The 137,500-nt window shown below is 40.6% G+C and overlaps 5 protein-coding genes across 7 annotated transcripts; 4 read left to right on the top strand and 1 right to left on the bottom strand.

The window, feature by feature from the left end:
• The first annotated feature begins 11,590 nt into the window (after positions 1-11,590).
• top3b (DNA topoisomerase III beta) lies at positions 11,591-28,330 on the top strand. Its single transcript, XM_072664527.1, has 17 exons — positions 11,591-11,825; positions 17,076-17,207; positions 17,446-17,552; positions 17,702-17,776; positions 18,733-18,929; positions 19,330-19,486; positions 19,898-20,011; positions 20,317-20,407; positions 20,586-20,740; positions 21,002-21,107; positions 22,213-22,359; positions 22,769-22,942; positions 23,551-23,679; positions 23,809-23,958; positions 24,364-24,464; positions 26,111-26,312; positions 27,729-28,330. Exons 1-17 carry the CDS (start codon positions 11,756-11,758, stop codon positions 28,205-28,207), a joined length of 2,586 nt encoding a protein of 861 aa, XP_072520628.1. The 5' UTR covers positions 11,591-11,755; the 3' UTR covers positions 28,208-28,330.
• On the bottom strand, positions 14,028-16,072 carry LOC140542213 (interleukin-25). Its single transcript, XM_072665099.1, has 3 exons — positions 16,058-16,072; positions 15,731-15,927; positions 14,028-14,250 (listed from the first exon to the last, which is right to left on the bottom strand). The coding sequence occupies exons 1-3, from the start codon at positions 16,070-16,072 to the stop codon at positions 14,028-14,030; spliced, it is 435 nt and encodes a 144-aa protein (XP_072521200.1).
• A 6,777-nt stretch (positions 28,331-35,107) lies between the features above and the next one.
• On the top strand, positions 35,108-55,978 carry ppm1f (protein phosphatase, Mg2+/Mn2+ dependent, 1F). Its single transcript, XM_072664675.1, has 8 exons — positions 35,108-35,225; positions 37,282-37,504; positions 40,980-41,110; positions 41,842-42,044; positions 42,795-42,983; positions 45,122-45,265; positions 46,521-46,614; positions 48,829-55,978. The coding sequence occupies exons 2-8, from the start codon at positions 37,329-37,331 to the stop codon at positions 49,146-49,148; spliced, it is 1,257 nt and encodes a 418-aa protein (XP_072520776.1). The 5' UTR covers positions 35,108-35,225; positions 37,282-37,328; the 3' UTR covers positions 49,149-55,978.
• Positions 55,979-59,831: 3,853 nt separating this feature from the next.
• On the top strand, positions 59,832-92,036 carry mapk1 (mitogen-activated protein kinase 1). Its single transcript, XM_072665276.1, has 9 exons — positions 59,832-60,219; positions 78,296-78,478; positions 80,850-81,039; positions 82,167-82,283; positions 82,751-82,865; positions 85,815-85,946; positions 86,219-86,328; positions 86,794-86,920; positions 88,845-92,036. Exons 1-8 carry the CDS (start codon positions 60,068-60,070, stop codon positions 86,908-86,910), a joined length of 1,116 nt encoding a protein of 371 aa, XP_072521377.1. The 5' UTR covers positions 59,832-60,067; the 3' UTR covers positions 86,911-86,920; positions 88,845-92,036.
• A 4,086-nt stretch (positions 92,037-96,122) lies between these two features.
• ypel1 (yippee-like 1) lies at positions 96,123-120,532 on the top strand. Of its 3 annotated transcripts, none has more exons than XM_072664672.1 (5): positions 96,123-96,821; positions 102,288-102,491; positions 114,036-114,079; positions 115,877-115,985; positions 119,571-120,532. In XM_072664672.1, the coding sequence occupies exons 1-5, from the start codon at positions 96,768-96,770 to the stop codon at positions 119,658-119,660; spliced, it is 501 nt and encodes a 166-aa protein (XP_072520773.1). In that variant the 5' UTR covers positions 96,123-96,767; the 3' UTR covers positions 119,661-120,532. The 3 variants fall into 3 exon arrangements, with proteins under 3 accessions (XP_072520773.1, XP_072520772.1, XP_072520774.1); XM_072664671.1 differs by having other exon boundaries at positions 102,204-102,491; XM_072664673.1 differs by lacking the exon at positions 96,123-96,821 and adding an exon at positions 98,279-98,957.
• The last annotated feature ends 16,968 nt before the right edge of the window (positions 120,533-137,500 follow it).

The following is a 137,500-nucleotide window of genomic DNA, read 5'->3' as shown; positions in this document are numbered from 1 at the left end:
TATCACTAATAAATGTGGAGTAAGTGTTGATTTTCATTTGTTTATTAGGTAGCCTAGTGTCTGATGACCATGTGGCTTTTTTCCACACAGAGCATCATCATCATAATAATAATGAAAGTAAAGTAAACTATTGGTTCATCAAAATCTCTTTGAACCAAGAGTAAACTGAACAGTCTGAACTGATCACTGATCATGTTTGTTTATTACCACTGAATGGTCAAATGTACAAACTGGAGGGGCTTTTCTCTGGTAATAGAACTTTGTAACTACACTTTTGACTCGCTGGCGGTCCATAGGCTGTTTAAGGGGTTCATTTTTTTTTACCATCTTTAAAAAATAATAAATTATCAATAAATATATTCTATTTTAATTATATTAAGACAATGGTTACATTATTTAAAGTGGTGGCCAAGACTGAGCTGAAATAGAATTTAAATATTTGATATTTATTAGTACAGAAATCCAGGTAATTCCAAAGAGAGCACTCACTTTTCCATCCTATTGTTTTCTTCCGTATTGTCTAGAGCTCTCGACTCGTCTTACATTATTACTGGTCTAAAAAACTAAGTTTGCATTTTGCTTTCATTTCTAAACAGCTACAAATATACTGAGGGTCATGAAAATCTGAAAATCTGCCATTACTATAACCAGGTGTCATTAACCAGTTACTGTAATGACATTTATCACTGACGTTGCATAGAAAAAAAGATTGGAGGTCAACAGCTAGTATAAGATGCACCTTGAATACATATAAGTAATGTGAACATTATTTTTTTGTGTTTAAAATATTGCCATAATGGTATACACCATATAACAACACAAAATAAATCTACTCCATTATCCAATCCCTCACTTCTCCAGACAACAAAGTGTCAGTCTTGCTTTAAAAAGTCCTTAAAGAAATCACAGGCTGTTGCGGTAATGACAGTAATGTTGGGGGTGATCGTTTATTGTTAAAAATTGCAACATTTGTACAGATATTAATGTAAATAATACATTTTGTGTTTGAATGAATTTTTTAATGAATTGATCTTTTTGTTGGAGCAGAGATGTTTCAAAGTCAGGGTTGGGAAAATCGGCAAAGTAGCAAAGTATTGATGTTTAAACCATTTAAAGAAATTGAAGTATGCTGGTTTTGGTGCAGATTTATTTTGATTTTATTTGTAATAAACTAAACATAGCACAAATTTATAACCTGAGAACATAAAAGTTACCATATACACTCTAAAATAATGATCTGAGTGATGCCATAGAAGAACCACTTTTGTTTTTTTTAGTAAAAGAGATTAAAGTGATAAAGAACCTTTTGCACCAAGAGAACATTTTTAGGGTCTTTTAAAGGTTCTTCACACTTACAGATCTCTGTAATAAAGTTTCTTAAGAATCTTTTCCTTTTAACACTACACTCTAGAAACGGTTCTTTGGTGCCATAGGAGAACCACTTTAGGTTCTAAGAGTGCAGTGTTAAAAGGACACGATTCTTGAGAAACCTTTGAAAATTATTCAATTTGAAACTGTGGAGGAACCTCTTAAGATGCTTAAGGAACCTTCAAGAAACCTTCTTCTAAAAACCTTTTTATAAAGGTTACTTTAAGCCCCTTAAGAGGTTTCCCCACAGTTTCAAATTGAAGAACCTACAAACGTTCCTCATAGATCTTATCATTTTAACAATTATCTTATAAATCTGATCATTTCCTTTACATCAAATGTTCCTTGGAAGGTAAATTCCAAGTAGTCTGCATGAACAATAACCCAGGTATGAGAGGAATATGTGAAACAACCTCCAAAAGTCTATTTTTAGCTCCTAATTCATGACTAATAGGCAGCTCACATCCTCTCTGTCACAGATGTGAGCTGTGGTGTTCTTTGAACCTATCCATTTCTTACAGTGTCAGAACGAAAGTGGCTTAGATAGCCATTGTCTTTACCATCATTTCATCCTCTCCGCACTCTCAAGCATGCAGATGTGAACTCAATGGAGGGCTTCTGCTCTTATCTCCCAACATCGGCTCCCTCAGGCCGCGAGGATGAGGATGACGAAGAGCCTTGCTGACAGCAGAATGGAAGAAATGACGGGGAGGCCTGAGTGATTGATCACTTCTGTTATTGATCATCTGTGTGATTGATTGGTTTCCACTGGGGGTGGACTGGGCATGTGGTGTGGTCCTGGACAGACTGTTCAGAACAAGCAGGTTGAGATTTGGGCGCACACTCTGATGGACAAGTGTTTGAAGGATTTGTTCACTGGATAATGTGCATATATATATATATATATATATATATATATATATATATATATATATAATATAATGTAATAATATAATGGTGTTACTTAAATGACCATTAGCACATCATCCAGTGACCAAACCTTCCTACAAATCACTTCTCCATCAGAGTGTGCGCCCAAACCCATTCAGCTCACAGATCTCAACCTGCTCAAAGTCTATAATGGCTCATTCAAGTATGACCCAAGTACCCAAGAGAGACGAGCTCGATATCACAATAACAAATCTGACTAATGATGAATATACTGTTGGTGTATCCTCAACATTTTATACAAATCAATGAGGTTAGAAGTTTGACACACCTCACTGCCTTACACAAGTGTCCCATCAGAGGACGTGACATCACTGGGAGTAGGTCACATGTTTCTTATTAGAACTGTTTGCTAATTATATGCAGTTTTTTTTTTAGAGGTAACAGAGTTGACCAGAATATTTTGGGACAGACATTCTCTTAATTGCTACGTTTTATTTCCTACAAATGGAAAATAGATATTCAACTGGTTTTATAACTGTTAATAGAGTATGCAAAAAATTGGGAATATTAGCCTTAACTATTGAATCTAAAATGTAGTGTTGTTAAGAGTCATGGATTCATTTAGTGTATAAATTTTGCCTAAAATATATCATATATTATTATATTCACAATAGTGAAAAACTGCAAGACATGTGATGCACCCTCATGTCTAGATTGTATAAATCCCAGATTTCATTAGATCAGATGCAGGTAAGCATCAATACACTTAAAAAGAACAAGGATTTCTCATGTTGAAGAAAGTAGCTGAGATCTTGTGAGCTAGTCTGAAGAGCAGAGCTTGGTTCCAGATTTCTTCTAGACGCCCCCATCAGCCAGCACAGCATCTCACCTCATTTCATCAGCAGCTCACCTGATTTACCATCATTAAGCACTGATTCATTACTTTGCCAAACCAAGTGTTGAATGATGACCTATATCATGTACCTAGTCACCATGTCATATTCATATAAGCGTTTACATATATACTGTATATTTTCACAGTCATGCAAAAACCTTGTATCTCCAGCATTTGAATCTGGTAGTTGTTCCTTATATTGCATCACAAATTCATGATAACTGGACCAATAGGAATGCCCCACCATGATGTGATCATTTATTAGCATTGCATGCTTATATGTATGTACACATATAATACAAGCGGGACATAGTATAAACCCTGTGTTTCTGTGAGTGTGTAAGTGTGAGTGAGAAAGAGAGAGAGACTGAGTGAGTCTGAGGGAAAGAGAGATTCTGAACATGTTGTTTTCTCAGCCTCTCTCCCGGCCCCACAGTAGTCCTCCATGTTGTGTGTGTGTGTGTGTATACCTTGCTGCCTCTTTAGTGTGTGTGTGTTAATACCCAGGTTCGACTTCAGACGAATTCCAGGCCTTTGAGGTCTCAGCGCGCATACCTAATGCATCAGGGGTCAAAGGGCAATAGCCCCCAGCTAAAGGCACGGCCATGACGAGAGGACCCTGTTCAAACAACCCTGAAATTCCAGGTTCCCAGCTCAGGAAGGCCGAGAGGAGGGGAGGGGGGGAGAGGAGGGAAGAGAGGAGTAAAGAGGAGAAATAAAGAGAGGGGTATCTGAGGAGGAGAGCAGGCCAGGATGGAGGTTTCTCCAGCTTTCTGTGAGGCGTAAAGAAGTAGTTGAAGTGTCAGGAAGATGGAAACCATCCTCAATCTTCTGCAGAGCATGAGAAAGACAAATAAACAGAATGAAAGAGAGGGGGGGGGTGAGAGTCACTGAGTTAAGATTGTGAGTAGGCTATATTTAACTATTAGTTACTAGGGGTTTCCTACTAATACTCTATCTATCTAGCTAGCTAGCTCTAGACATTATCTGACTGAACCACAGAATAGTGCCTCCTATTAATGATTCTAATGAAATGGGCATAATATGATAAAATAGCACCTATACACTCAACAATTATGGTTATACAAAGGGTCCTTTGAGAGATGTCATGGCAGAACCAATCGTGGTTCTAAGAACCATGTTTGTGAAAGAGAGCACATGGTGTCTATATCTGAATTATTTGTATTTCCTTTGGGGTGTATTGTTCTCTGAGCTTTCTGAACACAAATATTTTAGTTCTTATTGTTTATTTATCACGTTATATGACATTCTATAGGCTCTAGGATTTTTTTTTTTTTTGCAAAACCAAACTCAAATTTGAGTCATTATGAACTTGTTATACTTTGCATATAGTTAATGCAAACTATTTACATCTAACACAATCAGTTAAAGGTTCTGTTGGATGCTCAGTTCATTTAAATGAAGTTGGAAATATTGACATTTTTGTTACTAATTTTGTTGAGATGAAAAGTCAGTAATTAACAATAAATTATTTAAATTTATGGTTAAAACCATAATAATCCCTAAAGGTTCTACACTTTAAAACTTATTAACAAATAACTGCTGTTATTATTCAATGACTCCAATTAAAGTCAGATGTGCAAGACAGGTAAGGTATTTGGTTGTGACAGAGGAAGGGGGGGTGGTGGTTAAAGAGACTTTAAAGAGGTTAAAATGTAAAATATATAAAAGAACTCTGTCTAATAGTAGCTGGAGTTTGTCAGAAACTATTAAAAGTCCAAAAACATTGCATTTGTGAACGAATTTATAGATAAGTAAATATGCACACAGGTATGAGCTCAGCTGTTCAAAGAGAGATTGTGAGACAGATTTGACCCAATATAAACACAGCAGAGAGGAGCGGACTGAAAAAGACATGGCAAGAGATACTGCAGTACTGAGGCCAGAGAACGACAAGCATATTTACACAGAGGAACCAGACAGACAAGTTTTACCCTCCTCTTTCCCTCTCTGTCTTTCTCTCTCTCTCCCTTTTTTTAATCTCCCTCCTTACTCCTGTCTCTCTACTCTCTCTTTCTCTGCCTTTCTCTGATGTGCACATCCATTACATCTATCTATTCGTCTTTTAATTTTTCTGTTTCTCCAATCTCTCTCAGGCTCTCTCTTCTCCCTGCTCTCTTTCTCTATCACTGTTTTTCTGCTCTACCTTTCCCTCAATGACACTCTGCACTCTGATTCACCCTGCATTTCACAGAGCAGTGGGAGAATGTGAAGAAGCTCCAGAAGACCAGAGCAACTCACAGCTCCTTGTGAAGGAGGAGAAGACAAGAGAAGAGAGGAGAAGAGAAGAGAGGAGAGGAGAAGAGAAGAGAAGAGAAGAGAAGAGAGGAGAAGAGAGGAGAAGAGAAGAGAAGAAAAGAGGAGAGAAGAGAGGAGAAGAGAAGAGAAGAGGAGAGAAGAGAGGAGAGGAGAAGAGAAGAGAAGAGAAGAGAAGAGAAGAGAGGAGAAGAGAGGAGAAGGGAGGAGAAGAGAAGAGAGGAGAAGAAAAGAGGAGAGAAGAAAAGAGAAGAGATGAGAAGAGAGGAGAGGAGAAGAGAAGAGAAGAGGAGAGAAGAGAGGAGAGGAGAAGAGAAGAGAAGAGAGGAGAAGAGAGGAGAAGGGAGGAGAAGAGAAGAGAGGAGAAGAAAAGAGGAGAGAAGAAAAGAGAAGAGAAGAGAAGAGAAGAGAAGAGAAGAGAGGAGAAGGAGCGGGGAGGGGAGAATATAATGAAAAGAGTAAATAAGAAAAGAAAAAAGAGAGAAGAAGAGATAAAAGAAGAGAATGAGAGAGATGAGAAGACAACAGAAGCAAAACAAAGACAGAAAAGAGAAGAGAAGTGAACTGAAGAGAAGAAAGGAAAAGAGAAGAGGAGAAAAAACAGAGAGAAGAGGAGAAGAGGAACAGAGAAGTGAACTGAAGAGAAGAGAAAAAACTGAGAAAAGAGGAAAAGAGATCATTTAAGGAAGGGGAAGGAGAACGGGACAGAGGGAGGGAGAGAACACAGAGAAAGAGAGTGAGTGAGCGAGAAAAAGAGATTGAAGGAGAGATAGAAAGAGAGAGAGAAATAGAGACAGACAGAAAAAGATAGAGACAGAGAGACAGCAAGTGATAAAGAGATATATAAAAAGAGAGAAATAGAGAGAGAGATGAACACAGAGAGAAATAAATGGAAAGAGGGATACGAAGAGGGGATACAAAGAGAGAAACTTAGAGAGAGATAGAGGTAAAAAAAAAAGGGGTATGAGGAGAGAAAGAGATATAAAGAGAGATAAACATATATATAGTGAGGGAGAGAGTGAGATATACACAGAAAGAAATGGAAAGAAATATAGAGAGAGATAAAGAAAAGATATAGGGAGAGAGAGAGAGAGAGAGAGAGAGAGAGAGAGAGAGAGAGAGATAGGGGGCACAGCAAATCCTTCTTACATCATTTCTTTTGCCACCGTTTGTAGCCTATTTTATTTAGATATCTCTGACCAAGCATCTTTTCCACGCCACAGGTCCTGTTATTCACACACACACACACACACACACACACACACACACACACACACACACACACACACACACACACATACACACACACACACACACACAGTCATGTGATCGCTGGGTAAAACTCTCTTGCTTTGATAGATACAGGTTTGTGTGAAAGGTGAAATAATGTAATCTGTTATTTATCTATTCTTCAGATTATACCTCTCTCTCTCTCTCTCTCTCTCTCTCTCTCTCTCTCCCTTACACACCACCCCCTCCTTTCCAGAGCAGCTAAACCCACCTGTGATTATGATTCTCTCACACTGTCTCTGTGGTGTGAGGTGTGTATGCGTTGTGTATCAGCATGGAATACTGATGAACCACAGGCTATAGATCAGTCCGTTACACCAACCATGACTCACCACCATATTCTCTCTCTCTCTCTCTCTCTCTCTCTCTCTCTCTCTCTCTCTCTCTCTGTTTAAAATGGGTACATATCCTCTACACCTAAACATCAAGTAAAGGTTCTAGAAGAACCTGTAAAAGGTTCTTCACACTTACACATCTGTGCATTATTGAACCGAGTGTGGTTCTTCGATGGCACTGCTCAAGGAACCCTTTGAGATCTTTGTTTATAAGATTGTGTTTGAGTCCAGCAGTTTGCCGGTTCTGCAGGGAGATCTGTTCTTGCTTCCAGTGTAATCAAGCTGAAGACGAGAAGATGCCAGTGGTGACACAACAACAACAACTTCACCAACAGCTTCACGTTAACCATCTAACAAAACTTATAGGTGCAAATAACCAAACATGCTAATACTCATCTCCTCAGATTCACAGCTTTGTAGGATCCCTAGTTGGACACACTCTTTAAGAAGAGGGTTCTTCTATAAAGAACCAAAGAAACTCAATCTACTTGATTTTGAGTTAATTGAAATTAAATGGTTCTAGAAATTCCTGAAAACTCGAATCAGTCATGGGAGCCTTTACGGGTTCTTTTAGAACCCGAATTAAAAGGTTCTTGAAATAACTAGATAGCCTACACTAGGTTTTGCATGCTGGATGGTTTATTTAGGCAAAGAATCGTTTAATTCAAAGGGTTCAAATGATTCTTTTGAATCATTTGAAGGTGTGTGCAACAAATTTAACAAGTAAACCAAACTCCAAATCCACAAATGTCCATTAAGCCTTCATTACGTGCATACTTAAGACAAAACAAGCTGTAGGCTGAATATATATATTTTATACAAAATATTAAAAATTTCTGCTAATTTTATTAATTACTAACTGTGTCAGTAAAGGTGGGGAGTAAATATATTTATATATATTTAGATACTTGTTTACTTAAGTAAAATCATGATGGATTAGTATTTTTCTGGCGGTTTTTGAGTAATACTTTTACTACTTTTTACTCAGTTACATTTAAACCATTAATATCAATCATTCTTAAGCTTTATTTTATTAAGAATTAAATTATTAGTTGTAAAAAAACACCTGTACTGCTTTGGTGCTGCTCATACCTCTGACTTTCCTTCAATAAACCAACAGAGCCAGTCCTCAGTTTGTGTGTTGACAGATATCGAATGTTTTAAGAAGTTAATCACTTTAAGTAGGTTGAGCTACTAATTTTACCTCTGTGCTCAAATAGTTTCTAAAAATCTGTATTTCTTCTACTTGATTCATTTGTTTCTGAGACTTGTATGAGTTTAGGCCTCATCCGGGACATTTCAGGAGGCCTATTAGGGAAAATTGATGTAAACAACAACAACACAAAAATATTTAATTATAGAAAATCTGTAAATAACTGTAAATAAAAGAGCATTTACTGAATTACACTTAAAATCTTTACTGAAAGTGTTTTTATAAGCAGGCCTAAATCAGTGACTGTGCAGGGTTAGCAGGCCTACTCTCGTTGGTCCCTCATTAGCCATTCAAGCTAAATCAGGGGACAACTCGGTGAACAGCGGGTTGACCCATTGCACTATAATACTAATATAACACAAATAATAATGAAAACATAAAAAAGATAATATATCAAACATATGTAATTTACTCGTGTTTATCCCATCAAAGGTTTTTTGTTGATTATTGATCTCAGATTAGCATTTGATCAATGTCTTCTTTTTTTCGGCTGCTAAAACCCACTCATAGTCACAATCAGAGCCACACAGGCTGACAGGAAAAGTTAATGTTAGATTTTAGATAAACTTTGTTTATTTATTGGACAGAGAAAGGTCGTTTCTGTGGGATTGTGCTAGGCTGAGCTGTGGTGTGTTGCCGACACTCTGGGGTTTGGGGTTCAGACGTGGTGCTCCAGTGTTAAGCGCAGGGTCGTGCAGCCACCTAGCGGCCACATGCGGGCATTGTCACTTTTTTAAGATTTAAAAATATCACTATGATTCAGTGTCTACTAAAATAACTCCAAATATACTAGAAAATATTCCTTATGTGCATTAACTGTTACAGTAACTAGTATGATTTATTCAGTGTCTACCACAAATGATGCAGATTATTCACTAAATGATTCAGTATTTCAATAAATGATTCAATGTCGATTACAAAATGATTCAGTATCTACTTTAAATAATTGAGTCCCTAAAATTACCTTTATTACCTCTATTTATAGTACCTATAAATGATTTAGTTGCTGCTGTTAATTTGGGGGTGAAGAATTGAAGTATAGGCCACCTAAAGGCTCCCATACCTACAGTAAATGATCCAGTGTCTACTACAAATGACTCCATGCCTAATTAAAATGATTCAGTATCTACTTTAAATAATTGAATCCCTAAAAATACCTTTATTACCTCTATTTATAGTACCTATAAAGGATTTAGTTGCTGCTGTTAATTTGGGGGTGAAGAATTGAAGTATAGGCCACCTATAGGCTCCCATACCTACAGTAAATGATCCAGTGTCTACTACAAATGACTCCATGCCTAATTAAAATGATTCAGTATCTACTTTAAATAATTGAGTCCCTAAAAATACCTTTATTACCTCTATTTATAGTACCTATAAATGATTTAGTTGCTGCTGTTAATTTGAGGGTGAAGAATTGAAGTATGGGCCACCTATAGGCTCCCATACCTACAGTAAATGATCCAGTGTCTACTACAAATGACTCCATGCCTAATTAAAATGATTCAGTATCTTTAAATGTTTTAGGAGCTATTATAAACTATTCAGTGTCCACTAGAAATGACTCCATATATAATGACAATATTAGAAATATTTCAGTGTCTACTAGAAATGATCCAGTTTCTACTAGAAATGACTCAATATCTACTACAACTGATCCAGTATCTACTAGAAATGATCCGGTTTCTACTAGAAATGACTCAATATATACTATGATAAAGTGATTCAGTATCTACAATAAATTTCTCAGTAACTATTATAAATAATTCAGTATCTACACTAAATTATGCAGAGTATTCAGTAAATGATTCAATACTTTCGATTAAATGATACTGTGAATGATTCAGTATATATGATTCAGTAACTGCAATTAAATAATATGTGACTTTATGTTCTATGTAGATTTTACGCTGAGCAAGTGTGGCTCTCAGGGTTAAAAGGGGGTCCTTTAACATATCTCTCTCTTACTCTTGCTCTCTCTCTCTCTCTCTCTCTCTCTCTCTTTCTCTCTCTCTCTCTCTCTCTCTCTCTCTCTCTTTCTCTCTCTCTCTCTCTCTCTCTCTCTCTCTCTCTCTCTCTCTCTCTCTCTCTCTCTTTCATTCTTTAAACTATCCTTTAGAATAAGCATTTTCACTGAAATGGTTTCCAGTTTTTCTCGTTGGCACCGGCCTTTTCTGTCAGAACACCAGAACAGAGCAACATGCGTGGGCTCAACACTGATGGAAATGTATCTAATACTGATCTACATTCATGGCCAAGTACCTCAATCCATTCATTCAGTTCATTCCTTCAGTTTTTTCAGTTCCTCTGCACAGAGATGATTAAGGTCAGTTTATGCAGAAAGGCTTAATATCATATAACGTCTGATTTCTGAAAGGGCTGAAATGACTGACCATAGAAATCTGCCTCTGATACATCATAAATTACACTATTTATGGATAAAGTATTGAGACACCAGCTCATTCATTGATTCTTCTGAAATCAAGGGCATTTAAAAAGAGTTTATCCTGCTTTTGTAACTATCTCTCCTGTCCTGCACTAGACCTTTAAGCATTGTTGTGAGGATTTGATTGCAATTAGCGACGAGAGCATTAATAAGGTCAGGACATTGGATTATTGCTACCCCACCTCATCATCCCCAACTCCCCAACTCGTCCCAAAAGTATTGGATGGAGCACCATCTATCATTCCAGAGAACACAGCTCTTCCACTGCTCCACAGCTCAATGCTGGGGGGCTTTATACCCCTCTATAGGGGTGCCTGGCATTAGGCAGCATGCCAGTAGATTCATGTTCATCTGCTACTGAGAGTCCTATTCTATTGGCAGTACTTCTCTAGACTAGACAAGCTGTGTGTGCATTTGTGCATCTGTGTCAGCAATGGGTGCAACTTAAAGTAGCTTGACCGCCCTTGATTTTGGAAGAAACAATGAATGAGCAGGTGTCCCAATACCTTTGTACATTTAGTGTACATTCCCACCCCTACCCTTCAGTCCCTGGCAGTAGTCCACATGTGTTTATTCTGACAATAAAGTAGCCATAAAATAATAAAAATAAAAATAATAATAAGAAGAAGAAGAAGAGGAAAAAAAGAAATGTAAAGATTAATTTTAATTTAATATGTATTTATGTATTTATTATGATTTATAATTCATACATGCCTTCCTGCAATGCAATTATTAAGTGTAATAAAAATAAGAGACAAATAAACAAACAAAACGCCTCTTAAAATATCTAAAATATCTAAAACATCTAAAATATCTAAAACCTTTATTTTGTAAAGTCGTAACCCGGATGTTGAAAGTCACGCTCGAGACTTACTAGATTGCTTTCACTCACTCTCGCACTTCTGTAGCAAAATGTTTTTTCTGCTAAATTAGTTAATTTTATTATTTTGGGGGAAAATATAGTTATAATACTTTATATTTGTTTTTCGTTGCATGTTTTTGTGAGAAAAATCGAGCAGGAACAACAGCCGCACACAGAGATGAGGACTGTGCTGATGGTGGCTGAGAAGCCGTCCTTGGCTCAGTCAATTGCTAAGATCCTTTCCAAAGGTGGGTGAACAAAGAAGACACATACATTATACACTAGTTCAGCATTTAGTTTACAAAACGTGAGGCTTGAGCTTAAAGATGCTGGAAAAGGAAGCGGCGGCTCGCTCTGCAGTCTCACTACCAGGTGTATAACTTGCCTAGATAGGCTCCCTTCACAGTTTCTGTTAGGTTTGCCTTAAAAGTAGCCAGCTAGCCAAAATGTTGGATCTACTATATGATAATCTTCTGTTAATAACATTTACATGAACGTCTTGATCTGTTAGTAGTGCTAGAGTTGTAGTTCTCGAGTGTGGACTTGGTCCTGACTTGGGCTGCGTCCCAATCCGCAAATTGGCACAGTGATCAAATATATAGCTAGTATAACAAAGGTATCCCACTATTATTAAATATGCCTTTATTAGAGTGCAGTGTAAGTATGTGGTTTTGGACCCCAAAACTTTAGATTTATTAGATTTCAACATTAAATTTAAACAGAATAAAGCAGGACTTTCTTTCTTTTTTTAAAAAAAAACTGTTATCAGACTTAGACCAGACCAGAATAAGTCTAGTGTCGGATTAAACACTAAAAATAAAGTCGCTACTCTTTTTTGGTTTACACACTCATCAGACATGACATCAAAACTCCTGACTGGTGACATGACTGACAATCTGATCTGGTTCTGATGGCACCTGTCAATGGGTGGAGATATTTTCTAGTAATATGTAGGTAGTCTAGATAATATTTAATGGTAGAAAAGTAAAAAAAAAAGAACATTTTGTAGCATTTTGTAATAAACATTTTCACAAAACATTTTTTCAACATTTTATTTTCAGGCTTTCAGCAGGATATCACTAAAATGACAAAAGCAGTCTGCATGATGATGATTGTAAAATAAATAGGAAGATCTGAACCAGCTAGTTGTTGGTGCAGTGGACATGAACAGCAACAAAAATACCTAATAGTAATTAAGTAATAATAATTACATGTAGTGTTATTAGGTCCTTCGGGATGTTGCTACTCTTTTTTGGTTTACACACTCATCAGCCATGACATCAAAACTCCTGACTGGTGACTACTGACATGACTGACAATCTGATCTGGTTCTGATGGCACCTGTCAATGGGTGGAGATATTAGACAGCGAGGAAACAGTCAGTTCTTGAAGGTGATGTGGTGTTAAAAGCAGGACAGATGGACAAGCATAAGAATCTGAGGCATTTTGACAAGGATTAAAGGATTGCTGGACGACTGGGTGAGAATATCAGGTAGTTATTGTGAGGTGTTCCTGGTATGCAGTGGTCAGTACCTAGCAAAAGTACTCCAAGAAAGCACAACCGGTGAACTGACAACATGGGTCACGGGCACTTATTGTTATCACAAAATTTATCAAGGCTCGTTGATGCTCATGGAGTCCCTACTTCACAACTTACAGGAATAAAAGTATCAGCAGATACCACAGGACACCTTCAGAGGTGTTGTGGAGTCAAATTCCTCAATGGGTCAGAGCTGCTTTGGCAGCATGAGGAGGACTGACACAATATTAGGCATTTTAATGTTATGGCTGATTGGTATATAAATAAAACAGTTATTGCAGAGGGTACCATGTAACGCTGGATTACGGGAGGGATCAATAAATCCCTCTAATCCCTATCATATGTACGTGTGTATGTATGTGTATATATATATATATATATATATATATATATATATATATATATATATATATATATACCCAGGGTTGTATTAGGGGTCGGGTTAGGCTTAGGAGCTCCTCAGCTGTGCCAGTTTTGGCACAGAAAAAGGTTCATTTAGCCTCATTTAGGATAAGTGGCCATGAATCAGATGAATCAGACATGGAACCATGTAAGTGACAAAGATCTGATATTTGCGATAAACTCATTCACATTATGGGTAAGAAGGACATTTTTGCCACTGTATTCTAGTAATATGTAGGTAGTCTAGATAATATTTAATGGTAGAAAAGTAAAAAAAAAAAAAAACATTTTGTAGCATTTTGTAATAAACATTTTTATTAAACATTTTTTCAACATTTTATTTTGAGGCTTTCAGCAGGATATCACTAATATGACAAAAGCAGTCTGCATGATGATGATTGTAAAATAAATAGGAAGATCTGAACCAGCTAGTTGTTGGTGCAGTGGAGATGAACAGCAACAAAAATACCTAATAGTAATTAAGTAATAATAATTACATGCAGTGTTATTAGGTCCTTCGGGATGTTGCACATATACAGGCCATGGTAACGGACTCGAATTCAATGGAGTAGAACGGGCATCCTGGGTGCTTCCGAAGCACGGGCATTTTGAATGTGAGGGGGACGCTTTCAACGCTGTAAGCGCTGTTCACTCCGTTACAGGAGTGAGTTGTAAGGCATCTGGCTTCATAGATGACCTGTGGCACCCGGGTCACGTCTTTATTCACTTCCCTGTAATTCGAAAAGGAATGAAAACAAAGAAGAAACAGTCAGATATTTATACTCTTGTTCTAAAACCTTTAGTTTCTTACTGCCATAATGATTAAATAACATTAATTATGCTATCTATAATATATTAAGCTTTTTTACCCATATTCTTCCCAATTACCCGACATATCCTCCCCTCACATGCAATGCTCCCAACGCAGGGAGGGTGAAGACCGACACACGTCTCTTCAGACAGCTAGCACTGCACTGGGAATGAAAGTGGCATCTACCCACTCAAGAGAAAGTAAGGTCAAATCTCTCAGGGCCTTGACTGCCAATGGCTAGCATTATGATAGCCATGCTTTACCATACTGCCAAAACAGACAACTGTAATAACAAATATAGGCTAGGTTACTGTTAGCTGGCTTGTTCAGTGCATTTTATGGTGCACTGTGAGCATCCTGACCATCACAATTCCAGATAAGAGTTTCTATATGAGTTTAATGATTTTTTGTTTGGATGAATCTAGGTGACCCAACCAAAGTGATCAAACTAAGACATAAAGTGCGTAAAACCATCCAACCCCCTAAAAACTACAAAAGACTGCTGTGGAGAATCCAAGGTTGCCCCAGCAAGAACATAATCAGCTTCTCCATGTGAATTATTTTCTGGATTAAAACAAAAATAAAAAAATATAGGCACCATTGATAAGACTGTGCGTCTTAAGGAAGACTGAACCAAAAGAGGATCAAACAGCAATCAGAGGAATTTAGAGGTACAATCACATGCCCCTTCTCTTACGTTTGCCTCTTCCCTAAAGAAGAGGACTTGTGAGGGAAGTCACAAAAAGGCCAGCAGTCACTTTGCAGGAGCTGCAGAGTTCAGTAGCTGAGGCTGATGTTACTGGTGCACCAGTCCGTGATCTCAAAAGCCCTGAACATCTGGCGTCTATGGAGAACAGCTAGAAAGAAGCCATAACTAAAGGAAAATCGCAGGTGAATGTGCTATGGTTTGGGTTTCTGTTTAATCCTTACTGCTGCCAGCTGGCAATAATGTCCTTTAATGGAGTCATGAGGACACCAGATTTAAATAAAGAGCTGGAGCTGGATTGTAATAAATATAGCCGATACTGATCCATTAAAATATGCCTGTCTTAAACAATGAGTATAAGTGTAAATTATAAACCAGCCAAATCAAATTACTTTTAAAGGGGGTTGAATACTCGTCATTTTCAGAAATATAGTAATTGCAATAGGAAGCAATATACCAGTATTATCACAACACCAGATATTAATTATTTCTTCTAGTTACTGACTATTAATTGATGCTCCTAGGCATTGGATATAAGATAAGATATACTAAAAGACAAATAAGATTAATTAGTAAAAGAAAAGTATCAAAAAAGTTGGTTGTGTGTGAACACTGAGTCCCTACTATATTTCAAAACAGATACATCCAAACGATATTACAGCTGATAAAGTCAGATTCTGATTGTGGTACTCACACGTATTCCCATGCAGCCAGGCTGCGCTCGTTGAGTCGGTTGGGCTGGTTGGTAACTTCAACATCATATTTCTCCAGGCTGTCCAGATTGACAATACTGATTGAAGAAAAGCCTGGCTCCAGTGCGCACTGTTCCCCGATGGGATTGCACTGGCTTGGGTTTACCACCAGAAGAGTCAGGGTGAGAAGACCCAGGAGCTGAGAGAGAAAAATATTATAGAATTTTGTATTATTGTAGTGTTATTAATACGACAATATTTAACTTTACCTTAACTTACATTTTTACATTATTTATCTGCCAAAACTAAGCTAAATTTAATACTTTTACCTGTAGCTGTTGCATGCTGTTTGGTAGTGTAGCAGAAGATAGTGGTGGAACCGGTGATGTGCAGACAGCGGGATGAGGAAGCTGGTGAGATGTCGTTCTCCTGGGAGCGTATTTATTTACCCAGGCTGAGTAGTGGCAGCCTATGGGGTTACACGGTTACCCCATGGCCATCGAAGGGGGGGCAAGGAAGTTCACATCACGTCACAGTCAGTCCTATACTCATTATTCAGGCTCCCACTCAATTGTCCCTCATGTGCAAATGAAAGCACGACCTTGAGTGACACATGGCAATCACCGGACAACCAGTAGCCACCGGTCATCCTCATTCACCTCTTGAGTTTAGAGTTAGAGTAGAGTGAGTGAGCAAAGTGGGGGTAGATGAAATGTGAATGGAAGGGGAGGGTGCTTAATGAGTTTCCTCCTGGTCCTCCTGCTGCACTTTCATTCATTCACCCAGTCATTCACTTCTTTACTGTCTGTCTGCTGCATGGTGGGCTGCTCTGTGGTGTTCTGTGGTCATTTGCAGGATTTTATTGCAGCCGTTAAGGTGATAGAGACACCAGTTCCATCCTTTTTTAAATAGTATTTTAATTTAACTGAAATGATGGTTAAAGTATTGCGAGATATTTCATTGTTTATGAGTAATAAAGCAAAAGTGCAGAGCAAAATACATTTTCTCAAATAATAATAATAATTTAAAAAATGCTGTTTACTACAGCCCATGTCTGGTGGCATAGCGCCAATAGGTTTATGTTTATCTGCTCCAGAGAGTCCTATTCTATTGTCAGTACTTCTCCACAGGGACTTAACAAGCTAGTTGTGTGCTTTTGCACATTTATATCAGCCATGGGTGCTACTTAAAGTAGCTGAGTGCATTCATTTAGACATACAGTGTGTATGTAATTTTTATTATTTTCATACATAAGAAAGTGGCCAATTTAAGTAAATAAGTTCATGCTTTGGCAGTTAAATTGTATTTGAACTCATGACCTCCTCTGAACCTTCTCTTTGCTGACAGGTAGCTGTTCCAGCCGCAAAGGTCTGAATGGAGCGTGCTCTGTCCATGAGTATACAGGAAGCTTCATGGGCCAAAGTGTACGCTTTAAGATGACGTCCGTGTGTGGTCATGTCATGAGTCTGGATTTCACTGGCAAGTCTTTCATCTCCAGCACTCCGCATCTTACATCTGCACACATATAGTACCCATCCTTTTAAATCAACTAAAATACAGAATTTGCATCCTGAGGCTTTACAACCGTTTAAAGAGTTTATGGTAGAGTATTGAAGTTTTTTTTGTATAGACCTCAGGTTTACAGTCAATAAATACAGTATACAGACTAATCTCACAATGTGTGCATGGCTATGATTTGCTCCCTGTACTTTAACAGGAAAATACAATAACTGGGACAAAGTGGATCCAGCCGAACTGTTCAGCAAAGCACCAACTGAGAAGAAAGAGGCCAACCCTAAACTCAGCATGGTCAAATTCCTACAGGTATCACCACTGTGCCTTGGTAGAATCCTTATGTAGAAGCATGCCATAAAAGCAACCTCTTTTGAGATGTTCTTTTAAAAAATCCCGTTTGTTAACATATAAAAAAATGCCTGCTATTCATCCTAATATCAATATTACCGCTATTACAGGTTGAAGCCAAAGGTTGTGACTATGTCGTATTGTGGCTGGATTGTGACAAAGAAGGGGAGAACATTTGTTTTGAGGTAAACCTGAGATCATAATAAAGCACACATTTGAACAAAACATTACATCACATGTACATCATTTTCACCTAAATTCTAATGTAGTTTATCAACCAAGACAAGTTTAGTGTCCAAAGCTTGTTTATTACGTCTGTACTGGCACTATTAGGGGAGCTAACGCAGAATGGAAGCTTGTTACCATTTGCATCATGTTAGTTAAAATGTACAGGCTTATAAGAGGACAGGGCTACAAAGGTGACACAGGTGGGAGCGCTAATGACTAGGCGAGGCTAAGGTGGAGACAGGAACACAAAACGGAGCCATGTGCTGAAGATCACATGAGGAAAACAAAACACAGACACAGAGACCAGGAAAAGAAAACACAAGGGCATGACAGAGACATGTCACACTGTTATGTTGAATGGGGCTCTGTAGAGGCTGTAAACCTATTTATAATAATAAAAAAAACTAAATAAAAAATTGACCATCGTTGCCCAACATTTGACATAAGACTGTATGTCTAACTCATCACACGGTCCTGGAGAGCTACCTTCCTGCAGACTTTAGATCCAACCCTAATTCACCCCTCCTGACCCAACTAATTAATGTCTTCAGAAGTCCTTAATTGGCTGAATGGGGTATGTTTGATTTGGATTGGAGTTCTCCAGGAGATGGTAGCGCTCTAGGGTTGGAGATGACTGTAAACAATGAAACATGCTTTTGTTCTTCTCCTTTTTTCTGATGATCATATTATTTGTTTATTCACTGTCAATCACATAAGCAAATATATTTGAGATTATCTTTTATAATTTTATGTATATTTATGTAATGGTTCAACACAGTTTGAGAAATGTTCTGGCTGGTACAGTACGGAACTAAAGAAGCAAACTTTGAACACAAAATGTGTCTTGGGTGATCGACTATATTGGTATAAATTATATTTTTAATATAACTTGTCTTTGTTCAATTTGATTTAGGTCTTGGATGCCATTCAGCCGGTGATGAATAAGTTGTACGGTAATGAGCGAACTGTTTACCGGGCCAAGTTCAGCTCCATCACAGACACGGACATTTGGAATGCAATGAACCGACTTGGAGAGCCCAATAAGAACGAAGCCCTGTCTGTGGATGCTCGGCAGGAGCTGGATCTCCGGATTGGCTGTGCTTTTACAAGGTATGTAACGCTTCAGACTGTCAGTGTTAGTTAAATTTAGAACTATTATTATGTTGGTCGTTCCACTGATGAGCTTAGAAAAGCTGACACTGGGGCTCTGAGTGGCTCAGCAGTCTAATGCTCCACCACTATGGCCCAGGTGTCACAAGTTCACACCCCAGCCATGCTGCTTTGCCATCAGCGGATGGAATCAGAGAGAGCACAAGCATGTTGCATCAAAAAGAGGTGGTAGCTCTCTTTGCATGTATTGGAGAAGACATCACCCAAGTCCTTACCCTCCTAGTGTTGGGAGCATTGGTAGTGCTAGGGGGAGGGTTAATTGGCAGCTGATATTAAGTTTTGCTGTTTTGTCAAATATGTGGTTTCTATATGCACATTTTAAATGAGCTGTGTTCTTCAGATTCCAGACAAAGTACTTCCAGGGAAAATACGGAAATCTGGACTCTTCTCTCATCTCATTTGGCCCATGCCAGACACCAACTCTGGGTTTTTGCGTGGAGCGCCATGACAAGATCCAGTCTTTCAAACCTGAGACCTACTGGGTAATCCAGGCCAAGGTCAGCTTCCAGATGTTTTAGCACCTAGAAAAAGTATTTGAGCTACTGCAGTCACATTCCATATAAATTCCATATAAATTCCACAGTCATTCAGCCCAATTACTACCTTAACCCCTTAATGGAGAAAGGCTTATTACACACTTAGGTGTGTTATTCAGTAACTACAGGGACTTCTGTACGAACTAGTGGGGCTATTTTCTTGGTAATAAAGTTTCTATAGGCTGTTTAAGGGGTTAAGCATGGAGTGTAATTTCACAGTTTTTGGATTTTACAGTTTACAGATTTTACAATTTTACAGTTCCTTTGTTTAATCTAGTTATTGTGGTTCTAAAATTACAGTTACTAATGCGACTTAAAGTCTTAATTTGAGTCATCCATTCATTCTGTCCATTTTTTGTGTTTGAAATGCAGGTGTTCAAAGGGAAAGAGAGTCCGATCACTTTGGACTGGGACCGTGTGCGGGTGTTTGATCGAGAAATTGTTCAGATGTTTGTCAACATGACCAAGACAGCCAGAGAAGCCCTGGTGTGTCCTGAAGGCCCTTCTTATCTCTCGTGTGTTATGAATAATTTTTAAGTTATTAAACATACACTATATGGACAGTATGAGACTGAATTATATACCTGAATTCAATGATTAAGAGATGTGTCCCAATACTTTTGTCCATATAATGTATCATGGGCGCATTTATCCAGACTAAATTAACAATTTTCAAATGTCAGGGAACATTAATCTGAAACAATATATTTAACCCCTTACATATATTAAGTCTATCAGTTGAAGTATTTGCACGATTGCACTGAGACCACTGTTCACTGTCTATCCCGCAGGTTGAGTCAGTCAGTAAGAAGGAGAAAGCCAAGCAGAGACCTCTTGCCTTGAATACGGTGGAGATGTTACGAGTGGCCAGTTCTGCTTTGGGTAGGTCATGGTCAAAGTACTGTTTATTCACATAGCTATTGAGGAATTAGAACTGAATAACTTCCAGTTGTTCCCAAAATATTTGACATATTAAAAACATATAAAACAGCTTTTGGTGTCTTTAATAATTAAATCTACATTGTCAAAGATATAATATAACAAATGCATTTGCCTTTAGGAATGGGACCTCAGCATACCATGCAGATAGCAGAGCGCTTGTACACCCAGGGGTATATCAGCTACCCTCGCACAGAGACCACACACTACCCAGAGAACTTTGACCTCAAGGGGACGCTTAGGCAGCAGGCCAACAACTCCCACTGGGCTGAGACGGTGAGCCTCATCATCCTTGCCGTATTATATATTATCTTTACTGTAGTTATATATTTACTATAACTATAACCGTAGTTAAAGTTATAATTAGTTATAATTATAACTTTAATAAGTTTTTAATAAGGATTTAAATGTAACATTATTTTCAAATTGATTTTATTTAATTTGAATTAATGTTTATTTACCTTGTGAATTAAGTTAAAGTTTGGTAGTTGTGGCCTTATTTATTTATGTGTTTGCACTTGTGTGTGTTAAAAACAGGTAAAGACTCTGTTGGCTGAAGGGATTAACCGACCAAGGAAAGGAGCAGATGCAGGAGACCACCCGCCAATCACCCCCATGAGGTCGGCCTCAGAGAGCGAGCTGGGTAAGACCTAGGATTACTGTAGTTTTTAAACCTGAATTACTTTTTTAGTTTTATTCTCTTTTGAATTTTTTTTTTTTTTTTAATTTAAGATTTAAAGTTTGTTAGTTTTAAGTACAAGTGCATTGATTGCATTACTCTTCGCCAATTACGATTTCTGATTTTCTTAACATATGACTGGACTATTCCAGTTTTCATTCTTTCTGAAAATGATAAATGGCAGCATACTGTTCAGCTTTTCACTATTAAATATATATAACAGTGTGTTTGAACAGTTTTAGCTATTGTAGATTAAATGGAAGCGTAAATGGTAGCTTTAAACACCTTCCGGTAGTGTCAATGGCTAAAGCTACTGCCCTTTCCACTCCATCCAGTTTAAGAATGTTTAACTCCAGCTGAAAAACTCTGCTCATCATCTGTCATTTGTAACAAGGCAACCAATAAAAAAAAGAAATAGTTGAACTGGAGTACATGCAGATTTTGATTAAAAATGTCACTAATGTTGTTAATGTTTACCAGAACGCAGAGTAATAATTAAACCTGGAGCATGGCGATATTTTTGGTGTTGTTTTTGATGTTTTTGCTTAGTTTAATAATGTAAGCTTTGAAAGTTGTTTAAAAACATTTTTATACACTGTAGATTAATTATAATGGTACACACATCTTCATGCTTGTAATTTTAAGTTTCTGTTTGCCACAACAAAAATCTATCCACCTTAGTGGTTTATTGGTAATTCTTTGTTTTTTGTTAATGTTTTGATTTAGTTTGCATCTTTAGTTTAGTTTTTTGAAAGTTGTGCTTTTCGTTAATGATAGTAACCCTAATAAGCCAGGTTTTGTAATTTTCTGGATTTTAAAAAAGCTTTTGTTTGCATAGTCATTTATTATTCCTTTAGGCATTTTCACTTTTGTAGTTTCAGCATAACTGAAGAAGCTATAAACAACAATATTAAGGAAAACACTTTGATAAACTCCAATTTGCCATTTATCTTATTTAATTAAAAAGTAACCATAAAAAATGTGATGGACTTCCAAATTTCTGGTTTACTGAAATCTTTTAAGATTGTTAAACTAAGTTTGACTGTAGTTTCTCTTCCTCTGTGTGCAGGCAGTGAGGGTTGGCGTCTGTATGAGTACATCACACGTCACTTTATTGCCACGGTCAGCCATGACTGCAAGTACTTGCAGACTACCATCTCATTTAGAATTGGCACGGAGGGCTTCTCCTGCACTGGCAAGACTCTAATCTCAGCTGGTATGTACGCCTTCAGGATGTGCAGTTAAGACCTGATGGCCTTGGTCATCTAATGCCATCTTTACAGTTTATATATAATTTGAATAAGCATTTCAGCATTATGTTAGCACAGCAGCACATATAGTGTAGTGGCCAGTGATACATTGGTCAGTTAGAATGATCCTCTTTGTAATTTACCCCTTTACAATGCATGATTGTTAATAAGTAATTGCACACTTGCATAATTAATTACATAGAGATCTACATAGTGATTTCTGTCAGTTTTTCTATAATGTAATTAAAATATATATTAAACATATATATCTATATATTAAGGTCTATAGACCAGGATGGACTCAAAGGAGTGTTCGGGAAAGGCTGACCTCTGTACATTTGCCTCTTTCTAATGTTTAATGTGATCTCCCTCTAGGTTTTACTGATGTCATGCCGTGGCAGGGTATCCCGCTGGAGGAGGCTTTGCCGACCTGTGAGAAAGGAGATGCATTTACTGTTGATGAGGTCAAACTGCTGGAGAAACAGACTAGCCCTCCTGATTACCTCACTGAGGCTGAGCTCATCACACTTATGGAGAAACATGGCATTGGTAAGAGACATTTGTTGTGAAACAAATGTGAGCCATTGTCAAGACATGCACCGATCTGCCATATCATTAGTACTACTGACAGATGAAGTTAAAACTTTTAATTAGTTGATTATATTCATCTACAGGGGCATCTGTCAAGGGGTGAATTTATTAGGTAGCAAGTTAATAGTCAGTTCCTGAAGGTGATGTGTTAAAAGCAGGAAAAAATGGGCAAGCATAAGGACGACTGGGTCAGGACATCTTCAACAGTAAACGTCAGGCCGGTTTTATGGGGGTTTTAATGGTATGCAGTGGTCAGATAGGCCAACCGGTAAACCAGCTGCAGAGGCATGGGCACCTAAGGCGCATTGATGCAATACATGAAGGCCCAACCTCACAACCGGAGTAACATTGATAAAGACACTGTTCTCCCTCAGTGGAGCATCACAATGATTTTAAATGCTGTTTTAAAGTAAAAAAAAACCAATATATTGTTGTTTTGAAGGAAAATGATAAACAAATTATATTTTTTTTATTATCTTTATATGTCTAACGTGATGTTTTAATACATATGTAGGGTGCAGGGTATTTTAATGTACTATGACAATTATTAAATTTTTCCCCCTAAGGTACTGATGCTAGCATCCCTGTCCACATCAATAACATCTGTCAAAGAAATTATGTAACGGTGGAAAATGGGCGCAAATTGAAGCCCACCAATCTGGGTATTGTCCTGGTTCACGGCTACTACAAGATAGGTGAGCGGGAAGAAATTGTCAGGGTTATTCTCTTGTTTCTTTTGTTCGTTCAGTCTAAATTAAGCAAAATTAAGTCTTCCTTTGTTTGTGTGTGTGTGTGTGTGTGTTTTTGTTGCTCCTGTACATTAGATGTGGAGTTGGTGTTGCCCACCATTCGTAGTGCAGTGGAGAAGCAGCTGAATCTTATTGCTCTGGGAAAAGCAAACTTCAACCAGGTTCTCCAGCACACACTAGATATTTTTAAGAGGAAGTTTCACTACTTCGTAGACTCCATTGCTGGTAAGTGTCTAAAACTGCACTTAGGTCTCAAAATGGATAGATAGAATACATTACTTTAGGCTTCAATGCAGTTTGCACTGATTTGATTTACACACACTCTATGTCCAAATGTTTGCGGTCACCCCTTCTAATAAATACATTCAGCTGTTTTAAGTTGCACCCATTACTACGCAGATTTAAAAATGCTCACGAACATTTAGTCCCTGTAGTCCCTGTAGAGAAGTACCAATAGAATAGGACTTTCTAGAGCAGATAAACATGAACCACTTGGCACGAATAAGCAAATAAGCAGGGGTCCCAATATTTTTGTCCATATAGTGTAATTAAAGGTGTAATGTTAATGGCTAATATAGAATAGTTAATAATTATATAACAATCCATAACAATCCTTAATGTGTTGTTCAGGTATGGATGAACTGATGGAGGTGTCCTTCTCACCAATCGCTGCTACTGGGAAGCCTCACTCACGCTGTGGAAAGTGCCATCGGTTCATGAAGTATATTCAGGTGTGTACAGAGTAGGACTCTGTTTGTTGGTAACAAAAGTGATCTTGTTAATTATGAACAACAACTCCCAGTGTCATTGATGTGAAGCACCATACAGATCTGTTTGATTACAAATGGCACCCTATTGCCAATATATTCGGCCTGCTTAACGGGAGCAAGTGTGTTGAGTGAGTTATGAATCGGGTAAGTGAGCTGCTTTGCATTGAAAAATGCTGATGTGGATCATTATTGTGATGCACAAATTATATATAATGTTTATAAAAAGCACATAACCATTACACCACAGAAAGCACCAGGGCGAGATGACCCATTGTACTTTCTTTCAAATACTGAATTCAAAATGATGGCAGTGACAAAGGAAGTATAATGTTAAAGTATGCAAAAATGAAATTCAAAATGCAAAAACCTCCTATCTCCAAAATGACAACTTTACAGGAGAGGAACAAATATTTTGAATGGAAGTCAAGGTTAAAATATTTGATCACCATGACATTTTGACAATGTAAAGAATAACATGCAAATTATGTCAAAAAGAAAAAAATGCCAAAAATGAAGAATAACAGTAGAACAGAATACTCAGAATAACAGTTGAGGAAATGAAATGCTTAAAATCTCAATATTTTGTATTAGGCCATAAATTGGCTGTGCTCTCTCATCACTGATAAGTGATATTGGCCGACACGTGCGTCTGTTAATAGATGCCCGCAGATGCCGCATCGGTGGCCATTTGAAAGGAGGTGGTGGCTGGCTTCACATGTGTCCACGGAGACATGTTAAGTCCGTACCCTTCTAGTGTTGGGAGCATTGCTGGTGCAAAGGGGAGCTACAAATGGGTGGGTTAATTTAATTAGTCAGATTTCTTTACTAACTTCGGAATTCAACTAAGCATTATGGTTTGAACTGAAGTTTGTGAACTATCTGTAAAAATATATCTATGTAATTCAGACATAGTTTTTTTTTTTGCAGTTAAAGTCAAGGCAGTTCATGTGAGACCTAAAAGTTTGCATGAATTATACCGTTTATATAATAATGCAATGATGTCATTCTAATGGTTAAAGTTGCAGAAACTCATAGATATAGACATGCTGATGACGCTCTTTGCGGCAGGTTGTGGCCTTCAGCATCGGAAAGTAAAGTTATGCTTATGTGGGCGAGTCTCGTAAAGTCCCCAGATACAGTGCCACTCTAATCAGAAAAAAGACACAGACAGTAATTTAGCAATTGTATTTTTGAATATCATGAATTAATCAAAAGTATTCATTTTGCAGCAGTGCTTTCACTCCCTCTTTCCGTGTATTAAAGCAGAGCTTGGAGATTTAATTTGACCGTTAAGTGGCATTAAGTCATGGTACGCTGGCTGATGGACGTTAGACATAGGTCATATTTAACCTCAGTGGAACACAATGGACCTCGTTGACCCTGATTTTGTCTGTTCATGAATCATGCAGACTCTGGAGATGATTTTTTATTTCTCCAGCCTGTGGTTTCATTTATTTCATGTGTTTTAATCATCTATAAAGATTAAAAGCAAAAGCTCTAAGAGCTGAAAGTACCTTACACACATGAGTGAGATAAGAACTGAAAAGAAATATATATAAAGTATATATAAATATATTTTAATAAAGATCCTTACATGTTTCTCTCAGGCTAAGCCGAGCCGCCTGCACTGTTCACACTGTGATGAAACGTACAGTCTGCCCCAGAACGGAGCCATTAAATTATACAAGGAGCTGAAGTGTCCTCTGGACGAGTTTGAGCTGGTGCTGTGGACCTCTGGCTCTCGTGGCAAGAGTTACCCGCTCTGCCCCTACTGCTTCAGCAACCCCCCCTTCAGAGACATGAAGAAAGGTATGTGTTGAAAGTAGTGCCTCAGGTTTATACAAAAGGAGTAGAAACCTTTTAGAATCTCCTTTTAATATTTTGTATTATTTTATTTTTTCAAAGATACAAAGTCCACGAGTCCACAATGATAATGAAACTTATAAACTAGCAAAATACCAAAAAACAGGACAAAGAAATAATAAGTAAGAGTGATATATTTATAGTGATCATTTGTCAACTCATCTCAGTTGCAAGAAACCAAGTACCTGGACTTCTACATTTATTACTAATGAAATGTGTTCCGATCGTTATTCAAGTCACAATTATGCACAAATACAGTCAAATTAAACTAATAACACACTAACAGTTGTACTGTTCGTGTCTTATATTGAGCATGTTGAGTTACCATCCACAGTGCAGGCTAGAACAAAGTAAGCGAACCTCTGTGTTAATGTCTTCTCCAGGAGCTAACTGGCAAAACGGTGCTTCAGTTAACATTTTCTTTTAGCCACCCTTCTAGCACCTCCACTAACATTTCCTGTGACTGCAGGAAGTCTGTAGCTGTGGCTAAGGTAACAGGTAGACCACATTTCTTTAGTAATCAGTGCTTCTAAAATCTTAATGAAATCAAAATTAATTCCAAAAGCTCACTTACTTTTTCTTGCAACTGTATGTGATTGTTAATTTTCAAATAAAAAGTATTAAAAGTGTAATTTTTAGTATGCAAACATGTACTTGTTGTGTTTTTTACAAAATAGGGCACACCTGTTGTGAAATTGCGTGTGTACCTCAGGTAGAAAAAAATAAATATAAGAAAATATGACCTCTTAAAATAATACAATGTTTGTAGCACTGGGGTCCGAGCAAATTTGAAAAAGATGTATTTAATGTTTTAAAAAATATTTTTGTCATAATTTCAGAATTACCAGCTATATTTTCAGAGATACCACTAAAACAGAGTCATCAAGATCAGCCACTATTATTGGCCTCTTGATACATATGAGTCCATATTTGTGAAAACCCCTATTAATGCGTGCATTCAGATACTTGAAGTTGCACCCATTGGGGACAGATTTGCAAATGTGCACACACACACAGCTTGTCTAGTCCCTGTAGAGACGTACTGCCTATAGAATCAAAGTCTTTGGGGCAGATAAACATGAACCTATTGGCACCATGGCTAATGCCAGTCATGAACTAGATGTGTATGAAGCCCTTACAAAGCAGGATAAACTTTAAATACCCTTGATTTCAGAAGATATAATGAATGAATGGGTGTCCCAATACTTTTGTACATACATTACAAGGTGCCATTATGACCAGATAATCAATATTACTCACTTAATGTGGTTTTAATGTTATGGCTGATAAATTGGATGAATTTGAAAGTCTGACTCTCCTTTTTCCCCCACCCAAATCACCTCTCTGTCTCCGTTGTGCAAGGTATGGGCTGTAACGAGTGCACCCACCCGTCTTGCCCACACTCCCTTAACTCTCTCGGGATCGGTCAGTGTGTGGAATGTGAGACTGGCGTACTCGTCTTCGACCCAAACTCTGGTCCAAAGTGGCGCATGGCCTGCAACAAGTGCAACGTTGTGGTGCATTTCTTTGAGCATGCCTATAAGGTGCAGGTGGCCCAGGACAGCTGTGAGGCATGCGAGGCGTCGCTGGTGATGGTGGACTTCCACAAGGCCCGCACGCCGCTGGCTGATGGAGAGACGCAACACACTGGCTGTGTTTTCTGCGACACACTCTTCCAGGACCTGGTGGAGCTCAAACATGCCACCATGCGGCATCCTATGCACAGAGGAGGTGGGGCTCGCAGAGGCAGAGGGAGGGGCAGAGGGAGGCGCCCTGGTGGACGGGGGAATCCTAAAAAACCAAAAGACAAAATGGCAGCCCTGGCAGCGTATTTTGTTTAGGATTATGTACGTGTGTATAAAATATCCTTCCGCATGGAAAAAACAAAAAAACTAAGTTAACAGCTGGACCTTGAATGTTACCTGTAAAATAGGTATGACATCAATAAAATTTTAGTTAATGTACTTTCTGTGTGATGTTATGGTTTGATATACCATACTCTGATCTGTGTACTGTTATTTGTTCTGTGTTGTGACACATATCCTGTTAATAGTAACCAACCCTCCTTCTCGCTGAGCTACTCAGGATATTACAAAACAGTGACATTTCAGTCGTCCACAGACGCTGTGAAATATTAAACTAAATCAATTCGTATTAGCTGGTGCGAAGAGGTCAGAAGGTCTGCCCCTTCACCAAGATTGCTACTTTCATTGAACTTTGTTATTGGTAAATTATAACATTTGTCTATTGATCTGATCTCGCCTCGTGGGGGACTTCTGTCAGAAGTGGCGGCTAAGTCAGCTTTCTTCCTTATAGTAGCCGAAAGCCCATCGGCTAACTGGTAGGGAGGGGAAGAGCTTTCTACTGGGGTACCTGTGATTAAAGGGGTACCGATTTAAGGTTAAAAAGGAAAATATTGCTTAGTTTAGAAGTGTGAAAAGGTAGAGGCAAAAAAAAAACAAAACACCAATATAGGCTTATGTACAGCCTCCACCCAAAATTTGGGAGAGCCCAAAGGAGAAACACAGTCTAGCATAACTGAAACAGCCCTGAAGGTGTGTGTGTGTGTGTGTGTATATATATATATATATATATATATATATATATATATATATATATATATATATATATATATATATATATAAATAAAATAGGTGGAGGTTTTATAGGGCTGCGCCTGCAACGTGGGATGGAATGCAACCAGGTGCTCTCCTTAGGAGGTGCCAGCCGTACGTCCTTGAGCGGCCCTGCCCCTTAGCCATGTGGCCATGTTTACCCCTCACAGTGAGGCTGCTGAACCAGCAGCTTGATGTTAGGTGGGCTTTGCTTCGGTCCTGGGGTGGTCCGGCCGGGTCCCACTACAAATTCCACAATAATCCACAATACCAAATTTAAAAAACGATTTCATGAAAAGGAAAACAAATAGACTCAAATAATAACACAAAAAACAAAAACCTGTAAGTGTGTATACATACAGTACATATATAGTGTATGTGTGCGAACACATCTTCATGCAAATGCATGCAAGACTAATAAATATGTTCATCTGTAAAGTACTAGTACTCTAGTACTCTTAAGTCTAATTGTAAATTGACCTTGAGAAGTGGGGAAATTTAGATCTGAAAATTGCCGACTTGAACCTCAACAAAACTCTGCTTTGCTGTAATGTAATTCATGAACTGCTCTGGAATATTTTTCCATTATCTTATACATAAAAACAAGGACCAAAGTTTTATGAAGAGTAGTAGAAAAAGTACTTGCCCACACTCTATTACAGTATGAAAGATAGGGATTAATTAGGCTATAGTAAATAGTAAGAAGACAATTTATGTTGACCAAATGACCAACTCTCCTTATTATACCAATTTACCTATTTGTTCTCAAACTCTCACCAACAGTGATTCCCAAGAACTTTGTATTTGACTTTTTTTATACCTATATTTGTTTTTGCAGTTTGAAGAATGAATGTATTTATTTCTGTATGATTTATAAATATCATGTGTTAAAGGAGGATTTATATTTTTAGCCACTTTTTTATCAGCCTTTTTAGTAAATATACTGTAAACTGTCTTTATTTCTGTCTTTATTTCTTAGTGAAGGTGCCAATTAGAAAAGAAAGCTGATAAACATTTGCACTCAACATTTTTTCCTCATATAAATCATCCAATGAAATACTTGCATTCATGTCTTTAAATTTGAAAATAATTGTCTTAGGGATTAATTATTATGTTAGATTTTCTTAGCATCCTTTATTTTATTAAACTAGATTACGCAGTACTGAAATATGAGGGGGGGGGGTGTTCTCCTCTCTAAGGCCTTCAGGAAGGAGGCTGTAGATGCAACAGAATTATTAGAACCCCCTACCTTGTGCATGCACTCACTGGCCACTATATTAGAAACCCCTACATTTTGTATCCGTTCACTGGACACTTTATTAGTATCCAGTTATAGTTATAGTTATATATCGTTTATTAGTATTTTTAACATACTGGACTAAATGACAGTTATAGGGAACATTTGTGTTTTGTAATAATAAGAATTTTTATTTTTACAGATCCCTTAAAAATCTGGGCTGTGATCTCAGATTCAGCATATCTCAGTTATCATCAATGTGAAAACTAGTCTCACAATGCTCATAGCCTTAAAGTAGCCCAGTGTGGAGAAGTGTGTTCTCATTTTTCTTTCAAATAAAGATTTCTGATCTTAATGGCTCTGTTATTAAACACAGGAACTCCACACATCTCTAATGTAGTGTGGATGGGGCTTTACACACACAACTGTGCCAAGTGTGTTGTGCTATAGCTAGCTATAATTAAAACACATGACAGAGCAAGACTGAAAGGTTTAGCAAAGCAGAAAATAATGACTACCCCACAGTGACAAACAGTCTTAGCCTGATGCTCTAGACTTCGCTTTGATGGTAAGTCTAGAGCATAATTAGCATATTACCGCATTACCCAATCAGGAGCTGAGCAAAAGTAACCATCAGTGTGAAACCCTGCTTTAAAATACCACATCTATAGTTACTATATCATCAGTGCTCTGAATCTTATATGCAGTATGAGTTTAGGTTGCCTCAATTTGCTTTGCTCACCACTCAATGCTTCTGAGACCAGTGAAAAGATTACCTGTGTTGCATGCCTTCTACTTCTCATCCCATGTAGAGGAGTGGAGCAGTTTGACCCAAATAAAGCATGAAGATGAAGCTGTGAGAGACTGGATGTGCTGAAGATCCTGTCCTTGTTCTGATCTTTATATTTTGCGTTGTTCATAATGTTGGGGCAGCCTATCTGACCGTGGAGCAGTTCTTCCTGTCCTTCACAGCCACTCTCCCTCCAACACCTCACCTGATTGGCTGATTGGCCAATTACTGATATGAGTTGAATGGGAGTCTAAAGTGGAGAAACACTGCAGATAGAAGAGCTTTAGTGTTCTAGTGTTTTAGTGATGAATCAGATCTGAAGAGATCGGGGTCTGACTGCAGTCAGCTCTGATACACTGACTTCTATACTGATGGAGGTTCAGCAGCTACGCTTTTCTGCACTAACAGAGATAAACTCTTGTTGTCAGTGAAAACAACATTAAGTCGGAGCTTCTGTCTGATAACAATAAGTACCTTAAAAAGGGCATTGGGCTCAAAACACACCTGAATGAACCCACACTGAGGAGAAGGGTGTGCAATTTAAACCTTTTTGTCCAAAGGTTTGTGGACACCTTCTTCAAAGTGAATCCAGTCCAGGAGCTTTGGGATCAGTTGATGCTCTCACTTGAGGTTGAATGCAATTATATTTTCTCACAGCAATGTTCCAATATCTAGTGCAAACCCTTCCCACAAGAGTAGAGGTTGTTACTGCAGTAAATGAGGACAAACTCCTTGCTACTGCTCTTGCTTATGGACGTTGCATGAGCATGTGTCCACATACTTTTGGCAACACAGTGTATGTAAATTGATCATTGTTTGTGCACAAGCTGATAATACATACAGGTTACATTCATTTAAACTTGCTACTGTTTTAGTATGCAAGTACATGCCAATATATTCATATATAGATTATAATATATGGAAATATCTGCACAAATATGTGGCTTAAATGGGTTAAATAGGATATGTTATTGCAGTGTTTGGATCTAACAGTCAGAGGAGCACTGGAGCTGCAACTGTAGATCAGAAGGCCTAAACAGTCTCCAATCACAGCCTGGGGGTGGCGATGAATGAAGGCTGTATATTGAATGCTCCTAATGCTTTAGGGTCCCTTACAGATCAGGTAAGCTGGGATAGGATGATAAGAAAGGTTACCATGAAGGTGAAGCCTAGTTCTGAAATACCTGCCAGTGGATGTTTTTCAGTACCATCACTGAGGCCAGATGGCACTACAGAATCAGGCCATCAGTGAGAAAAACGCTGGACCTGAACACCAGGACTGAACTGTCTAGAACTTCATGGAAAAGAAGAACAGCTGCAGATGTGGGTCGGCCCATAATAACACATGGGTGCAGTGTGGGAGGAGCTTATCACACCTACTGCAGTTTTTAATTAAAGCTGGTCTAAACTGAGCTCGACAGCAGAAAGTAAACCCTCCAGAATCTGTCCCCTTATGGTCAAACAGAGGCCAACGCTTCTCTCTTAGCTTGATGCTCCAGGCTTCACGTTGATGGTAACTCAGTTAATTAGCATATTACCTCATTATCAGGAACTGCCCAACGCTCACCATTAGTGTGAACCCTAGTTGTAAATGTCTTATCTATCATGTCACATACAGACTCTTATAAATCTGGGCTGGGCCGTTTTCCCTCATTCTCCACTCAGTGTTGGTGGGTTTGAGGTGAACCCAGTACTGGCATGCTGCAAGCCCTGCCTTCTGTGGGTGGGGCTAGAGATGTCATGCCTCTACTGGCATGCCTTGTTCCCCACTCTCTGTAGGAGGTGGGGCATGTCGGGTAGCCCAGATTTACCTCTTCTCATTCTCTGCCCTGGGTAGGTGGGGCCAGAGGGCATCACTGATCCCCTGTGGGTTAGAGAAAGCCCCAGGCCTGAGAGAGAATGAGATATTACCCAGGGCTATAGATGCTACAGTGCCTCTGGTGAGGGAAAGCAGTACAGCAACACATGAACAGAATGAAATGAAGAAATAAAAAAAACACACATTTATTTTAGAACGTGTTAAAATGGAGGTTCTGCTTCAGATGCTGCTACTTAGTCTACAGTACCAGTACAGTACCTGATTTTCCTCACTATCATCGAGAACACCGCTCACATAACAAGCCTTTAAACACTCGCCTTAATCAGCACCTCTCATTGGCTACTCGCTCATTATATATACAAATGTATTCAGAAGGGTGCGTGGAGAAATAGTGGCTAACGCTGTGTAAGCTTTGCATTGTGGGAAGCAATCACAGAAGCAGGAGCTCAGATAAACGAGGGCTCAGGCTGATCTTCTAGACTGGACTCTTCAGCACAGATGAGGAACCAGACAGTTTTCAGGTCCAGAAACCAGGTTCCTTAAACAGAACTGCAGCTTTAGGATCATCACAACATCTGGAAAGAGTGAAGAAATTAAGAACCATACCCCCTCTGGAATGCATTTATCTAGAACCTATCTAGGTCAGTTTGTACACAGTTCCCCCTTCATTACTGAGAACTGAGGTGCTCCAGACAGAACCTCCAATAAATGAGCCCTGAGCCTGATCTTCTAGACTGGACTCTTTGAAGCAGATGAGGATCCAGCTGAGAACCAGGTTCCTGGAACAGAACTGCAGTGTTAAAAACAACTGCTGAAAAAAAAAAGTGAAGATCTCTATTATCACACCCTCTTGTCGTGACCTTTGTGTTGTGCCATATTTACGTATCTAGACCATTTCAGTTCCAGACAATTCCCACTTCATTATTAAGAACTGAGACGCTGCTGTTCACTCACTGTCACTCATCAGCTGAAGCCATTTTCAGTTATGTTGACATTCCAGCATCAACGAATAGGAAGGAAATCTACAGAAAAGAACATTAACAGGTTCTATAGAGAACCCCTCAGCGTATGGTCTAATAATGTACCCTTTCAGAGTTGCAGAGGTGAGGTAAAGCAGGAGGTTGTTTGTTCATCTCACAGAGAGTTAAGAGCTTAGTTACTTCAAATGGTCATGAACACCCCTTTTCAACCCCTACCATACGCTTCCCCTCACTAGCCACTTCTTTAAAAACCCTTTTGCAGCCACTTACTGGACACTTTAGTAGAAACGCCCATGTTGTGTATCCACTTAAAGGTCACTTTATTAGAAAACCCTGCCTTGTGCCTCCACCTACTCAGTTAGAGGGTGTCTCAGTAACTTTGCTAACTTTGTTATGAGCAAAACACAAAGAGATTGGAGTGCTCTGTAATGCCATATAACTATCCTATGTCTTCTAGAGAAGAGGACCTGCCTCTGTGGTTAAAGGAACTACATATAAAACATCCACCCAAACGTCCGAACGTCTGCTCTTACCATTATGTGCAGGACGAACCAACAGCAGAACGTCTTTTCCCAGAATTAACAAAAAATATAGATAAAGGTTACTATGATATCCCTGAAGGGGGCTTGGAATTTGCATAGGGTCACTATGGTATACCAGATGGTTGCTAGGGTGGGGTGCTGGTGATGGTTAAAAAGGTAAAGGTGCACGTATTTCTCACTGTACAGTGTACAGCAAAATGTGTCCTCCGCATTTAACCCATCTGGTAGTGAACACACACACACCCAGAGCAGTGGGCAGCCAAGAGAGGGTAAAGGGCCTTGCTCAAGGGCCCAACAGTGGCAGCTTGTCGAGCCTGGGAATCGAACCCACAACCCTGTTATTGATATCCCGGCGCTCTAACCACTGAGCCACCATTGTTTTTGGTGTCTGTGCTGGAGGTTGCAGATCATGCAGTCACTAATAAAGCAGGTAAGAAGGTTTAATAAGAAGATCAGATCAGAGAGTTACACCCTATCATCCCTGCTTTATGACCTTTTTGTCAGAGGTCTGTACAAGAAGTGCTGTTTCAACATTACTGTACTGTAATTCCCAAGAGCCGCCACTAGGGGTCACCACTCCCGACTGAGTCCCTTTACAGTTGCTCGCTTCTTCTTGTCACGGAGCAACAAAACAGATCTGACAAGCATGTGGATGATCTCCACACAGCGCTGCGCTCGTGCACTGGTCCATCCGTCTTGCACTGAAAGTGTTTTCAGTCTGTATCACTCACTGACACACACACACACGCGCGCACGCACGCACGCACGCACGCAGGCAGACAGAGACACACCGACTTCCTCGTGAGCCGCTTTTGTTGTGCAGCGCGCGCAGGGCGTGCAGGCGAGAAGCGTTGAAAAAAAAAAGGGGCTGGCAAGGTACGTATCACCGTTGTGCGCGCGTGCGTGCGTGCGCGTGCGTATGTGTGGTCGGTAACGGGCGGGTCCCGTTAGAGGAAAGTTTGGTGGGCTTGGAAAGGCCTATCTCCCCGCAGGAGCACCTACGAGCCCGCATGCATCCTGTATGTGTGTGTGACTTCAGAATCAAGGGCAGCTGTAGACGTGCGCGCGGTCAGGTGCGGGAGCGTGCAGGCTTTGAACTGTACTCAATTAGGTAGGGGTTCATTTCTGCCGAGGCTGCAGAGAAGTCACGGTTACTTATGAACTGCCTGCAGGAAATGCACTCTCAGCCAGGGCTGGGGATGGGTACACACACACACACACACACACACACACACACACATACATACGCAGTGGTACAGTATGACACACTTTAAAGGACAGCGCGAGCTCACTCATATACACGCATCACCACTGTCCCTCAAAAACCTTCTTAACTTTCAATTGAAGTCAGGGGAAGTGTTGCTATGGTATTTCTAGTGGTACGCCAGATGGTTGCTAAGGCGTTGCTATGTTGGACATGGTTATAATATCATATCTGGCTGTTGCTAGAAGTTTGCTATGGTCGCTGAGGAATCCCAGGTGTTTGCTACACCTTTGCTGAAGGGTCGTTATGGTATATGTGTTGGTTGCTATGGTATCTGCTTTTCTCTCCTGTTCAGACTTTGAAATATTGCGATGGTATGTCTGGTGTTTTTGTGTTTAACATGCTAATTAGCTTTTTGGACCCATTAGATAATCATGTTATTAAGCATCGATGCATTAATACAAATAAAACCCTGGTTTGCAGTTTGTTAAGGAGTTGCAATAGTATACAAACTGGTTGCTATGGTATGTCTGGTTTAAAGTTTACCAGGTGGTTGCTATGGCAATTCGACTTTTCTCTCATTTTCCAAAGCATTAAGGAGGATTTTGAAGAAAAAATCAAAATTTGTAAGGTTGCTATGGTATCTGGTGGTTGCTAGGAGTTTGCTATTAAATACCAGATGTTTGGAATACAAGAGTGTTGCTATGTTGAAGCTGGTTGCTATGGTATGTGTGGTGGTAGCTAGAGGTTTGCTATGGAGTTGCAATAGTATACCAGGTTGTTGCTATGAGATCTCTGACTTTCTCTCATTTTCTCAACATAATTCTTTTGTCTTTGTGATGAAAAAACAGATTTTGAAAGGTTGCTATGATGTCTCTGGTGGTTGCTATGGTAACTGCCATTTCCTATGGTGCCTGTTTTTCTCTTACTTTTTGAGCATTGTTGAGAACTTTTTGTTCTCATGAGGAAAAGGTTGATATGGTATCTGGTGCTTGCTAAGACTATGCTAAGGGGTCACAATGGAATACCGAATGGTTGCCAGGGTGTTGCGATGGTGGAGGTGGTTGCTATTGTACGTCTGGTGTTGCCAGCAGTTTATTAAGGTGTCGCTGTGGTATACCAGGACAGTATACTAAGTATGTCATACAATACTACACTATATGGACAAAAGTATTGGGACACCTACTTATTCATTGGTTCATCAGGTTTTCTAATATATTTTGGAGGAGGATTGCTGTGAGGATTGGATTGCAGTCAGCAACAAGAGCATTAGTGAGATCAGGGTGTTGGAGGAACTCCTCAACAGACAACTGACTCTGTGTGTTCATTTGCACATCTGTGTCAGCATCTGTGTAATTTAAAGTAGCAAAATGCATTCATTAGAAGGGGTGTCCGCAAACATTTGGACATGTAGTGTACATTGAAATCTTTGGACCTTTTATTAGGTACAGCCTAAAATGATATGTCTCAACACATCTCAACACAAAGACAAAGTGTTTTAACCTGTTTCAAAACAAGGTGCTTCATGACCGTGTCTGTTATTGGCCAACACTGCAATCAGGGAGCATTAGTGGGGAAGGTGGGGCAGGGTTTTGTGTGTTAGCTGTCCCGCGGCTGCTTGTTTGCAGTGAAGTTTCGTTTTCTTCACTCATTGTTTTTAACAGTAAACACAGAAGTGTGTAGGTGAGGCAGACATGACCGTTATCTTCACCATTCTTCATTTTTCAGACGCTTTAATCCGGAGTGACTGAGTGCGACGCACGCTGTGAGCCGTGATGGGGACGAAGGAGCAGGACGAGGCTCGGGAGTTTCTGAAGGGTTTTGTGGAGGAATTCAGGAACCCGCTGGGCCCGGAGGACCCGCTGCCTCTCGCCCCGCTCAGCCGCAAGGTCACGCAAGAGGAGGTGAAGGGAGAGAGCCTGGAGCTTGGCCTTCGGCTGCTTTCTGCCAGGTGGGGGAACTGTTATGCATGGGGGGGGGGGGGTGTTTTCCATTTTGAATGCAAATATGTACAGTACTATAAGTTTTAGTGCATTTAGGCACCAAAGCATATCTTTTAGGACCATTTATTTTGGTAATAAGAGTCTTTACTGTAAAAGCTCCAGCTCGCATTGGAACAGATGCAGGTGAACAGAAATACTGTAAAAAGGAACAAGAACTTCATGCGTATTGAGTATCAGGATTATATCATTTAAACCAGACATGATCACTAACAACACTTCAGCAGGTGATCTGAGATGCATTTGAGCCACATGTTAGCAGTATGAATGCGTTCGTCTCTCCAAGATGCATTCAACAACCAAAACCCCTCCCTGTACACCCCAAACATTAGTATTAATTGCAGCACAGCGAGACCAAATTTGCATGTTCCGTCTCACACAGCAATTGGATTTGACAGAACCAGAGACTCATTTGACAGAGTGTAAATGCATGTAGCTAAAATCTTGTCAGGATACAATCCAGATACTAGTCACTAGTCAGTAGATTGATATGACCAGGTGTGAACAGGGTGTGAACAAGTATGTATTCTAATATCAGTGTTTTACTGAGTAAATAAACACTTACTGTCCAGATAAGGAGCTTTTCATTATAGTGTTTATAAATGCATAGTACTGTATATATGTGTGTGTGTGTGGGGGGGGTGTCCTCTGAGTCTAAAATAGCCATTTGGTGCAGTGAATGTGGCACCTTTGCATTTGTGTATGTGTGCACACATTGACACCTGTCCCACCTTCCTGTCTTAAATAAGGGGAGTGTTCTTGCATTCCTGTAATTCCTGTCCTCTCTTATCTTGCTTTCTCTCTCTCTCTCTCTCTCTCTCTCTCTCTCTCACACACACACACACACACTCATACACTCATACACATAGAGAACAATTATCACTAGTTCAGACTTGGCTCTCTCAGGACTACTCCTGCATGTTTCTTATTTCTAATTCTCATGCACTACAATACTTTGCAGTATTGTAAAAAAGATGCATTAAAACAACATTAAGTAGCATTTTTACCTTAAAATATTTTAACATGATGTTGATACTCCACTGACTGTAACAGGGAGAACAACAGCTCGGACATTGCCAGTTCGGGCTTGAATGCTGCTACTGCATTACGAAACTTTGGACCTAGACCTCTTGTGGGAACTCTTAAGGCTGCAAAACTAGAGTCATATTTGTGTAAAATCCGGTAGCATTACTCTACCCCCTCAGTTCACATGCTTCTTTTACTTTAGATGCAGCTTCTGTATCTTTCAGCTTGTCAACAAATGCATGTGTACAGCTGTCCTAAAAGGGGAGCTTATAGTACGATTTGCATTTACAGCAGTGGAGTAAAAGTGAATTATACTTCTCGCCTGTAGGGGGCGCACAGGAGCAAACAATACCAATTTTCACATTAAGCTGCTTAAATCAACACCAGGCCGTCTATTTAAAGACATTTTGCTTTGTATTTGATTAAAGGTAACACAGGTATCATGGGTGAAAGACCCTGGGTGTTGTCTTTAAAGCATCTGTTTATTGAGGTTATTTATATCCTTATATCCAATGATAATATATTTACTTCTGCTCAGATCCATCTGATAGGGAAAAAAGTCTACCTAAAAGCATCTATATTGGTTCATAATTAATGACACCATTATTTAATTAACATTTAATTTGAGACCAAAAAGCTGGTAAATGCTGCCTGTATTAAAAAGCTCCATGTGGGTCTATAACGTTCTCAGTATTTGAGCTGCTACTTTTGTATTTATCTCAGATTTTGCTTAGGAAATATACACTAAGTGGACAAAAGTATTGGGACGAGAGTTTAACCTGCTTTTGTTGAAATATCTGTCTCTAGGCAAGGCTTTCTATTAGATTTTAGAGGAGCATTGCTGTGAGGATTTGATTACATTTAGCAACAAGCATTAGTGAGGTCAGAATGTTGGATGATCACCACCCCACCTTATCCATAACTCCCCAATTCATCCCAGAAATATTGGACGTAATATTGGAGTACCTTCCATCGTTCCAGAGAACACAGTTCCACTGCTCCACAGCTCAATGCTGTTGGGGGGGGGGGGGGGGGGGGGGGGATATACCTTTCTGTCCCATGGCTGGAGTTAGACATGGTGCCAATAGTTTCAGGGACTAGATAAGCTGTGTTTGGGCATTTGCACATCTTTGCACACCAATGGGTGCAACTTAAAGTAACTGAAAGCAGTCATTAGAAGGGGTGTCCACAAACATTTGGACGAATCGTTAGTATTTAATTTAGCTTAAGGTTTTTGTAAGATTAAAGTAACAGTGGGTTGAGGCTGATCTACAGGCCTCTGCATGACCGACAGTCTTATTCTCTCAGTATCTCTCTGTCTCTCTGTCTCTCTCTCTCTCTGGTGCATTCCTCAGGGTAGACTTCCTGTCTACGGAAAAAAAACAGCAAAAAACGGAGTAACCATTGTTCTGCCCACTTCCTTTTGATCAGAGTTCGTTTCCTCTTCATGCAGAGCTGTGTCGTAGTCAGAGCGTTGCACAGACCTGCTTTATCAGCTGTAGTTTATATTTCTCCAGATAGATCATGTTGCTCATGATGCTGTTGATTACACAGCGCTGCCAGAGGAGATGTAGCTTATACAGGTTCAGTCTTATTAGGTGACCCTACGTAATTTGAAGTTGTAGAATTACCCCTATCCTTTATCTCTGTCAGCTCATTGGTCATCATGAGCACCATTTGAATGCTTATTTGCCTGCTTAAATGTGTTTAAACTTTAAATTAAAAAATATTTTTCTCTTGGAAGAATATTTCTAATGGTTGTCTTTAATGATTTCATACACTGTAAAAAAAAAAAAGAGGAGTTTCTTGAAGACTCACAGATCCCTCAATGTACTTAGAGATGCCTGTGAGAACTTTTGGGATTACACAGTAATAATATTGAATTAAGATTCCTAAAGGATCTTCAGGCTACTGTATTTAGTTCCAACTAAATGGACATGATATTTGAGGAACCTTTGGAGCATCTCCAGTTTGAAACTGTAGAAAACTTTTTAAGGCTTTAAGGAACCTTCTAATTAGAACCCATTCCTAAGGATGCAAAAAGCTAAGGTTTAGTTCAGTGAGAGAAATTCAAGAGGTTCCCTCATGGATCTGAATATAGCAGCCCAAAGATCCTCTAGAACCGTAATTCAGATGAGTTATTTGAGAAACCAGATTTCATAATGACGAATTCCATAAGTTCTTAAAGGCACCTCTAAGAGCATTGAGAAATGTTTGAGTTCTTGGAGGAACCTAAAGGTTTTTCAAGGAGCTACTCTTTTTTTTCTACAGTGTACCTAAGGAATACATCTGGTGCACCCAGTACATCTTACCCTGTTTAGAGATCTGATCGGCACCTCGGCATTGTATTTGTTGTATGAATAATAAGCTGTGTAACTTTTTGTTTGTTTAATTGTATAGACACGCCCCCAGCTGGTTAAGTGCATCAATGTGCCATGCAGCAGTCAGTGAGCTTCTGAAAGATGACCTTTCACCATTGCACTGCCCCAAAGACCCTGAGCAGCAGTCAGATGATGAACCGGAGGTTGTTTGTAAGTGACACACGTAAATTTACTTGTTTTGAGGTGTGCAGTTTAATACACACCACTGTCAGTGATCAAGATTTCACAGTGGGTGGCGCTGGGGGAATGGCTTATGTTATATAGGGCAGTGGTGGCTGAGTGGTTAGAGCTCTTAGTTATTGTTTAAAAGGTTGTGGGTTACATACACAGGTCCGCTAAGCTGCGTTTTATATTTTATTTATTTTATTATACATATAAAATGAATGAAATCAAAGAATATTGACCCCAGAATATGATATTATATTAAACCATATTATATGTAAATATGTGTTTGTACCATGTGTATCCGTCATGAGTAGATTTTTGTATGCATATTCATATTTATTTACTTTCTATATTTGTATAAACTCACATGAATAGTGTTTCAAATGTTACTTTGCCGCCCTCTGGTGTTCATACAGGATATTACAACTTCATAGGTTAAAGTGAATGTTATTAGAAAAACCCTTTAGTGAACAGAGCTGGGTTTCCCAAGAGCCTCTTAGCACTAAGATTATCTTTATATGTTTATACCAGTTTCTTTATATAATCTTTATATCTCTCTACCAGTTGAGTTGACCTTAACGCTAAAATTGATTTTAACACTTTTGGGAAACTGGGCCCTGAGCAGAGATGAATTTGCATTGTGTTGTGTTTGTTTACTTTTTTTATATCCTGTATGCATTCATTTTAATTAATGAATTTTATTTTTCTCTCTGCAGTGCTTCAGTCCGAACCTGTTCAACGCCTCTTTATCAACAAGCTGAGAGAAGTGGGTATGGCCTGGCAGAAACAGCTGCCCAGCCCAGCACCTTGCTCCTCTCAGTCTCGCCTCTGCTCTGTTCATGCCATCCGCAACACTCGCAGAAAAATGGAGGATCGGCATGTGATACTGACTGATTTTAATCAGCTCTTTGGGTTACAGGTGAGGACTTTAGGCTCAGCAATTACTGGTTCTAAATCTCTTGACCCTGGCTAGGTTAGCTGTTTGTCTGCCGCCCTAAGATGCCAAATGAACATTCCTAGAGGCCTCAGAAGAAAAGAAAAGTGAAATACTGGAGATTCAGTACCAGATGTAGCTAATGTGATGGATTGGAGTGTAATGATCAATATTATATGTAATTTGCTAATTTCTGACTAAAATAAATGCTTTGGGCAACCTCCAAATATAATAATTGCACTATTTATGAGTACACACACACCCAGAGCAGTGGGCCTTGTCCAACAGTGGCAGCTTGCCGAGTCCGGGAATCAAACCCACAACCCTGTTATCGATAGCCCGGCGCGATAGCTAACCGCTGAGCCACCACTGCCCTAAATTGCACCCATTGCTGACACACTCATGCAATTGTCAATTTCCTATAGAGAAGTACTGTGAATAGAATAGGACTCTCTGGATTAGATAAACCTGAACCTATTGGCACCATGTCTAATGCCAACAGACATTGAGCTGTGGATCAGTGGCACTGTGTTCTCTAGAATGATGGTGCTCCATCCAATTTCCTGACCTCACTAATGCTGTTGTGGCTGAATGCAATCAAATCCTCACAGCAATGCTCCAGCAACATCTAGTAGAAAGCCTTCCTAGTATTTGAACTGAACCAACAAGCGTTTAACTGTTTTCTAAATGATCTGAATCAGAAACTAATTTGAATTGTTGTTTCTATTCTTATAGGACGGTGTGGAGCGAGAGTACTATGCTGTTTTTGATGGACATGGAGGAGTGGATGCTGCCACATACGCTGCGACTCACCTGCATGTCATTCTCAGTCAGCAGGAGGAGCTCAAGAGTGACGCAGCCACAGCCTTCAAAAACACATTCATACAAACGGACGACATGTTCAAGACCAAAGCCAAGAGAGAGGTAGGACTGAAAGCGTGACGTTTAACGTGGAAGCTGACCTGTCCCGAGGTGTGACTTCGGTGCTGGTGTAGGTCTCTGAGTGGTGTACAGCTTGAGGCTCACAACAATGTCTGGTCATTTAAATTCAGCCCTCGGTTTGACAACTTTCTGTCCACTATGTTAAGACATGACAACCATATTTGTGCAAATAGTCTCGTCTCAGAAAGTGTAAACTCTGCAGATCCAGGGCAATTAAACTTTTGCACGTAGCTGTTTTTAGAGACACCGCTTCATAGTAATGTGAATTAAAACCTCACAATTTGGCAAAAATTCTTCTGGTGTGAATAGTTTGACGTGAAAAAAAAAATCATGGCCCTGGGATGGCGAGTTCCTGTCTTAAACCATGCTGCTTTGCCATCAGTGGTCGACGTTTGAGAGAGCACAATTGGCTGTGCTCTCTTCGGGTGGGTAGATAGTGTAGACTCCCCTCATCTCTCTTTTGAAGCCATATTGCCCGGGACAGGTGCCTGTTAGCTGGTGTGGTGGAGCTGGGGACTCGGCGCGTACCTACTGTAATTTGCTTTGGATAAAATAACAAATGTCCCTCCAGGAAGAAGGCTAAATTACAGAATACCCACTGCTGTGAGTAGGATGTTATCGCGCTTCAAGACAGAATCTGAAGCCTTCAGCAGGTTTCCACTTCATGTAATCACAGCCTCATGCCATAAATGGAAAGTTCTTATTGAGGCTTGTTTCAGTTCTCAGAAGAAAAACATCTAAACCTGTAAATATGTACACACACACACACACACTGCGGATAAATGTATGGTAAGTAGCTTTCTGCATGGCTGCTGAAGTGTCTGTGCAGGTAGGGATATTAGTCAGCGTGATGGTACTGTTTTAATGTGGGCAATGTAGGAGTCCAGTGGCTGCTGAGAGGATCTTTCTCACATAGGAGAGAAAGTTGCGTGAGTGGGTTCACTTTTAGTCACTCGGTGGAGGAAGATGTGTTGATGTTTTTGATTTATACCATCTACCCTTGTTTCTTTCTGAGAACAGATGACTGTGATGATGCAGAGAGCAAGATAGCAAGAGTTGAGCTAGGTTCTTAAAGCACAGGGAAACTGACCCGCCAGTTGGTTAATGTTGGGTATAGGAGTCCACGTGTGGTTTGGAGATATTTTTGCATGGCAAGGGATAAGGCCAGTGCCTACTGTGATTCATATGTACTTTTTCAGACATACATTTTTATGACCAATTCTCTTAGTTTACTCAGTTTATTAATAGGTACTTCCTCTCACTAGCTAAATCTTCCCCTATCACACACTGTGCTACCAAGCCAAGAGGGTGAAGACTTCCTTTGATGATGCAGCATCATTGGACAGCTTGAGATGCTTGGAGGCGAACACTAATTAACAGTAGCATTGTGCTGCATGGTACAGAAGAGGAAGGAACAGCCTACCCACCCAGTATGCTACCCACTCATTATGCTTACTTTATGCCCTATATGGGCATTTTAACATCAGTTTTTGTTTATTCAGTCTTCCCTTATCATATAATGTGCTACCAAGCTAAGAGGGTGAAGAATAGTACATGCTTCTGCAACTTCCCTCCAGGGATCAGTAAAGTATTTCTGATTCTGATTCCTCTGATACACATTAAGGCAGCCACCAAACTGCCACTAATGCAGCGTTGTTGGGCAGCTCAACATGCTTGGAGGAGAACACTAAAATCAACAGTAATAGGCACACACTGCTACTAATGCAACAATGTTGGGCAGCTCAACATGCTTGGAGGAGAACAATAGAGACGAGTAAGGAACATCCTGCCCACCCAGTATGCTTTCTTTATTCCCTTATATGGGCATCTCTTTTAGATCTTTTTAAAAGCTGTGAGTCACCAAAAACTGAAATTGACTGGAGGTATTCTGATTTTATTTTCATTATTTTATAAAAAAAACTAAAATTGTAATCTTTTTTTTTTTTTCATTGTAAGAGGTCTCGGTCAGTTCCTTGAGTCTTGAGGTCGAACTGGCTTGGCCAAAAACCTGCAAAATAAGTAGGGTAGGGTTTCCCCAGGACAAGGCATTGGGATACGTTTTTCTGTGTCTACAGTTGTTCTACATGTTCTAATGTGTCTGCGTTTGTTTCCGTCTGCAGCGCATGCGCAGTGGCAGCACAGGCGTGGCTGTGTTGCTGGCTTCTGATAGGCTGACGGTAGCCTGGCTGGGCGACTCGCAGGTCATGCTGGTGAGGCAAGGTGAACCAGTCATCCTGATGGACCCCCACAAACCAGAGAGAGAGGTACAACACATGCTAACCTACCACGTCACACCAGGCCAGGCTAATAAGTAATCTCAGATAGACTTGCTTATGTGGTTTCTGAGATTGTATGAGTCACTGTAAGCTATAAAAATGCACTAAAGTGAAGAACAGTGGTTGCAATCATTCATCCAGTGTCAGAAGCCGCATAAGCAAGTCTGTTAATCACTTAACAACCTGACATATTTAGAGACACGTGTGATGATTTAAGCATAATATTTGCCTGATGCTAGCTATATTAGCCTTGTAGCTGCAGTGCAATGACTGTAGAAAACATAGACAGCATAGGCACCTAGCAACCACAGATCTAGTGCCTCAGTACAGCTTTGTACACTTACGGGATGTAGCTCCGCCCATTCCCATATGTTTCAATGGCAAAACTGCCCATCTTCCATCTCCTTCCATCTCTAAACTGTCTTTGCATCTCCAGTGTCTTAATGCCAACCGTTTCCTGTGGTAATATTGGTTCATTTTTATTTGTCCCCCAGAAATCAGTTTTAAACTCTGGCTATGCTATATATAAAGAAGGAAGGGTTGCACTTATGAGTGAAGTGATTGATTGACAGCCTTGGCTGGAAGATACCGTCTGCAGGTCCTGCATTGCCACCCTTTTATTAATTAAGTGGAGTAGCAAAGTTGTAACGGGAACTGCACTATTGGACAAACTGGGTATCCTGGGGAAGCGGAGAGAAGGAGAGAAGGGGTTCGATCTACCAAATTTGTAGGCAAGCCTGTCTCCACCTCTGGTCTCTACTGCACAGACTCTGTTTGCAAATTTGACGACATGGCGGACAATTTTGGCTTGATTTCTATAATATGGACGGGAACGGATCCCCGACGTCCATGTTTTCTACAGTCATTGCTGCAGTGCAAAGCTAAAGAAGTGAACTTCAAACAACAAACCTGTGAGTTTAGGGGAAAACATGGCAGTAAAACTGAGTTTCATTCTTGCCTAACTGTTCCTTTAGGAGCCACTATTCTGAGTAATTACTGGGGTCGTATAATGATTTCGATTATTACTTGTTATTAATTATTAAGAATGACTGGTAAATTTCAGAGCACATTCTGAATACATAGCTAGGAGATATGATTAAATATGATTCATTATCCCTTTTTACATCAGCTCAGTACAAATCTTAAAAGAGACTCTGCAGACACTACATTACGCACTTATTACTGCCTTCTAAGTAGTGATTAATGTGTCCTTGGTGGTCTCCTCCTTCCCCATTCTGTGCAGGATGAGAAGCAGAGAATAGAGGACCTGGGAGGTTGCATTGCGTTCATGGGCTGCTGGCGTGTTAATGGAACATATGCTGTTTCCAGGGCAATAGGTGAGTAACTTTCCTGTTCGGAAGAGACGAATGACGTTGTTTTTCGAAGTCATCCGCACTGCCAGGACTTTCTCAGTAATTATTTATGGTTTACTGAATACAGTATTGAACTCGATACCTGAATTACTCATGACTCTGTCATTTTTGTATTAGTGCTGACTCATTTCTTTTTTCAAGTCCCTGTTTTCAACAACCTTTGAGTCAATCATATCTTCTTATGTTATTCCAATGATACTGTGATTGTGCTTTTTTTAACTTCTGCAGAGCACAGTAGAGCTTTTTGTACAATGTGTTCTTGTGAAGCATGTGACTTTTCAGCTACTTTCCAATTTACTACATTATTATTATTATTATTATTATTATAGTATACAGTATTTGGAAAGGGTGCACTGATACCACTATTTGCTTTCTGGAATCCTGATTTTCAAGTATCTGCCCATACTGAGTACCGATAATGATACCACCTCTGACTTAAATACTCAATAGATGGGTATAAATCCTAATATTTACAGTGTTCCACTTTTTATAGGTTGTACCTTCCCAAAAAAAGAACTAATAAGTGTAGCTTAGGTTAGCGCTTAAGTAACGGCACATTTGAAAGGTTTCAGAGATATAAAAAATAGAAATTGCCACAATTTAGAAACACATGCAGGTAGGAAGCAGAATCTTGCCAATCTTCACCAAACAGCTTTTAACTGGTGCCTAAAATTCACATTTCAGAGTAGTGAAAAAAAGCCAGTTTAGAAACAAAAAAGTGCTTCTGCAACAATTTCACATTTAGGTACACGACTCTGTGTGAAAAGGTACTTTCCTTTAAACAAGCTACTGAAACTCAACTTCTGGTTGAGAACACCACATGGAAAGAAAAAGTGCTACAAGTTCCATTAATTTTTTGTTTAATGGTAAAAACTATTGTTCTAACATTTGCTTTCATAACAAAGTCTGCAAAAAAATAGTTCTATTTAAAAAAAATAGAGGGCGTCCATAGGCTTCATGGTTACTGTGTAAGTGCCAGTATCGGTGCTGATACAGTATCGGTATCGGTGCAACACTAGTATTTAGCTTAATTGCTAATGTGATGGCTCACTTCAAGTTAAAGAGCACATTTTACATGAATAAGGATTTGACAGTCTTCCTCTCTACTGTCACACATATTGAAACTCTCTTGGCTTAAAGGTGGCTTTAATTAACAACACCTGAAGGAGTCCGTTAGAATAATTTGCTGCAGTTGAAGAGATTACAGCACAGTCGGTTAAATTGCTTTTCTCCAGGCAGCAACACAAATCGGTAAGTAAAATTCCATTAAATATAAGTACAAGACAAGTATTTTAAGTAAAACAGTATTATAAACTGTATGTATGAGCTTACAAACATAGTTACTTAGCTGAGCTAGCAAGTTACCAACGTGTGTTAGACTCTGCTTAATGTCTGGTTGATGTTGTTTCTGACTTTTCATGACTATTCATTTTCTCTTTACAGAATGGAGCAAACCAGAATATTTAAGGAAAGCTGGGAGGAACATAAATACTAATAAAGATTTGATTGTAATTGAGCAGTGTGTCATTACTGAGCAGAATTTCTGCTAGACGTCCGGTTTAAATATTATATTATATAAACAAAATATAAAAATATTACAATATATTTGATCCTATTAGATCCTATTTGATTTGGTCCCATGACGCAACATGCTTATTATACAAACATAAGTGCTAGATTGTGGGAATTCCCCAATTTGGGTTGTTTATCACCCAATATTTTGTTGTGTAGTTGTGTAGGTTGTGTTTAATTCCTTATTTTTTTTTATATATTAATACCCCTGTTATAAATGTACATGGTAGTGGTAATATTTTGTGGTGAAATCCCTGTTTTTCACTTTTTGGCATAATTTGAATTTTGTTATTGTCCTTTTATATTGTGTCAGAAGTTCATGTTGAATGGACCAATAGAAATGCTACAAAATTACTTGGAATAAAATCTTTTTACATTGACTTCCATTGAAAGTTTGGAAGGTTTTTCCTCCGCCTATAAAGTTGCGATTTTGAGGTTTTTGCTTATCAGTGATATGTATACTTGGTATCAGATGTGCATATCATTTATATATATATATATATATATATATATATATATATATATATATATATATATATATATATATATATATAATGTGTGTGTGTGTGTGTATTTGTTATGATCCCCCATCTCTGTTTGTCCTAGGCGATTTTGATCAGAAGCCATATGTCTCCAATGCAGCAGACTGCTCCTCTGTTCTGCTGAAGGGGGATGAGGACTACATCCTCCTCGCCTGCGATGGCTTTTTCGACGTGGTGCGGCCGGTGGAAGTCCCTGGGCTGGTGCAGGAGGCCCTGAGAGAGACCGACGGCTCAGGGGAGAAGGCTGCTCATAGCCTGGTGAATCAGGCCAAAGCTGCAGGCTCCAGCGACAACATCACTGTCTTGCTGGTGTTTCTGCGGGAACCGCGGAAACTGTTGCACTCGGAAACGGGCTCTGAAACAGGGAGCAAGGCAGGAAACTGAGAGAAAGAGAGAGCAAGACTGGGGTGCAGGAGCAGACCACCGGAGGGCCCTCTCAGCTTCCTTACTGCCATGATGCTTCAAGCTAGCCGGAATGAATGAGTTTTAAGGGACTGACATGTTTCATCTCGCTGTAATGCTTCATCATTGCGGTCATCCAAATGATATGACATGAATATGGTTTTTCATCCACTGGGGGAAAGAAAATGTCAGAGTACAATGGTGAGCAGTGTTTTTTACATGTCATGGCGATGCCTTTGCTTTTACTGAAGTTTCTAGAACTGAAACCTCTTTTTTTTTTTTTATTACACCTGTTCTTAAAAGCAGCGCTCTGTAAGATTGTCCTACTACTACTTTTGGAATGAGAGCAGGATAGTAATGGCTAAGTGTGCTGATGTTGAAAATCTTACAGGCGGCTTCTTAAAATCAGGCATTTCCAAAGATCTCTTTAGTATGCTTGCCTTGTTTTTATTGAATTTTCCATATTTACTGGTGCTGAGTGTCTCAAATAGGTTGTAATCGACGAGTCATGTTCTTATAGGTCTTTTGAGGATCACCGTTCATTGTATTAAAGGGATTCCTTAGGCTGATGTCACTAATATTGTGTTAAGAGGAGCAAGGACCAGTCAGTTGACCTACCTTGCTGTTTTGCAAAAACCTTGTATCTCTGGCAGTTGTTCAGCAGTCGGCCAATAGAAATTCTCCAAAATGATGTGGAATTAGATATTTTTAAATTGGCTTCCATTGAAAGTAAAGAATGGCTTTTCCTTCTCCTGTAAACTTGCCATTGTGGAGATTTGCAGGTATTTGCATGACAGAGACTCAATGCTCTGCCTACAAACATATTTATTCATAGTAGCTGTTTTAAAGAAGTTTTTAAAAGCATTGACAAAATCCCATTTCACCTAATGAGAAATTATGATGGTTATTAATACCAGATATTATTTATTTTGTGTGAAATGTGTCCGTAGTTAGATTGGATTGTAGATTGTACAATTCTATGTGTATAGTCTTTTGTCACTGTAGTGGTTGAGTAATTGAGCTAGCTTATTTAATTCCAACCTGCCCCGTTTTGATGAGATAAAAGCAGATATTGCTTATTATTAAAGGGATGATTCACCAGTTTAGTAGTTGATTAGCAAAGACATGTTTGTCAACCAAGAGACGTGTTTGGAACCAAAACAGATTTAAGGTGACCTAGACTCCCATTATAGTACACGTTCACACTGATATAACATGGTTTTAGACCACCCCCAGTGATTGGATTTGTAACTCTTTTAAATGCATCTTGGGTTTGTTTACACTTGCATTTCATGTGGCTTGCCCTCATCCAGATATCATCCTGATACTCATGATGCATGAAGTGACCAGGTGCATATGGGGGTCATACAGTCATTATAATTATACTCTACAGCCAGCATCAGGTTGCATGGTGAGCCATGCAATGTCACTTTTAAGGCAGAGAGGATTAAGTGGATTGCTCAAGGGCCCAACAGTGAAGCAGAAGTGGGTATCAAACCCACAACGTTGTGAACAGTAACCCAGCGCGCTGACTTTCTAGCCAACACTGCCAGATTGGTTAGCATCAGAGCAAAGTTGAGAAAACAACTTGTAGATACAAAACCAGTCACCTCAAGGCCAGTCAAGTACGTTTAGGCTATAATAATAAAATACACAGAAGTGATAAAGCTGATCTGACCTCAGTTAATCAGAATGGGAATGGGATTTTAGCCAGCATTCTGTAAAACCTCTGTAGCAACAGCGGCTATGAAAGAACAGGTTACTGGGCAGAGCATGGACGGGTCAATTGCATATCGCTAATAATGGCACTTACTGGATTTTAGGTTTATTAGCAACATTTAAAGCCATTTAAAGTGAACTTCTCCTTTATGGTGTAGATGTTACGGTGGCGAGCCTCTGTTTGACCGTTTTTCAGCAGGACATTTCCTGTTATTTGTGACTGTTACAAAGCTGTGTGAACTTAAGGGCACACCCATCTTACGACCACATATGGCTGTTAGTCTGTGCTTTGGAGGTGAAATACACTTAAAGCAGTGGCGGTCAGCTTTTTTTTTTTTTGGAACCATATCTGTGCCAAAACAAAGTATGCATGTGTCTTACTTAGCCAAGAACTGTCTTCTTTAATACTTTAAAAACGATGAACCGTGTGCTTTTTGATATGCCGTGTTTTCTGGAGCCTGACTTAACACATTCATTCTTTATCTCATCCTTAAACTCCAGATTTTGGTGACTTTCTTTAAAGCAGTGTTAAGTGTGGTTGCTGTGCAGTATAGGCCAGTTTTCTGAATGACAGTTAAGCCTAATTCTTGCCTAAGAAAGGGTTTTGGCATTGATTGTCCTCAAGGCTTTGTTCAGATAAGCAATTCAGATTGTTTTCTTTTGCTGTTACTGATCTGACTGGTCAGAACAATAGAATTGTGGGAATCCTTGGCTGATGCCAATAACCAAACGTTTATATGAAATGTAGGAACTGGGACTAAATCTACCTGGATTGTCAGTGTGACACTCTTAAAACATAAGGCTGCCACAAGTATTTCTTTGAGCAAAGCCTTAGAAGAATCACTATTTGTTCCATAAGAACTGTACATTATGTCCAAAAGTTTCTGGACACGTCTTCTAATGAATGCATTTTGCTACTTCAAGAGCACCCATTGCTGACACAGATGTGGAACTGCACACACAGCTTGTCTAGTCCCTGTAGAGAAGTACTGCCAATAAAAAGAACTCTCTGGAGCAGATAAACATGAACTTATTGACACCATGCCTAGAGCCAGGTGTGAGCTAAAGGGGTATACAGCCCCCCATCAGTGAGCTGCGGAGCAGTGGAACTGTGCCCAATACTTTTGGGATGAGATGAGTGGTGGCCTTTTGAAAACAGTAGAGACAGTTACTTCAACAAAAGCATGGTGAACTATATATTTTTTGAATACCCTTGATTTTGAAGAAACAATAAACAACCAGGTGTCCCAATACTTTTGCCATATAGTGTATATATTTCTATAGGCCTACAATGCAGTAGAATTGTGGTTCAAATCCTGTTCAGATGTTTTGGACATATGACAGATAGCAGATGAACAGGTATATCACATTTCATGCTCCCCTCCCCCCTGCTCTGGCCATCATAAGCCCACGTACATCATTACTACAACAATGAATGTGGATATGCAACTATAGTCTGATCTTATAAAACCTAGTTGTGTCACCTGCAGTTTGAACACTCATTAAAAAATCTGATTTCACCCTGCTGTGTGAACAAAGCCTCACTACGCCACTTAGTCCAAAACCGGGCTTCTACTGTGTTTGGAAAACTGTTCATACATACATATTTCTAAAGGACAGATGAGGTGTGTGTGTGTGTGTGTGTGTGTGTGTGTGTGTGTGTGTGTGTGTGTGTGTGCAAGCAATGACTGGGTGTTAGATTAACTCGCAGCCAGGCTTGCTGCTGGGCCTCAGGTCCTGCATGCGGTGGGCTGTCTCACATTACTGCCTGCTCAAATGTCATGAATATTTGAGAGCCTTGTGACATGTAGCTAATATGACTGGACTGTGGCTTTAGCGCGAGCGGACTAAGAATAGAGCTAACTTAATGTGTGTTGGATCTGAGGGAGAGGAAGAAGAAGAGACAGAGCAATGAAGTGTTGATTTAGTGATTTGGGGAAAGAAAATGTTATAGATATGAGGGATGCTTATCTGAGGTTTTAAACAGTAGCATTTTTAGATTTCCTCAAGTTTAAATCTGTCATAGGAACACAAGTTTGTATTTGAATAATTGCTTTTATACTGTATATTGTTTCTGCCTTGGGCTTTCCATGCTGCTCCCACAAATGCTTTCTTTTGCAGCAGCTGACGCTAGGCTGGCAAAAGTTGCATGAGTGTAGGTTGGACTTTAGATTCTCTACCAGCGATGGCATGATATCACTTTTCCAGTACCAATACTGACAGCAGTCTGGTAGATTTTCTTTAAAACTACTTCCTCTTTAAATGGGCCTGTTATAATTGCAGTACTTCACATAAGACGAGCATCTGAAAGAATCCCATCATGCTCAGACAACTCAAACGCTCAAAATTCCATAGAAAGAAACACACAGCTAACAACATCACCCATACTGAGGTCCTGTTTCAGGCCACGCTGTCATGACAAAAGTATTGGGACACCCGCTCAGTCAGACTCCTTATATCAAGGGTATTAAAACTTATTTGATTGCATTCAAAGCAATAAGCACATTCGTGAGGTCAGGATGTTGGATGATCACCACCCCACCTAATCCCCCAACTCCCCACCTCATCCCGATTAGAGTATTTGATGGAGCACCAACCATCATTCCAGAGAACACAGCTTGCAGCTCCAGTGCTCCACAGCTCAAAGCTTTATACACCTCTAGCCCACGCCTGGCATGAGGCACGGTGCCAGTAAATTTATGTCTATCTGCTTCAGAGAGTCCTATTCTATTGGCAGTACTTCTGTACACATCTGTATCAGCCATGGGTGCAACCTAATGTAGCTGATCGCATTCATTGAAAGGGGTGACCACAAATATTTGGACATATATAGTGTATAGCGTGTTTCTCGTTAGGTTGAATCAGACTTTTGCCAGCAGTCTCTAAAGCTTGTCCAACCTAGCAATGGTTGCTATGAAAGAACACATTTATGGGAAGAACATCAAAGGTTATGCCTGTTAAATCTTGATTGTCTTGATCTGTCTTTACAGCTTTCTTGCTCTCGCACACTCTTGCAGCAATTACATTACGGGGGCTCTCAATCTACTGTCTGATCTCACATTTCCCATCATACAGTGCAGTTTACCGGTTACAGTGTGACATCACTGATGATCTAGTCTGACATCAGTTGATTCATTTGTACCCCAAACAGACCCCCCGACTGTGCTGAAGATGCCTGTCTCAAGTGCCCTCTGAAGCCACTCGTCTGTGCGTTTTGTGTGCGTTATGAGTAGAGGTTTTGATATGGACTATATTGACTATATTTGTGTCTTCTTAATCTTTCTAATATATTGTTAAGTGCATGCATGTGAACGTTGGGGCATTTAAAGGGGAATTCCACCAAATTCTCAAAGTTTTCCTGCTTAATTTAATGATTGAGATGTAAGGCCACTGTAGAGAAACATACAGTGGTGCTGAATAGAACCATGGGTTACAATGTCTACAGTGCCAATATAGCTGTATTTTATGTACTATCCAAAATGACCAGTGACCCTACATGAGTTTTATACACTATATGTCCAAATGTATGTGGACGCCCCTTCTTAATTAATGTGTTCTGTTACTTTAATTTGCCCCCATTGCTGACACAAGATGTACAAGTACACACACACAGCTTGTCCAGTTCCTGTAGAGAAATATTACCAATAGAACAGGACTATCTGGAGCAGATAAACATGAACCTGTTTGCATCATGCCTAAGCCCCCAGCATTGAGGATCCAACATCCTGACCTCACTAACGGTCTCGTCACCGAATGCAGTCAAATCCTCACAGCAATGCTCCTCCAAAATGTAGTAAAAAGATGTCTTCTCAGGACAGTAGAGACAGCTACTCCAACAAAATAATGAATGCCCTTGATTTTAGAAGGAACAATGAATTGAGTAGGTGTCCCAATACCTTTGTCCATATAGTGTATATAGCCACTCATTTAGGAGTGTAATGTGTCACAGTATGCTGATATGATGAGTGAATCATTGACTTTATCTGTACATCTACAGTGGCTCTTATACTGGTGTTCAAAGACCACACAACTGTCCAGAACCGTGCTTCAGTCCAGTTTGAAAGCCATACCCTGGACAGTAGAGACAGTTACTCCAACATAAGCAGGATAACCTTTGGATTTGGAAGAAACAGTGAATGAGCAGGTGTCCCAATACTTTTGTCCATATAATGTATGTAATGTTATTAACCACCACTGTGAATAATTGTGAACGGAGCACTCTAAAGGACTTTGCTTAACTCTCTTAACCATTTAATGTTGTTGCAGATGCTGCAAAAATTCCCTTTAAGGAAAATCTATAGATCGGTTTTAAGACTGAAGACAGATTAGGTCTAGTTTAAGTCTAAATTGGAAAGTCAGTGAGGATTTACCATTGAATAGCCCAATTAGTGTAGGATTAAGCTTAATCTGGGTCAGAGAAATCAACCTTTAGCCCTTAAGAGCTTAGTAATATATCTTACTCACTCAACTGGCCTGCAGCGCGTAAGCCTGCCAACGTGAAAGCTGAAGTGAGAGATGCTGAAATGTGGAAGGGTGTTTTTCTCTGTGCATAATTGACTGAACTTCAAAGGATTTCCTGAGGACATGCATCCATATGTACTGTGTACAAACTGTACCTATCCAACATGGGGCCTTATTGGTGCCTTATTTTGTGTGTGCGCACGCTCAGCTCTGAGCTTTCAGAATGAATACTGCCGATTCAGAACACGCAGCATTTCTGTTTCTCTTTTACTAACATGAACAATTTGGGGGGAACTGACATTTCTCTTTATTCCATGACTTTCTATGTGCAGTATTGTGCCTGTCAAAGTGTTTGTAACTTTTATACTGGCAGGAGTTACCCTGTTACGCTCCACAGTGTTTGTAGTGTATGCACTCATAATAGATCCTTGGATTTAATTGTATTATTAATTTAATGGTAATTTCAGTGATTTGAACTGATTTGACTGAATTCCTGTGTGGATCCATTGGTTAAGGGCATATTTTGGTGACCTTTTCATGGAAAGTATTAAATGTTCATTTCATTTCTTAACAGCTTTGCATTCAGTGAGAGTTGAAGTCTAATCAGTTGTGATATTAAACAATAAACAATAACCACACTAACATGTTGCCTTTGTGGGTGTTAGGATTATTTATTGTAATAATCTTTTCAAAGATTTAATCCAGACTCTTGGTTATGTAACAGCCTTTGCTCTACCTGGTTTAAGGCTCTTTTGAGCTGATTGGTGGGGGGAAACGATCAATGCAAACCCACTGAACCTCATGTTTCTGCCCTCACTTTCTGTTTCAACTTTGTTAGTTAGTTAAGTCCATAAGTATTTGGACAGGAACATATTTATGTAATAAAGTAATCAAGATGGGGCAGAAATGTAGACTTTTAGGAATTACAGCCATGTCTTTATTTATTCCCTCTATTTTACACACAGCCAGCCATTGTCGCCTTCATTTGCAGTGGGGTTGTGAACGAGAAACCTGGACTGCTTTGGACTGGAACCGCATCGTCTTTTGCTGTAAATCCAGGTTCTGTTCGAGATCCGACAACAGTTGTGTTTGAACACAGAAGCCTTGTGGTGAGCTCTTCAATCTTGCCCCAACTGCTGGTGTGATGATCTAGGGAGCTATCACATATGATGGCCGGTCATCCCTAGTAGTGATATGAGGGACACTCACAGCTTAGCAATATGTGCAGGACATTCTGCAGACACGTGTTGCCCCTCATTGCAGGGATTGCGACTGTCATTTTTCAGCAGGATAATGCTTGCTCACACAGCAAGGGCTTCCCAGGAATGGCTCTGTCAGATTGCAACACTTCCTTGGCGTTCCTGGTCACCAGATTAATCACCAATGTGCAGCTTTTGCAATCTAGGTAGTGTGCAGGATCTCCTGCATCTGTGAGCCTGTATGCCGCCATGCTAAATCGCATCTTATCTTGTATCCAGGCTAGAGGCGACCCAACAGGGTACCAGAGCCTCTTTTTAATTGTACAGTTTCCCTTAATAAATCCTTTATCCTTAATATCCTCTAATATTGTAATCACTTACATCTATCTACCTTATATTTACACACAAAAAGCTTCCATTCTATTACAACAGCTACTTCTTGGTGCTTTATTTTTTTGTCAATGAGGGTAATTGGGCAATCTAACATCATTTCAAATAGAGGGATTATTTTTAATACTTGACTGACTGTCAATGACTGTCTGAGTCTGAAACCCCATGGACTTGACTATATGTCGTGAATAGATTTTACTGCACCCCCAAATAATTCAGTTATCTATCCTTTAGTTATCCACCCTTCAGGCCATGAAACTGCTTATCCGTTAAGTGTCCAATTAGTTTTGAAGAAGATATTAAAAATTGCCTGTAATTACAAAATGGTTAATGCAACATTTTCGTTAGACCCCTTGTCACTGTGTCACTGTCCAAATACTTATGGACCTCACTGTACCTTAGTGACCCATTTAGGTAGGTCCTCCGTCCAGTGATCAAACTGTAAGATGTTAGATAAGGCAGGTACTCAATTTGAATGATTGGCAGGGGGCTGCCCTCATTCTCACACTCTGTTACGTAGTGACTTGACGTAGTGACACTGTGTGGGCCCGCAATCTACTTTCTGATCTCACATTTCCCATCATGCAGTGTGGTTTGCTGGTTACCTTCTGACATCACTGATGATCTAATCTGACATCGGTTGATTCATTTGCATCCCCAAACAGACCCCCAGACTGTGCTGATGATACTATTCTGAAATTAACCGTGAACTTACTGGAGGTACTGGGACGCTGGATTTATTTCAGTGATCAGTAGGGGGTGGTGGACGGGGGGAGTGCTCCTATATGCTCTGAACGGACCAGCAACATCAAACACGTCTGCTAAAATCTCCTTACATTAAAGGTTTAGCTTTTTTTAATGAACAGGTTTTTTTTTAAATAACATTTTCCCCTCTCTTAGACAATTTTGTTGTGACCTTTGGGTCAAATGACACATTCTGTCGATTTTCTAAGTGTAAATAAGTTCAAATAAATCCTCTAAAATAAACAAACCTAAACCTAAACATTTAATGTACATATTACAGCACAGTTCCTCTACTACTGGTCAATCTGTATTTAATATATTGACCAAAAAAAAATTATTTAATGTACCTTTACTTCTGCACACACCATAATACATTATGGCATTTACCATGCCAAGCAAATAAACAGGAATTCTGTGTAAGAATGTGTAGAAGTGTGTGTCTGTAGAGGACACGAACCAAATACACACATGTAATTTGATCAGGGGTGCCCAAACCTTTAGAAAAGAGCCTAAGTTCAGTGAAGAATGGGTTGTGGCTCTTTGTGCTGGGCTGTTTGCTGTGTAAGGCCAGACTGAGTGACAAGACAAGAAGATCATCCATCACAATGATAGAAAGCAGGTTCAGTCATTGGTCTGGTAAATGGACCTGGTAGAGGTGGAGAAAATCAGTGGAGAAAAGGTTACTAAAAGTCTGTACACAGTATACCTGAGTAGAGGAAAGGAGCAGGTGGCGGTATGCTGTGTGACACTGTGCTGTGTGTATTATTTAGACAGTTTATCTGGATTATAACCCACAGTAACTAACTACTGGGTGGCAGAAATTTGGACCAGTATTAATAATCAAACAGTGAAGCTCCGAGGGTGAACTCTAGCTGTCCACAGTCCACACATCAGCAGCAGTAACTGCCCCAGCACTCATAAAGTGGTGCAGTAAGGAAATCTGATTAGCCAGGCTGCTTCCTTTCACCAAGGTTTGACACTTTTCCAGGAGATGGATGTTAAAGTGGGTGGGGTTGGGATTAAAATCCAGTCTGGAATCTGGATTTGTTATAATTTCAGTCTTTATTGAGCTCATTTCTGTGTGTTTAGTGTTGAAAGCGTGCAGTTAAACGCTAAACAAACTGTTAGCAGTAAGTGTGAATTACGTGTGGATCTGAATACACGTTTATTTGACTCCCCTGTGTGGTCACGTGGCCTCCGCCGTTATTTCCTGCGGGGAGCAGCGTTTGCTCATAGCGATGGTCCAGTTCGAGTCAGTTAATCGAACCGATTCTTTCTTTCCTTTTTAATGAATCGAACGTGCAACTTAAAGGCTTATTGATTCACAAATGACATCAACTTTGGTGATAACGTAAAAATACACAAGTTTGCAGAGCCTTTCACTCTGAAACACACTGAAACTTATCATTTCTAGGGGCAGAATCGATTCATTCGTTATAATTAAGCAAATCAATTTAGTTCAAGGCTGGGGATCTCCTTTATTCTTATCCCCTGCATACACAATAGCTTTAAATTAGTTAATTAGTCTGATTAGGGCTTTAATAATTCCTATTTTCTAATGCAATGCTAGTCCATTAACCCAAGCTCCACTATAAAGTGATTGTTTGTGTTAAAATGTGATTTTATGATGTAAACAATAAACAATATGCTTGATTTTTCATAAACATATATATTCGACCTGTAACACAAATATAAGCATTGCTTTAGATGCTTCAAAGAATATTAATGTAACAAATCAAGCATCTAATTCAAGAAAAATGTTGTTCTGAACATGCTGTGAAATTGTTAAATACTATTAATCCTTTTCATTTCAGCCTTGAAGCGTAGATGCATGATGATATTGTAAATAATATTGTCTGTAAATAATATTGTTATTGCTTTTTTAATTCTTATTTATATTGTGTATATAGTGTAAATTATTTATCTAAATTTTTGTAACTGAGTGTCTTGCTATCCCTTTCTGCTGTTACACTGTGAATTTCCCCACTGCGGGACTAATAAAGGACTATCTTATCTTAAAATATCTAATCGATTCAGATGGGACTTGTGTATCGGTTCGCACAGTGCATTGAAAAGAGCCGGTTCAAAAGAACCGAGTGGTGCACGATTCGGACCTCGCTATTTGCTCGCTCTGGCTTCGCCGTCCGCCTGCAGTCTCCAACCACACAGCGGGCGTTACGGAGCGCTACTGTACCGAGTGTTTCTCCTTGCAACTTTTGTTTGTTTTTACTCACTTTCTCGTATCAGAAGAGCTTTCTCAAGCCTTAACGCTTCGGGTTAGGTCCTGCGAGATACCGAGAATCGTCGCATCTGTTGTTTGAAGAGTCGTCGTTGTGCTGCGAGTGTATGTGTATGTGCGAGTGCGTGTAAAGGCAGCTCGGTTCAACAATGGCGACGGCGGCTGCGGTGTCTGGTCCTGCCGGCGGTGGCGTCGTTAACCTCGGCTTAGGGGCCGAGCTTGTCCGCGGTCAGGCCTTCGACGTGGGGCCCCGATACACCAACCTCTCCTACATCGGGGAGGGCGCTTATGGGATGGTTTGGTAAGTTTTTCCAAACACTTATTTTTTTCACATTACACTTTCCCCTCACACACACACACACACACACACACACTCTCTTTTTTTTTTATTTTAATTTTTTTTTAATTGAAAAAAAAAATTTAAAAATCAAACACTGCCTCCATTCAATCAGTGCAGTGAAACAGTGGGTGTTTAAGATTGGGTCAAGATAGCTGGACATTGTAGCTGGACACTTATTGCACACTAGCCCAGTGCACATTTCCTACTTCCAAGTTGGCAGAGTGTGTAAAATGAGGAAAAGGAGGATAGAAACCTGTTTATCTTGATAATTCACCTTCTTCCCACATTTACGGTTTGTAATTCAACCTCTCTGAACATTCAATCATCTCAACAGAAGTTGTCCCTCAACCCTCCAGCACTACCAGATTACCTGCTCTACCCAGTCACCCAGCGCTACACTTCTGTAGATCTCCAATATTTGGTCAAACTCCTTGCCTATGCACCCTGTTCACGTACATAGCTTCAGTTCCTCCAGCTTCTACACATGTACTGAGCCATAGTCAGTGCTGTTGTGTTCCTTGGTTCCCTTGTGAGCTGATGAATGACATAACAGGCCTCTAATCTTGAATCTCTGGTTAAAACTGGGACATGGCAGGGTGGCTTATTCTCACCTAACCAAATAGGTCAGAAGGACGTGGTTGGTCTGACCTAACCGAGTCTGAAAGCCTGCGGTTACTAAGACGGAGATGGTGGAGACACGGCAGTATGTGTCCTAATGGTTATGGGCACCCCTTCATCTATGGGTACAGCTTGTCTAGTAGAGTAGGGCTCTCTGGAGCAGATACACATGAACCTATTGGCACCATGCTGCCTAATGCCAGATCAGGGTTTGAGAGTATAACCCCCGCCCCTCCAGCATTGAGCTGTGAAGCAGTGGAACTAACTATGTTCCCTGGAATGATGATGGTTGCTCCATCCAATACTTTTGGGATGAGGTAGGGTGGTGATCGTCCAACAGCCTGACCTCACTAATGTTCTTGTCACTGAATGCAGTCAAAGCCTTGCTGCAGTGCTCCTCCAAAATCTAGTAGAAAGCCTTCTTCCCTGGACAGTAGAGACACAGGGTGAACTCTTGTTTTAACACCCCTAATTTCAGAAGAAAATGCAGCATCTTAATGACTCTGATTTTATTCAGCTAGCTAGTTTCAGAATGACTCGTTGAGTGTTTGGGTATCTGAACTTCTTCTGAAATGTTCCACTTAATCCAGCTAAATCCATTTCCTGGCCACCTTCAGTTCTCTCCAGAAAACCATTGCTGTTTTTGAACACATTGAGAATGAAGATACTGCTTCTCGCCTTCCTCGCTGTCCTATGTTTTCCCATTTTTGTCATTGGTGTGGGTACAGGCTCTCTGCTGTAAAAAGATGTGGTTGTTTTGCAATCTTGGGCGGTTTGTTTCTTCATGATTGCTGGCTGTCGTCTAAGCCACCATTGCGTGTAAAGATCAGCCTTTTCTCTGTGCGGCCTATCGCTGTACTGGAGGAGTGCATTTGCTAGGCTGGAAACGTTCTCCGCTGATCTGTGCAGCACTTGGCCAAGGATGTCAAGGTAGCAGCGGGTTAGCGCATGCATGTCCTCTCCACAAATGCGTGGGTGCTGATGGCCTGAGGTTGAACACGACGGGTGGAAACGAGATGCACTCATCCGCGGTTTCGCTTTTACTTAAAGGGCTTGAATGCAAACACACACACACTGAAATGTTGTAGACTGGGAAGCTGAGCTTAGCTGATGCCTAGTGGGGAGCTGAGCCGAGTTTTACTAATTATAAATGTGGACATGATTGTTACTTCTGTCAGTTTTTAAGTTGGAGAAACTAGCTTTTGTAGAGCAATTTAGGGTTAATAGATTGGATTCAGGGGTTGAGTGCAGAAGCCATGTGTTTGCACCAATGGTCGATGGCATGGTGATAATGTATCAATATTTATTAGAATTACAAATCATATATAGGTTTTTCTAATCCTGGCAGGCGCGGCGAATCGGACAGAACGCGGTATCATATGGCATGTTTATCTTTTCAGGAAAGAAAGGACAACTGGTGAACTGTTGACAGGTTCATGGGCACCCTAAGGCTCATTAATGCAGTCCATGGAGGCCCCACCTCACAAATTACAGGACTTAAAGGCTCTGCTGCTCACATCTCGGTGGAGGTCAGAGGTCTTGTGAAGCCCAGGTGGGTTCGGGGGGGGGGCATACTCGGTATATTAAGGAGATGGTGCTAATGTTCTGGCTGATCAGTGTATATATTATAATTGCAATTAGGAGTTTTCATCACCAGTACCAGTAATGTGTTCTCGGAAAAGCCTATTTTGTAGTAATTTGTCACAATAAAGATTGCCTACCATAATGCCCACCCTTAATTCATTGATTTCAAAACGTTTAATCCACTCAGAGGTTATGGCACTACATTGAGTGAGAGAGATTGAGCATGAGCATGGACAGCTAGGTGCTGATTAATTATGCAACCACAGCATACATATGTGAGCATGTCCCTGAGATCATGAGTACTTTTAAGAACACTTAAAGAGCCAACTGGGAAACACTTGGCAAATTAATGTTCTATTGCAAAGAACATGATATGGGTATGTTTGGGCAGTATGGCGATATTTTATTAAAGTTGTGGTCATTGTTATCGTGATACAAGCGAGTGCTTGAAAGAACACTGTAAAGAACGGCTGTTGTGGGCAGTGTTGGCTCATCAGGATATTGATGACGACCGGGTTGTGGGTTTGAGACCCAGGCTCAGCAAGCTGCCACTGTTGGGCCCTTGAGCAAGGCCCTTCACCCTCTCTGCTCCCTGGGCGATGTGTGTTTGATCAGTAGTGTCTTCTGTGTGTGTGGGATGGGTTTAACGGATGGGTGTCCAGCACAAATGGTGAATATGGTCGTCTTGTCTTAACACTGACCAATGTTTCATTAGAGAGAGTAATTAGGGCTGGTTCATTAGATTAAGTACTGTACTTTACTCAGTATAGGAGAGTATTTGCACAGCAGTTTTTAGTAATCTGATGCTGCATCTTGTCTGCATGTCAGAATATCGTGCCAAATATGTGCATGTCTTAAATATTATGATATAATTATTATTATTATTATTATTATTATTATTTTATATAAACAAATCATCCAGTCTTGCAGTGGGATCTGTAAATAATTGTAAATCATGTGTATGCTGTAAATCACTACTGGTCCTTGCCGGCTTTCAGCACATCAGACGTCTAGAAAAGTTCACATTAGCGGTCTGAATCGTGTGCAGCAAAAATGTCTTTTGAGCGCTCATGACGTTGTGTTTTTGCCACATTGCCCACCCCTACTAGATGCTGTCCATCTGCTCCCAGTGAAAAAGTGGTTGCGCTTTGACAGTGATCTCATTATTGGCCTGAGCTGTGGCTTCTCATGCAGAGGGGAATGAATGAGCCCAGCCTTTACACCCACTACACCACAGAATCAGCCGAGCCGTTTGCAGCAGGCTGACTGTAAACTGGTCGTCTGATGGTATTTGCCTACACGCTGCAGTATACTGTGCTCTCTGTTTAGGCCTGAATGGGGATGAAACGGACTCCAATGTTGACTTGGCCCCGTTTCAAAGCGATTTGAGCTCAACCTCTGTCACAGCCATGGAAAAGAATGCTCTCTTGCTTTTGGCTCATTATAGCGACCAGATATAGCAGCGTAAGCGCACTGTGCTTGTACCTTCGTGCAGCATTTCGGCTTTCATACAGCATTACATAATGTTAATATTACATCGTATGACAGTTGTTCGAGCTGTGTTTGCAATATTGCTCAGTGGATTTTGGATATACAATTTAAGAAAAGGAGGAGTTCATGGGTCTAATGCACATTTTATGCACACATTTGTTTGGGATGTTCGACCACTGCTTGTCTTGCTTGTACAAGTGTGTTCAGCTGCATGAGCAAAGTATAAACCACAAAGCACACTTCACATCAGTTGCACCTTGAAATAATAGTCTCAGAATCATTTTGATGCTCCAGTGACCGTAACTGAGATAATGATGCCTCTGTTGTTCCAACTCTAGGCCGTAACGCTCCTACGGCACTATAAAACTTTGGTGGAGCTGCACAAGACCTCTCTCCAGAACTGTAAAAACCTGTAATATTACTCCACAGCCTCACTTCACATGTTTCTGGACTTTCAGCTGCAGCTTGTCAACAAATGCATGTGTACAGCTGTCCATAAGTAGGAGCTCAAAGCAAGTTTGTATTTCCAGCAGTGGTGTAAAAGTGATTTACACTCCACAACTGTAGGGGGAGCCCAAGAGCACAAATCGGTTCTTGCATAATGCTGCTTTAAGCGATAGTTTCTCTGTTTAGGTAGATGTGTGGGCAAGACTTTTACCAGGGCATTTGTCCATCATATTGACCTGTTCTAGGTAAGTGTGTCAGTTTAAAATCGTGGATATTCGAGGGGGTAAAGATAGAACCTTAAAGGTAATCATTTGCACTACAAAAGCAATGGTAATCATTGAGTAAAGAACGGATAACATTGAGTCTACAGTTTGTTTAGTAAAAGACTGTCCCTGCCATGTCCCTAAAAATAGCGATGCTTCCAACTGATGGCTGGTAATGTCTGCTGTCTTTTAGAAACACAAAGGATGTAAACAGTCGTATGCAAAAGATTGGGCAGCCCTGGTCATGCTAGATGCTTTCTTTATTTTTAGAATGTGTATTTGTTCACGTCCTCCTTGCACAGTACTCTTCTGCTCATTTTAATGCACTGTTACTGTTTATTTCCTTAATCTTAAATATTAAGAGGAACAATGAATAAACATCATAATAAATGTGGCAGATGTAAAAGTTATGGCAATTTTGGGAATTCTTTTCCCTTTGCTTTTTGCCAAAAAGCTGGAAGATATCAAAATATTAATCTCAAATAATAGTCCACTCAAACATATGTTCACTATTGATGAGTGATCAATAACATTCATAGCAGCAGCATCAGCAGCTGTAGTCCTTATAACAGTCAGATGTTAAAGGTGGTCTAAAAATAGGTTTCTATTGTAGAATAATCTGATAACTATTCGATTAATCAAGTTTGATCAATTAAACAATTCCTTGTCCCTTACTGCGCTGTGCTGTGCTGCCCCCTACACTTCCTTTAGTGAACTACAATCTGTCGGACTGCTTGGATTTTTTAATTTAATTAATGTTTTTAATTTAATTTTTTTTTTTTCAGTAATTGAAATCACTGCTGAGTGATGGACTTGAGGCCTAAGGCCTTGATTTGCTTAAGTTAAGGCTTGAGTGATTGAAAAAAATGAACACCCATATTTTACCATCTTTCATTTAAAAGGGCAACCCTATGTTTTGTTTTTTTATAATTGGAGTCTGCCTAATTTGTTTTGCGTTGTGTTGTTGCATTTAAAAACAGGCCGACCAATCATTGTCAAGTTTGCTGCTCAAACAAATGAGCTTCAGGATGCAGCAGAACAGCTTATCTTGCTTTAGCAGAGCACAAAAGCTTATACACGCAGTGCTGTGTCTCCTTATTCCCAGATAAATACCTTGTATCTCCAAAATAATTTTGATAGTTTTTTTTTCCTTCTACTAAAAAAAACGAACTTTCAATGGAAGTCAGTGTATTGGAGCATTTCTGTTTGTACACAGATCATGAAATTCAGACACGTTAGGAAGAATTCACTTCAAGTTGAAAATAACAGAGCATAGCTGAAAGGCTAAAGAACGACAGAATTTTTAAAATTATTATTAAATTATTACTATGTAGGTGCTATCTAGCCTGTTAATGCCCACAACACAGCAACAACTATAGCCTTCCTTTCGAATGAATAATAATTAATTAATTAATTATTTATTTATTTATTAATTCTGTCGTTTCAATATGTGAATTTATCAGACAGATTGGAAAGCTGGGGGAAAAATAAAGAATGGGAATTAATCTGAGCTATTGAGTTTCCAGCCCCAGCAAAGAAGTAAATTTCTGACAAAAAAGATCAGACTGATCAGACTTTGATTCAAACCCATTTTCCTTCATCCTAAAAACAACAAAAAAACATTCATTTGCATGAATATAAGGGTCTTGCAACGTGACGGACCCTCTCAGAGTTCAGCAAAGATAAGGGTTGAGCTTTCATGAATACTGATTGCCTTCTGATGATGATGATGATTTGGAGTGCCACTAAAGTCAGTATGGACCTGGACATAGGCCTGCCTGGCATCAGATGGACAGAGCGCAGCCGTTTATGGTCACACTTCAGCTGACGCCAGAGCGGCGTGTCTGTCGGGTCTCTAGCCGAACAACTATTCGAGTGCGCTGAATTGGTCTTAACGGCAATCGGAATCTATTTTTACAAGCATGTGGGCTGCGTGAGCCGTCAAGCTTTAATTATGGAGCGTTACAGCCTCGGAGAGTCCTCCCCCTTTCCCTTGAGTCCTGCCGACGTTTGACAGCTCCTGGCATTCTGCTCGAGTTTCCATCCTGCCTTCAGCGCTCGTCTCCAACTCCCCCAGCGAATATGAAACCTTAGTTTCCTCCTCTTCGGCCCCTCGATGCGTCCGCCTTTCCTCGCTGATCGTTCAGAAAATTCTGAGGCTGCGTCTTCCGCAGCTGTTGCGGCTGAGGGGGTGGGGGGTTGCGGCGTTCAGAGCGGTCAGTATTGATTTTGTACTGGGAATCAAGGAGTGTATTGATTATTTAAGGCCAAACTCTTAAAAATGGACTTCATAAACCAGTCATTTTGAAAATATTTGATTGAATCAAGATAAATTGGCAATTAAAAATGTAATAATTTCAATCATTAAAAAATATATAGAGAACATTAAAAAACACAAATTTCTTAATATAACTTTTAAACCTAGTTAAAGGTCCTAAATAATACATTTACTTAGTGTTTTAGGTCCATGGGCAATAGTGGCTCAGTGCTTAGAGCTCTGGGCTGTTGATGACAGGCTTGTGGGTTCGAAATCTGGGCTCGGCAAGCTGCTACTGTTGGGTCCGTGAGCAAGGCCCTCCACCCTCTCTGCGTGTGTTTGTGCACTACCACAGATTGGTCAAATGCGGAGGACACACATACTGGGGGTGAAAAAATGCATTTTACCAGCTTATTTACCACCCTGATATTTCATAATATTATTCATAATAATGATTTATTATTATTATGTTGTGCCTCCTTTTGTACTGCTTTTTTGGCTGTTTTAGATCACTGAGATGGCCCCTAGCTTAAGATAGCTGAAGAGGTTGTATCTGATCAGCCTTCTGTGCCTTTCCAAAAGCCACTGATCATAATCACCACAGTGCTCACTCCTGCGCACCTAGTGTTAGATTTTATGTTCCGGGCCGGCCGTTCTCCCATCTCAAGGGCTGCCTAGCCTTTACTTTTAGCCTGTGGTCAGCTATTCACCCTTCCAGGGTTTACTCAGCATTAGCTTGTGTGATTTTTGGCCTCTCTCCTATTTTTTTTATGAAGTAGCCATTGCACTTAGAATTCAAGGTCTTTCGCTTGTCGGCTGGGTGTATGTAAAATTTGAGGGTCAATTCGAGACTCTTGTGTGACCGTTTTGAGGTTTTGGGATTGGCCTGTTTTACCTCTGTGGTTTTTCCTTTCAAAAGAGGAACGCCTGTATTTATCATGTCTTCTCAGTTCCATGCGCAGAGCTCGCATTTTCCATTCTAGGCTCACGTCAATATAATGTAAAGACGTCCGATAGGAGCATGTTGTTAATAGTGTCAGCCCTATCAGTGATGGAGCTCTGTGTGTGTGTGGGCACGCCGATAAGGTTGATCAGTCCCAAAACAATGACCTAAGACCAGATTTCTCATATTCCTGTAATATAGCTGCTTGTTGTAAGAGTAAACACGGCCCTGGTGTCTCCTAAAAAGGTGACGTTTACTACCACCTAGATGGGGCCTGGTTTTCTCATGCTGTACTTCTGTACAGTCCTAAAAAATAAAAGTAGTCAGTGGTGCTTGGATAGGGTTTGTGGTTCCAGGGGAAGGACCTTTTAATTGGTGTAGAACTTAAATATCTTTAAGTTTTAAGTAGGGGTTGGCAAAATGCAGATTGTTTTTTGGGGATAAATTTTATTGTGATACACTGTTTTTCTAAGCACATTAGTTCTAACAAACTGTACTTCCTTATAAACTAATTACGCTGTTAATTAGATGCAGTGTAGCAGATTTTCAAAAATTAGTGCTGCAGATTTTGAATAGAAATGTCTGTTCAGTGTAGTAGTTTTTTTTTTTTCTCTAAATCTGTTGTAACTAATGCAATTTTTGGAGTCTTAATATATTTTTTGTTCCATATATTCCACACTGTGTGTGTGTTTGGGGGGGGGGGGGGGGGGTCCTTCTATGCCTTCAGGGATTATTCCCAATATTGGTGCTGTAGGATATTGTGGGATATTCTGCTGGAACACATTTTAAGAGCGTTATAAACATCTTTACACAAGATTTCTAGCTTGGGGCACAGTCAGAATGTGTGCAAATGACTTCCAATTTGTGCTCCACAATTTTCTCCAGCAACTAGTGTGTGTTGGGCCCATCTTCAACACAATTTCTGGGGTTCAAGGGATCTCTGCTGTACAGTCCTAAAAAGAAAAGTAGTCAGTGGTTCTTGGATTGGGTTTGTGGTTCTTGATATGGGAGGTGGGGCACTTTAATTAGTATAATATTTTTTTTATTATTTATTATGTGGAGAACTGTAAGGGGGTTCATAACAGTCCTGTTTACAAAAGTAAGTCTTTAAAGCTACGTCAATTTTGACAGCGCAGGGGTGTTTCTGCCTATTGAGCTTTACATAAGACGCACAAAACCAAAGGAGAGCATATGTAAGAGGAAAGAGAGGCGTTTTTGTGTGAGGATGAATGAGAGAGAGAGGGTAAGGAAGGAAGAATGTGAACAGGAAAAAGAAGGAAAATCAGCTTCTGGGTGAAAGAGTTAAAAGGAAGAGGGGTGGAGTTGGGCATAAAGAGAGAGTGAGCGTTCACAGGGAGAGCACAATCACTGAGGCGGTTGGTTCCCGTAACTGTGTGTGTGTGTTTGTGTGTGTGTGTGTGAGAGAGTGTGTGAGAGCGCCTGTGTGCCTCTGCTTGTCTCCATTGTGTTCCGTTTGAACTAGGGGCCTACAGTAGGTGATGTCATGTCTAGGTCCACAGATTTGACTGCTGGGTGAGAGTTTATCTCCATCTCCGGCTCCTGTTTGCTTTAGAGGGGTGGTAAAAGTTCAGCCTTCCTCCGGGCCGTGCAGTTCGTTCATTCCTTCTTTATTCATCTAAAGCAATTAGGCTTGACGTGCTGCAGCGCGCAACTGTGTTTATGACTTACTCTACTGATTCACCATGCTATACAGCCCTGTGAGAAAGTGAGGACACCCTTCATGTTTTCAAACATATTCAAACAGATGGACGTCTGATCTTCATATGAACGTTGAGTTTTCTTGTAAGGAAAGAGTCAGGACCCCCTGGAAACACTTTTTGCCTAAATTCTAGTGCTTTTCCAATGACAACAAGAAACATGCGCTTGGTCAAAGCATGTTCTGTTGTGGAATGTGGTTCTGGAAGTAATTCCAAACTTAACCTAACATAGAAATATTGTTGCCCCAAAAAAGTGAGTGTGTGATTGATTTATTTATTTATTTATTTTACAAGAAATACATTTTTCATGTGCATGTCCTGTGTTATTCCTTTTCCTGTTATTTTGGATATTATAGGTTTCTTATTGGGACAGGGGTCATGATGCTGTACTGTAAGCAAGATGATTATATTGCTTTTAAATGATGATGACAATTATTATTGTTATTTTTATTATTAATAATAAAATGGTATTTATTTCAATGTAATGATGTCCTATGTGTTCCTTAATATTTTATTTTATATATTAATATTTTATTTATTATTTGAATTATAAGGTTGTTGACAGACGAAGAATATTCTTAAGCTACACACAAGCCAACACTCCTATGCACTGAATTTAGGCTTATCTGAAATAATTTATATTAGTCATTTTAATAACTGCAAAATATCATAATTCAATTACATCATTTTAAAGAGCTGTGTTTTTGTTTTTAATTATTATTATTATTATTATTATTATTATTATTACGAAGAAGAAGAAGAAGAAGAATCAAAATTGAGGTTCGCAAAAATGGTTGCGGTCCTGCTGATGTATTGTACAATAAGTATAATATAATTATTGTGAAAGGCCTAACCGCTGAGTGTTGAATGAATAACAGTACGGTCAGAAGAGTTCTCCTGTATCCAGTGTTTATTTTGTTTCTATTTCTGCACGTTCTCTAAAGGCTTGCGGATACGGACCAAAGCAGGACTGCTGGAAATCTTAAGGTCAGAGTAGCCAGTGAAACATGATCACCGCCATATAGACACAAGGAGGAAGAAACTTGGGCAGAAACTAAATGTAAGACAGAGGGTGATTTGTTAAGGTGCCAAAATAACAATACACATAGATCCACTGACCAGTGGCTGCAGATCGGGGCCAATCAGTGCATATTTTAGTGCATTGGATATTGAAAAGGCTGCCTGGGGAGGGGGGGGTGGTGGTGGTGGTATTGTGTTCATGTGCACATTGTGATGCTGATCTGATGTATTGCGCAGCCCTATACTAGGATGTGTGTCATGCTGACCTGGGTCTGTAGGTTCGATCCTCGCGTCCTTCACTGCATGTGAGGAGTTTGGTATGTTGGTATGTCCATGCAAAGTAGGCTATTGCATGTACATATAGAATATATTGAATACATATAGTGTTCTCAATGTTCAAAATACAGATGTTTTTACATTGACTGTAGGCAGGTGTAGATTGACAAGGTGAGTGGGGTTAAGTTTTCATAAGGTTACTTTTACCCCCTCATTCCTGCACTTGCACTGAGCTATTTGCAATCTACGCCATTGTATGTAAAAGCTGGTTTGAACATTCCTATAGTGTGGTGTAAAAGGAGAAATGCAAATGTGAACGGAGCATTAGATCCTGCCCTCTAAATGCAGTGTCTGTCCTCTCATCCCCTCAGCTTAGCCCACTAAATATATCCTCTCCCTCTCTCTCTCTCTCTCTTTCACTCTGTATGTGTCTCTCTCTGATTGTGTTGTCCAAGTCAGTGACCATGACTGCAGCTCTTTCACAGATGGTTATCGTTGTCAGCAGTAAAATGAGGTACAGAAGTTTGTGTGGACCCATTGTAAACATACAAAACCATAGAGAGACCAGTCCTTTTATGTAAAGTAGTGTTGTACGTAACCAAATAGATCACGTACATTGTTGCACGCTCGCTATTTCAGGCTAGATTTGTTGCCAGATTCTTGCTGCCAAGTAGATTTCCATCGTGCATAACCAAGTACAGCATACGCAATATGGGCAAAAGTTTTGGGACACCTGCTCATCCTGTTTCTTCTGAAGTCAAGGGTGTTAAAGAGCTTATCTTACCTTTCTTTACTGTCCAGGGAAGAAGGCTTTCTACTACGTTTTGGAGCACTGCTGTGAGGATTTGATTGCATTCAGCAATTACAAGAGCATTAGTAAGGTCAGGATGTTGGATAATAACCACCCCACCTCATCCCCAACCCCCCAACGCCTTTCAGAAGTATTGGATGGAGCAGCAACATCATTCCACAGAATACACTTAGTTACACTACTCTATGGCTCAATGCTGGGGGGCTTTATACCTCTCTAGCCCACACCTGGCATTAGGCAGCATGGTGCCAATAGGTTCAATAGGACTAGGGACTGGACATGCTCTGTGTGTCTGCAATGGGTACAGCTTAAATGAGGTGATTGCGTTCATTAGAAGGGGTGTCCACAAACATTTGGACATATTGTGTACTGTCCTTACTCATTCACAGACACTGAACTCACACTTTCACTTTCTTGATTTGGGCTCTCAACCTTTGTCTCTTCTTGGCTTGGCACCCTCTTGGCACATCTCTCTCTCTCTCTCTCTCTCTCTCTCTCTCTCTCTCTCTCTCTCTCTCCATGCGTAAAAGTCACACCCAGTGTGAGAGTACACACTGGCCATGAGGCCTCACGCATGAATGTACAAGCCCACGCTTCTACAAGCTTTTTCTCACTTGCACAATCGCACACTCTCGCTCCTTGCAGAGTGCTTGCTGTGTGGCTACTGCCAGGCCTGCAACTCCATGCCAGACTCTGCCATGGTGCCGGTCTCCATGGCAACCCTTCTGCCAGTGACGTCAGCCCGCCGCCATTCAATCTGACTGGAAGGAGTGTGTCAGGATGAAGAGAGAGGGAGAGAAAATAGGAGCCTTTTTAGTTTTGTAGAGTGTTTGTGCACGAGGGGGCCTAAAATGAAGGATATGGAGAAAGCGAGAGTGAGAGAGAGACTCGCGCTTCGGCTTTTGATCCGTCGCGCTCATTGCTGTGACTTCACACTAAGTAATGAGTTTTACATGCCGCTAGACCTTGAGCAAAACACAAACTCCACAATGCACTAGTAATAGTGTAATGCCTCTGCCTAACAGATCAGCTGTATTTGATGGATGTGGCGTCGGTATTAATTAGTGTGCATATTGGGCTGAGGTTATTGGATCTGATTCTGTAACCGAGCAAGCCTGAAATAGCACACACATACACTGTGTGATGGCTGTGTGTCTGTTCCTGTGGGGTAGTGGAGTGTTTGAGTAAGTTTAACATGATGGTCTTCTTAAAGTTAAGTGCCTCAGTTAAAAAGTTAAATAGAAGAATTGTCTGATCAGTAGAGGTATCTTCAGATAGTCAAGGTTTCAATATGGCAACATTATTGGAAAGAGTACGTGATCTTGGTGTCTCTAATTTTAGGAATTGTGTTGGATTTGTTGGGTCTGGCTTCCTGGGTCTCTTCCTGTTTTTACTTGCGGGTAAATATCTGGGTAAAAGTGCGAGTGTGAAAAGGGCCTGTGGTGTTTATGTAAACCAATTGAAGTATGTGGTAATACAGGCCTGTCTTTTCTGGTTATTGATGGGGGGGGTTTCATGTATCGCAGGCCACATTGCAATTGTGGTAAATAGCAGTAAAGTCGCAAGTACCCAAATAGTTCACAAATACTATTCAGTACGTCCAAATATCATCAGTTGCTATTCCCTGGAATGGGTCTGATATCACAACCTTGTGATTTGGGAGTCAATTTAAAGCAGGGGTGTCAAAGATAAAGCACTGGCCTGTGAAAAAAGGCTCTGAAACATCCCATCAAATAAATCTGGAAACCTTATTTATTTATAATAAATATTTATTTATTTATTTTGGGTTTACTTCAGACTGTTCTATAGACACAAACTGAGAGAACCAATCAGAATCGCTGTTCAGATTCAGGACAACAGTCAAACTCGAGGGTGGGACAGCAGGCAACTTGGTTGCAAAAACATATCAAAATCTCCATTGCCGCTTGGGGGCAGGACAAAATACCACCAAACATATAAGCAGAACCAGTTAGAATCTCCACTGCAGATAAAATACAATCATAGGTAACATGGGTAGAACCAGTAAGAATCTCCATTTTTAGCTGGTGGTGGGGTGGGGAGACAAAACTCTGGTAGAACCAATTAAAATCTCCATTGCAACTAAGGTGCAAAACACAACTCTCAAAATCTCAATTTCTGCCAGAGAGATGGAACCAAAGGCTGTCAAACTCTAGCAGAACCAGTTAGGATCTCCATCTCAGCTGAGGGGCGGGACAACAGACAAGCCGACTCAATCAAAACCAGTCACGCTCTCCGTTTCACCTGGTCAATAGTTAAACTCTGGGCAGAGTCAGTCAAAATATCCATTTCAGGGGGTGTGGGACAGTAATCAACTCTGCTGGGGCATGGGACTCCTCATAAACAGTGAAACCAGTGCTAGTTTTAATTCGTTGAGAAAACCGCCTCAGCTCACTGTTCCGGTAGATCAGGGGTGCACAATACGTCGATCTTCCAGTCTACCATCACTATACCTCTGAAAAACGTGACTAGCGTACATTGTACACATAGAGAATTGTCAATGTATTTATAAATAAATATGCATTTTTATAGTAGGTAGGTCATTTGATAAGTAGCTCGCATTCTGTAGCTCGTGTGCACCCCTGCGGTACAAGTTTTCACTATAATACATGCTCTAACATCTCTACACTTTGTCACAGTTTGTGTTCCTCATTTGTGTGGAATTTACCGAATGTCTGTTCCAGTAATCCTTACTTCTTTCTCACCTGCCGGACCGAATGTTCTTCAGAGATGTTGGCTAGCATAGGAAGAGGTGGTATGTGGAGCAGATCGGTAGTGCTAGTATTGGTCTTTTCTCGGTCAGAGGAAAGTCAGAGGCCTTTTGTCAGGCAGCCGATGTTCTACGTGCACACTGTAGCCAGGATGTAGTTGTATATTAGCTGAGCTAGGAATTCAATGTTTCTCTTGGGTTCAGTGTTTGGTTTTTCACAGGTTCTGATGGTGGATGGGACCTTCCTGCATGTGGCTTTGCCTTGGTGTCCGCATGGTTAGCGAGTGTCAGCTGTTTTACTTTCCTGCTCTTCTGACTAAACGCACCACTGCTGTGCTTCTTAGAGAGGCGGGATTTACAGAAAGGCCTTGTTTATTTATAGACGCGCATATATTATTTTGGGGCACGTCTTATCTATGTCCTTTTTTTTTTCTCTCTCTATTCTTTTCTGTGTCTTTTAAGAACAAACCCCTCAAGGGTATCAGCCATTGTCAGAGCTCAGTGTAAATTCACTACGAACATTCAACCCCGTCTCCGCCCCCCCTCCTTTGACATTGCCATGGAAACAGCCTGTTGCATAACTCCTCTGCAAAGTCTTGCCTGTCCGTCTCCGTGGAAACCATATCTCTCTCTTTTCTTTCTCTGATTCTTTTTATCACTCTTTCATCTCACTGACTTTTTATTTATTTATTTTTTTTGGTTCCTTTTACACTTACATTCTTTTTCCCTCTTTTTGCACTTTTGAATCTCACCTTCACCACCCCATACCCCCCCATACCCCCCAACCCCCCCCGTTCGTTCTCGAGTGGTGTTGACTGCAGTGGTTTGGAGTGCTAATCGCTAGGATAACCCCAGGCTGTCCGCTCCCTGCAGTAGTCGTGCAGAATTGTGGGAGCGTAGAGTGCCTGAGCTTCACGGCCTGCGTTTACATCCTCGACAGGCCTCTTTAAAGTTCACATAGCCGCCTCTTTCACATCTGTCAGAGCTGGAGAACATGACGTTTATTTCGGTGGAAAACAAACCACCGGTGCAGTGTCCACCTGCTGAGCTTTGAAATCATCACAGCTTTAACATGTTTAAATCAGTTCCAGTTGTCAGATGTTGGATGATCACCTCCGCAACGTAAGAATTGGGTGGAGCATCACCATCATTCCAGAGAACACTGTTCCACGTTGCATGTGTGGAATTTTATGAGGAGTGAAAACGTCCTTGAGCAGTTAAATGCCTTAACGTTGCTGTGGAGGGTGAGATGACCCTGGAGGCTGTTCTGCTTTAAATAATTGTATGTGATTTATGGACAGTGGAACGGCTGATTTCTAACTGTTCTGAGATCTTTTCAAATGCCTGACCAGACTCCTCTGCATCTACAGCCTTCTTTCTGAATGCCTCCGAGAGCTTCAACCATCAGGAGCAGACCAGACTAAATGTCTGAGGTTTAAATAAGGTGTGTGTGTGTGTGTGTGTGTGTGTGTGTGTGTGTGTGTGGACTGGACTGGACTGGACTGGACTATATAATAATTTGGAGGTTATGGGATGGGGATTGAATGGGCATTTCAAAACGAACACTGAGTTAGAGCCAGGCAAAACTGTAGCCGGACGCTAGCCTGGACTGAGGATGGGAACTTGCCTCCCTGCAGCACCACATTTGGCCCTCATGCTGGATGCAGAGGTCAGAATGCAGTTGGAGGAGGAGACAGAGACCTGTTTTAGGACCTGGGATCCATTATTTGAACCTCTTTAACCTTTAGCCTGATGTTGCACGATATGGACAAAAGTATTGGACAAAAGTATATGGTATATGGACAAAAGTAAATATGGACAAAAGTAAAATGAATGGGTGAATGAGTAGGTGTCCAAATAAAAGTGTGTATTACACCTTTATAATACGTGCACCTTTATTTGGACACCTACTCATTCATCCATTCATTTTATGCTGTTTTTGTTTAACTACCTGTCCCTGATTTCCAGGGAAGGCTTTCTGCTAGATTCAGTGCCGGGCATTAGTGAGGTCAGGATGTTTGATGATCACCATCCCACCTCATCCCCAACTTATTCCAAAAGTGCTGGATGGAGCACCATAATCATTCCAGAGAACACTGGTTCACTGCTCCACAGCTCAATGCTGGTGGCTTTATACCCCTCCTGTGTGTGTGTGTGTGTGTGTGTGTGTGTGTGTGTGTGTGTGTGTGTGTGTGTGTGTGTGTGTGTGTGTGTGTGTGTGTGTTAGTTACATCAGTGTCAGCAATGGGTGCAACATGAAATAGCTGAATGCATTTACTAGAAGGGATGTCTACAAACATTTGGGCATATAGTGTAGTTGTGGGCTTAATGTTAAATCAAGGGCTTGAACTACGGAAAGTGTTCAGTCACATGGTCCCAAAACAGTGTTGACCAGTAACCAGTTTTGCAATGGTGCGTTACACATGCAGGTCGCCACCATTGCGCTCAGGCTGATGTATCAGGAGACTGTGATTTTAAGTAGACTTGTGTTTCTGTGAATGTTAACTGGCTTACAAATAAAAACATTATGGGAGAGTTTTGGGAAGATGGAAGGCATGGGGAGCACTGTTATAGATAAACGGGGAGAGTGCTGGATGAGGAGAATGAGCTGAAGGTCAGCTGTGATTGGGTGTTTGCGTTCTTCTCTCCTAGTTTACTGTCAATTTCAAAGAGTCTCTATGGCAACACAGTCTGGAGTCTTTAGACTGGACTGAAGTCTGTGAGCACTGGTCTGCTCTTTTGCCTGTTTTACATTAGGGCCTGACTTGGAAGTAGGTGTTCTGTTACATAGAGCATAATGAATCCTCTTTAACTGCATTTGAATTAAGCCACTGTCTTAATAAATCAGTATAATTCTAGTGTATATGTATATTATCACACCTGTTCAGAGCTCCCCCTAGCACTAGTAATGCTCCTTACACCAGTAAGGTAAGGACGTTTTGCAAGTTTCCTCCGATACATGCAAAGGCAGGCAGACGACATGCTCTGAGGAAAGCACTGGGTCCTCAGCTCCGACGCACCAGCTAATGGGCCTGTATGTCTGCCAACGTCGCTGTAAGAGTGACCCACCCGAAGAGGCCGCTGCCAATTGTGCTCTCTCTGGCTGCTGGACTCAAACTGTCAACACCAGGACCATAGTGGTAGCGCATTAGACTGCTTAGCCCAGTTTTTGTTTTTTTGTTTTTTTCTTTCCCTTTTGCCCCAGTTAATCGCCCACCCCGAGCCTGACTGGTATGATTTTTAATATAGTCAGAATTTAAACTGTCTGATAAATGGTCAGTTGGTTGTTCCGAAAAAAATGGTTATCCCAATACCGATCTTCCAATCTTAATTTCGGCCAACTGACATTGGTCTGTCCTCTCAATCATTGGTCCCCACACCTAGTCCTTGCAGGCCCATGTAGACAGTGGTCTGCCTATTAGTGAGTTCTGGTCTATATCATGCAGCCTGATGTTATACATTTAATAATTACATGGTTTTAAAACTGATTTAGTCAGAGGCCCTTGATTATGACTTGAGTGACATGACTGGTAATATTACTTAGAATAAAATTTCCACATGGAAAACAAGACCTCATTTTAAGGGTATGAAAAAACTGAAATGCTGATTGAAAAAAATTGGGGTAAGTTATGATGATATCAGATAAAGCATGTGCTTATTCAGCCAAAATATATATATTTAAGAATAAAAAGTGCTGTCATGAATTGTCCAAATTGTTGGAGTTGAATATATTGGGTTTCCACCACTTTCATTAAATATAAAATCATAATTATCATAATTAAATTGAGTATTTCAGATGCATCACTGTGGTCATTGAGCTGTTTTGAGGCCAGAGATTGGCATCTTCACTAATTTTCTTTTTCTCCCTCCCCCCCCCTCAGTTCAGCTTACGATCGGGATAATAAAGTGCGTGTGGCCATTAAGAAGATCAGTCCGTTTGAACATCAGACGTACTGCCAGCGCACTCTCCGTGAGATCAAGATCTTGCTCCGCTTCAAGCATGAGAACATCATTGGCATTAATGACATCATCCGCGCCCCCTCCATCGACCAGATGAAAGATGTGTATCCTTTCTGCGTCAGCCTGAGTTGAGAAGACGCACATGTTTCTTTTAACTCTGGTCCACCTTATCTTCAGAGTGGGTTTGAGGGCGTTCACACTTAGACGCTCATACTAACATAAACACTATCTTCAGTATCACTGTGTGCATACCGCACATGTTAACCCTGCCTTACCTAATAAGAGATACACTCAGACTTTACTGGTGTTATTCTTCATGTAGTGATGCCTCGAAAGTTTTCCCATGTTTTTCCAAAGCAATATATGGTATAAGATAATAAATGGAAGTCCAACGTCTTACAAGTACAGATCAGGACATTCACATATTAAATTTAACATCTGTGTAGCGTTAATTCAGGTTCTAGCATATCTTATCAGATCATATCCGAAGTAACTCACTTTCACATGATGTGCTATTGTTTGAAAGACTGCATTAATTTTGCTGTGACATTTCAGTTTTTTGGTGTGTTTAAGGAAAAAAAGAATAAATAAGCTCTAAACCTGCATGTGGATAAATGATGAATCATTTTATAAGAGATGATTCATAGTAGATACTAAATAATTTGTGGTAGATACCGATTCATTCATGGTAAATACTGTATCATTGTAAACAATCATTTATAGTAGATAATGAATCATTTAATGGCTCATTTGTAGTGGATACTGAATCACTGCTGAATCATATATCTGTTGCATTAGATGCCAAATCATTAAGAATCAATCAATCATTCATGGTTTGTCATACTGAATAATTTGTGGTAGATACCAAATAAAGTGTGTTAAGTACTGTATCATTTGTAATAGATGGGGAATTATTCTTGTTGGATACTAAAGCATTAGTTGTAGATACTGAATCAGCTTTTGTAGGCAATCGTTTGTAGTAGATTCTACAATATAATTTATAGTAGGTAGTGAATCGGTCTTAGTGGACACTGAAATATTCAGATTAAAAGTATATGTAGTACATACTGACTGAATCAGTCATGGCCGAAGGGTTTGCATTAGATGCAGAATCGTTGGTTTTAGATATTGTATCTATTGTAATTGACACAGTCCGTAATAGTAGATGCTAGAAGTAGAAGTAGTTACTCAAGAAATTGAGGTTCATAATTGACTAAAAGCTGTACTATTATTAATATAGGATATATATTTTCTGTGTGTTTTGATTAATCAAGTCTGTCCGATATAATATTGGCAGTGTTCAGTCTGTGTGTACTGCTTTGCACAGAGGAACCTACTCTCTTCCTTGGCTGTGAATGTGTCCTTATTGCTAATGCATGCACAATTTTTTTTTTTTCCTTTTTAAATTTAAATGAAGCTCAAGGTTAAATTAATTTGATCATCCTCCACCGTCAATAAACATTCCATCAGTTGAGAGGAAGCTGTTTCTCCTTTTCTTGGACCCCTAATTGGATTTTTTATTTATTTATTTATTTATTTATTTTATTAAAGTAAGCAAAAAGTCAACAATTTAAGCAGTATTTGCTGCTTCAGTTGCTGTCTGAAGGCATGGGTTCAAAGAGTCTGGCTTTTTGCTCTGAAACCCAGTTCCTGTTTTTTTACACAGCATAGTAGATGAGTAGGCAGTGGACACCATAGTAAAGAGTTAATTTTAGCGCAGAAATCAATAGTCAGTAGGCGTTCAGTGGGGTCAGTGGCAGCCTCTTCAGTTCTGTACCGTCAGTGCCTCTCGAGCTTCATGCTCAGGCAGAAGCAGCTTCGAACAGCACAGTGAGTTCCTCCCCCTCCTCAACAGCTCAGCGGAGGTTTTTTTTTTTTTTGGCTGAATACACATAGCCAGAGTGTGGGATGGCACGGATTATTGTAGCTGTGCCGTGAAAGCAGTCCCATAGTGTTTTGTGAGACTGGTGGGCAGATTCTGTCCTGAAATTGTGCCACAAGAAGCTTTTACTGAGTGTGTTGTGGATATTGGCAATAATTAGAGAACGCTGACATTCATGTTTCATTACAGAGAGAGATTTAGGTGCTGTAGCTGCAAATGAAGATCCCTCCAGTTGTTGGAGATCGCAAATTCAAATCTTAGCGATGCTCCAGGAGCTCGTAAACGGGTTTGAGGAAAGGTGGGCTGAACAATACAGGGTTCTCACCTTCGTACAGCAGCAAATGATTATTTAAACTGCAGGAGAACCCTGCATGTAACTCCTCCAGGTGTGGTCGATCATGTACCAGTAAGTGCAAACACACAGCGAGAGAGAGACGGAGAGAGGGGGAGTAAGAAACCAGTATCCATAACAGTAATAATTACTCGTGTTAACTTGGTTTCGACAGACGTATTTCCGCTTGCTTAACCGTAAACAGCCTCTTAGATAAGATTACAAACAATCCTGATGCAACCTTGACACAAGCCAACTACAGCTACATCGTACAGGACCTGATGGAGACCGACCTGTACAAACTGCTGAAGACCCAGCACCTTAGCAACGACCACATCTGCTACTTCCTGTACCAGATCCTTCGCGGGCTCAAGTACATCCACTCGGCCAATGTCCTCCACAGAGACTTGAAGCCCTCCAACTTGCTGCTCAACACCACCTGTGACCTCAAGGTGAATGGCTGATACTGATGCAGATACATAAAGGCATGAAGTATGGAAATTGGGATTAAATGCACCTGGATTAGCATTATAGATAAAAATACGATTTACTTGTAGGAGGTCACAGATGCAGTAAAATAAATACAAATAATTGGCAGGCTTTTTGTTGTGGTAGACCAGCGTTGGAGTTCAAGAGCAATTACATGCATTTCTCATACACTTGTGCATCCTTGGTTTACATCAACATCAGTGGTTCTAATCCATTCTTCATGATTATTTCTTCTGCATTTGATAGCGCATCAGGAACCTCTGATTATGCTACCAACTTTTTTGTGTTAATGTGTTACCAGGGCTGTTTTAAAAAGGCTTCTTGATGTAGGAGCGTAAGAAAATATTGATATATTGAAGTATTGCAGAATTGTCAAAAAAACATATCGATTTATATAAAGATTGGTGGCAGATGGTGGTGTGGTGTTCTCTGTCTTCAGATTCCACTGTTCTGATTGGATAAAAAGGAAACTGTTCTTGTTCTCCAATTTTTTTCCATATGGAGGTGATTTCTGGGTCTCTTCAGTGCCTCAGGGGGCTCAGAATACCACTCGCGAGTATGAAACCCGAGCCATGCCACTTTGCCATCAAGGGGCCGGAGTCAGAGAGAGCGCGATTGGCCAAGTTCTCTTTCAGGGTGGTGGGTTGGTGGTGCTCTCCTCCCTTCATCACTCTAAAAGCAATGTTGGCCAGCACAGACGTCGTTTAGCTGGAGCAGTGGAGATGTGGACCCAACGGTTTCCTCAGTGTCTACCTGCTGCCCAGCATTGGGACATCTGCAGCAGCTTGAAAAGAGGCGGTGGCTAGCTTTGCATGTATCGGAGGAGATGTTGTTAAGTCGTTACACTACTAGTGATGGGAGCTTTGCCGGTGCTGGGTGGAGTTATGACTGGGTGGGATAGGTGGCAGTGACAGTTTTCCTTAAACTAAACATATCTCTTTGCTTGTGGCATCGCAATATGTCTGGATACATTGAATCGTATCCTGCCTCATATCGTATTGCCGGGTTCAAACTAATACACAGGCCTAACTCGCAGAAAATGTAAAAACATCTAGGAATACTAATTCCTTCAACCTGTGTTTGTTTGCAGATCTGTGATTTTGGACTCGCCCGTGTAGCTGACCCGGACCACGACCACACCGGGTTCCTCACAGAGTATGTAGCCACACGCTGGTACCGCGCACCTGAGATCATGCTCAACTCAAAGGCAAGATGCTTTTATATTGGTTCTGAGTTTGCCTGCCTTGTTATTGATATTGATGATATATATATATATATATATATATATATAAGTATAATATTATACATATAATATACATATAATATTTGGTCTGGTGTTGTCTTTGTGTTATTGGTTTAAAAAAAAAACACAACACAACAACCTCGTTTTTCTCTTTATATGTGTTTATAATTAGTTTCATAAGGATTATATCACACAAGTCAAATGAGTTTCTTTTTATATGCTGAAGCTGAACACTAGAAGCCAAAATCACCCCAAACACTTCCTGTAGTGTCTTTCAGCCTTCTACAATGACCACATGTATCAGAGCGTTAAGACGGTTTGGTTTAAGGCGCTTGTGTTTCAGAGGAAGTGGGTGATGATTCTTTGCTTTGCTTGGTCAGCACTAATAGCTACTATTCAGAGTGTTGAAATTCATCCTGTTTCTCTCACAGGGTTATACCAAGTCCATTGACATCTGGTCAGTTGGATGCATTTTGGCGGAGATGCTCTCAAATAGACCCATTTTTCCTGGAAAGCACTACCTGGACCAGCTCAACCACATTTTAGGTAGGTATTCCTAATGATTTTAAGAATAAGGATCTACCCAAGTCCTTCCATTTTGACACGTGTTACTGATGACCTCTACTGCTTCTGTTGTTGGGGTGATGCACTATATGTCCAAATGTTTGTGGACAGCCCTTCTAATGGAGGCAGTAAAGCTCCAGACTCTAATAGAAAGTTACTCCAACAAAAGCAGGATCAGCTCCTTTATTATTTTTATTAAATACCCTTAATTTCAGAAGTAACAATAAATGAGCAGGTGTCAAATGTTTTGGTGTGCTGTATTATAATCACTGTTGTTGTCACAATATGCTTTTGAGAAGTATACTATTAGTAGAGTAACTTCGTTTGCACCTTAATCACTCAGCTTTGTTTCATGATAATCTACCAATTTAAAAGTTCTTCATACTCGTAGTTCTTTCATAAGAATGGTTGTTCTCTGCCGTCACTCATAGAACCCTTTGTAGCACCTTTAGTTTTAATAGTCTAGGTGTTTAACACCACATCTATATGAATAATAAAGATTTTTACTGTAAAGAAATAACTGGTTTTCAGTCAGAAAATGCACCTTTTTAAAAACAGCCCGATTGCTTTTGTCTATTCTGACATGTTCATAAACCTCAGTAAAAATGCATATGATATTTATAATATTGTAAAATTGTCCTTCCCATTAGTATAGCCTTTAATGGTGTTAAATAATTCATACAAGAAAAGGAAATGGAGAGTTCTGCAGTGCGCAGTATATCTGCCCTAGGCCTGAAATGAGATGCCTTGAGGTCAGATGTGCGCGGCAGGAGCCAGATCAGCGGTTTGATGGCTATCGGCACAAAAAAAAGCTGATTCGTTGTATCCTGTAAAGATAGTAGATGCGTATCGGGTAGCTTTCGTTTCTTTTTCGCTCGTGTGTGTTTTTGTTTGCTTCGTTGATCAGCTCACCATGTGGCTTCCTGTCTGTAGTGGTGTTGATTGTGTGCGCTGTCCGTTTAGGAAGACCTCCTAGCCTCTGTGGACTTCTGTTTTACCATCCGGCTACAATCATGCCAGTTCCACCAAAGAAAACTGGATATTTGTGAAAGGGTGGGAGTCCGTGTGGGTTCCTCTTAGCTCCTGTGGAGTATAAGGGTGCCTGTGCACAAGGGGATTGCCACATAGATTCAGTCTGGGTTTGTCACGATTAATTTGACTTAAATTGACTACTACGAGTTTTGGAAAATTAGCAGTGATTCTTAAATACTAGTACTAATACGTACACATTCAAAATGTCTGTCTTTTTGATGAATTACTGATGAGTGGATCGTCCAAATAATCGGTGGGTTAAGTGACTATGCTGCTAAAATCTAGAGACAGCACTAATTCAGTGGTGTTCAGAGTGAGGTTGTTTTTTAATGTGTATATATTTCTGTAGTACTCTCAGCTAGTGCTACTGACTGATACTCACGTACACACACCCTGTGCAGGCCTTGGTTCTGAATGACCTTAAGGAGCAGATGTTTCCCTATTGATAATCACCTCATTTCCTCAGTGTGTGTGTGTGTGTGTGTGTGTGTGTGTGTGTGTGTGTGTGTGTGTGTGTGTGTGTGTGTAAAAAAAGGACCATCATAGTGCCATCTCTGCCTAAAAGCCCCCTATCCTAGGAAACAGCCATGTCTGGTCCTGTGTTGTGGATGGACTCCCAAAGCAGATAACATTTGACTGCATCTTGCATGGCAGTGTGGTTGCTTTAGATTGAAGCCCAACAAATGATTTTGGAAAGCAGTTTATTGAAGATTAAAATTCTGATTACCAGTAATATTACTTTAATTCGGTTTAATGTTATGCTCATAGTAGTAAGGAATGGTTATTTCCAGCTTAACAGTCTCCGTAAAGGTTGAGAGGCAGTCGGGAGGGGAGCATAAGGTGAGCTCAACCAGAGGTTCCTAGAGGAGGAGCTGATTAATACAAAACTGTCATTGAATATGAAAGAAGCATGGGTACTCATGGTTGTGTACAAGGAAACCACACAAACATACATTCTGTGGACAAAAGTATTGGGACACCTGCTCATTCACTGTTTCTACCCTAATCAAGGGTATTAAAAATGAGTTAATCCTGCTTTTTGTTGGAGTAACTGTGTCTCTATTGTCCAGGAAAGAAGGACTTTCTGCTAGATTTGAGGATATTATTCCATCTAGTGATGAGCCTTAGTGAGGTCAGGATGTTGGATGATCACCATCAAAACTCATCCCAAACTCCTCAGCTCATTCACAAATATTGGCTGGAGCTCCATCATTACAAAGAACACAGTTCCACTGCTCCACAGCTCAATGCTGGGGGGCTTTTTACCCCTCTAGCCCACACCTGACATTAGGCATGGTGCTAATAGGTTCATGTTTATCTGCTGCAAAGAGTCTTATTCTGTTAGCAGTTCCACAGGGAGCAGACGAGATGTATGCATGTGCACATTTGCACATCTATGTCAGCAATGGGTGCTTGATGCTTGAAGTAGTGAAGGGGTGTCCACAAACATTTGGACATTGCGTAGAACAAGCTACTTTGTTCTACACTATGTCCAATTTCAGCAAATTTGCTGAAACTTAGTTGGAAACTTTCGACTAGTGCTCGCTCTTAAACAGGTATGGGTGTGTGTTTGGAGGTGCACAGTTTGTATTGTGCCTATTGTGGGTTCAGCACATGCCAGTGTAAAGTGTTAGATTGAGGTGTTTGTCTTTTCAGAGATGACGTTTGTTTTGTGCTCTGTACTCCTGAGGAAGTCTTTTAAAAGAGTTACGCAACGAAGCATTCGGTCTCAGGAAGCAGAATGCAGAAGCTCTGGCTAATTTTATGTTTGCACGCCTGTCAGTCAAATGATGCAATAATGGCACATCGTCCTACTGGTTTCTCCTCCATTTGTATCTCTAACGGCTTTGTCTTGTCCATCTCCCTCTATTTTTATTATTTTTTTTATCTCTCTGTCAGGCATCCTTGGCTCTCCCTCACAAGAGGACCTGAACTGCATCATTAACATTAAAGCCCGAAATTACCTGCTGTCTCTGCCAATGCGCTGCAAAGTGCCCTGGAATCGCCTCTTCCCCAACGCCGACCCTAAAGGTCAGAAATCACCTCCTCTTCTCTGATGGACATGCTAGGACAAGGGACTGGGCAGCTGTTCACCGCATTTGAGTTTACATATTTCAGAGCCTGTTTGTTAAAGCATTCCTTAAATGCTTTGGGAACACAGCTGCAGGATAGGGTTGCTAAAAATCTGAAAATACAAGGCATTGACAAAACCGTCCAGTTTAATAAACTGCAGTAATGACTTTTTATTTATTTTATTTAAGTTTGTATGGACTGGTTCTGACTTTGTGCGCTTTGATCTGCAGCATTGGACCTGTTGGATAAGATGTTGACCTTTAACCCCCATAAGAGGATTGAAGTGGAAGAGGCTCTGGCCCACCCTTACCTGGAGCAGTACTATGACCCCACTGATGAGGTGACCCCACGGTTCTCTCAGCTCTGGCAAAAATCAGCAAAAAGCAGCCAAGAGAGGATCAAATGGTCTTGACTTGAGTGTGGGTCTGAAATTCAGACTCAAGTGCACTCGTGTTGAATGGCCGCAGTCACATGTGCCTGACCTGTAGACATTTGCCGGTCTTATCTAGACTGGGCACAATGCAAACAGTATTACTCAGTAATGACAGGAATGACCAGATGTTTAGTGGAGGTGGCAGTTGCCACTGTTATTGATACCAAAGCTAGTGTCTCGATACTAATTGGTAGCGTTGATGCTGATAAAATGGTTATCTTCAGCATTAGAAACACTTTCCATCCTTTTTTTACATAATGGCAATATAGATTCTTTTTTTTCCCTTTTATAAAGGAAACTTCATATCAAATGTATAATTTCTAAAGCATGTAATCTTTTGCTTAATCTGAATGTTGTGTGTGTGTTAAACAGCCTGTTGCTGAGGCTCCCTTCAAGTTTGACATGGAGCTGGACGACCTGCCCAAAGAGACTCTGAAGGAGCTGATCTTTGCAGAAACGGCACGCTTCCAGCCAGGCTACAGAGCATAACCTACTAAAGGTACAGTTCACGCGACACTTGCAGCACATTTCCACATTGCCAAACATTCTCCAAAACGCCTGCCTTTTTTTAAATTATTATTTTATTGTGCCCCTTCGCTTTATTTTGAGAACTTGGATGGTCCATCCGCCAAACACAAGCAGTGTAGTGGGCCATTTTGGAGGGGAGGGGTTGACCTTCTGGCATGTAACATTAATTTGACCGTTTATTATTAGCTGCATTAACATACCTGCATGATCAAATTAGATGGTGGTTAAAAAGAAAATTGCAGGTCACAAAAATGTAAAGTTTTATGATGCAGAGATTTAAATATTTATGCAACTTCCTGGGAGTGTCCCTAGTTTGAATACCTAATCTGAAACATCTAAAGTAAGTAGTAGTCATACTGGGTTTTGTCTGCCAATTTTTCATGTGCAAAATCCTATGCACTTCAATGAGATTTGCCATGATGGGTGAATTTTGTGTACGTTCATGTACAACTTGTGAACTCACAAATCACACAAATTTGCATCCCCGACCAATAGCGCTGCAGCTCTGTCTGTGTGACCTATGACACAGTCTGTACGGTCATTGAGGAATTACGGATTGTTGCGGTTGCAACAGGAGATATTAGTGGGATTAGATGGTAATTCTCTCTCCTTCTGTTTTTTTTTTTTTTTTTTTTTTTTTTTTTTTTTTTAGTAGTTTTGATGGCATGTTAGCTGGTTTGTGAAACTGCCAAACCAAAATGAAGGACCAATTTCTGGGCACTGTAATCGACAAAGAGAGAAAATGCAAAAACACAGTGTGACCGCAGCATAAAGCTTGTTTTTCTGGCCCTAAATTTTAGTGTCTGTGGTAATTCACTAGAAATTCATTAGAAATTCCTTTTCTGGGTCTGGCAAACTGGCCCAAAGCTTATGTATCGGAGTCCACATGGTAATTCAGTTACTGGATAGGTTTTAAGGTCAGTAAAAGCATAAGAATTTGTTATTTGGCAGGGTATTCATACAACAAAATCTACACAGAAGAATGCTAAAAATGTTGTGGTTGGTTTTAGGCCATGCTTTGGATGCCATGCTTTAAAAGTGCCTGTATAAATTCTTTTTTAGTGCATGTAATGGTTAATAGTGGGAATAATCGCCCTTGGATCGGATGACACTGTACTGGACTGGACTGCATTAGGTGGTGGAAGGTGTTTTATTATAGAGGTTAACTGCTCCACAGTGGCCCGCAGATTGCTCTGTACCACTTGCTGGAGTACTTTAGGCCCCTTGGCACTCAATGTAGGAGAAGTCCATTCTCTGTACACCTTTACTTTAGAGGCTCTAGAAAATCCCACAAAGTTGGTGTTTTCTGAGATGCTACCACCCTTTGCCCACTGTCAGTCATATTAGATTATTATGACCACCCCTGGTTTGGAATGAACTCAGTCCAGGGATATGTCAGATGCCATGTGACTGGGTTTGCTGCATGTATAAATAAGCGAGCACACCAGTCAGCTGTAGCAAAACGATCAAAACGTGCAAAACGATCATCATGGGCAAAGGTTGTGACTTGACTAATGTCCAGAAGGGCATGATGATAAATTACCTGGCGACGGGTGCTAGCATTTCAGGTGCTGCTAACTTTTTAAGATGTTCTAGAGCCGCCGTAGTGAAGGTGTACCAAGAATGGACTTCTCGCACAAGTGCCTCCCAACGGCATAACACATTGCCATTGATGCCAGAGAGGAACGACGACTCTGGCGAGTGGTAACGAGATCGATACCTTCTATAATGAGCACCTTCCCTCGCCTAATATAGCCCATGCCACGACGTCTTGCTAGTGCCATCCGAGACCAGGATGTTTTTTTCTCAGTATTGGGTAGGTGGTCATAATGTTCTGATGTAATGTAAATTACTGATTAATGAGTTTCTCTCTTGTATGTCTTTCCTTTTTCTAGATGTGGCTCTGGATTTGATCGTGTTGGCGCTTCTGTCTCTTCTCGGTCTTCATCGTCAAGATCCTCCTCTTCTTTCTGAACCCCAAAACCTACAGTCAGTTCAGATCAGCATCAGATCAGATTCCTTGCCTCCTGTTCAAACCCCAAACCCACCATCTGGAGGTGGAGTTATATCCCTGTAACCCCTTCCTTCTCTCTCACACACATTAATCTCTCTCTTTGTCTCTTGTGAGATTTGAGTTTAAAACGAGGGGTATGTGTGTGTATGTGGGGAGGAGGAGGATCAGTTCAGGCTGACCAGAGGGCTCTGGAGGGTTGTTTTGTTTTTGTTTGTTGTTTTTTAACGCTTCAGAAAAACCCTCGGCCCTGGTCACGCTATTGTCTTACGCTTCAGTAACAGTCTGTGATTTGTGTAACTGCTGCGCTTTCTTCTATTCCAAGCTTCTCGTCAATCTTACTCCTATGAAACTGCTTTTCTGTAAAGCGTCCGTAAAGCCATTTCTTAAGTCCCTTTGAGGCCAATCTTAAAGCAGGGAGAGACTGAGGGCTCCGGCCTCTTGTTACCGTTGCAAATATGCAGTGGACACACATTTCTCCACAGGGTGCGCCTCGAATTGCCTCAAAGCGCACGCGTCTCAATTTGCCAAGGTGCCGTTTTGTAGGCTTTTAATGAACTTTTCTGTCCGTCCGAACTTGCACTCGGACACGTCAACAGGTACACGCCACGAGGTCCTTCGATAGTTTCGTCTGTTCTTAACGTATGACTCTTTCTTAGCGTATTGTAGAAGTTCATCAGAAGTTCCTGCATGGAAGGTCCATCCGTCTAGCGCGCACTTGTTGAAACGCTTAGATTAGGCCAGTTAAACCTTGAGCCATCAGTCATGTCGATCTAGATTGGCTCCAGTAGAGAAAAAATACAAAACCAAGCTCATGAACTCAAGCACCAAAGAAATGATTGCTTTGAGGTTATTTTTCTGGGCACCTTGGATAAATGGGTACCATTTGTGTCCATATTGTTAATTGGGCAGATTTGAACCAGGGTATTCCTTTGCCTGCCTGTACACTGCTGGTCAGGGGGAAAGATCTAAGATCTAAGGTGGAGGCTAGCTCTGAATCCGGTGCTTCTAATTCAAAAGAAGCACACAGGGCTATTGAGGGGGGTTGGCGAGGGGTGTAGAACATAGAACCTTTTCGAGGCTAATTTGTGGCTCCATCTAGCCACGTAAAAAAAAAAAAGGTCCTTACTGAAACGCTTACTTACGATCTTAAGAAGTCCAGTGCCTCTTTGTCTGTTCTTCTGGTATATCTTATCTTTGTCGCTCTCTCTTGCTTTCTCTTCTTCCAGCGTGTCTCACCCCTATCCTACCCCCCTGCCCCCACCACCTCCTTTGACTTTCTCTTGCCTTCTATCAATAAGACTGTGTCCTTGCATGACTGTTAAAGGAAAAAAAGAAAAAGGAAAAAAAAAAAGCTTTCTATACAAAGAAAATGGAAGTGCCACACTGCTGGGGATTCCGCATTGGGACTCTCAGGATTTTGTTATATCCAACCTTTCGTGTTCCCACACTTACTATATACTATAAGCATATTTTAGTATATGCTACTTTTTGTTCTCCTTTTAGTAGATTATTCTTTTTCTTGTTATTTTTCCTCAATTCGCTTGTACATTTTTGGATGCACATTTTTTTCAAGCTAGGTTCCTTTTAGCATACGATGAGACTATTTTGGAGATTTTTAAGAGAAGAAAAGAAAAAAAAAAACCACACACAAACTCAGCCGGAAGAATCATGATGTCAGGTTAAATTGTCAAAAGAGGACCGCGTGAAGCTGGTGGCCTCTAGCCATGTAGGTGTTCACTACAGGAAAACGCAAACGACCTCCCATTTTACTAAACGCCAATCAACGCTGTGCTTTCTTGCTTGCAGTGAGCAGATCACATGGTTGCATCGGGAGGCCACAAGTGAAAACTAGGCTTTTGGCAGGAACCGATCGCAGGACGCAAGTGTGACCGTGAGCAAACTAAAGAGCTGAATGGCACTTACTGATGAACTGTTGCAAAGCAGAGAATGGGAATCTACCGTTGGGAGATACCCTGATGGGAGAGGAAGAGATCTTTAAGGCTTGAGCAGCAGGTTCCTCTCCAGCTCTTTGGTGCATTGAACCTTTTACTCCTGTTGCTCAATATATCACACACACACACACACACACATGCGCATATATATATATATATATATATATATATATATATAGTGCATACACATCCAGCATGGCGCCACCCAGTGGCGGTTAGGTGCAGTTGTCCGGGTGCCGGACAGGATGTGGGTTCAATCGAGCAGAGAATGGGTTGTTTTCCTGAAAAGCACCACAAAACCTTGTAAGATAGCTTCAGCCAAGTCTGTGTGCAGCCTGTCTGTTCTGTGTGCCTTTACTCATCTTGAATAACGGTTTATTGTGCAGCTTCGTTTTGTCTGGGATCAGTTGTGATTAATTTTTTTTTTTGAGGTATATTCTGAAATACATATAAATATATTTAAAAAAAAAAGACAGTAAAACCAACAAAAAACTATATATATATATATATATATATATATATATATATATATATATATATATATATATATATATATATATATATCTTAACGCTGTTAATTTGTCATTTTAAGTCCTATTTGCCACAGCTTTTGTGATTTGTGATTCAATTTTTGGGAAAACTTTTATTTCTGCCTCTTGATTTAATCCCCCTCCCCTTTGAGTTGTTTGGATGTTTTGTGCAAGCCTTTTTTTATTGTAAAATGAATGTCATGTTTCTAGTGGTTATTAATAATCTTGTTACAGAATTGTTTCCATGTATTAAACTCCTGTGTAAGGAACTTTCTAATCGACGGATAACTTTTGTTGTGGATTTCACTCATCAGTTTAGCATCTGCCCCTACCCTGGGTCACCTTCAGTCGAGTGTATTTTCTGAGAACGGGAGGGGAGTGTGTGGATGTACTCATTTGGACATAATTCTACATTAAAAACTTTTTGAAATCTATTAAAGTACGTTGCACCTTGAAAACAGTGATTTATTACAGAGGTATGTCTTCACTGTGGACGGACAGCCTTTTCTTTTTTTATTACCATTATTTGAGTTCATTTTGCATCTGCCAAGTCATGTAACCTAGACGCACCAGAATAAACACTGTATCCGATTTTGCTTCTTAGTCGGCTGCTTATTTGACGCAGGCCTGAAAGGCGCTGCAGGATATGAATAGTTCTTTACAAAGCATTACTAGAGTTCTTAAGCAGGGCAGTAGCACTGGGGTAGCAATAAGAGTTCTTGGGCAAGACTCCCAACTCTGCTTTCTCCTGTATTACATGGACAAAAGTATTGGGACACCTGCTTAATCCTTTTTTTTTTTTTTTTTTTTTTTTTTTTTTCCAAAAACAAAGAGTTGATCCTGGTTTTGCTGGAGAAACTGTCTCTACCTGTCCATGGGAAGCTTTCTACTAGAGTTCTGGAGCACTGCTGTGAGGATTTGATTGTATTTAGTGACGAGCGTTAGTGAGGTCAGGATGTTGGGTGATCACCCCAACTCATCCCAGAAGTATTGGATGGGGGGAGAGAGTGTGTGTGTGTGTGTGTGTGTGTGTGTGTGTGTGTGTGTGTGTGTGTGTGTGTGTGTGTGTGTGTGTGTGTGTGTGTGGAATTGCACATCTGTGTCAGCAATGCGTGCAACGTCAATAACGTCAGGTTATGAATTCATATTAGAAATACTTGAATTATTAAGGATTTACATATTTGTTTTCAATGATTTTAAACCCTCTGCTTTGATTCTTTGATGTCCTCATTCCTTTTTCAAACATATATATAAATTATATTACACTCACATACAAGCAGTATATTACCTGCCCCTATGTTACCGTCACTGCCGCAACAGCCTGTGCTTCCTGTAAGGACTTTTTGATGGTAGCACTTGTTTGCCATAACCATGGAAACAAAGGCTGACAGAAGGGCTCATAACAGCCCTACGAGACGAGTGGCCTTTTGATGTCTGGAAAAGTGAGGAATTTAATCATGTATTCCTCCTGATTCTGGAGTAGATTTACTCAGCTTCATTGCCATTTATACCGTTACATTATTTCTGTAAATTTAAAGTGTAGAGTTAGGGTTTTTTTTTTCCTGAAGAAAGTGAAAATTGTCATTATCGCAGCAAAACTGGTTGTGATTGTAATGACAGATGCGCAGTTTCACCATCAGTGTATATATATTTTATTTAAGTCATTTTGGGCGTAAGACATCAGAGAAATAGAAAAGCAGGAAAGGGTAAAAGATCAAAAGGTAAATATGTGCATTCTGTAGAAGCTCAGTCTTGGCCATAAGTATTTATTTTAAAGCATGTAAAATAAAGCATTTCATTTTGCAACACTTCAGAGGGCAAAAAAGCCCCTGATTGCATACCATTGCATATCCATCTAGGTAAAGGTCTTTTTATATATATATAAATAAAATAAAGGCAGTGGCCTTACAAGCTTGAGAGACTCTCTGGACCGGTGTGTTGCACAAAGGGGTCCGCTGGACTGAATAGCCAGCCTGTCTCTGGTCAGAGGGACGGAAGCTCCTTCACAACGAAGAAAGGACGTTGTGAAGGAGGATGATGTCATAATGGCTCTAAACTAATTTGCTCGTTAAGGCCGCTGCTCCTGGAGACCTGTTGCCATGGGAGCCTGTTGTCCTTGACAACTGATGGCAACAGCATGGGCAGCAGAGAGACTAAAGGAGATTAAAGCACTGGGAGGTGTCGATGATCTTCCATGCGGTATAATTAGAGCACCCTCAGTAGTTGACCCAGAGACTCGGAATAGAAAAGATGAATGTAGTTAAGGTTGGTCAGCCCAGGCGAGAAACACAACAAACCACTGGAATCCTGCTGGTCCTCTGAGAGCGGTAATCCAGCACACATTTACAAATCAATAAATGACATGGGTTCCCCTGGGTTTGCAATATATGGCATAATGAAGTATGATATTAATGTTAATATTAATGATGTTAATTCTAATTAGTAATATGTTGGCTATAAATGTGAAAGTAGTGTTCAGTAGTGTGTTCAGTAATGTGTTCAACATTATATTCCAAACAGGAAAGACGGTTAGTGAGCACTTGAATATAATAATTATTACAATCAGTGTGCAATATCAGAAACCACTGCACATACATACGGGGACCAGTGAGAAGCCAAAACACATTATGTACTGAATACAGTTGCTGTTAAATGTATGGTGTAGCTACTTTTAAACAAAGACATTCTTCTTATTATTATTATTAATATATTAATATATTTAATAATAAATAATATAATAATAATATTATTAATAATAAACATTAATTTAGGTACATAGATTTATAGATTTATGAAAGCTGTTTATTCTTCTTCTTCTTATTATTATTATTATTAATAATAATAATAATAAACATTAATTTAGGTACATAGATTTATAGATTTATGAAAGCAGTTTATTATTATTATTATTATTAATAATAATAATAATATTAATAAACATTAATTTAGGTACATAGATTTATAGATTTATGAAAGCTGTTTATTATTATTATTATTGTTATTGTTATTATTATTGTTATTATTATTATTATTATTTGTTTATTGAAAACAGATTTCATAATAAATGGACCAATAAATTTTTCAAATCTAGAAATCTATGTACATATACAAATTATGTTTATAACAACAACAACAATAATAATATAATTTAATAGTATTATAATAGTTTATTAAAAACAAAGGTCATTATAAATAAACCAATAAATGTTTGAAAATCTCAAAAAACATCTATATAAGTTGATGCCTATAATTATAATAACAATAATAATAATAATAATAATAATAAGAAGAAGAAGAAGAATAGTTTAATAAAAACAGATTACATGATAAATGGACCGAATTTTTTGAATATCTATATAACATATCTATATATATCATTATTATTAATAATAATAATAATAATAATAATATCAGTGTGACCTTTAGTAGTTAAAACTCTTAAAACGTGGAGCAGTCACATTAATTGCCTTTTCTATATCTAGATTTATTTTTAGAGGCAATACAATAGGCCGTAGGAGAACAGAAGAATATAGTAGTATGAATAGATCTGTTCTATTTCACACGATATTATATTAAAATGATATGAATCACAGTCGATCTGTCCTTCTGAGGTCATTACTTTATTGTCTCACCAGAGGGCGACAGAGCGACGCGGTGGATATTTCAGCAGCGGTCAGCTCGGCTTGTTTACCTCCACCAAAGAAAACAGAGCAGGCGTTCTCCAACACTAGTATACTGTAGTAATTAAAATGTAATTAAAATAAAAATTAAATAAATAATTGTATTTATTAGCAGGAACCAAAAGGCCCTGCTCTCTATATAAAGGGCTTCATGATACTGCATTTAGTGCAGTGAGGAAATATCAATTACTCGTCAGTGTTTGTGTTCATCAGGCTTGTCTGTGCAGTTCCTCTCTGTACATACACACCACTAGTCTATACACACCACTGTCATTACTGTTAATGTAATTATACCGCACAACACGTGTCCTTTCTAGCTGCATTTGGCCTCACTGTGCTCGCTAACTGGTTCATCCGCCAGCTCTCTCCACACCGGGCAGCACAAGTGAAGCTAAACGATCACTTATAATCCAGGAAACAGGGCTTTTCTTGACTCTTTACGCATCTTACGTCAGGGAGCGTTATCCACTCTGACGTGGGTTTGTTATGATATTACTATGACGTCAGTGAAGTCGTCGTAGAAAGAACAACGACGTCTACATCCGACATGTCCAACAGTGCCGACGCGGTTTTAAAGAGCAGTGAGGCGATGGGCTTCATCCTTATCCAATATGAGGTGTTTTACGACGCGTGAGGAGCGTTGAAATAAGTTACAGCCGAGTTGTTTACCTCTACCACGTGGCTTTGGTGACGCAATGGCTACTGCGCGCTCCCGCGGCGAAGTCGATGGTTGCGCGTATTGTCAGTAATAATAATAATTATGATTATTATTACAATAATATATTTCATCAAATCCATGAATAAACAATTAAAGAAAAAAGAAAAAAGAAAAAAAAAGCAAAGGATTAAAAAATAAATTCGTTCGCCTGGCTCTCGATTGGCTCCTTCGCAGAGCCCCAGCGCCGCTGGTTGGCCGCGGCCGTGCGAGCGCTGTTGCTGATTGGCTGTAACGTAATGAGGTGGGCGTGGCGTCCGCGCTCCCTCGCTAGCATGTCTGGAGCGCTGATGCAGCTGATTATCAAAACAAACGACCTAAAAAACCTCCTGATTCAGTGTGAGGAGGTCTGCTACAGCCAGGATCTTGGGGAATGAATTAAACTGCAACTTCTAACTCAACTTCGCCTGCTTTACATGCTCAGACACGCACAGGTTGTGCATCATTTGGTGTGTTAGTGTTGCTAAATTTATATATACATTTCTTGCACGGTGGCGGCGCTCGGCTCCATTTTGGAGACTACGCAGCTTTCTTCTTAAGGCTTATTTACCGGGCTATTGGAGAGCTAGACCACCTTTTTGCAGCTGTTGATGGAAGTCCCGGCTCGGCGGTGGGCAGTTTTGGGCTTGCTCGTGCAGACTGAATAAGGAGCAAGCTGAATGAAGACGTGAGTGCGCTCGTGCTTGTGAGAGGGGAGACCACATACACCTCCAGCAGCAACATCAGCAGCAACCTGCATCTGGACATCGTCGTAACCACGTCATCATCATCATCATCATTATTATTATTACTATTATTATTATTCCATTGAAAAACTAAAAAAAAAAACATCCGCATAGTCGGTGTTGGAGAGGATTGAGCATGACTAGAAACTGAACAACACATACATCCACGTCGTGACACATGCAGGACCCTCAGAGCTCCTGAATGAGAAGATCCCTGCTGTGGGGGGAAACAATTTCTCCGCCTGCTCCAGTAAAGGTAGAGGCTGTTCATTCAAACGAGTGCATTTCAGCGTTCAGAGCATCATCCACAGCTCCTCACCTTAGTCATACTGCCATAGCTGGAAGAGGCTTTATTGTTATTGTTATTATAATGAGCTATTATAGTGTCTCGAGGAAGGTCATGCATGCTGACGCGTTGAATGTCTCTCAGATAACATCGTAAAAACGTCACCCAGCAGCACTGGGTGTTGCACTACCCCTAGTTTGCATCGTGTTGTCTGTCTAAACATTGAGCTGCTGATAATGTGGTTTATGGTCAAGGTGGCGAGAGAAAGTGTGTTATGAAAGGGGGGGATGCAGAATGAAAACATATGACATCATCAGGACGGTGGTGGTGGCGACGAGACGAGCCTCCTTATTAAGAAAAAAGAGGAAAGAGAGTAAAAACATCATTTTTCTTTTCTTAAATCCTTAGATTATTCAGTGCAGCCATCTCTGTCTGCCAGCAGCATTGAGACACTAAAAATAGTCTTTATTATTATTATTATTATTATTATTATGCACATATATCCCAATGCACATAAAACACATTGTTATTCTGTTATTCACCACGAATTATACACCAGCGCACCCAAACCACAGACACAGTGGCATTGACATTAACAGTGCACTGCATGGAAGTTGCATTAGCTTGCCAGAACAGGTCGTAAGCAACTTGAGCAAAAAGATGGTTAAAAAAATTGAAAACACAATATTAGACAAGGTGGATTTTCATGGCTGTAATGTATTTTAGGCCGTCTCCTCACTTATTATTTATTAGGTGTAGCGGATGCTCTCTGACGCATAGAGATGAGGGGCTGTTTTTCTTTGCACAGTCCTGCATGCTGTTTATACCTCTCCTTCTCTGTCACACACACACACAAAGAGAGAGAGAGAGAGATAAAGACAGAGAGACACTTACACACACACACACACACACACACACACAAAGAGAGAGAGAGAGAGAGAGAGAGAGAGAGACACTTACACACACACACACACATACACACAAAGAGAGAGAGAGAGAGATAAAGACAGAGAGACACTTACACACACACACACACACACACACACACAAAGAGAGATATAGATGTGTAGGACTTTTAACATTACCTGTTTTTTATTGTGAGTCCATTTGTGGCAGTTTAAGAGTCTTTTTGTGTGTAAGACTGATTGAGATTTGTCAAATACACAGTCATACATGGTACATCTAGCAGTGAAGTGCTTTGATAAAGTAAAATATGCTGATAGAAATAGCCTATATATATTTATATATATTTCTTATTTATTTATTTATTTATATTTTATTTCTATAGTCTATCTGCATATTTTACTTGACTTTACTTGACTTTATCTTCTTATATTATTATTATTATTATTATATATGATGTTATTTTATATATATATATATATATATATATATATATATTTATTTATAAAGGGGGGGAGGAAGTGTATACGTGTGTGTGTGTGTATATTGAGGAAGTAAACAGCTGGGGTGCAATGTAGATTAACAGGTTAATACTATTAGCAAGTTAGCAAGTGTATTTTTCCATGTGCATGTTCCTTAATTCGTGGCTGTGTTATTAATAACGATGTATTTGCTACAACACTGCAGTATAAACGCTAATAAAAATATTATTTATTATTATTTAATAATATTATTATTTAATAATAATAAAATGTGCTTGCTAAACTACGTTAAACGCACTTTTTAGACACTGTATCAAAATCCCATCTTCGATTAAACAGCAAAACTCTGATCACTGTATTTCCCTTATATTTATTTACACATCCGGGCTCTTCTGTGCCGTTGGTCCCGCCTCGCCAGCGTCTGATTGGAGCGCCGACGTGTCAAACAAGCCAGGGCCCCGCCCACCGTGTGACGGTGACAGAAAAAGCCAGGCTGAGCACAAACACAAAGAGAGCAACAAAGAGCGCAGAAATGTTCAGGATAGCTGACACACATGCCTGTCAGACAGTGGCCATCGGTTCAGGGCTCACCGTCTCATCTGAGAGAGGACAATAAAGAGAGCTGCGAGCGGCTGCTGTGATTAAACTGCTCCTCAGCTGAACACTGGAACAAAAACTCCATGTCAGAGCTCCACACTGAGGGGAAGATCCAGTTCAGGTGGTGAGTTACAAATAAGGGGCTTTATTCGTGCTTATGGCACTGATTCTGATTAAAATGACTCATGCAGTTGGTTGTTTATGTCCATTTCCTTACCATGGAAGCAGTGGCAAGTCTCTGCTTGTCTGTCTATAGGGGCAGAAGAAACGGGAAGCTGCTTCCACGCGTTAAAAACATGCAAAAAAGTATAGCAAATTTTAAATAACAGTCCCAAAATAAGGGCCAAACCGCTGTCGTCGAGCTGTCTGCACTAACCGAAGCTCAAACCTGCTCTTTATTCTCCTTCCTTTTCCATGAAGAGCACCACGTTGCTGCTGGAGCTCTTTGTTTTGCATCCATGTGGCTGCAATCCCCTTTGTGTGCTGAGAGAAAAGACTCACGCGCACCACGACGACTTTGCAGCTCCTGCATCTCTATTGTTCCTGTGTGCACCCCATTACCTTTAGTATGCACGTGCCTGACATGGGTTGTCATGCAATGGACGTAAATTAATGCATGTATGAATAATGTATATCAGGCGAATAAAGCTTTGCCAGGCTGGACAGGCAAGTTTGCATTGAAGGACATGCAACCAAAACAGTGCTGTAGAGCTGAGTTTCCACTATTTTTGTGCTCTGTCTTATTTCTGGCCTTCCACTGCATGATTTTATTTATTTATTTATTTATTTATTTTTCTTCCTTCTTTTTTAATACTTGGCCCTAATCCGACCATGTTAATCACCAGGCTTGCTGAGATTAGCCTCATCCTTAGAGCAGTTCTGGCTCTTGGAGAGTCCTGCTTTTGTTCTTAAGCGATAACTCGAGAAAACCTAATTAAGACCAAGCAAGTTTTAGTGAGACCACCAATGTCATGAGTGCTGTAAAAGGCAGTGAGTTGTGAAGTGCTAAGGTGTCTTAACACTCTCTGCAAAACAGAGGAAAGCAAAAATACTTGAGGATCATGCTGGTATCTGTTATTGTGTCCTGGGCTTGTAGCTTGTTCTGATGATGGCCTACTGCACTGTAAAATGAGCCACTGTTTAATACTAGTACTTTACAGTGAGCCCATTAATGCCAGTAGCAGTTTTTTTATATTTACAATATTTTCTTTGGTCCATTTATTCTCTAAAGTCCGCCAACACTTTTAAAATCAATCATAATCAGGCATATGGCTTAAAGGTAAGTCACTGAATCCCTTGTTATCTACTCTTTTGGTCACAATGTGCTTCTCATCCAGTAGAAAATTGGGTTTGACTGTGAATAAAAGTAGCACTGTTGCGTATAATCAATAAAACTCAAATGTTAATGTTGGATGTTAATCAAAACACCCCAAATCTGACCACTTTACGCCACTTAGAACCCATTCTGTTTCATTTTCCCATATAACACCTACTGTACATATTGAAAGTGAATGGGTTATCCCAATCAAAACCTGCAAACCCTATGTATTGTCCGAAATGTAGTACTTAAAGTGCCATAAATCAATCAAACGTCCAGGTTTTCGAAGCCCAGCGAGCCTTTTCTCGCTCTGAGACGCATGACGCACGCTGGTGGACGCACTCTGTAGCGCGCGCTTCTCTTCTTCACACTAGTCAGACTTCCTGTTCTGCTGCGGAAGTGGCTTTGTTTTTGTTTTCAGCCTTTCTGGGCCTTTCATTAGTGCACTGCAGTCACTTTCCTGCTAACCCCCCCCCCCCCCCCCCTTATCGTCTATGCCAGGACGAGAGACTTTCCCTCAGCTGTGAATGGATCTGCTCAAACCGTATTGTCGTTAGCATTTCTGGAATTTTAGCTCACCGGGTTGACCGCTATTGTATCAATAACAGTCAAAGCATGAGTGTTTCTCCAGTACAAACAACTTAAGAGGAAGCTGCCATACTGTTCTTAAAGGACATGGCCTACAGAGGGTGCAGGGAAAGACGACTGTAGGCAGAGAGATGATGATGATGATGATGATGATGATAAACCATGGCCTTTGGTTTGCAGAAACCTACAGAGAGCTCCGCGTGCCATGACGCCTCTTATCCTCATTGTGCGAGACATGAAAATGGGTTGCTCAGACCAACTAAAACTGAATTTGAGCTCAATTTGAACTCTTATCTAATGCAAGGTACATTGTTTGTCCAGAAGTATTCAGACACTTCTTCTAATTGGTGAATATAGCTCCTTTGCTGACTGGCTTTCAAAATAAAGAACTGCCAGTAGACTGGGCCACTCTGGAGCCACGCATGAGCCTAAGGCCAATGTCAGATGGCAGGTTTGGGCTGGAGGGGTTTAAACTGGAACACGAATGCATGTGGTGAGATTTCTCAGTTAGCCCGATAGCTTAAGCTAAAATTGAGGATTGTCCTGTAAGACTTGCCACATCTGTCTTCCTAATAAGCCAGCCTGACTTAAATTAGCTGTGTTTTGAAATACCCTCCTGTAACCTCAGTGTTGTGTCAGTGGCTAAATGCTGTCAAATCCTCACAGCAGTGTTGTAGCATCTGTTGTAGGAGAGGAAAAGTTTGTAGACACTTCATAGTTCAACATTTCCTTTGAAACCCAGGGTATTTAAATGCTATCTTTTGATATCTGAAGAAATGTTGGATGAGCAGGTGTCCACAAACTTATGGACAAGGAATGTACCTGAGGTGGTCACCACAATATCCAGCAAGGAAAGGTTCGGTAGTGGAGGGACAACATTGGTCTGTCCGCATGTCTATATTGTGGTGTATAGGGCATGTAGGGTCTATCTGTTGGACCACTCAGATGGTCCTCAGCAGTAAAGAGAAGATCTTATCTTGGTCTCTTCAGCTTGCTACCAATTTAGAGTGCCTAAACAAGGGCTTTTAGACGGAGGCTAAAATGTGTGGTACTTGCCAGGGGGGGAAAAACGTTATTCTTCACACTTCATTAGACTTGCACAATGGCTTCATTGGCTCCCAGGGCAATCTAACCTAACCTGTGAGAGCAGGAGATGATTAGCCTTTTTTCCTTCTTTTGGCTTTCTGTTCTTGGCACAGTTGCTGCTCCATAACTAGGATCTCTGTCAGTGCATGTTTTTTTTTCATATATATATAAATGCATTTTTATAAACCATACTTTTAATATTTAGACCATCCTTTGACCTCTTGCAAGCCAAAGTTATATGAAGGCCTTTTGAGTGATACCTCTTTCTTCTTCTTCTCCTTCTCCTTCTTCTTCTCCCACGTCCCTTTCTTGTTCTCTTCCTCTTTCTATACCTCTTCCCCCCCTCACACCCCTTCACCCCACCCCAACTCTCTGAAGGTTGTTTTTTCTCCTGTGGTGTTTGTGTGGAGCGTGCCACACACCCACTCCACAACAACGACGGCTTTTGCTTGCATCTTCCAGTGTTTCTTCTGTCAGCAAGTTCAGCAGAGCTGTAACTCATCCAGCGCCAGCGCCGACGAGCCCAGTGAGGAGAATCACGACTGTGAGATGGTGAAGATGACCAAGTCGAAAACCTTCCAGGCCTACCTGCCCAACTGTCACCGCACCTACAGCTGCATCCACTGCCGAGCACACCTGGCCAACCATGATGAGCTCATCTCAAAGGTGAGCAAACTGGTTTGATGGACGCAGACAGGGCAAGTGCTCGAGAACCAGTCAACACATACCTGTATACGTAGTCACTGTCCATAGAATCAGGGGTGCTGTGATTTTTGAACTTCGTTAACCCTTTAAACCCTTAAAACCTGCATGTGGGCCCATATCTCAATTGCTCACCTGTAAACAATACCAGTTAAATATTTGCTTTATAGGAGTTAGAAAATAATTAATAATAGTTAGCTGAAAAATTACATATTATATAAACAAAATATCCACAAGGTTTCAATTAATTAGTTAGTGATTAGCTGCCAGCATGTTAGGCCTAACACTTACTTATTTGCATATTTTGCCTTATATATGCATAATATTTTACTGTATTGTGATCCATTTGATTATGATACACAAATATGCTTTTCCTGAGCGTATTGTGAATATTGTCAGTGCTTGTTGAAGTTATTACATATAACATAGTTTAGTTCTGTTATATTTAATGGAGAGAATTCATTTATTTAGTCTAAATGTCAAAATATCACAATAAATATTGTGTATCATGACAATATCTTTCAATATCATGATATACAGTTGTTATCATATCACCCACCCCAAGTGGGCCCCTTTAAAAAAATCCACTTAGAAGCCTGCAGGGAGACCTGAAAATATTGTGATATTGTTACCATGTCGCCCAGCCCTACATCAGACATATATTAACAAAAAGATGTTTAAATTTGATTGATATTTTAAACCTGTCATTTGTTGATGTGTTTTCTGAACTACTACCTGTACTAGCACATTAGAATTTATAACTCCTATTATTATAAGTTGATTTAGTCCAAAGTCCTACATTAATTACAGCTTTATTAGATGTACATTATTTAGCAACATTAGCTCACAGTGCTGATGCTTTGATAATTTTGCTAAATTATGGGTACATAACTCTTACTATATGAGTACTTCTGTAATCAATAAGAAGTACCTATACAAGTAACACAGGTGATTTGAGTGAACCTGTAAATTGGTAAATAACCTTTATAGTAAGCCTTTAAAGCAGAGGTGGGCAGTGAGGGCTGAAGGCCATTACAGTATGCTGATTTCCCTGCTCTAACAGACCTACTGAACCTAGCAATCAACAGGTAGTTGAATCAGGTATGCATAAACAAGAAAAGCACATGTAGAGCAGGTCTGCTCAATCCTGGTCCTGGAGATCTACCACCCTGAAGATTTCAGATCCAACACAGCTGACTCTAATGTTCCTTCATTATCTGGATCAGGTGTGTTAGATTCAGGTGGAGCTAAATTCTGCAGGGTGGTAGATCTCCAGGACCAGGATTGAGCAGCCCTGGTGTAGAGGAATCCCTCCAAGCCCTTCAGGACCAAAGTTGCCCAACCCTGCTTTAAAGGATTTTACACGCTCATGCTATGGTATTGCTCAAATAACCTTTTGCAGAGCCTTTTAAACGTTTTGTAAGAGTGTATGTACAGGGAATACATAGATTTGTCCATACACTCCCATAAGCATATGTGCATATTCAAATTCCCACCTAATAACACCATGTCTCCATGCTCTCCTGGCACTAAGTAGTGCTAATTCCCGCACAGTGCCCCTTCACAGCCTCTTTAGTAGGTTTTAGGGTTGATTTGCCCCACTGGGTTTTGTTGTTTGTGAGAAACGCACACACACTCACCTAAGCAACCAGTGTTGTCACTGATTAGGAGAGCTCATTAGCGGCGGAGGCACGTGCTGCACTTCCAGACGCCAAAGCCGATAACGCTGCAGTCATAGATGATCCAGCTCCCAATATGCACAGCACCTGTCAGTATCAATCACTCCTACCTGTTGCCCAAACAGTTCCTGTGATTGTTTTTGTTTACCTGCTGACCTTGTTTGCTACAGTGTTTGTTGCTTTTGTGGAAGACGAGCTTTGTCTGGATGAGCCACGGTTGATTTGTTTTCTTGGCCAATGGCAATATGACTTCTGTATGTGTTGATTTGACATTACAAATGTGAAACTGATATGGAAAGTTTGCCTTGACTGAACAGCAGCTTCCTGTTTTGCGGTGAGTTACTTTGAGTCACTGCCATGTAGTAAAGTTAAGATCCAAGAAGCTAGGGTAGCTTGAACCCATGCACTTTAGGAAACATCACTTCATAACTGCTGTACAGGTCATGCGTCTAAAACTGCTGAACGAGCTCGCTCTCAAATCGCACAGGGAATTTTTTCTGGATGGTTTGTGACTCCCAAAAGGAATGTCACTTGACTTGTACCTCCAGAGCCAGTTACTGAAAGTGTCCATTCCTCACTCATATGTTTCAGGCTACGTTTTTCTTGTCAACTATTTTTAAACACAAAACCACACCACTGACTTTCCCATAGCTTGCTGCCAGGCTACGTGACCCACACAAGCACAAGCACACCCTCCCCACCCAAACAAAAACCCTGCTATGAAATCAGCAAATCACATCTCCTATCAGGTTATCAGAGAACAGCAGTGGACGGCCGTAAAGCTAAACAAACAATGCACACGGGCTGTAAGGGGGGTGGGGGGGTTATGCAGCTAGGCTACGCTTTAGCTGTGACAAACACCAACACACTGCACCTTGGTTGTGCTCATCAGCTGGTATTTAACAGTAATAGCTGCATGTTGACCTTCAGGTTATGCAACACAGGCCTGGTTTCAGCATTCTAAAGAAGCTTCCCCTTGCTGCTGCTTCTCCGCTATTCGCGATCCTGTATCAGGCTGAACACATGACTGCATTTGTAGTGTTATAAAAATAAATAACAGTGTGGAGAATTTGTTTTAACCTAAATACTTTGCTGAGTCTTTCCTGAGAAGTCTATTTGTGTGAGGGCATAGACAAGGTGGATACTATTGAGGGAATGCAACCCGTCCAGCGGTTCCTGAATAGCTCCTATGAACTTGTCCATCAATGCAGTTTCATGCCTTTTTTTAATGCTTTTTGGGTTGTTGTAGTATTATTATTATTATTATTATTATTATTATTATGTTGGTTTTTTTTTTTTTTTTAAATAAACCCATTTTCTACCCAATTTGGAAGATCAACAACCCAATCTCCATTCATTCGAACTCCCCTTATCGCTAGCAATGCAGGGTGAAGACTAGCACACATTCAAAGGCAGCCAGCCAGCTCCTCTTTTCATCACTATAGGTAGCCAGAGTCATTTTAGAGCCATGCTATTGCTACTACTAAAATCATAGTAACGCCCAGCCTCTCTCTAAGTGGCTTATTTACTTTATTCTCCTCAAGCAGACTGATGGTCTGAAACCCTCCTGTCATGTTATTGGCTCAGATTTGCTGGTGTGTTGGATAAGAAGCCAAGATGAGGCCAATCAAACGAGGAACGAGGCCATGGTGTTACAAAAGGAGCGTTCAGTCAGCTGGCCTCCAGAGACAGGACGGCCGTGTGTCAAAACGCGCACAGTAATGCTCTTAGCACTTAAAAACTCTCTGTGTGCTCTTTGGGGTGCGCTGCAGGAGGAGGGGTGAGGAGAGTTGCCTTTCTGTTCTTCCTGCTCTTCTCCTCTCTTCTATCTTCTCAGCAGTAGCCAAGGCCTGGCATTACCCATAAGCTGATTATGTCACTTGAGGAAGATGATATTCTAAGGCTTTCACTATCCGTCCGGAGCATGGTAACGGCTCCTGTGTTAGCTCCGTGTTAGCGGTTGAGCCTCATTTAGTTCTGTAGCAGAAAGTCAGAACGGAAATTGATACCGTGAGCGGCTCAGCGGTTACTTGACATTTCGTTGAAGATGCCACCACTGATGGCCCAGTTTTCAGATCCTTCAAAGAACGGAGGGTATTGTTGGCTCTGAAAGCAGGACAAAGAGCACATTTTTTGGCTTTTACTTTGTTCCTGCCGTGTTCTCCTGTTCATCAGCCATGTTGGAGAACTTTCTAGCATCACCATCACCATGCAGCTTACTGCCTAATGCACTCTCAGTGCTCTCCTACCCGTTAGTCTTTCCTGTCTTCTTATCAGTGTTGACCTGAGGTATCACTTTTTGGGCTGTCAGAAGGATGCTGAGATTCAGAGCAGCATTAAAAAGCTGGCCAAAGAAAAGCTCAGCTCACGTGCTTGGCCTTTTGGAGAGGCATCAAACGGACCAGGGTGGTGAAATGTGCGCTCCATTGTGAAAAGGCTAAGCTAAGGGCTCCCTGCAGTAAGTCTTTGACAAACCCAACCTCCTCCCCCCCCCCTCCCAACTACACACATACGCACAAGCGCACTGTCTCCCATATAGCTCATCCATCTGCTTGTCCTGAGATCAGGACAAGAGTTTCATCACTTACAGATCAGGGTCGGGCTACTGTATTACTGGCATGATACTACAGTAGAAGAACTGTGTAGCATGGTAATTATTGATGGAAATACATCTGTAAGTACATCCACTGATACATCCTGTAACATCACTAATGATCACTAATAACTTTTGCACATTTATTATTATTAGTAGTGTTAATAATAATAATAATAATAATAATAATAATAATCTGTATATTTTTATGGTAATTTTGACCGTGCCTTGTTCTGATGTGTCTGCAGTAGTGCATTATATGTCTAATCTAAAGCCATTTATGTTCACCTTATTTACCATTTAATGCATTTTTTAAGTGTACGATTCATAGTTTCATGACCTATGCAGTGGCAAATGATCCAGTACCCAGAATAGTTACATCCCTAGTAATAATTAACTTGCGAGTCTCATGTCTTTTGTACATACACGCTTGCCCGCATGCGCTCATCATCATGCTACAATGAGTCTTGCTTTGAAGGTTGAATTTTGACCTTATTCTGCAGCAGTTATTTGTTTAGGGCTGGCTCGATTTAATCCTGTTACTGGAAAGCTCCTCTCTTCCTTCTGCCTCAGCGCACCCAACAGATTACCCTGCCCTGTTTATCAGATAGATGCTTGCACCTCTTAACTGCACCTGCAATCAGGCTCTGATTGAAAAGGCCTGGAACAAACCCGCCATTGACTGCAGCTTCTCTCAGAACCAGGTGCCTTTGATGGGAACAGTAAATGACCCACTTGTCCTGTTTTAACAACACGGATCTCGAGTTACTCCAGCGGGCAGGCAGGAGCCGGGCGGGAGCGAGACGGGCCCGGGATGAGTCGAGTAGGTCTGTACCCGCCGGCGCAAACCTAAAGACGTACGAGCTCTGCTGAGAATGGACTGATTGTTGGGCTGTAGTGAGAAGGATTCTGGGTGTAGACGCAGAATCCTCATCGCTTTGTTAGATGGCCTGAAATCTCAGATGGGGCCGCTGCTTTTTGATCTTGCATGACTGTTCAGGAGAAAAATGAAGACCACTGAGAGTTGGTGGTCGGTGGTAAATTTTGGAAATTAACCGGACTTATGTTTATCCCTACAAACCTTTTGAGCGGCTTTTCGAGTGTCAGTATGTCGTAAGACATCACAGCGGTGGCACACTTTCGCCAGATTACTGTAATTGAGAACAAGAGTCCTGCAATGCTTCTTTTGGAAAAGTAGGTTTCTTTGTTAGTGGGTCAAAGGAAGGGAATGCTGTCGTGAGCTAATGATTCCCTTTTTAAAGACACGCTTTATTTAACCTAAATGGCTAAAAGGTTATTCTTTCACTTCTCTTGGAAGGAGGATTTTTGCCTGAGGCAAATTACCTTTATATGTACTTCACACACCCCTGAACCAGAAAGTGTTGTCATTCATATGCACCACATGCAGTTTCAGTGATAGTCCGAGAGTCATGCCCTGTGCTCTCGTTTTTATCCCTCCTCAACCTCTTGCTGTTATAGCAACAGTTGGCAGGCGTACACTCTCAAAGCCTGGCTGCCAGAAAAAGCCCTCAGGCCATGTCAAAAGGCTTAGAGGGCCAACATGCATGGCAAAATGTAGATCTTTACAGGCCAAATACACACAAACGTCTGGAATTCTGAGCCAGTTTAACAGCTGGAGCTGAATACAGTCCTGAGTTGTTTTGTGTGGCTGTGCAGGATGCTGCAGGTTCCTGCAACCATAACATACAGGTTCATTGTAAATTCCCATAGCAGATATACCAAGGAAATGTTTGTTGTTGTTTGTTTTTTTTTTCCCTTCTGAGAAAAAACGTGAAGGGCAGTTTAAGAGATAATGTGGCTGTTTTGTGAGAAAGGCATGTTGTATACATTTTGCCTTCGGCTGAAGTTGGATCAAATGAGCTTTGTGGAACTTGACCCATTGGCTTATAGTCATATTGTTTGCCACCTTTTCATTGCTGACCCTGTTTTCTTTTCATGGAACACAATTAAAGGAACTTCAGTGCAGTGCAGTGAAGTAGGCAAAGAAGGTAGAGTTACTCAGGTGACTTGCTTGTTTTCATAATGGACCTTTAGTGAGAACAGACTGTATGTAATGTTATTTACTGCAAAGGAAATTTTTGTTTATTATGTAAAGTTGTTGGACCAGTTTCCACACTCGTGTGTGTGTGTATGTATATATATATATATATATATATATATTATATATATATATATATATATATATATATATATATATATATATATATATATATATATATAATTATTTTTTTATTTTATTTTTTTTTCTCTATATGAATACTTTTGTTTGTTTGTTTTTGTGGAAGACATCACATGCAGATTTGCATATTACCTGAACTGTGTGGCTGTTTTTTTTTTGTTTTTTTTTTTGGATTTATTTTTTGGTGATACCAGCATTGGATCAGTATTTGATGATCCTCGACATTTAGTTTGCCGTTATTTATTAAATGTATTCATTTAGGAAACTTAAATAAATGTCTTGGGCAGAATAGAGAAAGCTATCAATTAGTAGTATCCATTGCCTTCACTAGAAAGCGTTGTGAGTGCTTAGGTGAGAAGTGAGCATTTAGTATTGCTATATGCAGTGAAATACACCCACAAGCCAAAACGTTAGGACCACCTACCACCTGTCTGTCACTGAATTTTGTGCTAATAATAAGCCTCAAATAAGGCTGCACATTAAGTTGATTCAGCATTGCCATCGCAACATGTGCATGCGTAATATTCACATCGCGGGGCGTGCAGTGTTAAATTATATCAAACATGTGTGACCCTTTGCTTTTTGAGCTATTCACATAATGCATAACCGGTACTGTATTTGTGTTAAACGCAGAATAATTAAAGTTGGGCTTTATTATAGGCTTATTTCCTTATTTCACTGTTAAACAACTTCCCTCAAAACACACTGGTCAGTCAGTATAAGATATTTAGTTACTTATTAGCCTTATTTAATATTTTGTTTGGTAACATACTACACTCGGGATCACTATCCATGTCAGTCAAAATACTGATATCGTGACAACCACGCTCAGCAGTATGCGGCAACTCCTAACCTCTGTTTTCTGTTTTGGTTTGACCTAGACTTCCTGAGACAGTCCAAACCTTGTGGGAGCGTTTGTGTTATGTCTTGCCTCTGTGTCTGTGCAGCTTAGCTGTGGCCATGGCTCTTTAGTTATGTTTGTGTTGTGTTGCTTATAAGTTGTTTAGGCTGAAGGAGTGGCCGACTGCATTAGCCTGCACTAAGCCTGCACCCAGGTCGTCTGCAGTGGAAAAAGTAAAGCCGATTCTGCCGTCTGTCTCCGGCTTGCTGACCATGGATGACAGTCGTCTAGCAGAGACGTGCTGGCTCGCTTCCCCACGTACCTGTGGCTAACACCATGTGCAGTAGCTACGATGTGCAGGCCCATATGCAGCAGAATGTTGCCTGTCGTCTTCTTGCTGTGCTGTGAAGAACTGCAACTAGGGCTGTTGTGATTCATCAGTTAAACTCAATTAGTTGGATTCAGTTCAGATTTACCATGACAATGAATCTGCAATGGATAGCTGGCTATTTGTGTAATGCATGTTGTCATTGTCCAGAAAAACATGCTTCTCTAAATTGACATTCCAGGAAACTGGGGGGAAAAATATGAATAACTTTTAATGTAAGTTAATTTAACAATGTTATTTTCTGGTAACCTTTTCTTTGGACCCTTTCTATTAGGCCATTCCACATTACGTACTGGATCAGATGATGTAAAAATGAAAAATGTGAATAAAAATTCAGATATTTATATTTGAGTTACATTATTATAGAATCTCTTACAGGAAGGACGACTAACTGCATTTTTCTAGTTTATCAATAAAAAGATTAACAGTAAATCTGTTAAACTACATGATGTTTATTGATTGTTTACACGTTTTTGAATCAGTTCAAGGCAATGCATGGTCTGTTATTGTTGCAACCCTTTTTATAGATTGTTTTATAGATTTCTCCATTAATTGTACTAATATAATCAGTAGTAAAAACTCTAGCAGTAGCAGCAGCACGTTCACACGTTTGAGTAGGTAAGGGTGAAAGTCTGGATGCCTTGAACCTGCCTCGTTACGTCAGGCTGTCATTTTTCTTGCGAGGACAGAAAATGTAGCTGGGTTACCTGTACATTAAGTTCTGTAAGAGGCACCTGAGGCACTTCTTGTATTTGTTTTGAGCACGCTGTACATCGCTGTGCCTCATGCTCTGTTTTTTTAAGCTTCTGCATTCCCACAATTCTTTGTTATTGAAAGTAGGTTTGCACTAAGGCTGCACAGTAGATCATTTCAGCATAGTCAGAGTGTGTGTGTGGTCATGCAGGTCATGCTACAAAATTCCCACCTCATTTTCCCTGATTTATCAATCTAAAGCAGATTATATCTGCCCAGTGTTGTTTATTTTACTCCAATCTTACACAGAGGACATTATTAACATGATGCAGTGTTGGATCATTGACCTCTGGAGAAATCTGGTGAAAATTCCTGTAGTTAATATCGCAATATATATTGCAGAACAACAAAATATCGCAATGTCAGTTTTTCCCTGATATCATGCAGCACTGGGTATCGATAGTTTAGTTCCCTATTTTAGTACAAACAGTTCAGCTGTCCAGCTTGAAATACTTGAAATACTACGCAAATGCAGTTGTGCATGCTGGTAAGATTTGTATGTGCTGAATCCTAAATGTGAGGAAATTAGTTTTGTATTAATAAAAGTGATTAAATTTGAAGAATTATTGGAAAGTGTTACTGTTACAGTGGTTTATAAACATTTTGACTAAGCTGGTGTATTGCAAATCTAGCTGTTCTCTATGTTGTCAACCTCATAATGAATAAACCAATAGAAATGCTCCAAAATGACATATGACAAATATTTCTACATTGCCCACCATTGAAAGCTAATAAGTTGTTTTTTTTCTTATGTAAAGTTTCTGTTTTGGAGACAGAAGGTTTTTGCGCAGTATGTAGGCTTTGTTTTTCAGATTAGATATTCAGATGTGAACCAAGGGTGTATCTTTTGAGTCAGGCTGTAACAGAAGGCCTGTTTGCCCTTGAAGCAGGCTGGAGGGTGGCTCTTGATGGCGGATACTGTACATGGCACGTAGACAGTGCTGGACAGCACTAGCCTCACTGATCTGTGTTAATGCACTGAGATAGAAACGAAAGCAGGCTAATGCTTTTAAAACCACCAGGTCAGAAAGAGAGAGCGAGAGAGAGGGAGGGAGAGAGAGAGTGAAAGATACGTAGACAGATAGATAAATAGTGAGTGAGTGTCTGAGTGAGAGAGAGAAGCTTAGAACTGACAGTCAGAAAGAGCTTGAGATGCCCAATAGAAAAACAAGCAAGTTAAAAGGAAAGGAAAATTCCAGCATTTTGGAAACTAATCTCTATCTGCTCTTCTCTAACATAGGGCCGATTATCACTGACCATAATCTTGATGTGTTTCTCTGCACTTCGTAAAAGGACAAAAACTGCTGATTTAAATATTTTAGAATAGAGTCCAATGAGAGGGCTTTTTATTGTATTTGTATTACTTATATTACTTATTTATATTTGTATTATTATAAGAGTTTGAGCTTTTGTACAGAAGACTATTTTTTAATGGTTTGTATAAGCGTTATACATTCAATACATACAATAATGTAAAAATAATGTAAAAAAAAAAAAAAAAAAAAAAAGACAGCTGACTTACACTATGGGTGTGTGGGTGTGTGGGTGTGGGTGTGTGTGGGCACTCTATACATTGGAGTTGCACCCATTGCTGGCAAATGTGCAAATTTGCACACAAGGCTTGTCCAGTCCCTATAGAGAAGTACTGCCAATAAAATAGGACTCTCTGGAGCAGATAATCATGAACCTACTGGCACCATTCTTAATGCCAGGCGTGGGCTAGAGGGGTATAAAGCCTTCCAGCATTGAGCTACAGAGCAGTGGAACTGTGGTACTCCATTGTTGGGGATGAGGTGGGGTGGTGATTATCCAACATCCTAACCGCACTAACGCTCTTGTTATTGAATGCAATCAAATCCTCATAGCAATCCTCCAAAATCTAGTAGAAAACATTCTACATTCTGGACAGTAGACAGTTACTCCAACAAAAGCACGGTAAACTTGTCTTTAATACTTGTGATTTTGTAGGAGTAGTACTTTGAGTAGTAGTAGGGTCTCTATGATTGGTTAAATTTGCACAGTGGTAAATGTCTTAACTCAGCCAGTTAGCCAGTATGCACATGGGTTGCCAGATAGCCCAGGTTGGGTTGTTTTCCACCCAGCATTCTTAAGAGAGTACTTAAATGGCTTTCAGTACTTCCCTTCAATGACGCTGTGTGTCCTTGTTTTATGATGAAGGTTAGAAAGGCATGTCCGTTCTTTCACTCTCTGCCCAGAGGGTGTGTGTGTGTGGAGTATAATGCATGGAGTGTTGTAGGAAAAATCACACACACCATGTACGGAGGACTGTAATTGCTTGCTAATATAAAGAGACTCAAACTTCTAGACAAAAGGGCTGTTTCATAGTCTCACACACACACACACACACACACACACACACAGGCAAACGCATTATGAATTGATGAAATGCACATGTTGGCCTTAGCCCAGAGCTTGGCAGTCACGGTTTAGGTGGACTTTGCACGAACACCAATTCCTCAGTCTTTTTCTCTCTTTAGTGTACCCACATATCCAGTGAACTCCAGCTTAATTACTGTTTCTTAGGTAAACCGGCGTCCCTGTAGAGACTGTATTGCCAATAGAATAGGACTCTCTGGGGCAGATAAACATAAACCTATTGGCACCATGCCTAATGCCAGGTGTGTACAGGGGTATAAAGCCCCCAACAGGAATGAACTGTGGAGCAGTGGAACTGTGTTCTCTGGAATGATGATGGTGCTTCATCCAATACTTTTGGGATGTGTTGGAGTTGTGGATGAGGTGGTGGTGGTCAACTCCTCACAGCAATAGTCAAAGTGTAGTAGAATGCCTTCTTCTCTGGACAGTAGAGACAGTTATTCCAACAAAAGCAGGATAACCCTTTTCAAACTTTATTTAGCAGGTGTCCCAATACTTTTTCAGTCCATATAGTGCAAAGTGTGTGTGTGTGTGTGTGTGTGTGTGTGTGTGTGTGTGTGTGTGTGTGTGTGTGTGTGTGTGTGTGTGTGAGAGAGGGAGAATTGAGCATGTCTGATTGTCATTAACTTATGTTTTGTTTCTGTCCTTCTTTTCCAGTCATTCCAAGGCAGCCAGGGACGAGCCTACCTCTTCAATTCAGTGTAAGTATTAACCTGGTCTCCCCCCCCCCGATTCATGTAACACACATGGTGAGCCTGTTGGGGGTTTTTTTGTGTGTCTTTGAGCGCAACGAAAACACACATTGGTAGCTTCTTCATATTCAGGACAGATAAAGGGCTCTAAGGTTTTCAGGTGGTGAAAGAAGTGGCTGCTGTTTGAACCTTTAGCTGTGCAGAGGCACACTGGAGTTCCTGGTTTGACCAGTGAACAGTACGTTCCTCCTGTAAGGGGAGTAGCATCACTACCAGTTTAACTACTGGTAACTACTCCTTTTTTTTGTTAGTGGCATGGTGGGAGTGTTGCCATTTTCCACATACATTTGCTCCCTATGTGTTATTTTATTGATATTGAAGTAGCATGCTAGGCTAATGCTTCAGTAGACTACCTGGGCAAAAGTATTTGGACACATGCTCATTGATTTGTTTCTTCTGATATCAAGGGGATTTAGGAAGAGTTCGTCCTGCTTTTGTTGGAGTAACTGTCTCTACTGTCCAGGGAAAAAGGCTTTCTACTAGATTTTGGAAGGGCACTGCTGTGAGGATTTTGATTGGAAGATTATATTTAGGGATAGTATCTTATCTCCAGCTCAGCTCCAGAGAGTCCTATTCTAGTGGCAGTACTTCTCTACAAGCTGTATGTGTGTATGCATTTGATCATCTGCCAACTTATTCATTAGAAAGAGTGTCCACAAACCTTTGGACACACAGTGCATCATCAGTTAAGGTGTGCGTACTGCTGAGAAAAGGCCTGAAGCCAAACAAGGGCTGTAGGTTTTGTTCTGTTGCCAGTGGATCTAGCTGTAGCACTCTATACTACACTAGTAGGCTGATGCTGGGTTCTGCTGAGTCAGCAGGTTTGGGCCTCGCTCCTGCACAAGCAGCTGACACATTTGGAACCGTGTTTGGGAGTGATATCAGAGGGTAGAGGTGGTGTGTGTTTGTGATCGAGCGCACAAGAATATTTATAATAGTTGTTTAGCTGTGCACACAGTGCAGAACAAATTGGTTGTGGCAGCGTGAAAGTCTATTTTAGACACATATCAGAAGTTCACAGCAGTTAGCAGCCCTGTTGCTTTTTACACGCTGAGGGAACGCTTCACTGTGTTAGTACAGCATCTGTGAACAGAAGTCAATGTGTAAAATAGGCTAGAAGCCATGTGAACTAACAAGAACACATCAGATTTCAGCTTAATTATTTGGTTATTAATCCTAATGCAGGAATCTGTGTGAATTATTTGGATAACCCACAGGGCTCTGTTTTAGGGTTTGTGAAACTGTTGCTAATTGTGGCAGTGATGTCGTTTTGAGAGTGAAGGCCTACACACAGATTTGGGGGGGGGTTAAGTCTGAGATATTTGTTTCGGATATTTTGACAGCGCTCGTCCACATAAAAATCCATTTTTTTGGTCGCTGAAAACGCTAACGTCCCAACTCGTGCATGTTTTTGGATAAATCTCCAATATCTCATTACTCCCTGTATAGTGAACCCTGTTCTAAAGCTAAAGCAGATTTGGACCTGTTAATAACTATAAATACTGTATTTAAAAAAAATGTGATTATACTGAAAATACTGTGGTGTTTTGAGGTCTGTCTTTATGAGGTACTGTCGTCCCATACAGGGCTAGCATGCTCATGCAAACGTTTTCGTCTCTGGACGGAAATATTTTCAAAAATGTAGCATATGGAAATTAATGTTAATCACAAATTAATCCTTTCTCTCATCTGTCTTTCTCTCTCTCTCTCTCTCTCTCTCTCTCTTTTCCTGTCTCTCTCTCTCAGGGTGAATGTGGGCTGTGGTCCAGCCGAGGAGAGGGTTCTCCTCACAGGTTTACATGCTGTGGCAGACATCTACTGTGAAAACTGTAAAACCACTCTGGGCTGGAAATACGTACGTTTCTGCTTTTGTTTTTTTCTGATTTTTGCTTTTTGACAACCAATAACCAAAGACATTCTAGACTGTGTTGCCAACCTTCAGTCAGCGTGGTGATGGATCTGCTCTTAGGACTGTTTTTGAGTATTTAGAAGTCTCCAGTTGAACCCTATTCTAATACAAATATGCACTTTAAGTTAGAGCTTCACAAAGTACTGAAAGTTTAGTTCTCGTGTTGCAAGAATGGCCCATTGTTCAATATCAGAATCTGTAATCAGATAATTATCGTTATTGCTTAAAAAATAAATGTGTAAGCAACGTTAGCTAGTAAATGTGTCCAATAGCACCATCTGCTTGATCAGGAGTTCACACTAGTAGATGTGGCTAACAGTAAAAATGATGATTTACAGAATATGAAATATTTGCCATTGTCACGTCTGTTCCAGACTGAAATGAATGTATTTGGAGAAAAGAAAAAAGCCGTATTGACATCACACTGTTGGGCATAGGAACAAAATGTTTTAGAGAGCAGAAATGTTTACGATTGGTCCGAAAAACTTGTTGTAGCCAATGGTTTAGAATATCCCTTCACCACATCATAATTAATTTGCATAATGTTTAAAAATCTCAGCTCGATTTGTTGCTTGCTGCCCTGTCGTGTCACCTGGCGCTACATTGTGGCTACAAATGTATTCTTGTCGGAAATGAATGGTCGCTCTGTCTCCTGCTGGTGTGAAAGCACAGTAATACTGAGTCAGTCCCCCTTGTGCCACCACAACAGATCTGACCATTTGAGGCACACAAGACTCCACAAGACCTCTGAAGTTGTCCTGTGGTATCTGTCACCTAAACTAACGTTAACAGCAGATCCTTCAAGGCCTGTAAGTTGTGAGGTGGGGCCTCCATGAGCATCAATTATGAGCCTTGGGTGCCCATGACCCTGTCCCGGTCCTTTCTTGGAGCACTTTTGATAGATACTGACCACTGCAAACCAGAAACATCCTTCAACCTGCCTAATGTTTTGGAGATGTTCTGACCCAGTTGTGTAGCTACTACAGTTTTGACTCCTGCTGCTAACACACTGCCTTCAAGAACTGACTGTTTTTATATAACTTCTGTAATGTAGGACACAGGCCATGTCAAATAACAACTCTGAGAATCAGTTCTCACCCCACCTTTTGCCTCCTTAGGGGCAGTTAGCTGGCCTGAACTGGTCTTGGATGTTTGTTCAGTGGTTTTTCACAGTTGACTGTACAATCCAGTCTTAATACGTGTCCAGGAAACCAGGCCTTTTTACAGTAGTAATGTTTGGCATTGAACATTGTGATCCTACACATGGTCCTGAAATCAAGATTTTGGCAACATATGTGACAACTAGTCAAGATATGACCACTAGGGATGCACCAATACCATTCTTTCCATTCTGATACCAGAATTTAAAGTATCTGCCAATACTGATACCAACTCTGACTTAAATACTTGATGAACTCAACTTTTGCTTTCAGAAGTAAAAAAACACAACGTAAATAAAAAGGGCTAAAAGTTCCATTAAAGTTCTGTTTAATGGCAATAACTATTTACGACTGGCTTTTACTGGTTGTTTAAACAAAGTATGCATACAAAAATGTTCTCTGTAAAAATTTAATAAACAAAAATGTAGTGCATCCGTAAGCTTCATGGTATCTGTGCTTTCTAATGCTGATACCGATCTTTACATATAAGCAATTCATTAAAATCAATACTGTGTTTTTAATCAGTACTGTATTGCAAAAATTCAATAAATCGATATTTTCTCACACCCCTAACTGTTAATCAAACTAAAAGCGGTTCTTCTATGGCATTGCTCTTGGGACCGTTAGTAGAACCTATGCTTTGTAGGAGTGTACGGCTGCTTCACTGCTTTATGGTTGTCCTGAGAACTCCTCAGTGTCTTCAGTTGTTACTGATTTGAGTGCTGCAGTGTGAGAAGGTTCGTCTGTGTCTGTGTGTGTGTCTGTGTGTGTGTCTGTGCACTCCTTTATTTATGTCTCCTGCTATCCTGTGTCTGAGCTGGTGTTGTGCTTACGGCTGATAGATTAGATGTGTAGCTTCCAATTTCTCCTGCTGCATGACTGTAGCAGGCAGGCTGAGATTACCCAGCTGTAATTGGATTTAGCTTTTTTTATACACACACAGTAAAATATGTTAACCTGAGCGTGGTGATATTATAAATCTAATGGGTTGGGCTCTTCAGGCCGAGAGGGAGTGAGCTAGAACACCCTTTTCTCAGTCTCCTCTCTCTCTCTAATTAAACAGGAGCACTCCTTAAGAAGTTGCTTAGGACGAGTTTAGTGTTAGAGTTTTAGTCACTTCCCCAAACACACGGTTCTGGAACTGGTTTAACCTGCAGCACTGGTCATCTCAGCCTACAGAGAGATTGTAATTCATATTAAAAGTGCTATAAATGAAATGTAAAGTTTAATAAAATAATAATAATTAAAATTAAAATGGTATACTTAATCTGACATCTAATATTTTAGCATATTTCTGCCAACATTGATGCATAAACACTATAATATGTAGAAATGGGACTAAAGCTACCTGAATCAGCATTACAGAGCAATTTCTAGAAGGTTAGAAGTGCATTTTTGACCATAGTATCATCAGGTATTAAATTCTGGTATAGAGAGTATACGTGATCTCACGAAGGCCACACCCATGAGTGGCAAAAAGACTCACTGACTGACTCATTCAGTGTTCATTGCTGCAATTCACAGAAACCGCTGCAATCCAGATACTGACACGTGTGGGAGCTCTGAAAAGAGATGGGGGAAAACCAAGTCCACCATAGTTGCAAATTTAGCGACATGCTAAGTTCAAGTAAAAATGAAGGCAAGCAAGCCTGGATGAGCCTGTCTACTAAATGAGCCTGAAAACACTTCTAGGACCATTCCCTTGACTCTCAGATATGAGGCTTTATCCTCTAAAAGGGTGTAGTTTAAGCCTGAATGATGGACCACTGTTTCTGTAGTAATTTGGTTGGATTGCTGTCGAGTCCAGCTGTCTTTAACTTGAGCAGATAGTCACCTGTTTTGTTCCCGATTTGGTCGTTTCCCCCAATAAACGCTGCAGCCGTGTTGCAGAATGGTTTGCCACTCAGCCTGACTGAATGGGGGCGTGTCCTGGCCAGCAGGAACGTGGCGTCGGTGCCCGCCCTCTATTGAGCACTTGATATTGAAATAATAATTCTGATATTGTTACAAATAGATGTATGATATATCCTCTACCACCTTCAAGCTTTGATATTAATTCATTAGATTTTAATGACCATTATTGGTTGTTTTTTTTTCCCCTCTTTCTCTTGCTTTTGCTCTTACACTCACTCTTTTTCTTCCTCAATATTTTTGTCTTGCTCTTTCTCTCTCTTGCCCTCACTTATTCTCTCTTATCACGCTCTCAATTCTCATCCTTGCTTTCGTCCTCTTGCTTGCCTCTTTTCTTACCCTCTCTCGTTCTATCACTCTTGCATTCTCTTTCTCACCTGCTCTCGCACTTTCTCTATCTTGCTTGCATGCTTTCTCTTTTCATTCTCTCTCTCTCTCTCTCTCTTTTTCACTTCTACAGGAGCATGCATTTGAGAGCAGTCAGAAATACAAAGAGGGCAAGTTCATCATCGAGCTGGCGCACATGATCAAGGACAACGGCTGGGAGTGACCCCCGCCCACTTCCTCTCTGCTCAGTGACCTTTTGGGCCGCTCTGTAGCGGACTTCAGAGTGACGCCACACAGACAGACACACACACCATTCTACACACACACACACACACACACACACACACACACACACACATCCCACCACCGCCGCCATCACCACCTAAACCACCTCCACCTCCCATTTCCCTGCCTAAACCCCACTCTGCACTCACCACCCACCGCCCAAACGTCCCAACAGCTCATTCTGAAACTCGAATGGGACTAAAAGGAGAGGGGGACAGCGGGGGAACAAACGAGAGGATTCCACTTGTCCGTCTGTGGTCACTGGTCACTGAGGGAGTCTCTCCACTCTCCTGAGGATGTTCTCCGACTCTGACTGACTGGCTGGTTTCTGGCCCTTTCGCTGTGTTTGGACCTTTGTGTGTGTCATCGCCCCCTCGTGAGCTATTGATGGTTTCAGGAAGATGCCCTCCACACAGAATCTCTTCACTCCTTCATTTACCCCATAACCCCCCCCTCCCACACACAACCTCTCTCTTTGCGAATGAGCAGGGAACAACAAGGTGTGTGTGTGTGTGTGTTTGTGTGTGTGTGTGAGAGAGAGAGAGAGCGCGTGTGTTTGTACCGTTTCCTTTTATGCAGGAATTTCGAGTCCTTCCTGACGGACTGATGATGACTATGATCATGATGATGGTGGTGATGATGATGATGATGTTACTGGTTAGCATTCTTCTCCCTCTCAGAGACAGGTCTTCACTGAGCATGCTTTTTCCTTCCTCGTCGGGATGACAACAGGAGGCTGATACGATTGATGTTTTGAATCAGACTTATCTGGGTTGGGGTGCTATCGGAGGGGGCGGGGCTATGTAGCAGTATCGTGGATACTATTGAATACTGTTGGACAGGGGAGGGCTTCTTGGAGGGGAAGGGGGAGGGGAAAGTAGGCGGAGTTTCAGCATTGCAGTGGCATTTTTGTATTTATGATATATCCCTGTATCTTTATCTATCGTATTTGAGATTTTACTCTTATTTTTTTTCTCCATGGTCTTTTTGTTTGTTTGTTTTTGTTTAGTTCTTCTCTTCCTCCAATGACTTCACTGTGCAATTTGAATTTGTGTGACCCTCCGGTACAGTAGAGTTTGACCCCCCCCCCCTCGTGCAGGAGCTGTCCTGTCTTTAGCTGTAATCTGGTGCTTTAGGCAAGATCATATGAAAACGTGTAGCTTTTAGTGTTGAGGTGGCATTTGTGGCAGGTTCCATTTTTGCATCAGTACTATAAGTGAAAGAAATACGTTTGTGTTTTTGTTTGTTTGTTTGTTTGTTTTTAAATGCTGTCTGAACGCACTGGACAGCAGGGGAAAACTTTAACTAGTGTCGGTGTACCACACACAACAACCCAGCGCCCCCCACAAACGCACCTCCTTCATGTGGTTTCTGATGATTACAAGACTTTTCTGACATGTTCTTCTTATGATCATGTGATTTACGTGTGTGCTTATGCATATGTTCGGACACATGCATGCATGTTAGCCGTGTGTATGGATGCGAGTGTGTGTGTGGTGTGTGTGTGTGTGTGTGTGTGTGTGTGTGTGTGTGTGTGTGTGTTTTTAAGCATTACGTTATGGCATACTTGAATGCAGTTACTTTGTTTGCACTTTGCAGAGGCCTTGTTCGTGGGTTTAGAGGCAAAAGTCTGTCTGTCTGTTTTTTCATGGCCTTTTCATTGATGATGATGATGATGATGATGAGATGAACGATTGTATAAGATGCTTTTGAATGAACTTCAGGGTTGGGTGATTGCTGGCATAATCCTCTCCCTTTAGATGTAGAGATCTCTGCTGCTTACCTTTTTATGCTTCTGTTCTCAAGTCAGCAAACCAAAGCACAACGTCTCCGTGCTTCTGTATTTGTCTTTGGCTGCGAACCTCCTGGCTAAAACACTAGCAATTGTGACCCAATTTGGTCCAGAAAATGGATTTGAAGCAAAAAAAACAAACAAAAATTAATCCAAGCACCGCTTTAAAGGGCGGAGCTAAGCGAAATCGACGTATTGCAAGGAAAACAACCCCAATGTGCTGCTATTTAAACCTAAAGCAATCCGGAGCTTTCACTTTTTTCACTTTTACACCTCCTGCACTTTACCTGGGCTGTGTGAGCGCGAGTGCGTGATGCGAGAGGCGAGCGAGTGTGTTCTTTTACGTAGTCCTCCTTCCACGTCTTTGCCTCTAAGCAGCATGAATCTTGTGCCTCTTCAAAAGAAAAAAAAATCTCTCCCTTTTCTCTGTTGTGCAGTGCATGACTCCATTAAAAGAAAAAGAAAAAAACCCAGCACACCTACGGTGGCCCGTAAGGGTCATAAAACTCAAGGTAAAAAAAAGAATCGAAAATGACCTCACAGGACTTTTATTCTTGGAGAACTATATTCCGAAGCTTAATATGATCAGATTTGTTTTTGTAGGTCTAGTTGTCAAAGTTAAAGCTATTACGAAAGTAGTTTATATTATGCAGAGCATAAAGAGAGCGGGCTGTTGTAATGGGGATGGCGGGGCTTTCTTTCCATAGCAAGGCTTCAAAGTTGGAGCTATTATGATAGTAGTTGGTTGTATTATGCAGAGCATAAAGGGGATAGGGAGTTTGGCTGGTTGGTTGTAAGGATGGGTGGGATTTATTGTAATGAAGAGGGCGGGACTTTCTATCCATAGCAAGAAAGACGGGCATTTAATGTAGATTTCTATGGAGTATAAATCAGTATAAAGCAGATTATTGAGATTTTCTTCCTTTCTTTTTTTTTTTTTTTGAGTTGGGTGTGGATGACCCTAGTTTTGAATCGGTGGCAAACCCTCAGTTAGCGATTCTCGCCAATAAGGTCAGTCAGGTCACGTGACCTTTTATTCAGTCAAAGGCAATGCAAACAAAATAGTTGTAGAGATATCCTACTTGAACGAAAAGGAAAAAAAACAACAGACAAGTTACAGACAAGACATTGTCCCTGTCTCACAGTTTTTGTACATAAAGTAACATATTTAAGGTTTTATATACATATTTCTACTGGGTTAGTTCCTCTACTTCCCTGACTTGAAGCACTTTTGTTCACTGTACCTCTGGCTTTGTGTACACGTGTGCGTACGTCTGAGTGTAAGAGCGCGAGTGTGAGCGCAAGAGCGAGTGGTTTGTTATTTTTCTCCTTTCTCCCATTACTATTATTATTATTGTTATTGTTGTTCAGCTTCTCCATGTCCTGTTTACTTTCCTTTTCTTTCCATTTGACTTCTTCTTTTGCTCTCTCGTAGCTTTGATGGTGAAACTGAGGCTTGTTTTAATTTGAATTTAAAAGTGTTGCTTCTCCTCCCTGCTTAAGACTCTGTAGCAGAGCACCTCTGCTGGTCCTGGTTTAGCATTGTGTGCCCGAGCGGTGAGCTGGATTCACCCGCTGAAACTTTTAACTTTTCACAAATCAGAACGTCGAGCGAGACCCGAGAGCTTTTCCCTAAGACTCGCAACTCGAACAACTCGTTCAGGAGACAAGCGAGGCCAGTGTCACTGTCAGTGAGCACCAAATATTACCATAATAGCTTAGTTTAACCGACCGTTCGCTCTTAGCTAAGCTGTCCGATACATACGGTCACAATCATGAATGTCTCAACTGCTGGAAATTCAACCACTTGGAAAAGAAACCAAAAAGCAAGCGTGAAATTCTTTAGTACCAAGTGTGGAATTCTGATATTTCTGTAAGTGTGTTTTTTTTTTTTTGTTTGTTTGTTTGTTTATGTTCTGTGTTTTGATTACTGATTTACAATTTGTCTTTTTTTTTTATTTAAGTTTTTGGACTATTGGCTGTTGAAAGAGAGTTGATTTACTCCCCCCATTTTCTCCATTTGCGTTAGTGACACTGGTTTCAAACTTTTTTTTTTTTTTTTTTTTTTTTTTTAAACAAACAAAAAAAGCAGTCAATCTATAGGATACGTCACACAAAAGACATTTAGGTTTAAGGCGTCTTCTTAGGTATGCAAAGGAAACGATTGTAAGTTTGAAGAGTTATTTTTCTTAGGACTGTTAAAATATAAGGTCTGAAGCATGTTGTATTTATAATGGCTATATTAAGTCGTGCCTGGGTTTCTTCTTTCTTTCTTTTCTTTTTTTTTTCTTCTTTTTTTTCTTTTCCCAAAGCAAAAAAAGTGTATGCTCCCCCCTCCCTTCTTCTTTCTTTTTACTTGATTATATTGCTTTGCATTCTGTCCTAGTAAAGAATTGTCACATTTGTCTGTTTTTCACTGTATTGTAAACTATCAGATATCACAATAAAGCTTAAATGGCATTTGCATGGTGTGGTTTAGCTTGCTTCTATTGGTCACAGCATTGCTGATTATGGAGGGCAACAGTGCCTGAAGCCCCTCCTCCCAAACCTGACTTCCCCTCTCTACCATCTCTGCCTTGTTCACGTGTTTATGACAGACATTGCAACCCTCCTACCTTATTTATTTATTTATTAATTATTTATTAGTAATAGTATTATTTAATCTGCAGTACTGATGTGACGCAATTATGTGAACAGACCAGAATCTCAAAAGAAAGATTCCAAAAATTCATGCCACTGAAGCTGTTTCACAGTGTGTGTATATATATATATATGCATACAGTATATTGGCTTTAGCACAGACTACTGCTATTTCAGCAATCAGAAAAGTGTAGAGCAGTTCCGAGAAGTCCCAAGGACAAGATTTCTTAATAAGTAGCTGGAAAGTGCATCAAAACCCTTCCTGATTTCTGCTGAACTCTATCAGCAGGGTAGTGTTTATCAGTTCATAGACAGGAGTGAATCCTGGCAGGCGCATTTCCCCTCTGGTAACTACTGTCTGACCTCTTTCAGTTACCTTAGAAACCCGTCCAATGTGAGTAACCCGGCTGACGTCATGTGGGTAATTCGTTTCAGAAAATGCACCCGGCATCTCTGTCTTCGCCAGGAGTTCAGAACAGAGCGCTGCTTTCTAATGTAATAAACTGAAGATGCATGTGGGTCAGTGGGCCAAGAAATCTAATTCAGCACAGTCATGCAAAGATGGTTAACGGGAGGGCTTTCAGATTGACCCTATAGGGCTTCATGTGATTGCAGTGCAGGTGTTTGTGCAGCATTCATGGGTAGCTATTGATGCAGTGATGACCAGGGCCGGGATGAACAGCTCTCAAGCCTGAAGTGCGGCTATTGAGATACTATGACCAGTCATATCTTGTAAAGTTGACCTCACAATGTGTATCAGCACTTCAAATCCTTATCACTCAAATATTATTTGAGGTTTCTGAGGACTTGCATACCAAAATCAGTCATAATGTATTTTTACATGACCGTTCCAACCTCTCTTCTTCACTTAGACCAGTGGGCTCCAACTCTCCTGGAGAGCAACCATTCATTCAGTTTTCATACCGGTTCTTGCTCCGTCAAAAGCACTTGAATGTGACATGCTTGTAATTCCAACTTTACTTAAGTGTAACATAGGATCTTCCACTCCAGGGCAGCTCAATCCTGGTCCTGCAGAGTTTAGCTCCACCCTGAATCCAACACACCTGATCCAGATAATGAAGGCCTTCAGGAGCAACTGAACATTAGAGTCAGCTGTGTTGGATCTGAACTCTTCAGGATGGTAGATCCCCAGGACCAGGATTGAGCAGCCCTGCATTAGAGTGTAGGTTGAAAAACACAATACTTCAAACCAGTGATCTCCAACCCTGCTCCTGGAGAGCCATCTTTAGCAGAATTTGGATCCAACCCCAGCTGATCCAATCAATTTCTACCTTCAGAGGTGCTTGATTGGCTGAATGGGGTGTGTTAGATTTTGGGTTTGAGTTTAAATTTGCAGCAAGGTCGATCTCCAGGAGGAGCGTTGAAGATGACCTGTTTAGAATGAAACCATAACATTCAAAACAAAGCTTTAATGCAAATGAGCTCTGTTCTGATTGGCTGCTGGGTGTTGTACTCAAATAAGAAAGCAGCCTGGGATTAAGCACTCCTTAAAATGTCAGTGTGAGGGCGTAGACTAAACTGCTATGGGCCGAAGAGGCAGGCCTATGTAAACGCATTGGTTTTGTGATGTCACATTTAAAATGGGCTGTTTTCCTTATATGGACTTTTGTATGTAAGCATTTTCCACCGGACGTGGCCGATTTTTACAGACAGTTGGTTTCACTACCATCTCTCATCTCTTACATCTTACTTTTTATATTGTTTCCTTTTTATTTTGGGAAAAACAATTGTCTGTTGTTTTTTCACCTAATTCTGCACGTGGCATGTTTAAACACCACAAACAATCATTTAGACACATTTCCCTGAACGTGGAGAAGACCAGACCAACCTATAATGACACTAAACCACCTTAAAATAGAAGCTATTGGGCAGTTGCTTCAGAAACACCCTTCAAGTAGAACCTAATGTGATGGCGCTTCAGCAACGGCCTGTTGACTTTTATTATCAGTGGATTTCAGGTGAACACATTTTCAAAGTATAAGGAAACTATCAAAGTTATTCTTTGTGATAATCAAACATATTCATCAGATGCAGCATAAAGAGATAAGCTAAAACCCACCAGACTACTCCTTTAAAGATTTTGTACACCAATGGGCACATAGAGGCCTGTAATCAAGGCCTGAGCCCAACTTCTCCAGACTCCTGAATGGGACCTACTGTTAGTGTAGAGAGAGTGAGTGAGTGAGGGACTGCACACTCAAGTGTGTGTGTGTGTGTTCAGCTGGTGTGAGGCGTGTATTTTGGCTTCCTGGTTTATGTACAGAAGAACCCTACACATTTGCTGGAACTCTAACCCTCATTCATAGCGTTTTGCTCCCAAGGCTCTGACTCTACCTTATGTAAGCACACTTGCCTAAACACGGCCTTTGACCCTAATAAAAGGCTTTTTACATGTTTGGTCATAAACCGCGCTTAGCAACTTTCCCCTCCGTCAAAACAGACGCTCCCTCCCTCTGAGCTGGGGAAACAACGGCAGCTCTGTTTTTGTTTCTGTCTGAGTTACAATGACTTTTACAATTACTCATTTACCAAGAAGGGAAGTAGCGCTCCATAAAGAATGCACGTCAGCAGCGATCCAACAATTGGTTAACCTTTAGTGTGTCACTGCACAGGTTCTGCGTTCCCAACTTGTTTATACTTCATCATAAGTATGAATGATGAATGATGTAATGCTGAAGGATGTAAACTGTCTGCTGGTTGATTTTGACATTCTAGCAGGTGGAGCAACAGGAACTTTACAGAAGGTGGGAAGCAAAGTTCTTAAGTATTTTTATTTTTTATTACTTTCATTACCTCCATTACTTTTATCAGTTTTACCATTTCCTGGTGGTCTTGGTGGTACAGTGACTTTCTATCATTTGCTAGTGCGGACCACGCTCAGAGATGGAGAAGCAGGGCTGACTCAGAATATTTTTGGCTTGGACTCCAGGTTGGCTTTCCTGTGGTCTGCGCATGAAGCCGGACCCCCCCCTCCCCCCGATGGTGTGGTGAGTGATAGAAGAAAGGGAGGAGACGAGGTGGAGGTGGGTACGATGTTTTTTTTTGCTAGTCGGAAAACCACCTGTCTAATACAGTGTAGGTCCCCTTTGTGCCCCCACAAGCTAGCGTTAACTTTTTCAGTAGTTTGTGCTGCTTCTGTGGAATCGAGCCAGGAAAGCTATCCTTCCCTCCCCATCACTGAACCCTGCAGCCAGTTCAACAGTTCAGCAATAGTATGTAGATCCCACCTTTTGACTGGTGGTTTTATTGTTATGGCTGCTCATTGGCTGACAAATGGACCAATACACAAGGCATGAGTTTATTTGCTAAATAAAGTGACAGACAGACAGACTGACCAACAGACAGACAGACAGGTTGTTAAATGACCTCCAGACTCCAGTTTTGCAGGGGTGGTTTCTGGTCAGTGGGAGTGGGAATGGTGCTTTGGCCTGGACTCCAAAGTCTCCATTGGCCTTTTAGCTGCTGTACAGCCTGCGCTGGCCAGACTCCAGGTCAGACCCAAAGAGCACAGATGACTGCTGGATAAGGTGTCTGGGTAAACCAGATAAGACTTGATTCTCTCGCTCCCTTTTTTCTCTCTCTCCATTTAGGACATTCAACCTCTTACTGTCTCTTTGTTCTAAGAATATTCCGTGGTTTCCTAGCGACAGTAACTATGTTGCCGTGTGGCGGCCGTATGAATGTTGTTCGTTTCAGGCTGATGGACTAACCGGCCCTTCCAGCACAGGCAGGTGAAAGGCCAGACATGTAACATGACCAATACTAGCTGTGTGATGCTGTGCAGAGATAGTGAGAATACTGTGTCTATACTACATGGACAAAAGTATTGGGACACCTGCTCATTTATTGTTTTGTCTTAAATCAACCAAGGGTATTAAAAAAGAGTTTATCCTTTGTTGGAGTCTCTACTGTCCAGGCACACCTTCTACTAAATTTTGGGGTATTCCTGTGAGGATTTGATTGCATCCAGTGACAAAAGCATTAGTAAGGTCAGGATGTCAGATGATTACCATCCCACCTCATAAAGAGGAAGAATGTCAAAGAACTCCAGAGACCTCTAACAACCCTGCAAGACCTGGTAGACCATCAGAACTTCTCCACCAGAAAAACAAGCCTTAAAGCTGTCGTCTTCATCCACAGCATGCGTTCATTCCAACGCATGCTCCTATGGCTACTCAGCGAGCGAGTGAGCGAGAGATTGATTCAGATGTGTTTATGAACGTTACCAGTACAACAAGAGCAAGAGCATAAAACATGTCCACCCATCTTTCCACTGTGAGAAGAATCCAATAATAATGTGGAGCCGATCAAGAAGAAGCCACCCCAGAGTCCAGACCTCAATATTATTGAATTAGATGGTGAGAAGCGAGTCTCCTGAGAAGGATAGATGCTGTGATGAGGGTAAAGGTGGAGCTGCTGTTTACTTTTCTGTTTCATGTTTAAATACATGAAGGGGGGTCTGGACATGGTAAAGGTGCAGGTGCACGTATTTGTCACTATACAGTGTACACTGTGCCGCGAAATGTGTCCTCTGCATTTAACCCATCTGTGGTAGTGAACACACACACTAGTGAACTAGGGGCAGTGAGTACACACACACCCAGAGCGTTGGGCAGCCAACTCCAGCGCCCGGGGAGCAGAGAGGGTAAAGGGCCTTGCTCAAGGGCCCAACAGTGGCAGCTTGCCGAGCCCAGGAATCGAACCCACAACCCTGTTATCGATAGCCTGACGCTCTAAACGCTGAGCCACCACTGCCACCACTGCCACTGGGTTTGAGGACTGGAAATCTGGATTCGTTGGTATCTCTTGGCCTCTGTTATCTGCTCATTTATTATTATTCATTTATGAGAATGTGGCTAATTATGCTTTCAGTGTGGTGGGTTCATGTTCAGGTTGAGAAGAAATAAGGGCCTGTTCTTTCGTGCATGAATGAGTGTGTGTGTGTGTGTGTGTGTGTGTGTGTATATGTGTGTGTGGCAGAAGCACCCTGTTTTTCAGTTTCAGCATTGAATGATTTATTATTGGGGCCTTGTGAGAACACACACACACACACACACTAACTGTGATACTCTAACAGGTCCAAAAGAAGTTTCTCTTATCAGAGAAAGCGTGAGAGAGCGCGAGAGATAACGCGAGAGAGTGGTAAAGAGAGAGAGAGAGAGAGAAAGAGAAAGAGAGGGTAAATATATCAGCACCATTAGAGGAGGTGATTTCATTAGTTCTAGTCCGCTGCCTCTGTTAGCTACAATAAACTCAACATCAACAGCAAACTGTTTGTTGCTATGCTACACCGTGTTTTGGTGTTTCCATGGCAACCCACAAAAAAAACAAATTTAGTGCCTGAAAAGTCCATATTGTTCCAGGAGCAACTCAATATTTTTTTCGGTTCCAGCCGCTTAAAGTGAGTGTGATTCAGAAATGATGATGGATTTCGCTGCTGTACCGTGACGTCTTTCACAGAGAAGCATGGGTTCAGTGAGGGCCTCTGAGCTACCGCCGTGTGTTCCCTCAGTCATAAGTGGGGGGTGATGGGAAGAGGATATTCGTTTTCTAAAATGTTTTCCCCGCCCACTGGTGCATGGTGATGTAATCAAAAATCAGAATGTGCTAAAAAGTCGTTAGATTTTAATAGAAGATAGATGACGGATGGAAGAAGCCCTGCTGAAGAAACACCTTGGCCAACTCAAGCTGGTTAAGCTGGTAGGCCAGTGCCAGTTGTTTTCATTTGATGGATTAGCTGGAATACCTGCATGACTAACTTGACTAAGCTAGTCAATCACCATGACCAACCAAGCCAATCAGCATGACTGTCGGCATGGCTGACATGACCAAATACAAAACCAGTATGACTAGCATGACCATACTGGTTGACCAGCATAACTAGCATGTCTAAGCTGGTCAGTCAACATGACCGAGCTGGTCAACCAGCAAGACAAGACAACCATATTCACCATTTGTGTTTGACACAGATGGAATGTGGCCTCCTCATTTGACCCATCCGTGAACACACAGTGGCAGCTTGCCTAGCCTGGGTATCGAACCCACAACAATGTCATCAGTAGTTGGTGCATTAACCGCTAAGCTACCATTTAGTCATGTGTAGCGTAATTAGCATGACCAAGCTACTTAACCAGCAAAAGTAACTGGTTACCTCATGTTTTCATCTAGTCCAGCTGGATGTTCAACTTGCCAGCTATCTTGACTATCAAAACTAGTGAGTTTTCCACTTAATAATAACCAATGACTGTAGAAAACATGGATGCCGTGACTCCGCTCCCTTTAGTTCTATAGAAACGAAGCCACAATTGTCTGCTATGGTGACAAATTAGCAACCTGGGTCTGCGCAGCAGAGACCAGAAGAGGAGCTCTACTCGTCTACTCATTTGGTAGACCCTCCTTCTTCTCCCAGACCAAGCCTCAGCATCTCAGATCGCCTTCATTGAGCTTGCAGTGCAGAGGCAGAGAAGATTTCCCCCCTGGATCCCCAGTTTGTCCAGTAAGTGGAGTGCTTCAACAGTAAAGATGCAGCTCACTACAACTCAGCTACTCCATGTAATGAACAGAAAGGTAGCCATGCAAGTCCTGCAGGTGACCGGTCTCTTCCAGCCCAGCCTGCCAATCACTTCCTTTCTTAGTGTAACCCCGCCTTCATATGAGAGAGCATATCAGAGCAGAGTTTCTGGGGTCAATATTAGCACAGGGAGAACTAACTGTTGGGACACTGGAGATGAAAGCTGTTTTGTCATTGAAACATATGGGCTTGGGCGGAGCTCAATCATCCTGCAACCAGCCAGCAGAGGCGCAAGACCTGTGGTTGCTTCGCTTTTGAGAGACATTGCACTGTCCATGTTTTCTACAGTCATTGTTAAAAATGAACTAAGTTAGCTCATTCAGGTTATCATACACATTCCTACTGGATTAGTGGAGGAAACCCATGTTGAGGGGGCGAAAATGGAATTGGGTGGGCCTGTTAACCTAGCGCTGAATGGACGCTAATAGCCACCAGTTCTAAAAACAGGATTTTTTAGACCCTATTTGCTCTCAATTATTGTTAGCAACATTAGTATGATTGCCTACAGTGTTCTTTTGCTGCTCGTTTGAGCTCCTCAAAGACAAACAGCTTCATAATTACAGAAAATTCAGGACATCACAGAGATCGCGTGTATATGCGGTGTTCTAATGACACACAAACACACACACACACACACACACTCTCTGAAAAAGAGCCTAAGGGTACATCTCAGAGAACACACACACACACCGTCCAAAATGTCTGTCAGACTTCCTGCAATTATTCACCTGTTTGCATCACAGTGTTTATCGTCCTGACGCAAAACTGTCTGTCTGTCTCTCTCTCTCTAATTGTTTCCTGGCCTCTAATTTGAAGGCCTGTCTTCTGTAAATTTAGCCCTAGTTGCCATCCTAGCACATCAGCCACTCCTTTTCCAGTATCGTCGATTACAGCTCAGAGAGAATCAGTGAACTGGTTTGGGACCAGAAAGTCCTCAGTTCTCAGGCCGCGCTGTTCACTCCCAGTGCATTTAGGCCAGGGAGGAGGGAGTTGTGCCTATGAATAAAACAGAATTTGGCAGACGCACAATCTATTGTTACACCACGGTGGCATTGTATAACACACTGAATAACATCAGAACGTCTGCACATTTTCTTTCAGTGTGGACACGCTGCCAAATAACACAGAGTGAACGAGGGCGCAGGTCAGCAAATGCTGGCAGTGTGTGAGTGAAGCGTGTGAAGGTCACAGCAAAACCAATAATGTGAGTCTGTCAGTTCATCGATACAGCCATTAATACACATACAGATACGGAGCAAACGCACACACACACACACACACACACACACACACCTTAAAACCCTTCCATTCATTCATCCTTCATTCTTTAGTTTTTTTTACAATTGTAACTTTTCATTTTTAATTATGTCTTGACAATGTTTACAGGTAAACACTTAATGATGGACAAGTCTAAGTATATATAGAATTCACATATTCAATTTTTATTAGTGCAGAAATCCAGTTCATTCCAAAATATGCTCTCTGCTGATGAATTACAGCCATATTGATTAGTGACGTGTTGCGGTAATGACAATTTTCACTTATTCCAGAAAAGAAGACCATAGGTTATGGGGTCCTAACACTGCTCAACAGCTAGTATAATATAATATGCACTTTAAATGCATAACACTCTATGGATAAAAATATTGGGACACCTGCTCATTCACTGTTTCTTTCAAAGAAGGCTTTCTACTAGACGATGATGCTCATTGCATTCAGCGATAAGAGTTGTCGAGAGGTCAAGATGTTGGATGATCACCACCCCACCTCACCTCATCTCCAACTTCCGAACTCCCAAAAGTACAGAAGCACCATCCATCATTCCAGAGAACACAGATCCACTGTTCCACAGCTCAATGGCTCAATAGGGGGCTTTAGATCCCCATAAGGGTTATGTAAGTAGGTTCATTGGGTTCTGCGTGGTCAGCCTTTCCATGTTAACAACATAAATAAGTTACCTTCAAAAGAATTCTTCACAGAAGCAACAGGCTGTTGTGGTATTGATGGTAATAGTAATATATTGTTCAAAAAATGGCAAACGTTGCATGGATATAAACATATGAACACAACTAATACATTGTGTTGTCTTTTTAAGTTATTATAAAAACACAAATTATGTTTTTTAATGTTTGGGTTACAAACAAACAAAGAAGCAAAGTATTAATGGTTAAATCATAAAAATGGATCTTAATGATTTTAGAGCATATTTTTGGTGGTGCAATGAATAATTCACTTAACATCTAATATAATAGCATTCATTTTTTTTTTTTTTTATCAATTTAGAATAACATAAATTTACAAGCTTAGGACATAAAAGTTCCTCTAACTGAAGAATCACCCTAATGTGGAAGCCTGGCGTGTATTGATTCCTGTCGCCTGTAATGTAGCTACAGCTTATTGTTCAGTAGATATGTGCTGAACCCAGTTTCACTGTCTTTAATGCTGAAAATGTGGCTGCAGTCTGGCCCCAGTCTGGCCCCTGTGTGTTCTCATCATCAGTGGTGTTTTCCGGACAGGTCCGCAGGGCAACTTGAAACTATTAGCAGCTCAGTCTGCTTCACAAACTGCCACTTCAGATGACGGCCAGCCGTGCGAGACCAGCTTGTTTCTTCAAAGCTGAGCTAAAATTAAACGACTGCTTTTATGGGGCTGTTTGGCATAAGACGTTTGGTGGAAAAAAGATGGAATGGTGAGTTCATTGCCAGAAAATGGGCAGAAGAATCTATCCCTGCAGAGAGACATATATATATATATATATATATATATATATATATGCAACTGCAAATTAATCAGTAAAATAGTAGAAAAGTGAGGAATTAGTTAAGACACCCCCACTGGTTTTCTCTTTATTGTTGAAGCGAGTGGTGAAGATCATCATGGCTAGATCCAAGGAGCTCTCTGAGGCCTTCAGAAAGAAGGTTGTAGAAGCAGACGGGTCTGGGAAGGAGTTTAAAAAGGATCTCAGAACAGTTAGAAACCAGCTGTTCCACTGGAGAACATTACAAAAACTGCCAGCATGGTGAGTAAAGAAGTCTCCAACAATGCCAAAATGTCATCATACAGGTAGCTCTTGTTGCCACATTCAAAGTACAACATCAGGGCAAGTTTCTAGAATCATCGGCCCAAAGCTCATTGTTCCAGAGGTCCTGGTCCTGGACTTTAGCCTTGTCCCGATGTTGTTTTTACATTAAGATTTGCAGTAAGGAATCATATACCAACTGTTTAATAGTACATGACAGCACTTAATCCTGAGAAAGGGCAGACTGTGGTCAGCCATTAGCCCTCCTAATGCTGCTGTCACCCAACCATATAGCCACAGTAATTATTGTGAGAGATTTTGTTTATTTCCTCTGTTTAAATGCTATTTTCTTCGTCCGCTTATCGCTGTCTCTCCAGAGCCCACCATCAGTCACTGTTATGTAACTGGGAGCGAGTGTGTGTCTCTGTATGTGTGTGTGTGTAAGGAGCCTTCAGAGACAGAGGATCCACAGCTTCTTGATTAAGATCTTAATTAATACTCTGTGTGCACAAGTGTGTATGTGTGTGTGTGTGTGTGTGTGTGTGTGTAACTGAAGAGGAGAACACAGATGTAAAATCAGTAGTAATTGTGCTTACAGTTACAGTAGGACTCATGGAGCAGTCACACAGTCATATTACAGACTCACTGTCTAACATTCATCACCAGCCCTCCGTGTGTCATTCTGTGAGGGAGTGAGTTTTCCATAAAGGCCAGACATGATTAATTCAGTTCAGTCTTCATCTGTCATTAATTAACTATCTTCACTTCATCTGCACATACAGCCAGTGGCCAGAGGTGGCTAGAGTAGCCTGTGAACCCATACCTAAGTAAAGTAGCCTTGAGTAGAAATGAGTATGGAGTAATTACAGAACTGCAGGAGAACCTCTTAATGTACTCGAGTCATCCTGCTGCATCCTGATATTCATCCTAGACATTTATTAATTTTTTCTCCCAATTTGGTGCTGCCAATTACTCCCCAGCACCATAAAATAATTATAATTCATTTGTGTGAAGAAATGAAAAAGCACACAAGTTTTCAAGCTGGCTTGAGAGCGATGAGGGGAAAGAGCGCCACCTACTCACCTGGAGAGCGCACAGCCAATTGTGCTTTCTTGGACTCCAGCCACGGATGGCAAAGCAGACTCGGGACTCAAACTTGTGATTCTCATTAAATTCTTATTAATATTATAACTTTTATTCAGACATGAGAGTCATATTCATAATAAAAAATGTGACAGGGTGGTAAATTTAATCACATTTTTTAAACTGAAAATATGATCCCAAAAAATGAAAGTAGGATAAAAAATACCATTAATTTGGTGATATTGTCATGTGATTGTCAATATGGACATGTGGGAATGGTCAACAAATGATAAGAAATAATATATTACTCTATTATTAATAGTATTTCCTCATATATTCTTTATTAGACTTTTTCTTCTCTCCTTTTTGTCTAAAATAATCTGTGGATTATTAAGAGCTACAAGCAGCTTTTAATTATGGCTGCACATTGTAAACAATGGCAACCACTTTGCAACACAGTAGCACCCATCTATTAACCATCTGGCATACCATATCAACCACATAGTGATACCATAGCAGCCACCTATAATACCACAGGAACCACCAAACAACACCACAGCAGACCACTTGGCAAGACCATAACAACTACATAGCAACCACTTAGCAACACCATAGCAGCCACCTGGGATTCCATAGCAACCACCTAGCAACCACTTAGCAGCACCATAGAAAACACCCAGCAAGACACTGATCAACTCAGACACATATCAGCCACCTAGCAACACCATAGCAACCATTTGGAATACCATGGCAACCACTTAGCAACCACTTAGCAACACCATAGCAGCCACCTGGGATTCCATAGCAACCACCTAGCAACCACTTAGCAGCACCATAGAAAACACCCAGCAAGACACTGATCAACTCCATATCAGCCACCTAGCAACACCGTAGCAACCATTTGGAATACCATGGCAACCACCTAGAAAAACAGTTTACCCAAGTAACCAAGCGAGAATAGTTCTTCTATTTAATCACCCCAAAAGAAGCCGTTTTCCTTCCATGTGTCACTCATCTCTAAACAGAGGACAGTCCTGGGATCAGGCATGCTCTTATATGTCCGCCCATAGTTTGAGTTGGTTATATATGGGCATCCATGGGACCATGAGAAGATCCTTTTGGAGATGAGGTCTCAGGTGCATTGTTGTAATGCTTTGGATTGGTCAACATTCAAACACATTGGTACTGCGATGAAGTCGACCAGCAGCAGTAAGGCCTAATACGGAAGTAAAGGGGGTGCACATTGAGGGAGGAGGGCAGACAGTCCAAATTTAGCCTCCACTCCTCCTTCTCAGAATTCTTCTAAAGTTTTACTACTTACCACATTACTCCTCATCTTCACACACAAACACTCACTGGACACTTTATTAGAAACCCCTACCTTATATATTCACTCACTGGCCACTTTATTATAAACACCTAATATATACATCCACTCACTGGTAACTTTACCATGAACTTCTAGGCTGTCTTGACACTTTATTGGAAACCCCTGGCTTCTGCTTCAACTCACTGGCCACTTTATTAAAAACCCCTACCATGTATTTCCACTCAGTAGACACTTTATTAGAAACACCTACCTTATATATTCACTTATTGGCCACTTTATTAGAAACACCTACCTCATACTTCAACTCACTTGCCACTTTATTAGGGACACCTGCCTTATATATTCACTCAGTGGCCACTTTATTGGAAACACCTACCTTATACTTTTACAGTCTCTTGCCACTTCATCGGAAACCCTTGTCTTGTACTTAAACTTACTGGCCACTTTATTGGAAACCCTTGTCTTTATGAAAAAACACCAACCTTGCTTTTTGACTGAGATGCCACTATTGGAAACACCTTTCTTATAAATCTGCTCAATCATAAAGAGAGTTGGTAAGAGACTGGAAAGACATGAGAGAGACCGGGAGGGGGGGGGGGTGCAGAGAAAAGGAGAGAGAGAGAGAGAGAGAGAGGGAGGCAGAAAGGCTAACTAGAGGTTTCATCATTCACAGAGGCTGTGCCTCCTTGACCCACTTCTTGAGGGGGGTGTAATTGCAGCAGAGTCTCAGCTGAGAGGGAAAAACAACAATGACACACTAAAAGAAAAGGGGAGGGAAAACAGCACATTAAGAGCATGGGACAGGACGTGCTCTCTCTCTCCCTCTCGCCCGCAAGGAAATATGTAACGTTTGATTCTGTGTCCTACAACAGGACACACACACACACACACACACACACATTCAATTTTATACAATGTCAGGACATGGGTCACCCTGTATATCCTGTATTATACTTACACGATTCATTGCACAGTTCATGCACTGTTACAAAGTCAAGAGTATGAAAAAAGGAGTTTGTTCCATTTTTGCTGGCTTTCCACTAGATTGTTGAACATTGTGGTGAGGATTTGATTGCATTCAGCCAGACAAGCTTTAGTGATTATAAACAGCACTCTATATTGTCCCAAATGTACTGGATGGCACTCAATCACTCCAGAGAATGCCTCACCATTGCTCCACAGCCAGTGATGTAGGCTTTACACCTCTCTAGTGGCCCCTGGGCGCTGGGCATCGTGACCTTAGGTTCATGTAGCACTGCTCCAAAGCATCCTGTTTTATTGGCAATGGCTTCTATTGAAATTATGCAACCTGTGTGCTTCTG

This window comes from Salminus brasiliensis, chromosome 20, assembly GCF_030463535.1.
Source record: "Salminus brasiliensis chromosome 20, fSalBra1.hap2, whole genome shotgun sequence".
In the NCBI taxonomy this organism is placed as follows: Eukaryota; Metazoa; Chordata; class Actinopteri; order Characiformes; family Bryconidae; genus Salminus; species Salminus brasiliensis.
Note: the sequence above shows the minus strand (reverse complement) of the source record. Positions and strands in the feature narration are given on the sequence as shown.

Bases quoted from the DNA above. Each gene is read 5' to 3' on its own strand.
- top3b (XM_072664527.1), top strand. From the start codon at position 11,756: ATGAGGACTGTGCTGATGGTGGCTGAGAAGCCGTCCTTGGCTCAGTCA. The intron at 17,553-17,701 runs GTATCACCACTG...CCGCTATTACAG, and splicing joins GCATGGTCAAATTCCTACAG to GTTGAAGCCAAAGGTTGTGA. The intron at 17,777-18,732 runs GTAAACCTGAGA...AATTTGATTTAG, and splicing joins GGGAGAACATTTGTTTTGAG to GTCTTGGATGCCATTCAGCC.
- LOC140542213 (XM_072665099.1), bottom strand. The intron at 14,251-15,730 runs GTGAGTACCACA...TTCGAATTACAG, and splicing joins CTGGCTGCATGGGAATACGT to GGAAGTGAATAAAGACGTGA.
- ppm1f (XM_072664675.1), top strand. From the start codon at position 37,329: ATGGGGACGAAGGAGCAGGACGAGGCTCGGGAGTTTCTGAAGGGTTTT. The intron at 37,505-40,979 runs GTGGGGGAACTG...TTAATTGTATAG, and splicing joins CTTCGGCTGCTTTCTGCCAG to ACACGCCCCCAGCTGGTTAA. The intron at 45,266-46,520 runs GTACAACACATG...CATTCTGTGCAG, and splicing joins CCCACAAACCAGAGAGAGAG to GATGAGAAGCAGAGAATAGA.
- mapk1 (XM_072665276.1), top strand. From the start codon at position 60,068: ATGGCGACGGCGGCTGCGGTGTCTGGTCCTGCCGGCGGTGGCGTCGTT. The intron at 85,947-86,218 runs GTCAGAAATCAC...TTTGATCTGCAG, and splicing joins CCCCAACGCCGACCCTAAAG to CATTGGACCTGTTGGATAAG. The intron at 86,329-86,793 runs GTGACCCCACGG...TGTGTTAAACAG, and splicing joins ACTATGACCCCACTGATGAG to CCTGTTGCTGAGGCTCCCTT.
- ypel1 (XM_072664671.1), top strand. From the start codon at position 96,768: ATGAGAAGATCCCTGCTGTGGGGGGAAACAATTTCTCCGCCTGCTCCA. The intron at 102,492-114,035 runs GTGAGCAAACTG...CTTCTTTTCCAG, and splicing joins ATGATGAGCTCATCTCAAAG to TCATTCCAAGGCAGCCAGGG. The intron at 115,986-119,570 runs GTACGTTTCTGC...TCACTTCTACAG, and splicing joins CCACTCTGGGCTGGAAATAC to GAGCATGCATTTGAGAGCAG.